The 144,179-nt window shown below is 42.2% G+C and overlaps 3 protein-coding genes and 1 long non-coding RNA gene across 13 annotated transcripts; 2 read left to right on the forward strand and 2 right to left on the reverse strand.

The window, feature by feature from the left end:
• The first annotated feature begins 14,724 nt into the window (after positions 1-14,724).
• Positions 14,725-71,121, forward strand: LOC112237191 (YLP motif-containing protein 1-like). The gene is made up of 23 exons (XM_042322002.1): positions 14,725-15,571; positions 18,812-19,039; positions 19,487-19,678; positions 20,178-20,378; positions 23,210-24,030; positions 24,324-25,129; positions 25,517-27,329; positions 31,747-31,891; positions 32,128-32,257; positions 32,986-33,087; positions 33,406-33,586; positions 34,201-34,382; positions 36,681-36,841; positions 37,576-37,638; positions 42,915-43,034; positions 44,015-44,191; positions 46,507-46,590; positions 46,805-46,888; positions 47,288-47,371; positions 65,514-65,565; positions 66,320-66,426; positions 66,901-67,091; positions 68,998-71,121. Exons 1-22 carry the CDS (start codon positions 14,981-14,983, stop codon positions 67,045-67,047), a joined length of 6,471 nt encoding a protein of 2,156 aa, XP_042177936.1. The 5' UTR covers positions 14,725-14,980; the 3' UTR covers positions 67,048-67,091; positions 68,998-71,121.
• LOC121846468 lies at positions 60,849-61,341 on the reverse strand. The gene is made up of 3 exons (XR_006083325.1): positions 61,284-61,341; positions 61,015-61,088; positions 60,849-60,875 (listed from the first exon to the last, which is right to left on the reverse strand). It is a non-coding gene; the product is annotated as an uncharacterized LOC121846468 (long non-coding RNA).
• A 19,101-nt stretch (positions 71,122-90,222) lies between the features above and the next one.
• Positions 90,223-93,260, reverse strand: LOC112237192 (prospero homeobox protein 1-like). The gene is made up of 3 exons (XM_024405801.2): positions 93,154-93,260; positions 92,781-92,839; positions 90,223-92,379 (listed from the first exon to the last, which is right to left on the reverse strand). The coding sequence occupies exon 3, from the start codon at positions 92,376-92,378 to the stop codon at positions 90,699-90,701; it is 1,680 nt and encodes a 559-aa protein (XP_024261569.1). The 5' UTR covers position 92,379; positions 92,781-92,839; positions 93,154-93,260; the 3' UTR covers positions 90,223-90,698.
• A 435-nt stretch (positions 93,261-93,695) lies between these two features.
• Positions 93,696-110,895, forward strand: LOC112237189 (dihydrolipoyllysine-residue succinyltransferase component of 2-oxoglutarate dehydrogenase complex, mitochondrial). Of its 10 annotated transcripts, none has more exons than XR_006083328.1 (16): positions 93,696-94,055; positions 98,647-98,680; positions 99,362-99,404; positions 99,866-99,930; positions 100,057-100,131; positions 100,244-100,299; positions 102,362-102,470; positions 104,671-104,766; positions 104,914-104,981; positions 105,182-105,279; positions 105,547-105,677; positions 106,081-106,154; positions 107,543-107,626; positions 109,473-109,640; positions 109,778-110,441; positions 110,609-110,895. XR_006083328.1 is itself a non-coding variant. In XM_042321393.1 (15 exons), exons 1-15 carry the CDS (start codon positions 93,993-93,995, stop codon positions 109,910-109,912), a joined length of 1,305 nt encoding a protein of 434 aa, XP_042177327.1. In that variant the 5' UTR covers positions 93,697-93,992; the 3' UTR covers positions 109,913-110,487. The 10 variants fall into 10 exon arrangements, 1 of the variants encoding a protein (XP_042177327.1); XR_006083326.1 differs by having other exon boundaries at positions 93,697-94,055; positions 104,665-104,766; XR_006083327.1 differs by having other exon boundaries at positions 93,697-94,055; positions 104,665-104,766; positions 109,778-110,347; positions 110,656-110,895.
• The last annotated feature ends 33,284 nt before the right edge of the window (positions 110,896-144,179 follow it).

A 144,179-nucleotide genomic window follows, 5' to 3' on the forward strand; every position in this document is an offset into this window, starting at 1 on the left:
AATAACGAAACTACACATGAATAAACTACAAAACAAGAAACATGAAAACACTAAACAGTCCTGTGTGGTACAAACACTGACACAGGAGACAACCACCCACAAAACCCAACACAAACCAGGCTACCTAAATATGGTTCCCAATCAGAGACAATGACTAACACCTGCCTCTGATTGAGAACCATATCAGGCCAAACACAGAAACAGACAAACCAGACACACAACATAGAATGTCCACCCAGCTCACGTCCTGACCAACACTAAAACAAAGAAAACACACAAGAACTATGGTCAGAACGTGACAACAACTCTCTGTCTCAACCAGTGCTTATTCCCCCATATCCTGAGCCCACTGCAGCACATACCTTATTAACACTATGTTAATGTGACGTTAATAGCTTGTACTTTCTCACTCCATTAAGTGTGGTGCTGCCTGCTATCTCTCCTAAGGTGCCATGCCAGATGGTTTATGTGCCCATATCCAGCACACACACACACACACACACACGCACGCACACAGCTGCTAATGGACCAAGACACTGGGGCTGTAAAATAGCGGCAGGCCACGCTCGACGACAAAATGCTCATCGTTGCTAATTGAAAAGTAATTGCGGAGGTACAGAGCACCTGTCACACCCCGTGAAAGGTAGTTGTCACTGAGACACAAGGACGACTTAGTTGGAGAGGTGCCATCGGCAAGTCTGTCATTGTTGTGTATGTAGAATGGAGGGAGATGCAGCCCGTGATGACAGAGCGGACAGTGTACATCCGTCCTCTGTGGCACAGATGCCGCCCGTGATGACAGAGCAGACAGTGTACATCCGTCCTGCGTAGATCCATAGTTGTTTAGTAATCTCCATTTCAGTGGAACAGACCACGTATAAAGTGTATTGCGGTCAGGTAATTGAACTGGGTTAGTGGTTCTCCTACAACGTCCCACGTGAAACCATTGACCTCTGGATGAAGCCGTTGGAGCATGTATGTTTTCTAGCCGTCGTCGGTGACGAATCGTCCGTCCCCATTGAGTACCCGCTCAACGCATTGGCAGCCATTGACAACACGTACGTACGAGGAAAAACCCAGATGGTCTGATGGGTAGAGCCTTGACTGGGGTCAAACGCAAAACAAGGGGAAACTGGCTGACTCAGGAACCTTCTATCGCATCCTGCCTGCCCCAGTCTATATACCCCCCAAAACAAAACATACACACACACACACCTCTACCACCGCCTTCACTTCTGTGGCCTGGTCCATGATCAATAAAAGAGTATGAAAAGGCAGGACTGTGTAAACAGATATGGAAGTTACTGTCATTCAGGGTCATTGATGCTCTCTGATTGGTGCGCTGGAATCGACTGATATCTCTAGACGGCTGACAATACAGGGGACAGGAGAGGTGTGTAGAAGGCAGATGGAACTGACAATACAGGGGACAGGAGAGGTGTGTAGAAGGTAGATGGAACTGACAATACAGGGGACAGGAGAGGTGTGTAGAAGGTAGATGGAACTGACAATACAGGGGACAGGAGAGGTGTGTAGAAGGTAGATGGAACTGACAATACAGGGGACAGGAGAGGTGTGTAGAAGGTAGATGGAACTGACAATACAGGGGACAGGAGAGGTGTGTAGAAGGCAGATGGAACTGACAATAAGGGGACAGGAGAGGTGTGTAGAAGGTAGATGGAACTGACAATACAGGGGACAGGTGTGTAGAAGGTAGATGGAACTGACAGGGGACAGGAGAGTTGTGTAGAAGGTAGATGGTGTACAGGGGACAAGGTGGTAGATAGATGGAACTGACAATACAGGGGACAGGAGAGTTGTGTAGAAGGTAGATGGAACTGACAATACAAGGGACAGGAGGTGTGTAGAAGGTAGATGGAACTTGACAATAGGTAGATGGGACAGGAGAGGTGTGTAGAAGGTAGATGGAACTGACAATACAGGGGACAGGAGAGGTGTGTAGAAGGTAGATGGAACTGACAATACAGGGGACAGGAGAGGTGTGTAGAAGGTAGATGGAACTGACAATACAGGGGACAGGAGAGGTGTGTAGAAGGTAGATGGGTCCAAGGATAAGCGTTGGACGAAATGTAGAACACTGTAGTAGGACATAGGAAAGGAAGCTGCCGAGTTAAATCTACACAGGACTGTCTGTAGGATAATCTACACTATAACCAATACAACAGGGTAATCTACACTATAACCAATACAACAGGGTAATCTACACTATAACCAATACAACATGACTCTCTGCAGGGTAATCTACACTATAACCAATACAACAGGGTAATCTACACTATAACCAATTCAACATGACTCTCTGCAGGGTAATCTACACTATAACCAATACAACAGGGTAATCTACACTATAACCAATTCAACATGACTCTCTGTAGGGTAATCTACACTATAACCAATACAACAGGATTGTCTGCAGGGTAATCTACACTATAACCAATACAACAGGATAATCTACACTAAAACCAATACAACAGGGTAATCTACACTAAAACCAATACAACATGCCTCTCTGTAGGGTAATCTACACTATAACCAATACAACAGGGTAATCTACAGGGTAATCTACACTATAACCAATACAACAGGGTAATCCACACTAAAACCAATACAACAGGGTAATCTGCAGGGTAATCTACACTAAAACCAATACAACAGGGTAATCTACAGGGTAATCTACACTATAACCAATACAACAGGGTAATCTACACTATAACCAATACAACAGGGTAATCTGCAGGGTAATCTACACTATAACCAATACAACAGGGTAATCTGCAGGGTAATCTACACTAAAACCAATACAACAGGACTCTCTGTAGGATAATCTACACTATAACCAATACAACAGGACTCTCTGCAGCAGTACGAACTACACTAAGACCCCTCTATGAAAAGGAAAGAGTGTCACGAACACAATGCTGTTGTCCACTTTGGTTATCTTAGACTTTTAGAGGTTAGATATTTAAATGGAGTTCTGGGGGATGGCTTGCTTTCCATGATCAATCTTGTTTTGGACGGGGGAGGAATTAATTACGAGTGAACAGCTTTTCATTGTGCAATTAACTAAGCCACACACACACACACACACACACACACACACACACACACACACACACACACACACACACATGGATAGCACGCACACACACGCACGCACGCACACACACACACATGGATAGACGGACACGCACACACACGCACGCACACACACACACACACACACACACACACACGCACGCACACACACACGCACACATGGATAGACGGACACGCACACAGATGCCTACTCACTCATCCAGTCTGGCAATGTTGTGTGGTGGGTTTTCTCACATATGGATGCCCATAATTTACCGAACAAGCTCTCAGCCACTGCAGAATTTTATGTTTTCTCACTTTTCTCACAGTCAACTTTCAAAGTTAACGGTTAAGGTGTTGGGTGGGGTTAAAACCAGGGGTTGGAACCGGTTCAGGGAACAGAACAGAAAACCAGAAAATAACATTTTTTTTGAGGAACAGAACCCGAACCGAAAACTAAAGTGATCTATTCTGTTCTGGAACAGAACTGTTATTTTTAAAGCATTGGAACTGGTTAGTAACGTTCCGGACATTTTTTTCTCTCCAAAAAACACAACAAAGCGCCTATACAAAGTCCTCCCTTTGTCACTCAGAAATGTATTTCAGTGTCTGCCTGCCAGCTGGAAATCTTTACCAGTGTGAAGCCTAGGTTAGTGTAGCCTACTGACTTTAAAAGCATAATTCAGTAATTAGGGAAAGAGATTTTTAATTAGAGAACAAAAAAAAATAACTTTTTCAATGCTACTCTAAGATACAATAGTTATCATTTTCACTTTGGATTTATTAAGTACAACAAGTTAAAACGTGTTTTTATTTCAATGCTGGTGCCTCTCTGCACACAAAAGCGAGGCATAATACAAAATAAATAGAAAAATCCACATAAAAATATAATATATATATATATATATATATATACTGTATGTATATATATTTTTAAAGCGAGGTCCATAAAGAAATGGTTTGTCGAGATCGGTGTGGAAGAATTTGACTGGTCTGCACAGAGCCCTGACCTCAACCCCATCAAACACCTTTGGGATGAATTGGAATGTTGACTGTGAGCCAGGACTAATCGCCCAACATCAGCGCCCGGCCTCACTAATGCTCTTGTGGCTGAATGGAAGAAAGTTCCCACAGCAATGTTCTAACTTCCCAGAAGAGTGGAGGCTGTTAATAGCAGCAAAGTGGGGACCGACTCCATATTAATGCCCATGTTTATTGGAATGAGATATTCAACGAGCAGGTGTCCACATACTTTTGGTAATCTAGTGTAGGTGGGTTACTAGTAGCTCCTGATCAACTTGTTGGAAACCAATGATATAAATATAGGGATTATTATTAAGGGATTATGAGAAACAAATTAGGTAAATATTTTAAAGGTGTAATATTTTAGCAAAAGGTCAGTTCTTTATAGTTTAAATGAAATGGAACAGAACACGGAGGATCACTTCCCCTTTAATTTGTAGTTTGTGTTGATTCATTCATTAATATTCCCCTCTCAAGGACTTTTGATAAATCTCCTCATTAATAAAAGCAGACATTTAATTAGCAACCAAATCTTGATTGGCAATGTCATCATAACAGTCTCTCTCTCTATCTCTCTCTCTCTCTCTCTCTCTCTCTTTCTCTCTCTCTCTCTCTCTCTCTCTCTCTTTCTCTCTCTCTCTCTCTCTCTCTCTCTCTCTTCTCTCTCTCTTTCTCTCTCTCTCTCAGTGGATAGGAGAGGGAAAATTAACTAATTTCATTAATCTCATTGTCATAGTTTCAAGCGGCCCCTAATAAGTACAAATTAATATGATTCATCAAATTGACGACATAAACTCATTCAATTACATGTTTTGAAAGGCGAGTGGGTGTCGTTGAGGTGATAGAGAGGGAACAAGGTACCATGTGGAGAGGAGAGAAGAGAGGAGAGGAGAGGAGAAGAGAGGTGTAGGACAGGACAACAGAGAAGCTATCCTACTAAATTAAACCAGAGTGTTCAGTCGTCATGGAGGGAAACAACACCCAGATGAAAATGAGTCACGCTGATGTATTGAGTTATACATTTTTCTTTCACGTCATTGTGCCCAATTCATAATAATATCTCTGAATTCTTTAATGCGTTGGAATTTTCCGTCAGCAGGGAAATGTTGTATCCATGGTAGAATGCTCTTGCGCTTCTTTTAGTGCCTCTATGGCTTTACTATAGTTGACCCATCTACAATGGTTATTTCTGTGTCTCTCTCTACGGTGTCCAGAGTTCAGATTTCCTCACTGACGGTTTTAATATATGCCGATTTGAACCATTTTCCAAAGTAGTGATACCCACTTCGCCGGAGAGTAGTTATGGCGCGGCAGGGTAGCGGCAGGGTAGCCTAGTGGTTAGAGCGTTGGACTAGTAACCGGAAGGTTGCAAATTCAAACCCCCGAGCTCACAAGGTACAAATCTGTCGTTCTGCCCCTGAACAGGCAGTTAAACCACTGTTCCTAGGCCGTCATTGAAAATAAGAATTTGTTCTTAACTGACTTGCCTAGTTAAATAAATAAAGGTAAAATAAATGTATAAAATAAAAATGGTATTTGTGCCTTTTAAATTGGCACCTGACACCTTTTATAAGAACCAATACCGAGGCGTCTGCCAATTTAACCGCTGGGGACTATGTGAGACCTAATGTCTTATACCAGTCTCACACTTCACACTGTTGGTGACGACACATATTTCCAAAATAAGGTCCATCGTCTGTCCATAATATAAATCTCTCGTCAATATACACACACTCAGGAAACGAAAACAAACAGTATGTGGTTAAAGAACGTCTTCCTTTCATATCATTTAAAAAGGGTAATTTCTTCTCCATCAAAATGTTTTTATTTTTTATTACTCTATGTAATTTTAAATGTTGTACCCACATTCCTACGCACATTTCAGTGTAGGGTTTAAATATATAGCTGGTTTCCCAATCATAACCAACTTTTTTTTACCAGTACAGTGACTAATTAATTTTCTTTTACAATGTTGTTTTTTTGTTTTTACCTCATGATTGTGCACTGGGATCACATGACATGTCACCGCTTCTCTGCTTCAACTGTCACGACTTCTGCCGAAGTCGTTGCCTCTCCTTGTTCGGGCGGTGCTCGGCGTTCGACGTCACCGGTCTTCTAGCCATCATTGATCCATTTTTCATTTTCCATTGGTTTTGTCTTGTCTTCCCACACACCTGTTTTCAATCCCATTCATTACCTGTTGTGTATTTAACCCTCTGTTTCCCCTCATGTCTTTGTCAGAGATTGTTTTTTGTCCATGTAGTGTTTTTGTTGTATAGGTGCGCGACGGGTCTTTGTACCCATATTTGTTTGTTCTTTTCCTGTTTAGTGTTATGGAGCTATGACATTATTAAAAGACTCCATTTTACACTCCGTTTGACTCTCCTGCGCCTGACTTCCCTGCCACCTATACACATTTGCCTGACAGAATCTCTGACCCATATATGAAGTCAGCAGGAGAGGACACTATGCTCATGGAGCTGGAGGAACGCGTTCAGGAACAAGCGAGGGAGCTTGACTGTATAAGCTCCGTCGTGGATCGCATTGTCCAGTATATGGATCGCTGGGAGAGACAGGGAGTTTCTCCATCGCCACCACCACCACAACCGGAATCTCCCTTGAACGTTTTTTCCTCTCCGGAACCGAAGATCCATTTATCCCTACCTACGGGATACAACGGAGATACTGCCGGCTGCCAGGGTTTCCTCCTTAAGCTGAACTTATATCTAGCCACGGCCTCCCCAGTACCATCTGACAGTGAGAAGAGTTACGCCCTCGTCTCATGCCTCACCGGGAAAGCCCTGGAATGGGCCAGCGCTGTGTGTAGAAGGGAGGATGTGGCGTTGGACCATTTTGAGGAGTTCACCCGCCAATTCCGGATAGTATTCGATCATCCACCTGAAGACAAAACCAATGGAAAATGAAAAATGGATCAATGATGGCTAGAAGACCGGTGACGTCGAACGCCGAGCACCGCCCGAACAAGGAGAGGCAACGACTTCGGCAGAAGTCGTGACATCAACAAAGAAACACAACCCCCTGTCTCCGACCAGGATACTTCTGCTTCAACAAAGAAACACAACCCCCTGATACTTCTGCTTCAACAAAGAAACACAACCCTCTGTCTCCGACCAGGATACTTCTGATACTTCTGCTTCAACAAAGACACATCCCCCTGATACTTCTGCTTCAACAAAGACACAATCCCCTGATACTTCTGCTTCAACAAAGACACAACCCCCTGCCTCCGACCAGGATACTTCTGCTTCAACAAAGAAACACAACCTTTTTTGTAGAAAAAAGTACAACATATTTAGTCTACGTGGCAGTTAAGCACGTGTGGAAACAGGAGCGGAACATAGTATGTAAAAGGCGATTGGTTTGTCTCTGGAGAAGAAGATAGCCCGAGGTTGATAGCACGAGGGCTCAACCATATAACTGTGTTTTGTCACAGTTCACACTACAATGTGCTCCTTCCTGCAAGTTTCCACACAGCTGACTTCCTGCAGATAATAAACTCACGGGATGTCTCACATACGGCGGTCGCACCTAAAGGGATTTTAGCTATACGCCCGGTCTTATGACTAAGTCACGCAAAGATGAGTTTGTTTTTGTTAGAAAAAACACTAGCATATAACAAGAGACTATTCTTTAAGCATTAAAACACAGGATAGCATGACTAATTATGTAATTTTCCACAACAGGGTATATTGATTGATCAGACCTGAAGAAAGAGCTCTGCTTTTGATCTTCTGTTCTGATAATGGATGTGAATAAAGCAGCATCGCTATAAGACTGAACATTTGATTATAAACAGAGTTCATATACAAACACACACACATATATATATATATATAGTAAATATCCAAATCAAATATAAAATTGTGCCTTCAGAATGTATTCAGACCCCTTGACTTTGTCCAAATTTTGTTATGAATAATAAAAATGATTCCTCAGCAATCTAACCACAATATCCCAAAATGACAAAGCGAAAACAGGTTTTTAGAAATGTTGGCAAATGAATTAATTATTAAAAAAAACAGAAATACCTTGCTTACATAAATATTCAGACCCTTTGCTATGAGACTCTAAATTTAGCTCAGGTGCATCCTGTTTCCATTGATCATCATACCCAAGAAGACTCGAGGCTGTAATCGCTGTCAAAGGTGCTTCAACAAATTACTGAGTAAAGGGTCTGAATACTTATGTTAATGTGATATTTCAGTTTTTTATTTTTAATAAATTAGCAAACATTCCTAAAAACCTGTGTTTGCTTTGTCATTATGGGGTATTGTGATGTCATTATGGGGTATTGTGACGTCATTATGGGGTATTGTGATGTCATTATGGGGTATTGTGATGTCATTATGTGGTATTGTATTGATGAGGGGGGAAACAATTTAATACATGTTAGAATAAGGCTGTAGCATAACAAAATGGTGAAAGGTCAAGGGGTCTGAATACTTTCCAAAGGCACTGTATACTAAATATTCGAATAAAATATCATAATAAATATTTATTAAATATCCTAATAAATATATAGTAAATATCCTAATAAATATATAGTAAATATCCTAATAAATATTTATTAAATATCCTAATAAATATATAGTAAATATCCTAATAAAATATGTACTAAATATTTGTATTAATACAGTTTTTGCTAAATATCCTAATAAATATATAGTAAATATCCTAATCAAATCAAATATAGCCCATAGCTGGGGAATACAATTAGCAGTCAGAGGACCAGGTGTAGTATTTAATAAGGACCGGATATAGTATTTAATAAGGACCAGGTATAGTATTTAATAAGGACCTGGTATAGTATTTAATAAGGACCGGGTATAGTATTTAATAAGGACCGGGTATAGTATTTAATAAGGACCAGGTGTCGTATTTAATAAGGACCAGGTGTCGTATTTAATAAGGACCAGGTATAGTATTTAATAAGGACCGGATATAGTATTTAATAAGGACCAGGTATAGTATTTCATAAGGACCAGGTATAGTATTTAATAAGGACCGGATATAGTATTTAATAAGGACCAGGTATAGTATTTAATAAGGACCAGGTCTAGTATTTAATAAGGACCGGATATAGTATTTAATAAGGCCCAGGTATAGTATTTAATAAGGCCCAGGTATAGTATTTAATAAGGACCAGGTATAGTATTTAATAAGGACCGGATATAGTATTTAATAAGGCCCAGGTATAGTATTTAAGAAGGACCAGGTTGACCTTAGTTCCTTAAAGTGCTTCTACCTCTTCAGAAAGAATCCCAAACCGAATCCGAAATGACAGTTCCCCACGAGCCCCATGTTGTAGATGTGTATTTTCTCTTCAACCAACCATGCAAAGAATCATCTGTCAATGTGTGTGTTTTCTTGTCACTGACATCGGGCCTCTATCTGTGTCTGTAGGCTTCCTAGTACATTTGGACAATTCATACCGGGCTGCTGAAAACAGGCACGGAAATGCTGACTCTGCTTTAAAGGTGATGTTCTCTATCAATCAGCTTCATTTTATCAAGATGGCATCCCGCCATTCAAACTAACACTTGATTGAGTAGCAGCACATATCTTTACAGCTGTGTTTTTACATGTTATATTAGGAATACCTTTCAGATGCGCTGTCTCCTAATTAGAGAAGTGACGGCAACCCAGAACAAATACTCTCTTATATGCCATACGATTAGTATATAGTGCACTACGATACAAAAAAAAAAAACAATACCTTATGGGTTCTGGTCAAAAGTAGTGCACTATGTAGGGAATAGGGTGCCATTTGGGATGCAGCTGGGGTTCGATTGGAGAAGAATAGAGGAGAGGAGAGGAGAGCTTGGGATGCTGCTGACAGTCGAGAGAGAGAAAGAGAGAGAGAGAGAGAGAGAGAGATAGAGTGCGAGAGAGAGAGAGAGAGAGAGAGAGAGAGAGGTGGGAGGCTTTCAAATGTCGCACCAATTAATCTATCCAGCCATCAACAATATTCTGGAAAACAAAGTCAGAGGCCAATCAATCGGCATCACTTTTCCCCTCGCAGGGTTATGGGAAAATTGATTTGTCAAACAAAGCAAAGCGTTTTGGAAGCAGCCAGCCAGCTAGTCATCCAGACAGCCAGGGAACAGACAGCCAAAGAGACAGACAGCTAGACAAGGAGTCAGCCAGGAAACATCCAGCCAGGGAACATCCAGCCAGGGAACATCCAGCCAGCCAGGGAACATCCAGCCAGCCAGGGAACATCCAGCCAGCCAGGGAACATCCAGCCAGCCAGGGATTTCACAGGGAAATTAATATCCAACGAGTCAGTGACAACTGTGTGGAGTTTGTGACAGCAACTATGACGTTATTACAGTATTATAGACACTATGACCTGAGATCTCCTATGGTCTTCAATGTAGAAGAACCCCTTAGAGTTTTATAGACACCATGACCTGGGATTTACTATGGTCTTCTATGTAGAAGAATCCCTTACAGTATTATAGACACTATGACCTGGGATCTACTATGGTCTTCTATGTAGAAGAATCCCTTACAGTATTATAGACACTATGACCTGGGATCTACTATGGTCTTCCAGAAGAACCCCTTACAGTATTATAGACACTATGACCTGGGATTTACTATGGTCTTCTATGTAGAAGAATCCCTTACAGTATTATAGACACTATGACCTGGGATTTACTATGGTCTTCTATGTAGAAGAATCCCTTACAGTATTATAGACACTATGACCTGGGATCTACTATGGTCTTCTATGTAGAAGAATCCTTTACAGTATTATAGACACTATGACCTGGGATCTACTATGGTCTTCCAGAAGAACCCCTTACAGTATTATAGACACTATGACCTGGGATTTACTATGGTCTTCTAGATTAACCCCTTACAGTATAGCTCGTGAGGGTCATAGAGCAAAACGTGTGCGTGTTTGTGAGTCTCAACTTTTCACAGATGTCTTTTAATAGTTTGTAGCTCAAAACATTCGGACACTACATATGTTTTTGGTTTAAAAAAAATACCTTCAGGATCCATCCCTTGTCTTCCAAACACAGCTCCAGCTCAGCTCTTGTTAATCACGCATGACTAATGATTAGTATGTTGGTTAGGATTAAAGGACTTTGTGGCTTTTAAGACTTTGTGGCTGTGCCAACTAGCGACCTCTCTGCAGAGCTGCCTCCGGAACAAGAATCATGACGAAAAAACGCTAACCTTCGTAATATCCTGTTCAATAATACGATACACTGGTAGACGTTTTGTTTTGAAGTGGCATCATGACCACAAAAATATCCTAATTTGTTCCGAAATAATAAAAGTGACAAAATATGTATAACCTAATTTGTACTAAAACGACTTGACCTTTCTTTCATATATTGAACAAATATAGTAGTACAGTATACTGCCACCCTACAGCCCACCAAAAGACACTGTACAAAGGCCTACTGTCCTGAGCAGTAAAGGCATATCCTGCTATTATAAACAGTGCTGAACTAAGATGCATCATGCTATTCTCTGGCCTCCTTACACTATTCCCTGGCCTCCCTATGCTATTCCCTGGTCTGCCTATGCTATTCCCTGGCCTCCCTATGCTATTCCCTGGCCTCCCTATGCTATTCCCTGGTCTGCCTATGCTATTCCCTGGTCTGCCTATGCAATTCCCTACACAGTGTATTGTTGTAATCTAAACAGAACAGTATCCAACCTGGTCTCAGGGAAATTCATATTATTCTGTACGTAAATCTGTGAACCTCCATTTACTATGACATGTTTCATTACATTAGGTTACGTTAGGTTAGCGGTCATACAATATCATGCGAATTAGAGGGTGTATAATATGTATTACCTGGTTGTACAAAATCATTTGAATTTCATGATGTAACTTACAAGTCTTGGAGGACGTATAGTATTGCAAGTTTTCATCTGAGACCAGGTTGCTTGGGGATAATTAACGTTGGTGGTTAGGGGAACTAACGGTGAATTTACGTAGCAGGTTAGGTGAATTTACGTAGCAGGTTAGGTGAATTTACGTAGCAAGTTAGGCGAATTTACGTAGCAGGTTAGGTGAATTTACGTAGCAAGTTAGGTAAATTTACGTAGCAGGTTAGGTGAATTTACGTAGCAGGTTAGGCGAATTTACGTAGCAGGTTAGGTGAATTTACGTAGCAGGTTAGGCGAATTTACGTAGCAGGTTAGGTGAATTTACTTAGCAGGTTAGGTGAATTTACGTAGCAGGTTAGGTGAATTTACGTAGCAGGTTAGGTGAATTTACGTAGCAGGTTATGTGAATTTACGTAGCAAGTTAGGTGAATTTACGTAGCAGGTTAGGTGAATTTACGTAGCAGGTTAGGTGAATTTACGTAGCAGGTTAGGTGAATTTACGTAGCAGGTTAGGTGAATTTACGTAGCAGGTTAGGCGAATTTACGTAGCAGGTTAGGTGAATTTACGTAGCAGGTTAGGCGAATTTACGTAGCAGGTTAGGTGAATTTACGTAGCAGGTTAGGTGAATTTACGTAGCAGGTTAGGTGAATATACGTAGCAGGTTAGGTGAATTTACGTAGCAGGTTAGGTGAATTTACGTAGCAGGTTAGGTGAATTTACGTAGCAGGTTAGGTGAATTGGGTTAAGTTCAGAACAAGGCTTAGCTAAAATGCTAAAGTTGTCCCTGACCTAACTCGAACACGCAACCTTTGTATTGCTAGACTATCGCGGATTACGTCCAACCATCCTCCCTACTTTATTTCTGTCTCAAGTAACTAGACCAGTAAGTATCCTACGTCTTGGAGGTGCTCCGAAATACATCAAGTATGTTTTGTACGGCTCTGAGTCCAGGCTGCTGTGTCACATTGTGCCAATCATGCTTTATAAAGGAGAGAGTGCAGAGCTCCTCTATAGGGACTCCTCCACCGTCCTCTCCCATCCCTTGATAATGTATCTGCATCTCTCCCTGACTTGTCCTTGCGTCGGGAAGGTCGTCCCGTCTAGAGAGTGGAAAGAGCTGCATCCCAAATATGACACTAGTCCTTCTATTGTGCATTGTCCCCCACAGGGTTGGTCAACAGTAGTGCACTATGTAGGGGAATTGTCCCCCACAGGGCTGGTCAACAGTAGTGCACTATGTAGGGGAATTGTCCCCCACAGGGCTGGTCAACAGTAGTGCACTATATAGGGGAATTGTCCCCCACAGGGCTGGTCAACAGTAGTGCACTATATAGGGGAATAGGGTGTCATTGGGGGGGGATCGTTGGATCCTGAATGGGCCATTTCTTCTCCAACACCCCTTTAATGTCATCACTAAAATACGAGGTCATTAGGAGATATTAAAACACTGCTGACAAACTCATTAAGGTGAGCGATTAAATGGGGCGGGGGTTGATTAATCCTCTTTAACGATTCTTTTTAAGTGGTTCTGCTTAGAATTAATACAGATTTACTGGTGGAGCTAATTCTAACTGAGGGCAAAACAGTAACACTGGGTGAAAGTCTGTGGCCGTGCCCTCCCCCGTCCTTCCCTCTCTCTCTGATGAACTTGAAAGGCTCAAGGGGAAAACCAAAAGGATTCCCAAACCGTCACAACGCTCCTATAATTTGTTCATGGTTCAGACTTTTGTGATGGTCATAACAAAATAGGCCTATTATAAAGAAATTCAGGCGTCATGCCCATTGGTGGCAAAGGGGCACATGCCCTCTCAGATTTGTCCTGTTAAATGTTTTGTTGTCGGTTCTCTGTAATACTAACAGCCATTTAGCAATTTTATGAAGTTAGTTTTACCCAGATTTTAGCAGAGATGCAGAGAAGCATATTTAGTTTCCTAAAAAAAACATTTTTTTTTTTAAACACAGACAGCTCAAGATGTATACTTAGATATATAAAAAAAGAAACATGTTATTTATTATTACTTTTAAAAAAAAGTAGAATTAGGCAAATAATTATGCAGGGAAAATAGGTTTCAGGTGTTTGAAAAAAATCGAAATTCTCCAATTTACGGTCAGGGGAGGGGGCATAGTTGTGCCTGTTGTCATAGATTGAGGACTCATCACGGATATGGATATTGCCAGAGGCTTTCCACCATTTTAAAGTAGTCAACTGGATGGGGATTCCTATGAGTTTGGCACAATCAGCCAATGAAGAAGAAGATAACTGAGGCTTTAAAATGAATATAGCCACAATGTCTTTTATTTATTTATGTTTTGCAAATGTTTCTTACTTTTTAACTCTGCATTGTTGGGAACGGGCTCGTAAGTAAGCATTTCAATGTGACAAATAGAATTGTATTTTATGCCGTCACAGACGCTATAACGGCACAGATACAAAGATGCCTATCTCTACCGCCTGTTGTTCACTGTTATCTGCCCTCTCATCTGCTAGAATGGTCCCATCTGATCTCGCCTTCCATCTTTGAGGACATATTGCCATTGTTAGTGCGGTCACTTGACTATCTTGTCAATTATAATAGACAATGGTTGGACTACTGAAATCTGGCTGTGGCGTATGAGGCTTGTAAATTTATAAAGAAATGTCACCCTCTTGTGGAATGGAAAAATAACCATTTGGGCGAACCGGAAATGATGTGTGTAACACTACATGCCAACCAATCAGCGTTTACGTTTCCCTCCACGACCAGATAGCTTTGTAGCTAAATGATGCGGAACCCGAAAACCCACACGAACAACGCATTTAATTTCATTTGTTAGTATTTATTGATACATCAAACGACATCAATAATCAACGTTTGTTTACGGATAACACGCGTGGTAACGTACCTCTATCGAGGATAAAGTAGCTTTAAATTGGTATTTTTAACTGCACCAGCTTTATGTGAGGACAAAGGCCTACTACACATTGCTCGCTGCTTCCAAAGCATGTATCCCTCTTGGGGTAGTAACTATGGTGGTGGTGGTGGTGGTGGTGGTGGTGGTGGCGGCCATCAACCACCTTCGCAGCAGCACTTCGGTGCGCCGAGGGGTCAGTCTCCTCAAGGCGAAGGCTTCGGGGGAGGATTCGGGGGCTATGGAGCTGCTACACCCGCAGCTGCACCCGGGTCAACGTTCAACAGCCTGCGGGAGCAGCATCTCCAGCAGATGCAGCAGCTACAACAGCTCCACCAAAAACAGCTCCAATCTGTGCTGCACCACGACAGGAACGTAGATGAAAACCCCTATGGCGGCAGCGGTGGTCCTACGGCCGAGTCGTGGCAAGGCAACTCGGGATATGGGTATGGTTCAACGGGGACCGGTGCCCCTTCCTCATACCAAGAGGAGTATCAGTCCATGCAAGGCCCTTCCCCTTATCAAGATGAGTATCAGTCCATGGAAACCGGGGCGCCAAGCCCACAACTTCAGCCACCGCAGCCCAAAGAGACCCAGCTTCCCCCATCAGAGGAGAACCCACCCCCATCAGAGGCGAACCCACAGGTACCCACTCAGAACAATGGTACACCAGCGACTAAAGAGGTAAACAAGAAAGAATCTTTGGCTCCAAAAGAGTCACATTTCCGAGATGGAAACACGACTCTCATTGAAGCCACGGAGTACTGCAGGCATTGTCAACAGAGAACAGGATCTCCATTATAATTTAATAGAAAAATGGCGATCTTCGTGATCGTTTTTTATTTATTTTATTTATTAAACGTGTATAATAATAATAATAATAATAATAACAATTTTCGAAGACAATCATGGTACCAATACTTGTTTCTAATACACGAGATGTATGTCCTTGAACCGATTATTGTAAAATTACACACAAAATAAGTTGTCAAATGTAGTTGCTAATGGCAACCTCCTATACCCTGGTCGGCCTTTAAACTGGGGATGTTATGTCTCCATTAGTGCTGAACAATTAACCAAAATATAGGTTATTTTTCGGTTTTAAAACAACTAATCGACCAAACTTCGATTACATTTTTTTTTAAATTCCGTTTTTATTTAGGGTTTTATCTGTGAGCTCAATAAGGATCCAGACTGAACTGTGCGACGTAGCAGGGAGTTGTAGTTTCCAACAAGACAATGTTTTACATATTTTAGTGTGTGAAACTTGCTAATTAACTACAATGACCATAATCCATTGCACATCTACTTTTCCTGTCCGTGTTTCTTTTATGCAGAGACAGGAATACGCGATCTTGAGGGGATACAGAAAGCAGCTGTTGCTTTAGCTGAATATACATGATCAGTGATTGATAGTTTGCATTCAGCAGTCATAAAAGTATCCCTTATTTAATTTGAAGAACTACTAAATAGTGATTTTTGTCAGACAGCAGCTCTATAGAGATGATGACTTGGAATGAAATAGTCATTCAAATGTAATATACACAACTAAATTATTTATAATTATTTATAATTTATTTAGTGTTGATTACTCTTAATGTTGATAATTTATTATAATAACGCTCCTTTTCCTTGATCTCCTTCTTGTTATTATTACTGTTATTATGATCATTATTATAATAATAAGTCATAGCCTACTAACGATAATGACAAGTAGAGCAGCCTTGTATAACCACCACTGAGCTGTAGGCCTCAGAACGCATCCTGTTTAATCTTAATACCACAACTGACTATAGTAATACTTATGTAGGCTACTGTATCAATCATTAATTTGTTCATGTCATCACACAGCATACGAGTCATTCATGATTTGAAATGCAATCGAGCATTTTAGTTTTAAAATAAAACAAAGCGAGCCTTGAATAATTAGCTTAAACAATAAATAAATTGTTCCTTTTTTTTTTTTTTTTTAGAAATTGCATTCACAAATGAATACGATTGTTCGTATTCTTTGCCGTAATTAAAGGCTTAACAAAACAAAAACGTTACAGCAGACTGGTACGCTTATAATTTATTTAGTGTTTACATTGTTCCGGTCAGAACAATTGTAGTGTAATCTATACCGCACCTGTTTGGCAGACAATAATATACACACCGCACTTGATCCATACCCTCTTTTTCTTGATCTCCAGTATTTTCCACAATTAGTCACAATCGAATATGCCTTGTCAGTATTTTTTTTACATGGCAGGAGAGTAACAATTCCAGACAGAATAACCTACCATTTTTTGGGGGGGGACTCCAAAAGTCCTCCAAAAGTCCTCTGATAATATTAGTCTTTTGTGAATCGAGATCCCTGTGGTTTTTTGAGAGAAATGTCTCAGTTTGACAGCTGTTGCTTGCAGTTTGCACAAGAAAACAATAACTGATTAGATAAATTGAACTAAGTGCTGTGCATAAATTATATATAAAAGGACTACAAGCAGCCTATCAACTTTCAGTGAATGTTTTTGTTCATATGTTTTGTGTGTATGAACGGAATATTACCAAAATGCATCAGTAAAAAAACCATTGAGCCTATTTAATGCAACTGTTGCTGTTAATAGATCGCAAAGCGGCAGCATTCAACTGACCTAAAGGTTTGGAAATGATACGATAGCTTTCTCATCCATAGGCTTAAAATGCATCTCAATTGCAATAGCTCTGTTTAGCTCACATCTGAAAGCTGGGGGACATTTGGGATGTACTGTGGATCGCTAAAATATCCTAAAATCCTGGCTTCTACACCTGCATTGCTTGCTGTTTGGGGTTTTAGGCTGGGTTTCTGTACAGCACTTTGAGATATCAGCTGATGTACAAAGGGCTATATAAATAAATTTGATTTGATTTAATGATTATGATCACACTTCCTCAATTCAAATAGGATAATAACAGTTGAACGAGGGTTTGGTATGGTTTAGAAACTTGGGAACCAAGCTGGAGTTATCAGTGTGGCCCCATCACCTAGACATGTTGAAATACTGTATCTTCACACCTAGAATTAAAAACCTGCAGGCTTCTGTCAAAACTGTCAACTTATTGAAAATAAAATAAGAATTACATGGGGGCAGTTTGGTGTTGGGGGGGGGGGACTAAAATCGTCTTCTGGAAAAACTGACATTCTGGAGCAATAATTACATCACCAACCTAGTAATACTAGTCCATTGTGAAAAGGTCTTTGGTCGCGTGCATGTGTCACTTAAAGAGGGCACGGCTTGAGGGAATAGGGAATATTTTTCCTAAAACAAACAGAAACAGAACTTTTCAGGCAGAAACGTCTGCAATTATGTTGCAGCTTCAGCAACACGGACAGCGAGATAAACACTGTTGATATTCTGTGGTGGTCGCTGCAGCCGGGAGGAGAGAGAGAGAGAGACAACTGGTTCTACTCACACAGTCACTCGCTGTCTTTAAATAATAATTATTATTATTATTTACACGGCGCAGATAGTCTGAGGCCGGCCGGCCACAATCCAATCAATTGCTGGTCGGACTCCCTCTAGTCATTTGTGTGTCTTAGTTATTTAATCAAACAGTTTGCCTAAAGCATCAGACGGGCTCAGTGGATATAGTTGATTTGATTAAAACTCACCGGATGTGTCTATAGATGGGGAAAAATACCCGTTATAACATTTTTTGACCAATCGATTGGTCGAAAGAACAGAAGGCTATTGGTCGACCAAGATTTTTGCTGTTGTCGGGGACAGCCCTAGGCCAATGATCATAGGAGTTGGCGGAACAGCATAACGTTTCTCACAGTGTTGTGATGAGATCTCGTCTACCTGCACAAGCTGTCATCACGTCTCAAGAGAAGCGCTGTGTCGCTAGAACACCATGCTAACCAGAATGTCTGATGTTGATATGATGCTTGTTGTTGTCATCCAGGAGCAGCAGCAGTATTGGTACAAGCAGCATCTCCAGAACTTGCAGAGGCTGAAAGCAGAGAAGGCCAAACAGGGCCAGGGTGATGGCCCAGCACCCCCACCTCCCAAACCCCAGCCCCACTCGGCGGCAGCCGCCCCTCCCCCTCCAGCGGAACCACCCAAGAACGCCCCTCCACCACCACCTCCAAAAGAGGAGCCCCCACCACCACCTCCACCTGATGACGCAAAGGTAAGGAGAAACTTGACTGTTTCACATGTCTGAGATAGACTGTGATTAGTATTGTAGGTGAGCATCTTGGTCTATCATAGACATAGCTACAATTTGCAGGATCTCATGAGAATGAGAAGTTTTCAAACATTCCTGTGCAATATCGTCCGAACATACTCCGATGATGTGCTGTAACAATTCAATGATATGCCAGGTATTCACGTATCGGTTTCCCAATGTCATTGGGGGGGGAAGACAACTAAATTAATATATTGGGTGAACTTTCACCTCTGTCCTTGAAGTGCAGTGTGGAGACAGAAAGATGTGACCTGATGAAGACGTGCCACTGTGGAAGATCTAAGAACGTAGCCAATAGGCTAACTCAAATGTTTGGTATTTAACAGTGTCTTTGAGATTCCTGCTGTAATAAAAAGGGCTATACAAATCTAGTATCCTCTCCTCCTGCAGCCTGCGCCCATGACCCAGGACCCAGTAGAGGTGGCCCGCCTGCAGCAGCTTCAGAGTGCAGCAGCCCAGTGGCAGCAGGCCCAGCAGCAGAGAGCAGGCTACCAGTACCAAGCCCTGATGCAGCACCATGCTCAGCTACAGACCATCCTCAACCAGTACCAGCAGTGTATCCAACAACCTGCACAGCTAGAGGTATCTCTATGACATTTGTTTTACGCCTTTCTTTTTTTGTTTTTGTTTTTGTTTTGTTTTATTTTTTTACTCACCGAAAATGTTCACGATTCAAGATTCTTCCCCTCCTTTTTAATTGTAATTAATTTTTTAATATATATATTTTTTTTTGAATATAGCTGAAGTTGTGATCAGTTCTGTGCTTATTTCAATCTGTTTCTTCATTATAGTAATGCATTACAGTAATGCACTTTATTTGCGCAGCATCTTGCATGGATAACATGCAGTTTTGCGTGATTGTAGAACATGTTATCCCTAGTATGTTCCTCACAACATGTGTGTTGTCTGTTTTCTGTCAGGGGTTATTTTTAATTTCCTTTCGAAAGATGGACAATTTAAATAAGCCGATTCTTCTGTTCTCTGAGATGTCCTCTTCTTTATATCAGGCCTATGCACAAGGCAAATTTCCACATTGTTTGGACAACAGTTTTTCTCAAACCCCCCTCCCCTCCCCGTGTAGACAATGTCTATGGCCATGCAGCTGAGTCACTATGAGACGCAGCAGAAGCAGTTTGGCCCGGTGTTTGAAGACTGGGGCCGCACCTTCAGCCAGTGGCAAGAGCAGTTCCAGTCCTACCCACATAAAGACCAGCTACAGAACTACGAGTTACAGTGGAAACAGTGGCAGGAACAGATGAACTCCACCGCAGCACACCTACAGGTACAGTACAACCAGACAAACTCCACCTCAGCACACCTACAGGTACAGTACAACCAGACAAACTCTACCTCAGCACACCTACAGGTACAGTACAACCAGACAAACTCCATCTCATCACACCTACAGGTACAGTACAACCAGACAAACTCCATCTCAGCACACCTACAGGTACAGTACAACCAGACAAACTCTACCTCAGCACACCTACAGGTACAGTACAACCAGACAAACTCTACCTCAGCACACCTACAGGTACAGTACAACCAGACAAACTCAGCACACCTACCTCAGCACACCTACAGGTACAGTACAACCAGACAAACTCTACCTCAGCACACCTACAGGTACAGTACAACCAGACAAACTCCACCTCAGCACACCTACAGGTACAGTACAACCAGACAAACTCCACCTCAGCACACCTACAGGTACAGTACAACCAGACAAACTCCACCTCAGCACACCTACAGGTACAGTACAACCAGACAAACTCCATCTCAGCACACCTACAGGTACAGTACAACCAGACAAACTCCATCTCAGCACACCTACAGGTACAGTACAACCAGACAAACTCCATCTCAGCACACCTACAGGTACAGTACAACCAGGTACAGCACACCTACAGGTACAGTACAACCAGACAAACTCCATCTCAGCACACCTACAGGTACAGTACAACCAGACAAACTCCATCTCAGCACACCTACAGGTACAGTACAACCAGACAAACTCCACCTCAGCACACCTACAGGTACAGTACAACCAGACAAACTCCACCTCAGCACATCTACAGGTACAGTACAACCAGACAAACTCCACCTCAGCACATCTACAGGTACAGTATAACCAGACAAACTCCATCTCAGCACACCTACAGGTACAGTACAACCAGACAAACTCCACCTCTGTACTGTGTGTGTACCTCCCCTTTGCTTCTATGGCCTTTTCAGTAGGATGTAATGCAACAGGATGTAGAATAGAACAGGGTTCCCCGACTTGTTCAGTAGGATGTAATGGAACAGGATGTAGAACAGGGTTCCCTGACTTGTTCAGTAGGATGTAATGGAACAGGATGTAGAGTAGAACAGGGTTCCCCGACTTGTTCAGTAGGATGTAATGGAACAGGATGTAGAGTAGAACAGGGTTCCCTGACTTGTTCAGTAGGATGTAATGGAACAGGATGTAGAACAGGGTTCCCTGACTTGTTCAGTAGGATGTAATGGAACAGGATGTAGAACAGGGTTCCCTGACTTGTTCAGTAGGATGTAATGGAACAGGATGTAGAGTAGAACAGGGTTCCCCGACTTGTTCAGTAGGATGTAATGGAACAGGATGTAGAACAGGGTTCCCTGACTTGTTCAGTAGGATGTAATGGAACAGGATGTAGAGTAGAACAGGGTTCCCCGACTTGTTCAGTAGGATGTAATGGAACAGGATGTAGAACAAGGTTCCCTGACTTGTGGGACAAATTTGGGCCGCAGGTGTTATTTTAATTTGGACAACCAATTTTTCTGAACCCCCCCCCAAAAAAAAAAAAAAAAAAAACTTAAATAATTTTTTGTTATTAATATATGTCTATTGATGGACATAAAATACCAACAAATCAGCTCCAATTGATTTAAATTGAGGAAATCTGCTCTGAAATATTACCTCACCTGAAAGACTATAATGTGATTGGATACAAATGTAAGCAAGGTTATTTTATTTTATTTTACCTTTATTTAACCAGGCAAGTCAGTTAAGAACACATTCTTATTTTCAATGACAGCCTAGGAATAGTGGGTTAACTGCCTGTTCAGGTGCAGAATGACGGCCTAGGAACAGTGGGTTAACTGCCTTGTTCAGGGGGCAGAACGACAGCCTAGGAACTGGGTTAACTGGTCTTGGAAAAGTGGGTTAACTGTCTTGTTCAGGGGGCAGAACGACAGCCTAGGAACAGTGGGTTAACTGTCTTGTTCAGGGGGCAGAACGACAGCCTAGGAACAGTGGGTTAACTGTCTTGTTCAGGGGGCAGAACGACAGCCTAGGAACAGTGGGTTAACTGGTCTAGGAACAGTGGGTTAACTGTCTTGTTCAGGGGCAGAACGACAGCCTAGGAACAGTGGGTTAACTGCCTGTTCAGGTGCAGAATGACAGCCTAGGAACAGTGGGTTAACTGCCTGTTCAGGGGGCAGAATGACAGCCTAGGAACAGTGGGTTAACTGCCTGTTCAGGGGCAGAATGACAGCCTAGGAACAGTGGGTTAACTGCCTGTTCAGGGGCAGAATGACAGCCTAGGAACAGTGGGTTAACTGGCCTGTTCAGGTGCAGAATGACAGCCTAGGAACAGTGGGTTAACTGCCTGTTCAGGGGGCAGAATGACAGCCTAGGAACAGTGGGTTAACTGGTCTAGGAACAGTGGGCTAACTGTCTTGTTCAGGGGGCAGAATGACAGCCTAGGAACAGTGGGTTAACTGGTCTAGGAACAGTGGGTTAACTGGTCTAGGAACAGTGGGTTAACTGGTGTAGGAACAGTGGGTTAACTGCCTGTTCAGGTGCAGAATGACAGCCTAGGAACAGTGGGTTAACTGTCTTGTTCAGGGGGCAGAATGACAGCCTAGGAACAGTGGGTTAACTGGTCTAGGAACAGTGGGCTAACTGTCTTGTTCAGGGGGCAGAATGACAGCCTAGGAACAGTGGGTTAACTGTCTTGTTCAGGGGCAGAATGACGGCCTATATATATATTTTTTTAAATGTGTTTGTATATATATATATTTAAAAAAATATGTATTTTATTTTATATATATATATTTTTTTTAAAGGGCTCCTTAAATGTGATTTGATTGCAGGAGAGGGTGACCACCCTGCGAGCCATGCAGCAGCAGTACGGAGGCGGTGGTGGGCAATACGGTGCTGACCAATACAGTAGTAGTGACCGGTATGGTACTGGAGGGTATGGGGACCAGTACAGCCAATATGGTCAGTACCCACACTCTGGACCGGACTCGCAGATTCAACAAGGCCCCATGGTGAGCCCGTCTATGCCGTCCCAGCCAGGTAGCCAGCCCTCGTCCACCTCTGGACCCATGTCCCAGGGCCCTCCACCAGGGCAGCACGGCCCCTCCAACGCCCAACGTGTGGGAACCTCCTCAGGAGAACCGCAGCACGGCCTCTCCAATGCCCAACGCGTGGGAACCCTCACAGGAGAACCGCAGCACGGCCTCTCCAATGCCCAACGTGTGGGAACCCTCACAGGAGAACCGCAGCACGGCCTCCAATGCCCAACGTGTGGGAACCCTCACAGGAGAACCGCAGCACGGCCTCTCCAATGCCCAACGTGTGGGAACCCCCACAGGAGAACCACACCACGGCCCTCCATGCCCCGTGGGAACCCACCAGGGTCCTCCACCAGGGCACCAGGGTCCTCCACCAGGGCACCAGGGTCCTCCACCAGGGCACCAGGGTCCTCCACCAGGGCACCAGGGTCCTCCACCAGGGCACCAGGGCCCTCCACCAGGGCACCAGGGCCCTCCACCAGGGCACCAGGGCCCTCCACCAGGGCACCAGGGCCCTCCACCAGGGCACCAGGGCCCTCCACCAGGGCACCAGGGCCCTCCACCCGGGCACCAGGGCCCTCAGTCAGAGCAGTACAACCTGTCTGGACCCCCTGGTAGAGGGGCAGGCCCAGGAGGGAGAGGGTTGGCCAGACCACCAGGTCCACAAGGAGGACAGCCTCCGTCCTACCAAGGCCCCAGAGGACCAAGGTAACTTGTGTATTCACGACATAATGTTTTTCAACCCCCCCCCCACCCTCTTTACCAGGTCTCCCTTTGGGAGGGATTTTGTTTGTACCCGAAAGTGACAACTTGGATTTAAAATAAAAAAAAACACAAGGTTAAATCAAACATTGCCATTTTTCATTTACAGGCTGTTCAAACATTCATGTGTTTTCTTTCCACCCAGGTTTGACGGTCCGAGAGGGAACGGCCCGCGGTTTGACCAGCAGCAGTCCGGTCAACAGCAGAGGTTCAACGCTCCACCGGGTCCCAGGTTCAACCAGCAGCACCCAAGGTTTGATCAGCTTGGCCCCAGAGGACCAGGGCCTCGGTTCGGACAGCAGGGACCCCACTTCGACCACCCCCCGAGACAGAGCCCCCCAGCCCGCTTTGAAAGGCCCCCTGGTCCCTCAGCACCTTATATAGGCCCACAGCCTAAACCAGACACGGGCAAAGACACCAAACTACCTCAGGGTAAGACTGAGATGCCAGCAGGCTCCAAGCCTCCTGGTATTAAACCTACTGGGCAAGCTAAACCAGTAGCAGTCAGTACAACTAAGCAAGGTGAATTGGCAGAACCAGGGGATATGTCAGAGGACATGTTGGAGTCCCTTGGGAGCTTCTTCGTCCAAAACGACCCCATCCCTCAGACAAAAGCAGAGGCTGATGCTGCTGCTGCTAGTAAGGACTCCAAAAAGGAAGAGGTGACCCCCCCTGCTGCTGCCGGTGCCAAGCACCCCCCTCCTGTAACCCCGGAAACCGCTTCCCCTGCCAAGAACGCTCTCAAACCAGGTGGACCGGCCGGGCCGTTGAAGACGAACGTCAGTAACAATAACGGGCCTCCGGGACCGCAGGGGCCTAAGTCTCACGGACCGGAGCCGCCGAAGACCGACACAATGACCAACCAACCCGCTGGTCTTCTGGGGCTCATGGGCCGTGGTAGAGGGGGACGTGGCCAGCCTCTAGGGCCTGTAAGAGGGGAGGAGGACGGAGGTAGAGGACGAGGGGAGGCGGACGGAGGGAGAGGACGAGGAGAGGCGGACGGAGGGATGAGGGGAGGGAGAGGACGAGGGGAGGTGGATGGAGGGATGAGGGGAGGGAGAGGACGAGGAGAGGCGGACGGAGGGATGAGGGGAGGGAGAGGACGAGGAGAGGCGGACGGAGGGATGAGGGGAGGGAGAGGACGAGGAGAGGCGGACGGAGGGATGAGGGGAGGGAGAGGACTAGGAGAGGCGGACGAAGGGATGAGGGGAGGGAGAGGACTAGGAGAGGCGGGCGGAGGGAGAGGACGAGGGGAGGCGGACGGAGGGATGAGGGGAGGGAGAGGACGAGGGGAGGTGGACGGAGGGATGAGGGGAGGGCGAGGGGAGGGGGACGGAGGGATGAGGGGAGGGCGAGGGGAGGCGGACGGCGGGATGAGGGGAGGGAGAGGGCGAGGGGAGGCGGACGGAAGGATGAGGGGAGGGAGAGGACGAGGGGAAGCGGACGGCGGGATGAGGGAAGGGAGAGGACGAGGGGAGGCAGGTGGAGGGATGCGAGGGCGAGGTGGTCTATGGGGACGTGGAGGGAAACAGTCGGGTATCCCAGACTTCAGTCCCAACACTATCGCTCTGGGAGGTGGGAGGACGGACGACGACATGGAGGGGGTTCCTTACGACTACAGACCTCCACATGAAGAGATGCGATCACAACATGGAGGACCAGAGGAGGACTGGCAGGACTGGCAGCAGGACCCTTCCCTGGAGAAACCTGAAGGTCCTCCTCTGCCTGAAGAGGAGATGTGGGTCCCTGAAGAGCACTACTACCCTCCAGAGGACTACTACGAAGACCCAGGGAGAGGAGGTCCCCCTATGGGGAGAGGAGAGCCTCTAGATGGGCACCACTGGGAGGAAGCAGATCCCCCACCTCCAGAGTACTGGGGAGAGGAAGGAGATCCCTACTGGATGGACCGGAGGCCCCCTCCTCATGGCATGAGAGGAGGCCTCCGAGCCCTGTTCCCCCCTGGGCGTGGTCGCCCCCCACGAGGCAGGCCCGGCTTCATGCACCAGGGTGGTCCCAGACGCCCCCTTCCTCCTCCACACGGAGCCATGGACCCCCATGAACCTCTCGGATCCCCCATGGGGCCTGACGATGACATGGACCCTCTGGGACCCCCGCTGCATCGGGACTACAACCCCAGAGGGCCCATACACCACGATATGATGGAGCGAGACATGAGGGGACGGCCTCCTCCACCTAGAGAGATGATGGACAGAGATCTGATGGGGCCTGGTGGTCATCCTCCATATCACGACATGGAGATGGACCCTGGCTGGCCCCCGGGCCCCGGACGACCCCCCCACCTCGGCCGGGACGGGCCGAGAGGTCCCCCTCCGCCTCCCCATGAGATGATGGAGCGGGGAGGGATGAGGAGGCGTCCGTTGGGACCTCGGGGCGCCCCAATGGGCCGGGGCGTGATGCGGCACCCACCTCGCTCACTCGAGGACTTGGAGGGGTACCCCCATGAGGGGTATGGGGAGGGGTTTGGTGGTCCCGGTGATGATGGGTATGGAAGAACGCTGCCGCCACGTGACTGGCCGGACCACCCCTCTCATGAGTACGACTGTGAGGAGGAGTATTATCCCCAGGAGCCTCCTCGTGTTGGGGTGTGGGACAGGGAGAGAGGAGGACCACTACCGGAGAGGGACTATTCTCCCTACCCTTCCCGTGGTCCTCCACCTCCCCCAGACCGTTTCAGAGATGACGAGTGGGCCGATGAGAGAGACCGAGACCGTCCTCCATACCCCTACGAGGGAGACAGAGAACGTCCTCCATACCCCTATGAGGGAGAAGAGCGTGGAAGAGGAGGAGAGCTTCGAAGTCGAGACTTCCCGGACGACCCTTCGTACAGGCACGATGAACGCTCCTACCCATCCCCTGCTGAATGGGAGAGACCCAGACCACCCCTTCCAGAGAGAAACTACCCCCCAGATTTTGAGGACCATAGGCCCCATTACGACGGGCGACCCGAGCCCTCTAGATCAGATCAAGGTATCCCTCCATCCACCCCTTCTCAGGCCCCTGCTCCTCCCAGTACTGGACCAGACAGTTCTCAGGAACCAGCTTCACAGGGAACTGGACCGGGCATACTGGCTCTGTCACAACGACAACATGAGATCATCCTGAAAGCTGCCCAGGAGCTGAAACTTATCAGGTAAATTATAGAGACTCACTGTTTTTTCCCCCTAAGATAGAAACTGTCTTTGGGTCTTTCCGTATACCTGTAATATGTATATTTACAGTACCAGTTAAAGGTTTGGACACACCGACTCATTCCAGGGTTTTTCTATGTTGTTACTATTTCCTACATTGGAGAATAATAGTGAAGACATCAAAACTATGAAAATTAGCCATATGGAATCATGTAGTAACCAAAAAATGTTAAACAAATCAAAATAGATTTTAGATTCTTCAAAGTAGCCACCATTTGCCTTGATGACAGCATGGCATTCTCTTGGCATTCTCTTGGCATTCTTTTGGCATTCTCATGGCATTCTCTCAACCAGCTTCAAATCAAATTGTATTTGTCACATGCGCCGAATACAACAGGTGAAATGCTTACTTTACAAGCCCTTAATGCAATTCCAGAAATGGAGTTAAGAAAATAATTACTAAATAAACTAAAGTAAGAAAAAAAAAAGTAACAAGAAAATTACATAACAATAACGAGGCTATATACATACTGAGTCAATTGACTGAGTAGCAGCAGTGTAAAAAAAGGGGGGGGGTGGGTAAATAGTCTGTGTGGCTATTTGATTAATTGTTCAGCAGTCTTGGAGGTAGACGCTGTTAAGGAACCTTTGGGTCCTAGACTTGGCGTTCTGGTACCGCGTGCCGTGCGGTAGCAGAGAGACTTGGAGGACTGGAGTCTTTGACGATTTTTAGGGCCTTCCTCTGACACCACCTATTATTTCGGTCCTGGAAGCTTGGCTCCAGTGATGTACTGGGCCGTACACACTACCCTGTGTAGCGCCTTACGGTCAAATGCCGAGCAGTTGCCATACCAGGCGGTGATGCAACTGGTCAGGATGCTCTTGATGGCGCTGCCAGGTCTCTGACCTCCTTCCTATCGGCTGTCTCATCATTCTCAGAGATCAGGCCTACCACTGTTGTCGTCCGCAAACTTAATAATGGTGTTGGAGTCGTGGGTGAACAAGGGAGTACAGGAGGGGACTAAGCACGCATCCCTGGGGGGCCCCGGTGTTGAGGATCAGTGTGGCAGATGTGTTGTTGCCTACTCTTACAACCTGGGGGTGGCCCGTCAGGAAGTTCAGGATCCAGCAGCAGAGGAAGGTGTTTAGTCTCAGGGTCCTTAGCTTAGTGATGAGCTTTGTGGGAAATGTGGTGTTGAACGCTGAGCTGTAGTCAATGAACAGTATTCTCACATAGGTGTTCCTTTTGTCCAGGTGGGAAAGGGCAGTGTGGTGTGCGATTGAGATTGTGTCATCTGTGGATTTGTTGTGGCAGTTTGAATTGGAGTGTGTCTAGTAGAGGTCGACCGATTATGATTTTTCAACGCCGATACCGATTATTGGAGGGCCAAAAAAACCCGATGCCGCTTAATCAGACATTTTTTATTTTTTTTAAACATCCTTTTTTACATTTGTAATAATGACAATTACAACAATACTGAATGAACACTTATTTTAACTTAATATAATACATCAATAAAATCAATTTAGCCTCAAATAAATAATGAAACATGTTCAATTTGGTTTAAATAATGCAAAAACAAAGTGTTGGAGAAGAAAGTAAAAGTGCAATATGTGCCATGTAAGAAAGCTAATGTTTAAGTTCCTTGCTCAGAACATGAGAACATATGAAAGCTGGTGGTTCCTTTTAACATGAGTCTTCAATATTCCCAGGTAAGACGTTTTAGGTTGAAGGAATTATAGGACTATTTCTCTCTATACCATTTGTATTTCATTAACCTTTGACTATTGGATGTTCTTAGTATTGCCAGTGTAACAGTATAGCTTCCGTCCCTCTCCTCACTCCTCCCTGGGCTCGAACCAGGAACACAAAGACAACAGCCACCCTCGCAGCAGCGTTACCCTTGCAGAGCAAGAGGAAAAACCACTCCAAGTCTCAGAGCGAGTGACGTTTGAAATGCTATTAGCGCACACCCCGCTAACTAGCTAGCCACAATCCGGAAACTATCTCGAAAACAAGACGTTTATTCTTTCAGTGAAATACGGAACCGTTCCGTATTTTATCTAACGGGTGGCATCCATAAGTCTAAATATTACTGTTCCATTGCACAACCTTCAATGTCATGTCATAATTATGTAAAATTCTGGCAAATTAGGTGGCCCAAACTGTTGCATATACACTGACTCTGCGTGCAATGAACGCAAGAGAAGTGACACAATTTCACCTGGTTAATATTGCCTGCTAACCTGTATTTCTTTTAGCTAAATATGCAGGTTTAAAAATATATACTTCTGTGTATTGATTTTAAGAAAGGCATTGATGTTTAGGGTTAGGTACACGTTGGAGCAACGATATGTTCTTAACTGACTTACCTAGTTAAATAAAGATTAAATAAAGGTGTAAAAAAAATATTTAAAAAATCGGCCAAATCGGTGTCCAAAAATACAGATTTCCGATTGTTATGAAAACTTGAAATCGGCCCTAATTAATCGTCCATTCCGATTAATCGGTCGACCCCTAGTGTCTAGGGTTTCCGGGAAGATATTGTGAGCCATGACCAGCCTTTCAAAGCACTTCATGGCTACCGACGTGAGGGGAGGTAATCATTTAGGCAGGTTACCTTCGCATTCTTTTGAAAATGTCAGTGAAGACACTTGATGGTTGGTCCACGCATGCTTTGAGTACACATCATGGTAATCTGTCTGTGAATGTTGACCTTTTTAAAGGTTTTGCTCACATCGTCTACGGAGAGCGTGATCACACAGTCGTCTGGAACAGCTGGTGCTCTCATGCATGCTTCAGTGTTGCTTGCCTCGAGGAGGAGGTGTAATGGTGTGGGGATACTTTGCTGGTGACTCTGTCTGTGATTTATGTAGAATACAAGGCACACTTAACCAGCATGGCTACCACAGAATTCTACAGCGATACGCCATCCCATCTGGTTTGTGCTTAGTGGGACTAGCATTTGTTTTTTCACAGGACAACGACCCAACAAACCTCTAGGCTGTGTAAGGGCTATATAACCAAGAAGGAGAGTGATGGAGTGCTGCATCAGATGACCTGGCCTTCACAATCACCTGACCTCAACCCAATTGAGATGTTTTGGGATGAGTTGGACTGCAGAGTGAAGAAAAAGCAGCCAACAGGTGCTCAACGTATGTTGGAACCCCTTCCAAGACTGTTGGAAAAGCATTCCTCATGAAGCTGGTTGAGAGAATACCAAGGGTGTGCAAAGCTGCCATCAAGGCAAAGTGTGGTTACAATGAAGAATCTCAAATATAAAATATATTTGGATTTGTTTAACACTTTTTTTGGGTTACTATATGATTCTACCATTAAAATTATAGACGGATCATTTCTTTGTCAGTGGGCAAACATACAAAATCAGCATGGGATCAAATACTTTTTTCCCTCACTGTATATACACACACACACACACACACATTTATTATTATTTTGGTTAAGAAAACAATTTTAAAATCCCTGGCCAAACCCTCCCCTAACCTGGTTGACGCTGGGCCTGTTGTGTGCGGCCCTATGGGACTCCCGATCACGGCCGTTTGTGATACAGCCTGTGATCAAACCCGGGTCTGTAGTGACTCTTCTAGCACTGCAATGCTATGACTTAGACCGCTGTGTCACTCGGGAGCAAAATATTGAGTTGAACCACCCCCTTTTGTCCTCAGAAACGCCTCAAATTCTTCGGGGCATGGACTCTACAAGGTGTCAAAAGCGTTCCACAGGAATGCTGGCCCATGTTGACTCCAATGCTTCCCACAGTTGTGTCAAGTTGGCTGGATGTTCTTTGGGTGGTGGACCATTCTTGATACACACGAGAAACTGTTGAGCATGAAAAACCCAGCAGCGTTGCAGTTCTTGACACAAACCGGTGCACCTGGCACCTACTACCAAACCCCGTTCAACGACACTTCAATATTTTGTCTTGCCCATTCACCCTCTGAATGGCACAAACACACAATCCATGTCTCAATTGTCTCAAGGCTTAAAAATCCTTCTTTAACCCGTCTCCTCCCCTTCATCTACACTGAGTGAAGTGGATTTAACAAGTGACATCAATAAGGGATCATATCTTTCACCTAGTCAGTTTATCCAGGTTTTCTTAATGTTTTGTGCACTCGGTGTGTGTGTGTGTGTATATATATATATATATTTTTTTTTATTTAAATTTTAAATATTTTTTATTCAGTAATGTTTTTCACAACTGTTTTTGTGAGAGACCTCTATACTTAGCCTGAGTACTAGTCTATTTGTGCTATAATTCCACTCCTTGTCATGCAATATTTGGCAAATGCGCAGAGTACAAGGTGTGGAATGTTAACACAAAATAGGTTATGGATTCTAGGCTACATGTATGCATATTAGCAAATGTATCACATGTAATTTCTAATACAATGTAGGTCTGTTTCTCTGGTACTGAACAGAGAAATGCAGGAGAATAAGACTGAGGGAGAGGCCCTACCCATCACGTCTGACCCCAAGACGGAGCTCCCTGCTGGGCTACTGGGGCTGGAGATCCCCCCTGAGGTCCGGAGTGCCCTCCAGGTAGGCTAAACTACAACTCATTGTGTCCCTATTCTCTGTATACTTCTTTTGACAAGGCTTCATAGTTGTATATTTGAGTAGTTATTATATTTTAAATGCTCACTGTTGCTAGTCACAGTCTAACAATATATTTGAAGAAGGCTACTTTAATTATTGGGGGGTGGGGCAGTTACAAAAGATAAATATTTACCCTTGTTGTTGTTTATCTGTTACTGCACTGTTTTGTCCTCTCCCAGGCAACCAATCTTATGTCCAGCTTGGCTCCTACTAAACTGACATGGGGAGACACCAAGCCTCCAGATACTGGTTACGTGTCCACGGCTCCTCCAGTCACCCCCAAGACTGTCGACTATGGACATGGACATGGTAAGGATAGAAATGAGGAGCAGGGTTTGGGGGGGGGGGGTTCATTTTCCATTTTGTAATTCCAGTCAATTCAGAAAGTGAACTAAATTCCAGTGACAATTTCAGATGTTCTTAATTTTAAAAGCAATGAAGAGAATTTGGAATTTCAGTGTACTTCCTGAATTGAATGGAATTTATATTTCTCTCTCTGTCTCTCTGTCTCTGTCTCTGTCTCTCTCTCTGTCTCTCTCTCTGTCTCTCTCTCTGTCTCTCTCTCTCTCTCTGTCTCTCTCTCTCTCTCTCTCTCTCTCTCTCTCTGTCTCTCTGTCTCTCTCTCTCTCTCTCTCTCTCTCTCTCTCTCTCTCTCTCTGTCTCTCTCTGTCTCTCTCTCTCTCTCTCTCTCTCTCTCTCTCTCTCTCTCTCTCTCTCTCTCTGTCTCTCTCTCTCTGTCTCTCTCTCTCTTTCTCTCTCTCTCTGTCTCTCTCTGTCTCTCTCTCTCTGTCTCTCTCTCTCTCTCTCTCTCTCTGTCTCTCTCTGTCTCTCTCTCTCTGTCTCTCTCTCTCTCTCTCTCTCTCTGTCTCTCTCTGTCTCTCTCTCTCTCTCTCTCTCTCTCTCTCTCTCTCTGTCTCTCTCTGTCTGTCTCTCTCTCTCTCTCTCTCTGTCTCTCTCTGTCTGTCTCTCTCTCTCTCTCTGTGTGTCTCTCTCTCTCTCTGTCTCTCTCTCTCTCTCTGTCTCTCTCTCTCTCTCAGACCTCGGTGCTGCCACGGTGGAGCGGATCTCTTACGGTGAAAGGATTGTGTTGAGACCCGATCCCTTACCTGACAGAGAGAGAGAGAGGAGCTATGAAAAAGGTGAGTTGATATTAATTCTTGGATGGTGATTGTTTTTTTTTTAAACATATTTTAGTTGAACACACTTGTCCGTCTGAATAAGGTCTGCTAGATCACTAAAAATAGAAATGTTATGCGTTACTATCAACAGTGGCTTAGGAAAAATATATGAACCCTCCTTATGTCAATCTGTGGATCAGTTGCTGAAGCTTGCAACGTCAAGGGTGCGATTCCCGCCTGGAAACGTATGCACATGGCGGTTTGGGATTTAAAAAAAAGGGGGTCTGCTAAATGGTAGATATTATTGTTGTTATACCGATATCCTCCTTTCCCTTATAGAACCCCTGGGCCCCCTGAGAGACCCCTACCACAGAGACCTGTACTACGACAGACGACCGGTGAGCCCCTACATGGAGCGCAGGGAGTACAGCAGGGAGAGGGAGATGTACAGAGAGAAAGCTCCCATGGACTTTGAAAGAGAACCATACGAGAGGGAGCGCTATCCGCCTCGAGATGACAGGTATACCCGGTTCTGTTTTAGGAGGGTTTGAGCTTAGAAATAGAACTAGATTGATCAATCAATCAAGTATTTTCATAAAGCCCGTTTTACCTCGGTATTATATCACAGTGTTACTGTGACTAGTCCAGCTGGTATTATATCACAGTGTTACTGTGACTAGTCCAGCTGGTATTATATCACACTGTGACTAGTCCAGCTGGTATTATATCACACTGTGACTAGTCCAGCTGGTATTATATCACAGTGTTACTGTGACTAGTCCAGCTGGTATTATATCACAGTGTTACTGTGACTAGTCCAGCTGGTATTATATCACAGTGTTACTGTGACTAGTCCAGCTGGTATTATATCACAGTGTGACTAGTCCAGCTGGTATTATATCACAGTGTTACTGTGACTAGTCCAGCTGGTATTATATCACACTGTGACTAGTCCAGCTGGTATTATATCACAGTGTGACTAGTCCAGCTGGTATTATATCACACTGTGTTACTATGACTAGTCCGGCTGGTTGCTGTAGCCTTGTGATTATTGCCTTCTCCAGGGCCCACTCTAAAACTCTTCATAAATGGGTATCCAGATGTGCAGTGTTCTGATCTTGTCTATCTGTCCAGACCACCCCCCGGCCATCCTCCACCTCGCCCGGGCTTCAGGGAGAGGGACATGAGGGAGGGCGGCCGGACCAGTAGAGATGGAGAGGAACCTTATGGAAGGCCTGGGGGTTACGACAGACCTCCGTACGAGCGTGGGCCTGAGCGTGGGCCTGAGCGCTTCGATCATGGTGCTTCACCATACGGTAAGTCGGTCTCGAACAGACAGGGTGCAATGCAAATGTCTCTGTATGTGAGTGGGACTGATTTGTACACAGAAAAAAAATTACACTGTCCAAAAGAGAAGTCTCTGAAGCTACCAGGCCTTCAGAAAGTATGCATACCCCTTGACTTATTCCACATTTTGTTGTTACAACCTGAATTCAAAATGTGTATAAAAAAAAATTTAACAGCTCCTACCCATCTACACACAATACTCCATAATGATCAAATGAAAACATGTTTTTAGAAAATGTTGCTAATTTATTGAAAATTTAAATATCTCATTTACTTAACTATTCACATCCCTGAGTCAATACTGTGTAGAAGCACATTTGGCAGCCATTACAGTTGAGTCTTTTATTGGGACGTCGCTAAGAGATTTCCACTCCTGGAATGTGGAACATTTTCCAATTTGTTATTTTCAAAATGATTCAAGCTCTGTCTAATTGGTTGTTGATCATTTCTAGACAACCGTTTTCAGGTCTTGCCATAGATGTACAAGTCAAAAATTGTAACTCGGCCACTCAGTGTAGATTGGGCCTTGTGTTTTAGGTTATTGTCCTGCTGAAAGGTGAATTCATTTCACAGTGTCTGGTGGATAGCAGACTGAACCAGGTTTTCCTCTAGGATTTTGCCTGTGCTTAGCTCCTGTCCATTTCTTTTTTTTTTTATCCTGAAAAACTCCTCAGTCCTAAACGATTACACGCATACCCATAACATAATGCAGCCGTCACTATGCTTGAAAATATCAAGTGTTAAAAAGTTGATTGCTTTGCCACATTTTTTTGCAGTTTTACTTTAGTGCCGTTTTGCAAACAGGATGCATGTTTTGGAATATTTGTATTCTGTACAGGCTTCCTTCTTTTCACTCTGTCATTTAGGATAGTATTTTATTTAGTAACTACAGTGTTGTTGATCCATCCTCAGTTTCCTCCTGTCGCAGCCATTAAACTCTGTAACTGTTTTAAAGTAGCCGTTTTGGGTCATGGTGAAATCCCTGAGCGGTTTCCTTCCTCACCGGCAACTGAATTAGGAAGGATGCCTGTATCTTTGTAGTGACTGGGTGTATTGATACACCATCCAAAGTATAATTAATATCTTCACCATGATCAAAGGGATATTCAATGTCTGCTTTTTTATTTTTACCCATCTACCAATAGGTGGCCTTCGCTAGGCATTGGAAAAAACTTCCCTGGTCTTTGTGATTGAATCTGTGTTTGAAATTCACTGCTCGACTGAGGGACCTTATAGATGTATGTGTATGTGTGGGGTACAGTTTTGGAAAACCTCCCTTATCTTTGAGGTTGAATGTGGGGAACATAGATGAGGTGGTCATTACAAAAGTCATGTCAAACACTTATTATTGCACATAGTACATGCAACTTATTATGCATATTATTAAGAAATGTATTTAATTTTATTTAGGCTTGCCATATGAATGGGGTTGAATACTTATTGACTCAGAAGAAATTTCAGCTTGTCATTTTTTAGTTTTTTTGTAAACAAAAGTGTGTAGTAGGCCAGTGACCAAACAATCTAAATTTAAACCATTTTAAAGGCTGTAACACAAAAAAATGTTGTATTCAAGGGAGTGTGAATACTTCTGAAGGCACTATAAACACAGAAAACAATCAAAATGGTATTTAAGGCATCTTCCGTTGTCTACGTCTTTTCATGCCACTTGGTTGTGAAGTAATGAAGAGAGTATTAGTATTGGTATATTAGTAATATTAGTATTAGTATATTAGTATTAGTATATTAGTCATATTAGTATTAGTCATATTAGTATATTAGGTATAGTAGTATTAGTATATTAGTAGTATTAGTATATTAGTAGTATTAGTATATTAGTAGTATTAGTGTATTAGTAGTATTAGTAATATTAGTGTATTAGTATATTAGTTATAGTAGTATTAGTATATTATTAGTATTAGTATATTAGTAGTATTAGTATAGTATTAGTATATTAGTAGTATTAGTAATATTAGTGTATTAGTATATTAGTTATAGTAGTATTAGTATATTATTAGTAGTATTAGTAGTATTAGTAATATTAGTAGTATTAGTAATATTAGTGTATTAGTATATTAGTAGTATTAGTAATATTAGTGTATTAGTATATTAGTAATATTTGTAGTATTAGTGTATTAGTAGTATTAGTAGTATTAGTAATATTAGTAATATTAGTAGTATTAGTAGTATTAGTAGTATTAGTAATATTAGTATTAGTAACAGTATTATCTGTTTCTTTTTTCTACTGGCTGTCCCGTCCTGTGGTCCAGGCGAACGGAGGAGTTACCCAGAAGAGAGAGGAGGCGGCCCCACGTCGTCCCACCCTCCTCCCCCACCGGCTGCTCCTCCTTCCAGGATCGAGAAGAAACCGGAGACCAAGAACGTGGAGGATCTTCTCAAACTACCAGGCCGAGACACTCGTCCAGAAAGGGTGCAAATAATGAGTCAATTTTCTTCTTCCCGATTGGCTGATCCCTCCTAATGACCCGGTTGGACATGACTCCCAACAGGTTCATCAGGAGGGTTCAGCCAGTGACGTTGGAAGTCCTCCCCAGTTGACTACATTAAAATGGTGGAAGCCCTCAATGGCGGTGTCCATGCTAATGTTGTTTTGGCCACTAAAGGCACCTGTCATTCTCTGTTTGAAACCCCCGCCCACCTTGCCGTGTAGCACCGCCCACCTTGCCATGTAGCACCGCCCACCTTGCCGTGTAGCACCGCCCACCTTGACGTGTAGCACCGCCCACCTTGCCGTATAGTGTGTCCCCTTACTTAATTCACCAACTTCCTTATTCAATTCAATACAACTTTATTTACACTTCATTCACTTATTTTCTCATTCAATTTAATACATCTTTTCAAGATTAATTTAGGATTAAGTGTCTTGCTTATGGCCACATCGACTGATTTTTCACCTTGTCAGCTCGGGGATTTGAACCCCCAAAAATGTTTTTGGTTACTAGCCCAATGCTCTTAACCGCTAGGCTACCTGTCCCTCTCAGGGACAAATAAGTAATGTGTTGCCAGGATAATAACATCCTCAACCCGTTAGGCCAATACAAGTACAACATGAGTACACACACATCACATATCCCCCAGTATATTCCCAGATAATTGTCTGCTGCATGAGTGAGTTCCATAACGTCTAAAATGGTGTTTTCTCAGATCGTCATCATAATGAGAGGCCTACCAGGAAGTGGTAAAAGTCATGTGGCCAAGCTGATACGGGTGAGTAGAACCTAAAGTTACCATCGTCTTGAGCTTTGTTTTGTCTGTTGTGGTAGTGTTGATTCATCTGGGATTAAATGGTATTTCCTGTCACGCGTTTCCTGTTGACCAGTAGCACAACTGGAAGAGTATTGCTCTAAATCAGTGGTTCCCAACCTTTTTTGGGGGTTGGTTCTGTACCCCTAAAACAGTTTGACCTGCCTGAAGTACCACCTCATGCGCGTGCGACCGGCGTGATTCCTAAATGATGTGTCGCCCATGTCATCGATCCTACGGCACACCGTTATTTGACCAACAGTCTTCAGTGCATCAGACTTATAAATCATAGGGTTGCCAGGACGAGCTAAAAAAGTTTGACCAATGAACACTCAAAACCTACCCATATAAGGCCTGAAAACTAGCCCAAGGTTGTTTTTTTTTCACAGTAAGAGACGAGTTTCCATATTTAGACAATAAACCCTTTTTTCATAAAGTTATAGAGCCAATTTTAAGAAGGAATATCATAGTAACTTGTAATGACGTTGGAAGATCTGGTTTTCCACCAAAATAGTAATTATTCAGAGCTATGACATGACTTAATAAAGGAATTTAAAATGTGGCAAGTGAAAAGATCATTCATCCTGATTAAACTCGCCAGATCATTTTACATCAATGGATGTCGATTTAAATCATTTTATTGCTATGATTAAGCAATAAGACACAACGGGGTATGGTACAGTGCCTTGCGAAAGTATTCGGCCCCCTTGAACTTTGCAACCTTTTGCCACATTTCAGGCTTCAAACATAAAGATATAAAACTGTATTTTTTTGTGAAGAATCAAAAACAAGTGGGACACAATCATGAAGTGGAATGACATTTATTGGATATTTCCAAAAATTTTAACAAATCAAAAACTGAAAAATTGGGCGTGCAAGATTATTCAGCCCCTTTACTTTCAGTGCAGCAAACTCTCTCCAGAAGTTCAGTGAGGATTACTTGCTTTTTATTACTGCATTGTCGGAACTAGAAGCACAAGCATTTCGCTACACTCGCATTAACATCTGCTAACCATGTGTATGTGACAAATAAAATTTGATTTGATTTGATTTGAGGATCTCTGAATGATCCAATGTTGACCTAAATGACAAATGATGATAAATACAATCCACCTGTGTGTAATCAAGTCTCCGTATAAATGCACCTGCACTGTGATAGTCTCAGAGGTCCGTTAAAAGCGCAGAGAGCATCATGAAGAACAAGGAACACACCAGGCAGGTCCGAGATACTGTTGTGAATAAGTTTAAAGCCGGATTTGGATACAAAAAGATTTCCCAAGCTTTAAACATCCCAAGGAGCACTGTGCAAGTGATAATATTGAAATGGAATGAGTATCAGACCACTGCAAATCTACCAAGACCTGGCCGTCCCTCTAAACTTTCAGCTCATACAAGGAGAAGACTGATCAGAGATGCAGCCAAGAGGCCCATGATCACTCTGGATGAACTGCAGAGATCTACAGCTGAGGTGGGAGACTCTGTCCATAGGACAACAATCAGTCGTATATTGCACAAATCTGGCCTTTATGGAAGAGTGGCAAGAAGAAAGCCATTTCTTAAAGATATCCATAAAAAGTGTTGTTTAAAGTTTGCCACAAGCCACCTGGGAGACACACCAAACATGTGGTGCTCTGGTCAGATGAAACCAAAATTGAACTTTTTGGCAACAATGCAAAACGTTATGTTTGGCGTAAAAGCAACACAGCTCATCACCCTGAACACAACATCCCCACTGTCAAACATGGTGGTGGCAGCATCATGGTTTGGGCCTGCTTTTCTTCAGCAGGGACAGGGAAGATGGTTAAAATTGATGGGAAGATGGATGGAGCCAAATACAGGACCATTCTGGAAGAAAACCTGATGGAGTCTGCAAAAGACCTGAGACTGGGACGGAGATTTGTCTTCCAACAAGACAATGATCCAAAACATAAAGCAAAATCTACAATGGAATGGTTCAAAAATAAACATATCCAGGTGTTAGAATGGCCAAGTCAAAGTCCAGACCTGAATCCAATCGAGAATCTGTGGAAAGAACTGAAAACTGCTGTTCACAAATGTTCTCCATCCAACCTCACTGAGCTCGAGCTGTTTTGCAAGGAGGAATGGGAAAAAATGTCAGTCTCTCGATGTGCAAAACTGATAGAGACATACCCCAAGCGACTTACAGCTGTAATCGCAGCAAAAGGTGGCGCTACAAAGTATTAACTTAAGGGGGCTGAATAATTTTGCACGCCCAATTTTTCAGTTTTTGATTTGTTAAAAAAGTTTGAAATATCCAATAAATGTCGTTCCACTTGATGATTGTGTCCCACTTGTTGTTGATTCTTCACAAAAAAATACAGTTTTATATCTTTATGTTTGAAGCCTGAAATGTGGCAAAAGGTCGCAAAGTTCAAGGGGGCCGAATACTTTCGCAAGGCACTGTATATGACCAATATACCACGGCTAAGGGCTGTTGACCATGACGCAACACGGAGTGCCTGGATACAGCTGTTAGCTGTGGTATATTGGTCATATACCACAAACCCCTGAGGTGCCTTATTGCTGTTATAAACTGGTTACCAACGTAATTAGAAAAGTAAACACATATATATCTTTTCTTTCATACCAGTGGTATATTGGTCTGATATACCACGGCTTTCAGCCAATCAGCATTTAGGGCTCGAACCAGGTTTATAATCGTAAATCCCGACAGGAAGAGTTTCAGTGATGAAAGTTGGACAGAGGATCTCAATCTCTGAGCAAGAAACACTTGGACGAGCTTAAACAATTTTCTAGCGATTGTGCCGTTACGATGTGCCAGATGTTAAGACTACAAACAATTATAAATTGCTTATTTGTGAGATTGACTTGTCATTTCAGACTAAAATCTGGATTTGTGATTGTAGTTCAACTTTGCCATGGTTTGCGTAGATAAAGGCAGGTAGCTGATTGGCCTACAGCTCATTTCATATAGTCTACAATAGCCTAGAAATATTGTAGGTAAGATGTGAACTAAATGATTTAGCAGTTTAGTTCAAATTAAATAAAAATGTTATTGGTAATGTGTTCCTAGCTCCAACAGTGCAGTAATATCTAACAATTCACAACAATAGTGTGCACAAATCTAAAGTAAAAGAATATAAATAAGAAATATAAATATTGGGACGAGCAATGTCAGAGTGGCATTGACTAGAATACAGTATATACATATGAGATGAGTAAAGCAGTATGTAAACATTATTAAAGTGACTAGTGTTCCATTATTAAAGTCTAACATGAAAAGCAAGGCAATTTTTGAGGTAAGAAGTGCTCGTTTCCCAATGGCCTGTTGGAATAGGCTACTCAGGATAGGGTCATCATTTCAATCGCTGAATTTCAATATTAATTAAAACCTGTTATGGCTGCGATCCCCGTACAGGGACCAACATCAGGGGAAATTTCAGAGTGACAACTAAAAATACAATTTCGTAACATTAAACATTCTTGAAATGCAAGTGTCTTACACCCTTCAAAAGATTAGAATCTTGGTAATCAAACTACGTTTTCCAATTTAAAATAGCTATTACAGAGAACAAATCCCATGCTTTTGTTTGAGAAGAGCAATCAACAACAGAAACATTTTCCGCCATGACAGTTTGCTAACCTCCCCTGTTACTGGTAATGGTAAGAGGCTGTTTTGATCGTGTGATATTTGACCATCTGTAACTTTCTCACTCATCATTATTTATATTCTATTCTTATTTACAATAAAAGTGACTCCCAAAATGACACACTACATTATTTAACATTTAATTTATATTGGGTACAAAATCATCTGAAACAACCAATCAACATTTAACTGTAAATGCATCCAACACGTTTGTTATAACACATTACGTGCTATGTATATGGGACCAAATACTACACTTTTTACTACTATACATATAAAAACGTATTTCGGAGTGTCAATAATTTTGACCCCTACCTTTTTTTGAGGAAAACAATTACTACTAGTTAAACAAAATGTATTTCTCTGAGCATTTGTATTCGTATAATATAATTTACCAAAAAATGTTTTTGAGCTCACTATTTGAATTATTTTATACAGTCACTATTACTACATTTTTTTGTCAAGGGTGTCAATAATTTCAGACGCCACTGTCCATAGCCTCGTTTGATTGTCCTTATCTCGCGAGCTTATGAGATCCTATCCTCGCAGCAGTCAGGATAACAAATACTAGCCCAATGTTTTTTTTTCTTCACAGTAAGAGACAAGTTTCCATATTTAGACAATAAACCCTTTTTCCATAAAGTTATAGAGCCAATTGTAAGAAGGAATATCATAGTAACTTGTAATGACGTTGGAAGAAAAATCTGGTTATCCGTCAAAATAGTAATTATTCAGAGCTATGCAATGACTTAATAAAGGAATTTAAAATGTGGCAAGTGAAAAGATCATTCATCCTGATTAAACTCGCCAGATCATTTTACATCAATGGATGTCGATTTAAATCATTTTATTGCTATGGTTAAGCAATAAGACACAACGGGGTATGGTATATGACCAATATACCACGGCTAAGGGCTGTTGACCATGACGCAACACTGAGTGCCTGGATAAGGCTGTTAGCTGTGGTATATTGACCATGACGCAACACTGAGTGCCTGGATAAGGCTGTTAGCTGTGGTATATTGACCATGACGCAACACTGAGTGCCTGGATAAGGCTGTTAGCTGTGGTATATTGACCATGACGCAACACTGAGTGCCTGGATAAGGCTGTTAGCTGTGGTATATTGACCATGACGCAACACTGAGTGCCTGGATAAGGCTGTTAGCTGTGGTATATTGACCATGACGCAACACTGAGTGCCTGGATACAGCTGTTAGCTGTGGTATATTGACCATGACGCAACACGGAGTGCCTGGATACAGCTCGTTTGATTGTCCTTATCTCGCGAGCTTACGAGATCCTCGCAGCAGTCAGGATAACAAATACCTGCCCTTCATTGTAAACAAACATTGATTTCAATTTCCACAAACCCACCGTAGTCATCTTCATCTTCTGCCCAAAACATGTCACTTCCTGAAACTTCTCTCACTGAAATACCTTGTCGTCGTTACTAGCTCATAGCAGCTTTATTGAAAAAAGTTTGACTTACTGTGATGTATGGTTGTCCCACCTAGCTAGCTTAAATTGAATGCACTAACTGTAAATCTCTCTGGATAAGAACATCTGCTAAATGACTAAAATGTTAAATGTTTTTGCGCGGGTTAAGGACAAGGAGGTGGAGTGTGGAGGGGCTCCACCCAGAGTGCTGGGGTTAGACGACTACTTCATGACGGAGGTGGAGAAGATGGAGAAGGACCAAGATACAGGGAAACGAGTCAAACTTAAGGTCTGTCCTTTCTGCTTTCCCTCTGACCTACTCACTTAATCCGTTCTGTTCCTATATGAAGACATTTTAATCCTCTCTGTTCCTATGTGGAGACATTTTAATCCTCTCTGTTCCTATGTGAAGACATTTTAATCCTCTCTGTTCCTGTGTGGAGACATTTTAATCCTCTGTTCCTATGTGAAGACATTTTAATCCTCTCTGTTCCTATGTGGAGACATTTTAATCCTCTCTGTTCCTATGTGAAGACATTTTAATCCTCTCTGTTCCTGTGTGGAGACATTTTAATCCTCTGTTCCTATGTGAAGACATTTTAATCCTCTCTGTTCCTATGTGGAGACATTTTAATCCTCTCTGTTCCTATGTGAAGACATTGTAATCCTCTCTGTTCCTATGTGAAGACATTGTAATCCTCTCTGTTCCTGTGTGGAGACATTTTAATCCTCTCTGAAGACATTTTAATCCCCTCTGTTCCTACTGTATGTTGAGTTCCTGTATCTCTTATAGAATGTTAGATGAAATGTATTGAAGAGTTCCTGCACCAAAAATATAAACCGTACCGTCACTCAAAATGAGTTCCGGCACCTATTTCAGTCCTAGCCAATCACTATAGAGCACCACTACTATCTAGTTTAGTCAGATACTATCGTTCTGTAGATAGATGACTGTAGGCCTAAAAGGCTACATTTACACAGGCAGCCTAATTCTGATATTTTTCCACTAATTGATCTTTTGACAATTCAGATCGTCTCTTTTCCCAATAATTGGGCTGACGATCAGATTTGGGCTGCCTGTGTAAATGCAGCCAAAGAAGGCCTAAAGACACCTACGCATGTATTACATAATGGCTCACTGAAGCTACATTTGCTCAATGTAGTTTACACAGGCTTTGCCAGGTGATTTTATTTATTTGTTATTTTTATGTAATTTTCCTTTATTTACATGTAATGTAATATCAATTCCTAACATTTTCCTTTTGTCAGTGTCTGGAATACGAGTACGAAGCGGAGATGGAAGACACGTACAGGAACAGCATGCTAAAAACATTCAGGAAGACCCTAGACGACGGCTTCTTCCCCTTCATCATCATCGACGCTATCAATGACAGGGTTAAATACTTTGATCAGTTCTGGAGTGCTGCCAAGACTAAAGGCTTCGAGGTGAGTTGACGTTTGTTTTCATATCTCGAAATATCAAAAGAGATGTAAACCTACCTACCAATTTGCAAACTAGCATACCGTTTAGAATACATGCCCAAGCCTCCTGAGTGGCACAGCGGTCTAAGGCATCGCAGTGCTGAGGCGCCACTATAGCCTCTGGTTCAGGAGACCAATGGGGCCGCGCACAATTGGGCCAACGTTATCCGGGAATAGGGGAGGGTTTGACCGGCCAGGATGTCCTTGTCTCATCGTGCTCTAGCGACTCCTTGTGGCGGGCCCGGGCGCCTGCAAGCTGACACTGGTCGTCAGTTGGACGGTGTTTCCTCCAACATTTTGGTGTGGCTGGCTTCCGGGGTTAAACGAGCAGAGTGTCAAGAAGCAGTGCGGTTTGGCGGGACACGTGGCTCTCGACTTTCGCCTCTCCCGAGTTCGTAGGGGAGTTTCAGCGGTGAGACAAGATCGTAACTACCAATTGGATATCACGAAATTGGGGAGAAAAAGGGGGGGATAAATAAATTCAAATCAAATGACTTCATTTTAAGTAGTGTCCTAGTGTTGATATTAGAACAGATATTGTATTTTCATGTCGACAATCTACACAAATACTCTTGTCAAAGTGACGAAAAATTCACATTTCTTTAAAGATTAATAGAAATTAAATTACTAAAATATAGTCGTTGCAAAGTTTTCAGCTCCTAAGTCTCTAAGAGGGTTTGCACACCTGGATTGTACAATATTTCTTTAAAATTCTTCAAGCTCTGTCAAGATGTTGGGGATCATGGCTAGGACAGCAATTTTCATGTCTTGCCATAGATTTTCAAGAAGATTTAAGTCAAAAACTGTAACTCGGTCACTCAGGAACATTCACTGTCTTGGTAAGAAACTCCCGTGTAGATTTGGTCTTGTGTTTTAAGTTATTGTCCTGCTGAAAGGTGAATTAGTCTCCCAGTGACTGGTGTAAAGCAGACTGAAGCAGGTTTTTCGTCTAGGATTTTGCCTGTGCTTAACTCCATCCTGTTTCTTTTTATCCTGAAAACCCTCCGTTTTTTCCGATGACAAGTATACCCACACCATGGTGCAGCCAACATCATGCTTGAAAATAAGGAGAAAATCAGTGATGTGTTGTTGGATTCGCCCCAAACTTAAGGCTTTGCATTTAGGCCTAAAAGTTTAGTTTTTTTGCAGTGTTACTTTAATGCCTTGTTGCAAACAGGATGCATGTTTTGGAATATTTTTTATTCTATATATTTGTGTTCTTTTCACTCTTGTCATTATTGTGGAGTCACTACAATGTTATTTATATCCATCAGTGTTTTACCAGCACAGCCATTGAACTCTGTCGCTGGTTTAAAATCACCAATGGCCTCATGGTGATGTTCCTGAGCAGTTTAATTCCTGTCCTGCAGCTCAGTTTCGATGTGTCTGGGTGGTTTAATATATAAGAATGATTAACTTGACCATGCTTAAAGATATATTCAATATCTAATTTGTCACCCTTCTACCAATCACTGCCCTTTTGAGGTTTGTGAAAAATCTTGCTGGTCTTTTTAGTTGCAGCTGTGCTTGATATTGAATACTTGACTGAGGGACCGTACAGATGTATGTATGGGGGACAGAGAAAGGGTTAGTCATTCACTACTAGACTGAGGGACCTTACAGATGTATGTACGGGGGACAGAGGAAGGATTAGTCATTCACTACTAGACTGAGGGACCTTACAGATGTATGTACGGGGGACAGAGGAAGGATTAGTCATTCACTACTAGACTGAGGGACCTTACAGATGTATGTACGAGGGACAGAGGAAGGGTTAGTCATTCACCACTAGACTGAGGGACCGTACAGATGTATGTACGAGGGACAGAGGAAGGGTTAGTCATTCACCACTAGACTGAGGACCGTACAGATGTTTTATGGGTGACAGAGGAAGGGTTAGTCATTCACTACTAGACTGAGGGACCTTACAGATGTATGTATGGGGGACAGAGGAAGGGTTAGTCATTCAAAAATCATGGCAACTCCTATTTTTTTGACACAGTGAGTCCATGTAACTCGTTAAGCCAAATTTGATTCCTGGACTAATTTAGGCTTGCGTAACCAAAGGGGCCAAATACTTAAGCAACAACTATTTTTAGTTTGTTTCGTTGTTGTTTTTTATTTTGTTTTCAAATTATTATTTTTTAAATAAATAAAATACAATTAAATCCATTTTAATCCCACTTTGTAACACAATAAAATGTGAAGAAATCCAAGGGGGTCTGAATACTTTTGCAAGGCACTGTACATTATAAATGTGTAAATGTTTGTTTTCTTAGGTGTACTTGGCTGAAATCTCGGCAGACTATCAGACATGCGCTAAAAGAAACGCCCACGGCCGGAAGATGAGGGATATTCAAAAGGTACTGGGCATTCTTGCGTCAACAAGCGCAGAGCTCTCATTACATTTTCAATGGCATCAGGTGTCCTATTTCTCAAGGTATTGATAATGACAGTGATAGACCATACATGTTGTGTCTATTCATTTATCTGTACTATGTATACTTTTATTCAGTGTATATAACAGGGACAGTCCATAAGTGTGTGTATATATTCATTTTTCGGTTGTCTATATAGATGTCCAGTAACTGGGAGTCGTCACCACGTCACATGATGCGGCTGGATGTCCGTTCCCTGCTTCAGGATGCTGCTATTGAGGAGGTATGTCGTACGGAATCATCCATTTTTATTTTATCAATAAGTCGGACTAATGGTTTTCTATTAATGGAGACCTGATGAAATACTGCTAGGTTCTGGGTTCCTGTTTTTAAGAGTGAACCCTAGTCCTCTCTATGGCAGAGGACCAGGGAACAAGGTGGTACTACCTGTCGGTGCTATCCTCCGTGATTTTAGATGCACTTTATCCTCTTGTGTGGCTGTAATTGTGTTCTAGAATTCTAGAAGTGTTCTAGAAGCCATTTTAGCAGATGCTCTTTATCCAAAGCGACTTAGTCGGTGCGTACGTACATTTTACCCTGGCGTTTACAAGCGCAGTAATCTACCAACTGAGCTACAGGAGGACCCACACCAAATTCAATAGGAAACATTTTGTATTTGAAGGTTGAGATGGAAGACTTCAATCCTGATGATGAGACGCTGAAGAAGCCCAAGAAGAATAAGGAGGAGGAGGAAGAAGACGTTAAGGTAGGACCCAGTCAGCATGCCCTTATAGGTGGTGTTCAATGTTCCTAAACATGCCCTTACAGCTAATCTCCTGTAGGTTTTCACATCTTATCAACCAGCTAATTATTGGAATCAGGTGTGCTAGATTAGGGTTGAAGTGAAAACCTACAGGATGTTAGTTCTCCAGGAACAGGGTTGGAGAGCCCTGGTGTAAACCTACAGGACAGTAGCTCTCCAGGAACAGGGTTGGAGAGCCCTGGTATAAACCTACAGGACAGTAGCTCTCCAGGAACCGGTTTGGAGAGGCCTGCACCAGAAGCCTGTTAGTCCATTTGATATGGTCACACTCCATGTCGTTGCAGTGAACAGACATGCTAGGTAGTTTGCAGGTACAGTGGACAGACATGCTAGGTAGATTGCAGATACAGTGGACAGACATGCTAGGTAGTTTGCAGGTACAGTGGACAGACATGCTAGGTAGTTTGCAGGTACAGTGGACAGACATGCTAGGTAGTTTGCAGGTACAGTGGACAGACATGCTAGGTAGTTTGCAGGTACAGTGGACAGACATGCTAGGTAGATTGCAGGTACAGTGGACAGACATGCTAGGTAGTTTGCAGGTACAGTGGACAGACATGCTAGGTAGTTTGCAGGTACAGTGGACAGACATGCTAGGTAGTTTGCAGGTACAGTGGACAGACATGCTAGGTAGTTTGCAGGTACAGTGGACAGACATGCTAGGTAGTTTGCAGGTACAGTGGACAGACATGCTAGGTAGATTGCAGGTACAGTGGACAGACATGCTAGGTAGATTGCAGGTACAGTGGACAGACATGCTAGGTAGTTTGCAGGTACAGTGGACAGACATGCTAGGTAGATTGCAGGTACAGTGAACAGACATGCTAGGTAGTTTGCAGGTACAGTGGACAGACATGCTAGGTAGTTTGCAGGTACAGTGGACAGACATGCTAGGTAGTTTGCAGGTACAGTGGACAGACATGCTAGGTAGATTGCAGGTACAGTGAACAGATATGCTAGGTAGATTGCAGGTACAGTGAACAGACATGCTAGGTAGTTTGCAGGTACAGTGACTGACTTGATGACTTAAGCCCTTGGCTCTTAATTAAAGACCATGTCTCTGGTTTATTTTTATTTTTGTTGGTCTTGTTTGGTCGATTTTTAGTACTCTTTGTGTCCTGAGATTAATAATTTATATATTTATATATATATATATTTTTTATCTCAAAACATGAATGATAACTTTTACAGAAACTTTTGCCAAGTCGGACATCCTATACAATAATACATCATGTAACCAGAGGAAGATCATGAGATTCGGAAACTAAAAGTTGAGAAAGCATTGTGGTCTAATGTTTAGTGCCCCTGACTGACCCCGTCACACACACACACACACACACATTTACCAGAGTCAGCATGGGTTTGAATCCGACCCATAACCCTTCTGACTCTGACCTTTCCTGTTGTTTCGTCACTGTCCCACCTGTTCAATAAAACCACAAATAACTAAAGGAGTGGGATTTTCCACCCATTTATAAAAAATATATATATATATTCAAAATAAATAGGTGAAACATTTCATGGTAACCTTTTGTCGAGGTAATGTGGATCTGAGGGTAATGGTTGTAATTGATTTGAAATATCCCTAGATATTTGTTGATTGTTAATCAAAACAAGCCTAAATTAGTTCTGGATTTCTTCTCTAATCAAACTCTTCTTTGAGTAAGACAATCTGTTTGATGCTATGTTGTTACAGTTCCTTACTAGATGGTAAGTATAAGCATAGCTTTTAGAATTAAGATTCAGAGATTTTCCATTCAGTTTTTGACACACAAAGTGTGATAATCTTGAAAGTCTGTGATTAACACATCCTCTATAATTTCTACATTTATTCTGGTGTAGTATATAGGAGACCCATGTAAAACTCAATTGTGGTGTTGTACATAGGAGACCCATGTAAAACTCTATTCTGGTGTAGTATATAGGAGACCCATGTAAAACTCTATTGTGGTGTAGTATATAGGAGACCCATGTAAAACTCTATTGTGGTGTAGTATATAGGAGACCCATGTAAAACTCTATTGTGGTGTTGTATATAGGAGACCCATGTAAAACTCTATTGTGGTGTAGTATATAGGAGACTCATGTAAAACTCTATTGTGGTGTAGTATATAGGAGACCCATGTAAAACTCTATTCTGGTGTAGTATATAGGAGACCCATGTAAAACTATATTGTGGTGTAGTATATAGGAGACTTATGTAAAACTCTATTGTGGTGTTGTATATAGGAGACCCATGTAAAACTCTATTGTGGTGTTGTAGGCCAAACTTTCAAATGGTAGGTAATCAAATTGAATGAAAAAGATGAGAAGCTCCTCCTGAAGCATATGAGAGGTTTCACACGAGTCTTTCATCAAACTTGTCTTCTTGAAAACGACTTGCCTACTAGCACTCTGCCAATTTTTGTTTTGTTTGTTTTTTTTAGACTGATATTCAGTATGGTTCAATTTGAAATGTGTGGCATCAATCAAAAACATTACACGTGACTTTGTTTTTTAGCAACATAATGGTCATTTTTAAAACTGGGTACATTTTTAAGATGGCATAGGCCTACTCTCAATTTAGGTGAATCCATATTCAATAGGAGTGTTTCATGCATTGAGTTGGTGAGCTTGATTTGGTCGATTCATATTAGCCTCTACTGATCAACAACATTTACGTAGAAGCATCACTCCAGCATGTCACATCTGTTTGTAAGGACATCATGTAAGTATTGCTGTTAGTTTGACAATATAAAATAACATCTATTCAATGCAAATTTGGTTGAACGTAACGCCATGATTTTGTGATCACGGGAAGCTTATGAAACTTGTCATATTTAGTAATTTTCCGTTATCTGGAAATATATATTTTTTTCAGCTGTCAAGACCCATCTCTTAATAACTCAGCTGCCAGGATGAAATTTGAAAACGACTCAATTGGCTAGTTCAGATGTCTGTCAAGGAAATTGGCGGATTGTAACTTGATCCTACTACTACAAGTGGTTAGAGGTGAGGCTGTAACTCTGCTCCCTTTCACAACTCCCTCCAGTATACCTTACTGCTGTTTACTGCTACAATGACAACTCAATGATAATGACATTTGCTACCAAGCCATAAATGTGCATAATATCTAACAAGGAGAGCGAGGGTGGGAAAAATATGAAACAACGATGCTCGTTCTGTCTGAAATGACTCAAATCTGTCCGTAGTTTGATAAGTGAGAATGCACACGCTGATCTACAATTTTCTTGGTCCATAAAACATACAGGAAGATTCTTAGGTAGCTAAACCTAATGACAACCTTTTTTTATTTTTTTATTTAGGCATTTTAAAACACTTTCTTTCCCTATTACAACAATCATCTAATCCGACTATCAACTGTCATATTTACGGATGCAATTGTGGCTGGTCAGATCAACCAGCAAATAGCTAAACCAGATGCTCATTGCCGAAGATGGTGCATGTTCAACATGATAACCAGCTAAAGTTAGCTAGCTACGTTGGCTATTAGCTTCTAGCTGATATCTTAGCACTGTTTTTTTTTTTATCTAGCCAGCTAGCTAGCATATTAGCTAATATAGTTAGCTAGCTAACACCACAGATGAAAGGGTTAGTTATCGTAATCTTTGCTAACAGGTCTCATAGCTATCTGCTTAGCTAGCTAGCCTGCTTATTGCATGCATGTCCGGGCACGTCGAAACAAGTCTTATTATTAGTGAATTAACTAAATTCATATTTGGTTCAGTTCAACCATTTCTCAATACTGCACCTTTCTGTTGGAGAATAAGATAGCTTGCTGCTTATTTTTCCAGCCAGACATTCCTCAGCAGTTTTGCTATGTAGAGCGACTATCTGCAAAGCCGATAGAGAACGGACGATTAATCTAGAAAAAGGACACTATCGTCCCGGACGATTTTATCATTCGTTCTCTAATTTCTGATGCAAATAACGGATATGACTTGATAATATGCACTTCCACCGCCCAGTTGATAACAATTTGTGAAGCTATTTTTATTTTTTACAAACAGCACCATGATGTTTTTCTCATGTATTTAGCAAATAAAGGAACAAAATGTTCCTCCTGAAACCCTTTTCAATCCAGCCCTACTCCTTATAACTGGTCTGATTACTCGGATTTAAATTTCCAGGTGTTTTAATTGAATCAACCCCTTCATCTCAACCTGCACCAGAATCACAGCTGAAACGCCCAAGGGGGAGGTCTTCCAAAACGATTTATTATTAAGATGATTCGTTAGATAGTCTATTTACAAAAAAAAATTTAACTAAACAATTGTTAATATTTTACTGTTCATAAAAGGAAATCAGTCAATTGAAATAAATTCAGTAAGCCCTAATCTATGGATTTTAAGTGACTGGGAAAACAGATATGCATCTGTTGGTCACTCATACAGTATCTATATATATAAAAAAAAAAGGTAGAGATGTGGATCAGAAAACCAGTCCGTGTCTGGTGTGATCACCATTTACCTCGTGCAGCGTGACACATCTCCTACACAAAGTTGATCAGGCTGTTGATTGTTACCTGTGTGTTGTCCCACTCCTCTTTTAATGGCCGTGCGAGTTGCTGGATATTGGCGAGAACTGAAACACGGTGGCATACACGTGGATCCAGAGCATCCCAAACATGCTCAATGAGTGACATGTCTGCTGAGTATGCAGGCCATGGAAGAACCGGGACGTTTCCAGGCATTCTGTACAGATCCTTGCGACATGGGGCCGCGAAGTGTCATGGACACGAGGAGATGGTGGTGGATGAATGGCACGACAATGAGCCTCACTTCTCCAGTGTGCCAGTGGCCATCGGAAGGTGAGCATTTTGCCCACTGAAGTCGGTTACGACGCTGAACTGCAGTCAGGTCAAGATCCTGGTGAGGACGACGAGCGCACACACATGAGCTTCCCTGATATGGTTTCTAACAGTTTGTGCAGAAATTATTTAGTTGTGCAAACCCACAGTTTAATCAGCTGTCCGGGTGGCTGGTCTCAGACCACCTTGCAGGTGAAGAAGCTGGATGTGGAGGTCCTTAGCTGGTGTGGTTACACGTGGTTTGGGGTTGTGAGGCCGGTTGGACGTACTGACAAATTCTCAAAAACGATGTTGAAGGCGGCTCATGGTAGAGAAATTAACATAAAGTTCTCTGGCAACAGCTCTGGTGGACATTCCTGCAGTCAGAATGCTAATTGCACACTCAGCCACGCTCCCGCAACTACACAGACATCTGTGGCATTGTTGTGTGATAAAACTGCACATTTTAGTGGCATTTTATTGTCCCCAGCCCAAGGTGCACCTGTGTAATGATTATGCTGTTTAATCAGCTTCTTGATATGCCACACCTGTCAGGTGGATGGATTATCTTGGCAAAGAAGACATGCTCACAAACAGGGATATAAACATGTGTGCACAAAATTTGAGAGAAATAAGCTTTTTGTACATATGGAACATTTCTGGGATATTTTATTTAAGCTCATGAAACATGAGACCAACACTTTACATGTTTCTATTTTTATTCAGTGTATTAGAAATTGTTACAGCTACAGTACACCAGGAAACAACTCTCACTCAGAAGTTGAATGGGATTGGACATTAGGAAATATCATTCTACAGGCTTTTGGGTCAATTCCATTTCAATTCCGAAAGTAAACCAAATTCCACATTTCCCTCATTGAAAAGCAATGAAGAGAATTGGAATTTCAGTATACTTTCTGAATTGAAATAGAATTTACCCCAAACCTGCTGGAAGTCACTCCTCCATTAGCTTTGTGTTGTTAGTGACAAGGTATCCTCATCCCTATTGATGCAGAATACAGACAGAGTGCAGTCTGGTGGATGAGGTTAGACGCAAGGGGATTGTCTGTCAGAGCGTATTTTCGGCATGCCGTGGTAATTTCGTCAGCACTATATCGGTAGGGGAAGTGACTGCCCTTACTGAAAAGCAGGCTTCTGGCAAACAGTTGTGTCAAACTCTTCACCAATTTGCTCATTTTTCCAATTCAAATTAGTTTTGTGGCAAACTGTTGCGGTAAAATTGCAACTTGTGTGAACTTCTGGGAAAACTTGTGACGAACATTCTACTGTTTGCAGCAAATTTGCTGCAAACTCAGTATGAATATGTAAGTGTTTTTTGTTTACTGTGTGTTATTAACAACATTGAAATGCATCTACAAAACCAAATCACACACAATTTTAAATGAATAAATGCTTCTCACAGAGAACTAAACATATTAAATGTGGTAAACATTCAATGTCGTAACAGACGGATATCATCAGTTGATGACGTTGCTAAGCTTCTTACTGAAACTTGGCATTCTCTATATTTTTTTCAGCAAGGAAACAATGTTTCTGCCTTGTATAAAATGCTATATAAACAAAACGATGGATTTAGGCCTACCAAATGTACCTTTTTTAAATATGTGGGGCCAACAGTTCCTAGAGTACAATATTTGTCTCTAGCCAAGCCTCAACACAATTGATTTCAACTACTTATGATATTCAATCTCAACTGGGGGATGTCATCATTAAGAGCCAGTTGTCTACTACTGTCGTTGTCTTTTCTTCCTGACTCAAGTTGTATATGGGTGGAAGTAAAGCAACATAAAATTGAGCTATGCCTAATATGGCAATTCATATAATATTTCCTAAATGAATTGTTAACTTACATTTCAAAGCCATGCATGTAAGAAGCCTTGACCCGGTGAACACACATTTCTCTGTCTTCAGTTTGATTGAAGGCCTCCATCTGTATTTTTCCCTTGTAACTGAAAGATAGGAGGAACATCACATGATGAAGATGAGCTAACTACTAGTTTAAAGCAATTAAATATTGAATTGTTTACAAAGAATGAAAGTATGGACTACATTTATGAGAATAGTACATGCATTTACTTACCTTATCAAGCTTGAAGACCATGCTTTTTTGAGTTATAAATGAGTATGATTGAGTGCATCCCGAACATCTTTCCAGGGTGTCGATGCATCCTTCTCCCAATACAGCCTCTTCCCACATTACGGGTAGGGAGAGGGTATCCGTCTGCAAAAGTGAAGTCTCGCTTTGATGTCAAGTCAGCTCATATTGTTGCTACCTTAGCTGTTGTGCTAGCTAACATGCTACTGCACAATGACACTAGCATATTGATTTTAAAAGACAGGAAACATATTCACCTAAAGTGTTTAGGCAAATCGTTAGCTAGGTAGCTTTCACATTATTTGTGAAAAAATATGATTGCTAAAGTTAGCTAGCTTAACGCTAGCCAATCGGTGGCGCTGACTGATTTGAGACTGGGATCAACAAAATGTTTCACTCTATCCTATAAAACATGACATTGCTAACCAAGCATCAATTAGCTAACATAATTTAAGTATATTAGGAAGTTTAATTAAGTTAGACACTCACTGGACAACTTTGGTAGGTAGCTAGCTAGCTAGATAGCTTGGTTTCCATTTCCCAATCCCCCTGATTGGTCATCAACGGTTACTGGTCTTGGAATTCATGTTCACCAGAAACGGCTTCCGGGACACTATTTGCCACTATTGGCAATATATATTGTTGCCACAGGTTTGCAACAGACTCCAGTACAATATTGAGCTTTTTTGGCTAGAAAACAACCTCTGGCAATAAATATTATTGTTGCCAGAAGTTTGCCACAATTTACCCAACTAGTGGCAAAAAAAAACTGTCTACATTTTGTGGCTCACCATGTAGTTTGCAGCACATTTGCCACAAAGTAGCTTTGTGTAAGTGATTTTGAATATCAAAATATTTGAAGCATATTTAAAGTAGTATTTATTAAGCCTTATCAGAGGCTAACATTTTGAGGATTTCAAAATGTAGCATATTAAAAAGTGTAAGAAGGCTTCACTTCAGTTTGCTACTTTTACTATTTATATTGATGTTGTACTTTCTGACTTGTTTAACTGGGCTGTAGCTGTGCTCTAGTAAAAGCTGTGCTATAATACTAGCTGTGCTATAGTACTAGCTGTGCTCTAGTGCTAGCTGTGCTCTAGTACTAGCTGTGCTCTAGTACTAGCTGTGCTCTAGTAATAGCTGTGCTATAATACTAGCTGTGCTCTAGTACTAGCTGTGCTCTAGTACTAGCTGTGCTATAATACTAGCTGTGCTATAATACTAGCTGTGCCCTAGTACTAGCTGTGCTCTAGTACTAGCTGTGCTATAATACTAGCTGTGCTCTAGTACTAGCTGTGCTCTAGTACTAGCTGTAATAAATGGGATTACGACAAAAAATCTTAGATAAATTGACTAAATTCATATTGTTTTTTTTTTATACATAGTTTTGGACCTAAACACAAAGTGTAAACGTTAGACTTATCACAATGTTAAGTTTTTATTGTTGGCTCTTGTCCTTTGAAACATACTGTAGTTAGAGCAAGTTTCTACGTACCCATTTTTAAGGAAATGGCTACATCCACTATAGCCATCTGTTATTAAGGAAATGGCTATATCCACTATAGGCATCTGTTATTAAGGAAATGGCTATATTCACTACAGGCATCTGTTATTAAGGAAATGACTATATCCACTACAGGCATCTGTTATTAAGGAAATGGCTATATCCACTACAGGCATCTGTTATTAAGGAAATGGCTATATCCACTACAGGCATCTGTTATTAAGGAAATGGCTATATCCACCTGTTATTAAGGAAATGGCTATATCTACTACAGGCATCTGTTATTAAGGAAATGGCTATATCCACTATAGGCATCTGTTATTAAGGAAATGGCTATATCTACTACAGGCATCTGTTATTAAGGAAATGGCTACATCCACCTGTTAAGGAAATGGCTATATTCACCTGTTATTAAGGAAATGGCTATATTCACTACAGGCATCTGTTATTAAGGAAATGGCTATATCCACTATAGGCATCTGTTATTAAGGAAATGGCTATATTCACTACAGGCATCTGTTATTAAGGAAATGGCTATATCCACTACAGGCATCTGTTATTAAGGAAATGGCTATATCCACTATAGGCATCTGTTATTAAGGAAATGGCTATATCCACTACAGGCATCTGTTATTAAGGAAATGGCTATATCCACTACAGGCATCTGTTATTAAGGAAATGGCTATATCCACTACAGGCATCTGTTATTAAGGAAATGGCTATATCCACTATAGGCATCTGTTATTAAGGAAATGGCTATATCCACTACAGGCATCTGTTATTAAGGAAATTGCTATATTCACTACAGGCACCTGTTATTAAGGAAATGGCTATATCCACTACAGGCATCTGTTATTAAGGAAATGGCTATATCCACTACAGGCATCTGTTATTAAGGAAATGACTATATCCACTACAGGCATCTGTTATTAAGGAAATGGCTATATTCACTACAGGCATCTGTTATTAAGGAAATGGCTATATTCACTACAGGCATCTGTTATTAAGGAAATGGCTATATCCACTACAGGCATCTGTTATTAAGGAAATGGCTATATCCACTACAGGCATCTGTTATTAAGGAAATGGCTATATCTACTACAGGCATCTGTTATTAAGGAAATGGCTATATTCATCTGTTATTAAGGAAATGGCTATATCCACCTGTTATTAAGGAAATGGCTATATCCACCTGTTATTAAGGAAATGGCTATATTCATCTGTTATTAAGGAAATGGCTATATTCACCTGTTATTAAGGAAATGGCTATATCCATCTGTTATTAAGGAAATGGCTATATTCACCTGTTATTAAGGAAATGGCTATATCCATCTGTTATTAAGGAAATGGCTATATCCACTATAGCCATCTGTTATTAAGGAAATGGCTATATTCACTACAGGCATCTGTTATTAAGGAAATGGCTATATTCACTACAGGCATCTGTTATTAAGGAAATGGCTATATTCACTACAGGCATCTGTTATTAAGGAAATGGCTATATTCACTACAGGAATCTGTTATTAAGGAAATGGCTATATTCACCACAGGCATCTGTTATTAAGGAAATGGCAATATTCACCTGTTATTAAGGAAATGGCTATATTCACTACAGGCATCTGTTATTAAGGAATTGGCTATATCCACTATAGGCATCTGTTATTAAGGAAATGGCTATATTCACCTGTTATTAAGGAAATGGCTATATCTACTACAGGCATCTGTTATTAAGGAAATGGCTATATTCACTACAGGCATCTGTTATTAAGGAAATGGCTATATCTACTACAGGCATCTGTTATTAAGGAAATGGCTATATTCACTACAGGCATCTGTTATTAAGGAAATGGCTATATTCACTACAGGCATCTGTTATTAAGGAAATGGCTATATCCACTATAGGCATCTGTTATTAAGGAAATGGCTATATCCACTACAGGCATCTGTTATTAAGGAAATGGCTATATTCACTACAGGCATCTGTTATTAAGGAAATGACTATATTCACTACAGGCATCTGTTATTAAGGAAATGGCTATATCCGCTATAGGCATCTGTTATTAAGGAAATGGCTATATCCACTATAGGCATCTGTTATTAAGGAAATGGCTATATCCACTACAGGCATCTGTTATTAAGGAAATGGCTATATCCACCTGTTATTAAGGAAATGGCTATATCTACTACAGGCATCTGTTATTAAGGAAATGGCTATATCCACTATAGGCATCTGTTATTAAGGAAATGGCTATATCCACTACAGGCATCTGTTATTAAGGAAATGGCTATATCCACTATAGGCATCTGTTATTAAGGAAATGGCTATATCCACTACAGGCATCTGTTATTAAGGAAATGGCTATATCCACTATAGGCATCTGTTATTAAGGAAATGGCTATATTCACTACAGGCATCTGTTATTAAGGAAATGGCTATATTCACTACAGGCATCTGTTATTAAGGAAATGGCTATATTCACTATAGGCATCTGTTATTAAGGAAATGGCTATATTCACTACAGGCATCTGTTATTAAGGAAATGGCTATATCCACTATAGGCATCTGTTATTAAGGAAATGGCTATATCCACCTGTTAAGGAAATGGCTATATTCACCTGTTATTATGGAAATGGCTATATCCACTACAGGCATCTGTTATTAAGGAAATGGCTATATTCACTACAGGCATCTGTTATTAAGGAAATGGCTACATCCATCAGGCACTGTTAAGGAAATGGCTATATCCACCTGTTATTAAGGAAATGGCTATATCTACTATAGGCATCTGTTATTAAGGAAATGGCTATATCCACCTGTTATTAAGGAAATGGCTATATTCACTATAGGCATCTGTTATTAAGGAAATGGCTATATTCACTACAGGCATCTGTTATTAAGGAAATGGCTATATTCACTATAGGCATCTGTTATTAAGGAAATGGCTATATTCACCTGTTATTAAGGAAATGGCTATATCCACTATAGGCATCTGTTATTAAGGAAATGGCTATATCTACTACAGGCATCTGTTATTAAGGAAATGGCTACATCCACCTGTTAAGGAAATGGCTATATTCACCTGTTATTAAGGAAATGGCTATATTCACTACAGGCATCTGTTATTAAGGAAATGGCTATATCCACTATAGGCATCTGTTATTAAGGAAATGGCTATATCCACTATAGGCATCTGTTATTAAGGAAATGACTATATTCACTACAGGCATCTGTTATTAAGGAAATGGCTATATCCGCTATAGGCATCTGTTATTAAGGAAATGACTATATTCACTACAGGCATCTGTTATTAAGGAAATGGCTATATCCTCTATAGGCATCTGTTATTAAGGAAATGGCTATATCTACTACAGGCATCTGTTATTAAGGAAATGACTATATTCACTACAGGCATCTGTTATTAAGGAAATGGCTATATCCACTACAGGCATCTGTTATTAAGGAAATGGCTATATCCACCTGTTATTAAGGAAATGGCTATATCTACTACAGGCCTCTGTTATTAAGGAAATGGCTATATTCACCTGTTATTAAGGAAATGGCTATATCCACTATAGGCATCTGTTATTAAGGAAATGGCTACATCCACCTGTTAAGGAAATGGCTATATTCACTACAGGCATCTGTTATTAAGGAATTGGCTATATCCACTATAGGCATCTGTTATTAAGGAAATGGCTATATTCACCTGTTATTAAGGAAATGGCTACATCTACTACATCCACCTGTTATTAAGGAAATGGCTACATCTACTACATCCACCTGTTATTAAGGAAATGGCTATATTCACTACAGGCATCTGTTATTAAGGAAATGGCTATATTCACTACAGGCATCTGTTATTAAGGAAATGGCTATATTCACTACAGGCATCTGTTATTAAGGAAATGGCTATATCCACCTGTTAAGGAAATGGCTATATTCATCTGTTATTAAGGAAATGGCTATATCCACCTGTTATTAAGGAAATGGCTATATCCACCTGTTATTAAGGAAATGGCTATATCCACTATAGGCATCTGTTATTAAGGAAATGGCTATATCCACTATAGGCATCTGTTATTAAGGAAATGGCTATATCCACCTGTTATTAAGGAAATGGCTACATCCACCTGTTAAGGAAATGGCTATATTCACCTGTTATTAAGGAAATGGCTATATCTACTACAGGCATCTGTTATTAAGGAAATGACTATATCCACCTGTTATTAAGGAAATGGCTATATTCACTACAGGCATCTGTTATTAAGGAAATGGCTATATTCTGTTATTAAGGAAATGGCTATATCTACTACAGGCATCTGTTATTAAGGAAATGGCTATATCCACCTGTTAAGGAAATGGCAATATTCACTACAGGCATCTGTTATTAAGGAAATGGCTATATCCACTACAGGCATCTGTTATTAAGGAAATGGCTATATCCACCTGTTATTAAGGAAATGGCTACATCTACTACATCCACCTGTTATTAAGGAAATGGCTATATCCACTACAGGCATCTGTTATTAAGGAAATGGCTACATCTACTACATCCACCTGTTATTAAGGAAATGGCTATATCCACTACAGGCATCTGTTATTAAGGAAATGGCTATATCCACTACAGGCATCTGTTATTAAGGAAATGGCTATATCCACTACAGGCATCTGTTATTAAGGAAATGGCTATATCTACTACAGGCATCTGTTATTAAGGAAATGGCTATATTCACCTGTTATTAAGGAAATGGCTATATCCACCTGTTATTAAGGAAATGGCTATATCCACCTGTTATTAAGGAAATGGCTATATTCATCTGTTATTAAGGAAATGGCTATATTCACCTGTTATTAAGGAAATGGCTATATCCATCTGTTATTAAGGAAATGGCTATATTCTGTTATTAAGGAAATGGCTATATCCATCTGTTATTAAGGAAATGGCTATATCCACTATAGCCATCTGTTATTAAGGAAATGGCTATATCCACTATAGCCATCTGTTATTAAGGAAATGGCTATATTCACTACAGGCATCTGTTATTAAGGAAATGGCTATATTCAATATAGGCATCTGTTATTAAGGAAATGGCTATATCTACTACAGGCATCTGTTATTAAGGAAATGGCTATATTCACTATAGGCATCTGTTATTAAGGAAATGGCTATATTCACCTGTTATTAAGGAAATGGCTATATTCACTATAGGCATCTGTTATTAAGGAAATGGCTATATCCACTATAGGCATCTGTTATTAAAGAAATGGTTATATTCACCTGTTATTAAGGAAATGGCTATATCCATCTGTTATTAAGGAAATGGCTATATTCACTATATTCATCTGTTATTAAGGAAATGGCTATATCTACTACAGGCATCTGTTATTAAGGAAATGGCTATATCCACTACAGGCATCTGTTATTAAGGAAATGGCTATATTCACCTGTTATTAAGGAAATGGCTATATTCACTACAGGCATCTGTTATTAAGGAAATGGCTATATCCACTATAGGCATCTGTTATTAAGGAAATGGCTATATTCACTACAGGCATCTGTTATTAAGGAAATGACTATATTCACTACAGGCATCTGTTATTAAGGAAATGACTATATTCACTACAGGCATCTGTTATTAAGGAAATGGCTATATCCACTATAGGCATCTGTTATTAAGGAAATGGCTATATCCACTATAGGCATCTGTTATTAAGGAAATGGCTATATCCACTACAGGCATCTGTTATTAAGGAAATGGCTATATCCACCTGTTATTAAGGAAATGGCTATATCTACTACAGGCATCTGTTATTAAGGAAATGGCTATATCTACTATAGGCATCTGTTATTAAGGAAATGGCTATATCCACTACAGGCATCTGTTATTAAGGAAATGGCTATATCCACTACAGGCATCTGTTATTAAGGAAATGGCTATATCCACTATAGGCATCTGTTATTAAGGAAATGGCTATATCCACCTGTTAAGGAAATGGCTATATTCACCTGTTATTAAGGAAATGGCTATATCCACTACAGGCATCTGTTATTAAGGAAATGGCTATATTCACTACAGGCATCTGTTATTAAGGAAATGGCTATATTCACTACAGGCATCTGTTATTAAGGAAATGGCTATATTCACTATAGGCATCTGTTATTAAGGAAATGGCTATATTCACTACAGGCATCTGTTATTAAGGAAATGGCTATATTCACTACAGGCATCTGTTATTAAGGAAATGGCTATATCCACCTGTTAAGGAAATGGCTATATCCACCTGTTATTAAGGAAATGGCTATATCTACTACAGGCATCTGTTATTAAGGAAATGGCTACATCCACCTGTTAAGGAAATGGCTATATTCACTACAGGCATCTGTTATTAAGGAAATGGCTATATCCACTATAGGCATCTGTTATTAAGGAAATGGCTATATCCGCTATAGGCATCTGTTATTAAGGAAATGACTATATTCACTACAGGCATCTGTTATTAAGGAAATGGCTATATCCACTATAGGCATCTGTTATTAAGGAAATGGCTATATCTACTACAGGCATCTGTTATTAAGGAAATGACTATATTCACTACAGGCATCTGTTATTAAGGAAATGGCTATATCCACTACAGGCATCTGTTATTAAGGAAATGGCTATATCCACCTGTTATTAAGGAAATGGCTATATCTACTACAGGCATCTGTTATTAAGGAAATGGCTACATCCACCTGTTAAGGAAATGGCTATATTCACTACAGGCATCTGTTATTAAGGAAATGGCTATATCCACTATAGGCATCTGTTATTAAGGAAATGGCTATATTCACCTGTTATTAAGGAAATGGCTACATCTACTATATTCACCTGTTATTAAGGAAATGGCTACATCTACTACATCCACCTGTTATTAAGGAAATGACTATATTCACTACAGGCATCTGTTATTAAGGAATTGGCTATATTCACTACAGGCATCTGTTATTAAGGAAATGGCTATATTCACTACAGGCATCTGTTATTAAGGAAATGGCTACATCCACCTGTTAAGGAAATGGCTATATTCATCTGTTATTAAGGAAATGGCTATATCACCTGTTATTAAGGAAATGGCTATATCCACCTGTTATTAAGGAAATGGCTATATCCACTATAGGCATCTGTTATTAAGGAAATGGCTATATCCACTATAGGCATCTGTTATTAAGGAAATGGCTATATCCACTATAGGCATCTGTTATTAAGGAAATGGCTATATTCACTACAGGCATCTGTTATTAAGGAAATGGCTATATTCACTACAGGCATCTGTTATTAAGGAAATGGCTACATCCACCTGTTAAGGAAATGGCTATATTCACCTGTTATTAAGGAAATGGCTATATCCACTACAGGCATCTGTTATTAAGGAAATGGCTATATTCACCTGTTATTAAGGAAATGGCTATATCCACTACAGGCATCTGTTATTAAGGAAATGGCTATATTCACCTGTTATTAAGGAAATGGCTATATCCACTATAGGCATCTGTTATTAAGGAAATGGCTATATTCACTACAGGCATCTGTTATTAAGGAAATGGCTATATTCACCTGTTATTAAGGAAATGGCTATATCCACTACAGGCATCTGTTATTAAGGAAATGGCTATATTCATCTGTTATTAAGGAAATGGCTATATCCACTATAGGCATCTGTTATTAAGGAAATGGCTATATTCACTACAGGCATCTGTTATTAAGGAAATGGCTATATTCACTACAGGCATCTGTTATTAAGGAAATGACTATATTCACTACAGGCATCTGTTATTAAGGAAATGGCTATATTCACTATAGGCATCTGTTATTAAGGAAATGGCTATATTCACTACAGGCATCTGTTATTAAGGAAATGGCTATATTCACTACAGGCATCTGTTATTAAGGAAATGGCTATATTCACCTGTTATTAAGGAAATGGCTATATTCACCTGTTATTAAGGAAATGGCTATATCCACTACAGGCATCTGTTATTAAGGAAATGGCTATATTCACTACAGGCATCTGTTATTAAGGAAATGGCTATATCCACTATAGGCATCTGTTATTAAGGAAATGGCTATATTCACTACAGGCATCTGTTATTAAGGAAATGGCTATATTCACTACAGGCATCTGTTATTAAGGAAATGGCTATATTCACTACAGGCATCTGTTATTAAGGAAATGGCTATATCCACTATAGGCATCTGTTATTAAGGAAATGGCTATATTCACTACAGGCATCTGTTATTAAGGAAATGGCTATATTCACTACAGGCATCTGTTATTAAGGAAATGGCTATATTCACTATAGGCATCTGTTATTAAGGAAATGGCTATATTCACTACAGGCATCTGTTATTAAGGAAATGGCTATATTCACTACAGGCATCTGTTATTAAGGAATTGGCTATATTCACTACAGGCATCTGTTATTAAGGAAATTGCTATATTCACTACAGGCATCTGTTATTAAGGAAATTGCTATATTCACTACAGGCATCTGTTATTAAGGAAATGGCTATATTCACTACAGGCATCTGTTATTAAGGAAATGGCTATATTCACTACAGGCATCTGTTATTAAGGAAATGGCTATATCCACTACAGGCATCTGTTATTAAGGAAATGACTATATTCACTACAGGCATCTGTTATTAAGGAAATGGCTATATCCACCTGTTATTAAGGAAATGGCTATCTGTTATTAAGGAAATGGCTATATCTACTACAGGCATCTGTTATTAAGGAAATGGCTATATTCACTACAGGCATCTGTTATTAAGGAAATGGCTATATTCACTACAGGCATCTGTTATTAAGGAAATGGCTATATCCACTACATCCATCTGTTATTAAGGAAATGGCTATATCTACTACAGGCATCTGTTATTAAGGAAATGGCTATATTCACTACAGGCATCTGTTATTAAGGAAATGGCTATATCCACGACAGGCATCTGTTATTAAGGAAATTGTTTTCTTTTCTAACAGGCGTTTAGAACTGAAGAGTTTAGTCAGAATTCACTTATTGCTTCATTTGTTTACAAAATACTTCATAATCAAAGACTGTTAAGGTCCAACTTGTGTATACCAGTGTTGTTAATCCCTAACTAGTAGACTAGCTAATATTTTTCTTTAGTTGGGCAACTAGGCAATATAATGAAATGAGTTGTTTCAACTTGGTGTCCTACCAAAGTGGAACTACGATGAACACAAAAAGGTGTCAATGAAAGTGTACTTGTTGCTCTTGCAGTAGGCTAGCTTGTGTATCAACTAGCTGGCTTCTGAAGCCATAACTTTCTCTGAATGCTTTGATCGTGGCTTTATACCGAAGGCACGTCCTCTCAACTGAGGTGTCATAATGACATCTGACATTGTTTGCATGCCAACATCTTTTTTTAAAGCTATTTCATGCCGTCTCATGTCGTGTCATTCTTGCGATTTTTTATTTATTTTTTTATTTATTTTTTTATATATTTTTTTGTGTGTCCGTGATTGTACTGGTATTGTTTGATTAACCTAACTATTTGAACGCCTTGTCTCCCGTCACCGAAACCCTTCCCCACACCCTCCCTCTCTCTCTCTCTCCTCCTGACCCCTAGCTCCGAGGCCTAACCGTTGCAGTCTCTTCTCTGTATAATTTAGGGTTACATTCCACAAAGCAAATGGGAGATGGACACTTCTGATGCGAAACTAGGTAGGTATTCTGTCTTACTAATGTACATGATGTTCACTAATAACTCTAGCTTCCAGAAAATGTTCCTGTTGCGCCACAGTGATATGCTCTTCAACTCCTTGATCTAAGCCATTGGTCTTCAAAACTCTCGTCGGGACCCCCCCCAGACGTTTCACAATTTTGTTGTAGCCCTAAACTAGCTCACCTGATTTTAAGTAGTTCATTGTCTTGATTACTAGTTGGCAAGTTGAATCAGGTGTGCTAGCTCTGGAATGGTTCAAATGAATGGTACGGCTGGGGATCCCCAAAGAGAGGTTTGACACTTGTTGCCTAAACAGTTTCCAGTCTCCTTTTAGCAGACATGCTGAATACACATGATCTGATCAAAACACACAGGTGTGATCAAAATAGGTCATTTCAAATTAGTAACTTCAACTCCTATTTACAATTACCATTTGCGCTTGCTTTAAACTGTGCACACAGTTTGAAGGGCAAAAAAAAATGTGCTCAATTCTCCTTGCGTCAATATCAAAATGAGAGGAGGCGACTCTTTGATTTGAGGGGATCCTTGGTAATAAAACCGGACAACATGTAACCTTTCTGAAAGAACATTCTAAATATTTATAGACAGAAAAAAAGAACATGGCAATAATACAGAATCTAAGGAAGGTCATCGTCGTCACGGTGACCTGCGATACCGGTGAAGTAGCGATAGTGTTTATTATTTTTTTTGCTGGGTCGTGAGGTGACGTGGCGAGCGCTCTTCTCCTTACAGACAAGCTGGACGGCCTGGTGATGGGGGGGAAGAGGAAGAGGGAGGGAGACGACTTTCAGCTAACGGACGACTACGCCACTCGCCACTCTGAGCCTGGCAAGAAGAGGGTAAAGTATTTTATATATTATGTTCTTGCCTTACCTGTTTCTCTTTAACAAACCAGGAAATATTTGATTGTTTAACATTTCCCAAAACATCTCCATCGTGTCGCGTTTTATTTATTATATTATATTGTTTTATATAACCTTTATTTATTTAGGCAACTCTTCTTATTTACAATGGCAGCCTGACTGACTATAGAGATATGTGATCGTTTGGCCAGTCACAACATCTCTATAATCCAAGGCGCCTGGAGAAATTCATCACAAAATCTGGATTATCTATTGGTGAAAAATGTTGGTTTTGATCGTGGTTTGGGTGTGCTCCTTAAATACTCTTTCACAAATTTTACTAGAATATTTAACTTGAAATGCAATGTCAGACCAGCTAGCTAGCATGAACATAGCATGCCTACACCTCGTCCAATCATGACCCATTTCCTGCTCGTGACCCCGTTGGATGTTTTCCTTCCTGTCGTCTAGGTTCGCTGGGCTGACCTCGAAGAGCAGAAGGATGCAGAGCGCAAGCGTGATATCGGCTTTGTGGTGGGTCAAACAGACTGGGAGAAAATCACCGACCAGAGCGGACAGATAGCTCAGAGAGCTCTCAATCGCACTAAGTATTTTTAGTAACAGAAGATCACTGCCCTCACCCCCTGCTTCCTGGTTTATAGGTATGTCCATTACATTCTATTCGTCATCTAATTTGATACAGTATTGTTGTGTTTTTTGGAGGGGCGTTGATGTAATGATGTGTCTTTGTTTATTACAGTTAGGAGAGAGGGGGATTAGTAGTTATTTTGACCCTAATTTGGGAGTTATGAAACATTTGTTCTATGTGAAAGCATCCAACAAAATGTGATTTGATATGAAGTAACTATTTTTGGAGAAAAGCAATGACTTAAATATTGACCAATGAGAATGCATCCTACACTGAACAAAAATATAAACGCAACCTGCAACAATTTCAAAGATTTGACTGAGTTAGTTCATATAAGGAACTCGAGTCAATTTAAATACATTCATTAGACCCTAATCTATGGATTTCACATGACTGGGAATACAGATATGTATCTGTTGGTCACGGATATCCAGTCAGTATCTGGTGTGACAACCATTTTCCTCATGCAGCGCGACACATCTCCTTCACATAGAGTTGATCAGGCTGTTGATTGTGTCCTGTGGAATGTGTACAGGTCATTGCAACATCGGGCTGTGTGTTGACATTGGGCTGTGTGTTGACATTTGGGCATTGGGTGTGTTGACATTGGGCTGTGTGTTGACATTGGGCTGTGTGGGTTGACATTGGGCTGTGACATTGGGCTTGACATTGGGCTGTGTGTTGACATTGGGCTGTGTGTTGACATCGGGCTGTGTGTTGACATTGGGCTGTGTGTTGACATTGGGCTGTGTGTTGACATCGGGCTGTGTGATGACATATGAGGCGATGGCAGCGGATGAATGGCACGACAATGGGCCTCAAGATGTCGACACGGTATCTCTCTGCTTTCAAATTGCAATCGATAAAATGCAACTGTGTTCATTGTCGGTAGCTTATGCCTGCCCATACCATAACCCCACCGCCACCATGTGGTAACGTTAACATAACGTTAACATCAGAAAACCGCTCGCCCACACAACTCCATGCACGCTGTCTGTCATCTGCCCGGTATAGTTGAAACCGGAATGCATCTGTGAAGAGCACTCTTCTCCAGCGTGCCAGAGGCCATCGAAGGTGAGCATTTGCCCACTGAAGTCAGTTACGACACCGATCAGGTCAAGACCCCGGTGAGGACGACGAGCACGCAGATGAGCTTCCCTGAGACGGTTCCTGACAGTTTTTGGAGAACTTCTTCGGTTGTGCAAACCCACAGTTTCATCAGCTGTTCGAGTTGCTGGTCTCAGACGATCCCGCAGGTGAAGAAGCTGGACGTACTGCCAAATTCTCTAAAACAACATTGGAGGCGGCTTATGGTAGAGAAATTAACTGGCAACAATTAAATCTCTGGCAACAGCTCTGGTGGACATTCCTGCAGTCAGCATGACAATTGCACGCTCCCTCAAAACTTGAGACATCTGTGGCATTGTGTTGTGACAAAACTGAACATTTTAGTGGCCATTAGTCCCCAGCACCTGTGTAATGATCATGCTGTTTAATCAGTTTCTTGATGTGCCACCCGATTCAGGTGGATATATTATCTTGGCAAAAGAGAGATGCTCGCTAACAGGGATGTAAACAAATTTGTGCATAAGATTTGAGAGGAATAAGCTTTTTTTGTGCAAATGGAACCTTTCTGGGATCTTTTTAATCACAGTGTTTACATGTTACGTTTTATTTTTGCTCAGTGTCGTTAAATTGTTACAATTTAATTACACGTAACAAAACAGTTTTTTTTTTTTCATCCGTTGTCTATATTATGTTTTCCTAATTTTGGAAGATGTATTGTTATTGTAAGATCATTAATTGAAAAGTCAATTTGGATGGATGTAGCAATTGCAGATTACCCTTTTTTTTATATATATATATATATGTGTTGCATATTTTTCAATCAGTTTTCTTCTCTTTTTTTTCTCCTCTAGGTCTGCAGACTGAATATCAGACACACTCTACAGGCCGGCGTTTAGGAAATCCGTAGCTGTTTATTCCATTCTTAGAATACAGGATATAGCTTTCTGTTGATGTTCATTTAGAATTATGTGTAGTTTTTATTTTCTTTCGTCCTATGCTTTTCGATTGGTAAGTTGTTTTTTGCACCAGTGTGCTTCTCATTTTATACTGTACAAGCTGTAACGTCTACGTGTATGTTAGCACTGTTGCTTATTTTAAGAAATAAACTCAAGAAAACAATAAAAGGTTTCACACACACAAAAACAAGCAGGAGAGTCTCGTGTGAGTGGTCATATGGGCTACGTCATGGAGAGTCTTCTGTGATGTCTGTTTTCATGTGGACCACATTCAGTAGAACCTCAAAGATACAAACCTAATTTTATGGTGATATATTTTTTTGTCTCTTCTTTTTTTTTTTTTCAAAGTTACGAACATTTCAGTATTTCAAAAACAACCTCCATTTCCCTCTGTGTTCGTATCTCTAAGGCCCTACTGTGTTACAGGAAGTAAGTAGCATAGGTTAGAGTGACGGAACAGGAACAGGAAGGTTCTTGGTTCAAGCCCCGAGCCTAGCGAGGAAGTGGAAACTGGACTGCTGGTGTCTGAGTCACTGGCTGCCATTGTGCCCATGAGCAAGGAACTCTCAAACTGCTACACGGAGGCTGCACTGTGTCTTACCCTTTGCGCCTCAGTGCATGTGTGTGTTGGGGGGGGGTGGGGGTTGGGTAATGCAAAATGAAATGAGTTTTCAGTACTCAATCAAACCACATAGTATCACTGTCTTTAATTTGATTTTAATTCAAAAATCTGTTACCTCATTTGCATTTCACATAATTTAATCTCCTAAACTTTAAGAAAGTTCACACTCATCGTTTCTTGCAACAAATAAAATACTGAATTGAAAGTCCAGTATATATTTTGTGCCGTTACATGATCTTACAAATAAATAAACAATCCATGACAGTCACGCAGAATCACCTTGCTTGTGAAACACAACCAAACGTCTAGAAGTTTCTGATAATGGGCAATTCTACACTATCAACTTGCTAACTGAGGCAAACGACGTGTTCCTGATAGGTATCGAGCCAAAAAGAAAACTAAACCATCAATGGTCACCTCTCTTTTTTTTTTTTTTTTTTTTTACAGTAGGCTCTCGTCAGCAATATCAAGCATTACCGGGCCCTAACTCCACTAAGGGGCTTTCTCCTTCTTCTGTATTCTCGTCACATGACTTTTATTCCTATTGCTAATTAGACTGAAATAAATTCTGACTACACAGATATAATCCAGACTGTCTTGTTTCTGACCTGTCAATCTGAGATTATCATGCAGTGGTTATATGATCCTGTTGAGTGAATATTGTCAATTATGACAATCTGAGAGGAATACACTGTATCCTGTAGTTGTGAATGGTTGTTGAATGGCATACTGTACCAAATGTTCTGTACTGTAGCTCAAAGACTGCATCCCAAATGACTCCCTATTCCCATTCATAGTGCACTACTTTTTGACCAGAGCCCATAGGAGCTGTCTCTGCACTGCCACCTGTTTCACTGTATAGAAGGACATACTTCTCTTTTTAAATTTAAACAACTGGTCTATACTCTTAGTGCCCCCAAAAAAAACTGTTTTAGCATGGGCAGCGTCCATTGAGGACTATCACCATTTTGAAGTAGTCAAATTGGGTGAGACCTTCCTATGGGTTAAGGAAGGATCACACAATTGTATTCTGGTTATCACGAGAGATCAGACAAATGAATATACTTGTGAGGAAATGTTCCATAACTCTAGATGGCGGTACGTCACCAACCTCGTCTCTATACCTGTACAAACAACGCACTCTAGATGGCGGTACGTCACCCACCTCGTCTCTATACCTGTACAAACACAGTCCAGGTGGCGGTACATCACCAACCTCGTCTCTATACCTGTACAAACAACACAGTCCAGGTGGCAGTACGTCACCAACCTCGTCTCTATACCTGTACAAACACAGTCCAGGTGGCGGTACGTCACCAACCTCGTCTCTATACCTGTACAAACAACACAGTCCAGGTGGCGGTACGTCACCAACCTCGTCTCTATACCTGTACAAACAACAGTCCAGGTGGCAGTACGTCACCAACCTCGTCTCTATACCTGTACAAACAACACAGTCCAGGTAGCGGTACATAACCCTTTCAGTTTGTTTACCTACTCAGAAGTTGTAGAAGATAAAAGGTACAACTTAATTTTTTTTAAATGGAGATGGCCTCAATGGTGTGCTGCCCGTGCGTTCACAGACGCCATAATGGGACAAATACAACGCTGCGATCTCTATACATCTCTTTGCCCCAGGGATAGCTATTGTCCTATTGCTGTGTGATGCGATTTTACTGAAGATACACAAGACCTAGATTACATGCCTCTGAAACATCTGCTTTGAGTGACAATCAACAGATGTTGCTGGCTATGAAGATATCACCTGAACACCTGTTGAAGACCTTGTTCAATTAGCTTAGACGTTTCCTGGGCAATGGCTGGAACTTTCAGCAGAGCGACGTCAAGGTGAGTAATATTGAATTAAAAATGTGGTTAGTTACAGAATGTTTCTAATACTAAAATACCTAACAAAGCACATTTCTACCAATCAATATGTAGTAGCTAATGGATATTTAGACTGAACAAAAATATAAATGCAACATGCAACAATTTCAAAGATTTTACTTAGATTATATAAGGAAATTAGTTCATTTAAATAAATTCATTTGGCTCTGATCTATGGATTTCACATGACTGGGAATACAGATATACATCTGTTGGTCACAGATACCTTTAAAAAATGGGCCTCACAACGGGCCTCACTATGGGCCTCAAGATGTCATCACGGTATCTCTGCATTCAAATTGCCAACAATTCAATTCAATTGTGTTCGTTGTCCGTAGCCTGCCATAACCTTCACCGCCACCATGGGGCACTCTGTCCACAACGTTGACATCAGCAAACCACACACGTTGTGGGGCCGGGTGGACGTACTGACAAATGATTTAAAACGATGTTGGAGGCGGCTTATGGTAGAGAAATGAACATTAAATTATCTGACAACAGCTCTGGTGGACATTCCTGCAGTCAGCATGCCAACTACACGCTCCCTCAAAACTTGAGACATCTGTGGCATTATGTTTTGGGACAAAACTGCACATTTTAGAGTGGCCTTTTATCCCCAGCACAAGGTGCTCCTGTGTAATGATCATGTTGGATTATCTTGGCAACAGAGAAATGCTCACTAACAGGGATGTAAACAAATGTGTGGACAACATTTTATAGAATATACGTTTTTTGTGTGTATGGAGCATTTCTGGGATCTTTTATTTCAGCTGAAACATGGGACCAACACTTCACATGTTGCTTTTTAATTTTCTTGTTCGGTGTCATTCAACCGTCTTTCATTTCAGCTGTATGAAGTGAAATGGGATTTTTCTACAGTGTTTTACAACTATATATTGTTACTCTACAGTCATGGCCAAAAGTTTTGCGAATAACACAAATATTAATTTCCACCAAGTTTGCTGCTTCGGTGTCTAGATATTTTTTGTCAGATGTTACTATGGAATACTGAAGTATAATTACAAGAATTTCATAAGTGTCAAATGCTTTTATTGACAATTACATGAAGTTGATGCAAAGAGTCAATATTTGCAGTGTTGACCCTTTTAAGACCTCTGCAATCTGCCCTGGCATGCTGTCAATTAACTTCTGGGCCACATCCTGACTAATGGCAGCTCATTCTTGCATAAGCAATGCTTTGAGTTTGTCAGAATGTGGGTTTTTGTTTGTCCACCCGCCTCTTGAGGATTGACCACAAGTTCTCAATGGGATTAAGGTCTGGGGAGTTTCCTGGCCACGGACCCAAAATATCAATGTTTTGTTCCCTGAGCCAGTTAGTTATCACTTTTGCCTTGTGGCAAGGTGCTCCATCATGCTGGAAAAGGCATTGTTCGTCACCAAACTGTTCCTGGATGGTTGGGAGAAGTTTCTCTCGGAGGATGTGTTGGTACCATTCTTTATTCATGGCTGTGTTCTTAGGCAAAATTGTGAATGAGCCCACTCCCTTGGCTGAGAAACAACCCCACACATGAATGGTCTCTGGATGCTTTACTGTTGGCATGACACAGGACTGATGGTAGCGGTCTTCTCCGGACAAGCTTTTTTACGGATGCCCCAAACAATCGGAAAGGGGATTCATCAGAGAAAAGGACTTTACCCCAGTCCTCAGCAGTCCAATACCTGTACCTTTTGCAGAATATCAGTCTGTCCCTGATGTTTTTCCAGGAGAGAAGTGGCTTCTTTTACTGCCCTTCTTGACACCAGGCCATCCTCCAAAAGTCTTCGCCTCGCTGTGCGTGCAGTTGCACTCACACCTGCCTGCTGCCAATTCCTGAGCAAGCTCTGTACTGGTGGTGCCCCGATCCCGCAGCTGAATCAAATTTAGGAGACGATCCTGGCGCTTGCTGGACTTTCTTGGGCGCCCTGAAGCCTTCTTCACAACAATTTAACCGCTCTCCTTGAAGTTCTTGATGATCCGATAAATGGTTGATTTAGGTGCAATCTTACTGGCAGCAATATCCTTGCCTGTGAAGCCATTTTTGTGCATAGCAATGATGATGGAACGTGTTTCCTTGCAGGTAACCATGGTTGACAGAGGAAGAACAATGATTCCCAGCACCACCCTCCTTTTGAAGCTTCCAGTCTGTTATTCAAACTCAACCAGCATGACAGAGTGATCTCCAGCCTTGTCCTCGTCAACACTCACACCTGTGTTAACGAGAGAATCACTGACATGATATCAGCTGGTCCCTTTGTTGCAGGGCTGAAATGCAGTGGAAATTTTGGGGGATTCAGTTCATTTGCATGGCAAAGAGGAACATTGCAATTAATTGTAATTTATCTGATCACTCTTCATAACATTCTGGAGTATATACAAATTGCCATCATACAAACTGAGGCAGCAGACTTTGAAAATGAATGTGTCATTCTCAAAACATTTGCCCACGACTGTATACATGTCACATCAATTGCAACAATTGTTTTTTTTTGTAAAAACCTAAATTGTCTTGAGTAGAAGAAAAAGAAAGCTCACTTGTGACATGCTTTAATATTAAAGAATATTGTTCTTGTGGCTTTTATTTTTGTCTCTGTTGTCTTTTTCCTTTGCCACAGTCTGACTTCTGTCCTCTTTAGAGTTGGGAAAACAGATATTTTGATTTATCTAATCAAATAATCCTAACATACTGCAGGTACTTATTAATATGCCTGCGAAATTCTTGTTTCAATTGATGTATGTATAAAAGAAAATGTGAACCAAGGCCTCTTGTATTATTGTTAATCGTGTTGATATAGCAAAAAAAAATACACATTGTACAATTCATTATGCCTGTTTTAAAATGATATACTGGTTGATAACGCTGCTCGACAGGCCAATTCCATTTTGATTCACATGTCTAACAGAAATGTAATTTGCCCAGAGATTCACACAACTACAGACCCTTGCACATGGCAGATCTTTCTGTTTGTGGCATGGTTAGTAGGCTGCTGAAGGCCAGACTGCAGTTAAAATGGTATTTTAGCTGTAGGTCTACTGCGGTTAATATGGTATTTTAGCTGTAGGTCTACTGTGGTTAATATGGTATTTTAGCTGTAGGTCTACTGTGGTTAATATGGTATTTTAGCTGTAGGTCTACTGCAGTTAATATGGTATTTTAGCTGTAGGTCTACTGCGGTTAATATGGTATTTTAGCTGTAGGTCTACTGCAGTTAATATGGTATTTTAGCTGTAGGTCTACTGCAGTTAATATGGTATTTTAGCTGTAGGTCTACTGCGGTTAATATGGTATTTTAGCTGTAGGTCTACTGCGGTTAATATGGTATTTTAGCTGTAGGTCTACTGCAGTTAATATGGTATTTTAGCTGTAGGTCTACTGCAGTTAATATGGTATTTTAGCTGTAGGTCTACTGCGGTTAATATGGTATTTTAGCTGTAGGTCTACTGCGGTTAATATGGTATTTTGCAGATGCTTTTATCCAGAACTGTCAACATTGATAGTGACACACATTCAGTAGAGGCCTCTGGCACTAAGAGAGAATATGTATACATAAAAGGATTAAACACACCTCTCTGACTATGAGTCTTTTCTTACCCGTGCATTTGTTTACAAGTTTCCTCATTTGTTTACAAGTTTCCTCTTCCCTAATTTGTTTTTGTTTTTTTAAAGGAGAGGAATCGTGGAAATCCAATTGCAAAAAAGGTCTATGTTGTGAGGTGAGCTTTTTGAAGGACATGCAGGGAAATATATATATTTTAATACAGCGCCAATCATCCTGGGTTAAACTCCTCTCTTGTCTGGCTCTTTCTACGTTGTGAAGGGGGCTTTGAATTCAGCCGGTACGTCACTGTCCAGTTTACAGATAACCTTATAGATGACTTTCTTCCAGGATGGGTCTGAGTCTCTGGCCAGAGAGATGGCAATGTAAAACTCCTGTAGTGTGATCTCAGCCACCTCAAGAAACCTGTCGGGGACCTGTGGATAAAAGGCACAATCAGTTCGATTTCAAAAGGGCAATCTGCAATTCAAACAAAGCCGCTACCATTTTGGATAAAAAAGATGATGGGTGCTCGAGAAATGTAACCACTTGCAAATGTATAGACAAGAGCTATAGATGCAATGACTGACCATCCCTGAGATCAACATTATAGCTCTAACCTATACAGACCAAGGACTGTATGATGACATCGGAGTAGGATATGGAACATTTTCTCATATACAATGTAATTCTGACACTTTTGTCAGATGTGTTGATGATAAGGAAGTCAGTCTCAGAAGGGGGACTTGAAGAGGGAGATGGTAAGTTATACATGCTTTTTATGCCAACATAAATGGGTATTTCTTCAGCAGGAAATGAATTCATTTTTTGTGGCTCTTTGGCACCCATCTGTTCTAAATGACTCGTGCTCAGTGGCCTGAGAGAGGAGATCACAATGCTTGGGTGAGTAAACAGGCTGGCAGGTGGCTTTTTTGAAGGGGGGGCAGAGCAGAATAAACATTTCAGTCTCTTGATGGACTAATGAAAACTTCTAGTCTCCAACCAGCTTTAGCAAGCAAGACATCTGACAGAATAAGCAACAACAACAAAAGTAATGAACTCTCCAACTCTACCCCTCTGAACGAACGTTGTTAATCAGGCCCAAAATTATTGGCACCTGAGATAAAGATTAGCAACAAAAACAAAATTCAAATACTGAGCGATTGTAAAATAAAAAAATTGGATCTTTTTTTATGCTAACATAAGAGCACAGAAAAAAGTTCACAACAAATGATCTAAAAGCTGGGGGGTGAATATTGGTACCCCTGTTTTCAATACCTGCCCTTGCGAGGATAATGGAACGGAGCCTTTTTCCTACTCTGTTTTATGAGATTCTAGAACACATTGGAAAGGATCTGAGATCATTCGTCCATACAGAATCTTTCCAGACCCTTGATGTTCTTTAGTCTGCTCTTGCGGACTGTCCTCTTTGAATCAAACAATCGGTTTTCAATGGGGTTCAAGTCCGGAGACTGAGATGGCCGTTGCAAAATTTAGATTTTTGTGGTCAATTAACCATTTCTTTCTGAATTTTGATGTGTTCTCTTGCTGGAAGATCCACTTGTGGCCAAGTTTCAGTCTTCTAGCAGAGGCAACCAAGTTTTGGGCTAAAATATCCTGGCAGTGAGTTAAGTCAATGATGCTGTTGACATAAACAAAGGCCCCAGGACCATTGGAAGCAAAATAGCCCCATAACTTCAAAGATCCACCGTGAAATTTTAGGTTATTTTCTGCATCATTCTAGTGTAATATCATCCAACAAGTGTAAAAAATACCTGAAGTTGGCTAAACGGCATTGGCCCTTGGATTGGAACCTGTGTTATTGTCAGATGACAATAGAGCTCTTTGGCCATGCACATCAGTGGTTGGTTGTGTTGTTGAAAAAATGATGTGTTTGAAGAAAATAACCCCATGCCTACTGTAAAATACCCATAGGGAAAAAGAACTACTGTTTTTGTTTGCACAAAAAAACACTAGTGTTTACTCTAGTGTTTTTGTTGATATGATTGTAGTATACGTAGTATTCACTGTAGTATTTTTGTGTAGTAATGCAGTACTGCAGTAGACTAGTATTTACTGTATTTTTTGCAAACATTACTGCAGTAGCCTGTAGTATTTACAATGGTATTTCTGTTTTATCTTACTTATCTACTTTTTATAAGGTTTTGTCCTTGAGGAAATCAACTGGACAAATATTAAAAGATCAAATTGTCCAAAACCTATAAGTTGGGCTGGGGTCTGAACAGCTCAGTTCATAGGGTCTAACCTTTTCTCTGACCTGTTGGGAACACAATATATAGACTATAATTGGCATGCAGGTTTCTCACTCATCGGTGGCACAAATTGGGATATGGGGGTGGGGAATGGGCAGGGCATATGCAAATTAATATTAGAATATCGATACAATTTGCCGTACAGCAATACTACCAAAAGCTATATAGTAAGCACTACATGATCGAGGTATACTATAGTGTGGAGTATAATATTTTACAGTATACTACACAATTATACAGTAAGCACTACATGATCAAGGGAAACTAGAGTAGTATAGTATACTACAGAATACAATATAATTCTATAGTAAGTACAAGAGTATTCTATAGTATTCTGCAGTATTTTTTTAAATGTGGGTATGGTGGTGGTCTTTGATGTTATGGGGCTACTTTGATTCGGGGACCCGTTTGTGGCTTCAAAACAAAACCTCCACAAAGCATCTTTATATATAAACATAAGTGTTTTTATTTTTTTTATTTGTATGTTCACCAACTCACCATACTGCATTGATCTTTGTAGATGTGTACAGGTATAACACTCAAACAAAAATCTGTGTTTAGACTTCCACTAAAATACAGTACACTACATCAAATCAAATTTTTATTTGTCACATACACATGGTTAGCAGATGTTAATGCGAGTGTAGCGAAATGCTTGTGCTTCTAGTTCCGACAGTGCAGTAATAACGAACAAGTAATCTAACTAACAATTCCAAAAAACTGTCTTATACACAGTGTAAGGGGATAAAGAATATGTACATAAGGATATATGAATGAGTGATGGTACAGAGCAGCATAGGCAAGATACAGTAGATGATATCGAGTACATGGCCAAAAGTATATGGAAGTATATGGACTCGTCAAACATATTCCGAGATCATTGGCATTAATATAGAGTTGGTCTCCCCTTTGCTGCGATAACAGCCTCCACTCTTCTGGGAAGGCTTTCCACTAGATGTTGGAAAATTGCTGCAGGGACTTGCTTCCATTCAGCCACAAGAGTATTGGTGAGGTTAGGGACTGTGGTTGGGTGACTAGGCCTGGCTCGCAGTCGGCGTTCCAATTCATCCCAAAGGTATTCGACGGGCTTGGAGGTCAGGGTTCTGTGCAGGCTAGTCAAGTTCTTCCACACCGATCTTGACAAACCATTTCTGTATGGACCTCGCTTTATACACGGGGGAATTGTCATGCTGAAACAGGAAATGTCCTTCCTCAAACTGTTTCCATAAAGTTGGAAACACAGAATCATCTAGAATGTCATTGTATGCTATTTTCATTCACTGGAACTAAGGGGCCCGAACCATGAAAAACAGCCCCAGACCATTATTCCTCCTCCACCAAACTTTACAGTTGCCACTATGCAGTCGGGCGGGTAACGTTCTCCTGGCATCCGTCATACCCAGATTCGTCTGTTGGACTGCCAGATGGTGAAGCGTGATTCATCACTCCAGAGAATGTATTTCCACTGTTCCAGAATCCACTGGCGGCGAACTTCACACCACTCCAGCCGACGCTTGGCATTGTCTATGGTGATCTTAGGCTTGTGTGCGGCTGCTCGGCCATGGAAATACATTTCATGAAGCTTAAGACGAACCGTTCTAGTGCTGACGTTGCTTTCAGAGGTAGTTTGGAACTTGGTAGTGAGGTATGCATAAAAAATAATCTGTCCTGGATTATTGCACTTCAGCACTTGGTTGTCCCTTTCTGTGAGCTTTGGTGGCCTACCACTTTGCGGCTGAGCCGTTGTTGCTCCTAGACATTTCAACTTCACAATAACAGCACTTACAGTTGACCGGGGCAGCTCTAGCAGGGCAGAAATTTGACAAACTGATTTGTTGGAAAGGTTGCATCCTATGACGGTGCCACATTTGAAAGTCACTGAGCTCTTCAGTAAGGCTATTCTGCTGCCAATGTTTGTCTATGGAGATTGCATGGCGGTGTGCTTGATTATATACACCTGTCAGCAACGGGTGTGGCTTAAATAGCCCGAATACACTAATTTGAAGGTGTGTTCACATAGTGCTGTGTATCAGTTGTACATGTAGACTTCCACTAGCACACCTGTTGTACATGTAGACTTCCACTAGCACACCTGTTGTACATGTAGACTTCCACTAACACACCTGTTGTACATGTAGACTAACACACCCGTTGTACATGTAGACTAACACACCCGTTGTACATGTAGACTAACATACCTGTTGTACATGTAGACTAACACACCTGTTGTACATGTAGACTAACACACCTGTTGTACATGTAGACTAATACACCTGTTGTACATGCCAACCACCCATAAACAATGTATTATGTATCCTATTTTATCCTTTGGCTGTCTGATCCACCTGATCAAACTTAAGATGTATTTATTGGTGAAGATATGCATTAGAAATACATTAGAGAGGTGAAGATGTGAGCAGCACAATGAATCCTAGCCTCTTACGACCATCCTGGTCTGACATTCTGTTCCTCTATACAGATATATATATATTTTTTTACAATTAAAAAAAATTCAGTGTAAATACACTTAGCAAAACAGAATGAAAACTCTAGATCAGGATGGTCATATGAGGCTAAATGACTACACGAGCGAGATTCTCTTTGAATACACAAACAAGATGTTTTAGCCTACCTGAAAGTCATTGGCCTTGTTGTAGTGCATGTTGAGGGCTCTGAAGAGCTCCGAGTCTCTGCTCACTGCTACGTCCCTCACACTGTTAACTCCCTCCACTCGGGCCTGGCGGGCAAACTTCTCCATCTGAATATAGTAGAACTCTCTGAAGTTACTGAACCATTTAATCAGCTGGGACGTGGTACACCGAGTGAGCTGTATGGGGATGCAAAGAAACAAACAGTAAGTACATTCTAAGTTATTCATGCTTTTTGTTATTTCATTTTGTAGCATTTTATTTAGTTTGTGTGTGTGTTTGTCATCCCACTGTTTTTGACTGTCTTTGTCAATAAATCATCTATGAACTATTTGAATAAAAGCAAATTGCCCACAGTTATGTGTTCAGTGATTGTTTTCAATTAAGGGATTTTAGCTCAACATTGGTTTGCCCATTCAGGCATTCACTCTACCAGTAGAACACACCATAGGATAGATCCTTCACTCTACCAGTGGAACACACCATAGGATAGGTCATTCACTCTACCAGTAGAACACACCATAGGATAGGTCCTTCACTCTACCAGTAGAACACGCCATAGGATAGATCCTTCACTCTACCAGTAGAACACACCATAGGATAGGTCCTTCACTCTACCAGTAGAACACGCCATAGGATAGGTCCTTCACTCTACCAGTAGAACACGCCATAGGATAGATCCTTCACTCTACCAGTAGAACACACCATAGGATAGGTCCTTCACTCTACCAGTAGAACACACCATAGGATAGGTCCTTCACTCTACCAGTAGAACACACCATAGGATAGGTCCTTCACTCTACCAGTAGAACACACCATAGGATAGGTCCTTCACTCTACCAGTAGAACACACCATAGGATAGGTCCTTCACCTACCAGTAGAACACACCATAGGATAGGTCCTTCACTCTACCAGTAGAACACCAGTAGAACACACCATAGGATAGGTCATTCACTCTACCAGTAGAACACACCATAGGATAGGTCCTTCACTCTACCAGTAGAACACCAGTAGAACACACCATAGGATAGGTCCTTCACTCTACCAGTAGAACACCAGTAGAACACACCATAGGATAGGTCCTTCACTCTACCAGTAGAACACCAGTAGAACACACCATAGGATAGGTCCTTCACTCTACCAGTAGAACACACCATAGGATAGGTCATTCACTCTACCAGTAGAACACACCATAGGATAGGTCCTTCACTCTACCAGTAGAACACACCATAGGATAGGTCCTTCACTCTACCAGTAGAACACACCATAGGATAGGTCCTTCACTCTACCAGTAGAACACACCATAGGATAGGTCCTTCACTCTACCAGTAGAACACACCATAGGATAGGTCCTTCACTCTACCAGTAGAACACACCATAGGATAGGTCCTTCACTCTACCAGTAGAACACACCATAGGATAGGTCCTTCACTCTACCAGTAGAACACACCATAGGATAGGTCCTTCACTCTACCAGTAGAACACACCATAGGATAGGTCCTTCACTCTACCAGTAGAACACACCATAGGATAGGTCCTTCACTCTACCAGTAGAACACACCATAGGATAGGTCCTTCACTCTACCAGTAGAACACACCATAGGATAGGTCCTTCACTCTACCAGTAGAACACCAGTAGAACACACCATAGGATAGGTCATTCACTCTACCAGTAGAACACACCATAGGATAGGTCCTTCACTCTACCAGTAGAACACACCATAGGATAGGTCCTTCACTCTACCTAGAACACCAGTAGAACACACCATAGGATAGGTCCTTCACTCTACCAGTAGAACACCAGTAGAACACACCATAGGATAGGTCCTTCACTCTACCAGTAGAACACACCATAGGATAGGTCCTTCACTCTACCAGTAGAACACACCATAGGATAGGTCCTTCACTCTACCAGTAGAACACACCATAGGATAGGTCCTTCACTCTACCAGTAGAACACACCATAGGATAGATCCTTCACTCTACCAGTAGAACACACCATAGGATAGGTCCTTCACTCTACCAATAGAACACGCCATAGGATAGGTCCTTCACTCTACCAGTAGAACACACCATAGGATAGGTCCTTCACTCTACCAATAGAACACGCCATAGGATAGGTCCTTCACTCTACCAGTAGAACACCAGTAGAACACACCATAGGATAGGTCCTTCACTCTACCAGTAGAACACACCATAGGATAGGTCCTTCACTCTACCAGTAGAACACACCATAGGATAGGTCATTCATTAACAAGATACTTTTTTAATACCTGGACATCGGAGAAAAAGGTTTTGAGTACGTTGGAACTCGGGTAGCGAGTGTAGAAGAACATCAACTTGGCTTTCTTCAGGTGCTGTGTGGTCAGACCCTCCTACATGGCAGGTTATGGAGTTAACACATTCAGGTGCTGTGTGGTCAGACCCTCCTACATGGCAGGTTATGGAGTTAACACATTCAGGTGCTGTGTGGTCAGACCCTCCTACATGTCAGGTTATGGAGTTAACACATTCAGGTGCTGTGTGGTCAGACCCTCCTACATGTCAGGTTATGGAGTTAACACATCCAGGTGCTGTGTGGTCAGACCCTCCTACATGGCAGGTTATGAATTTGGGGCTCCCGAGTTGCACAGTGGTCTAAGACACTGCATCTCAGTGTATCCCATGCGGATGTATGGATGTATCACATCCGGCCATGATTGGGAGTCCCATAGGACGGCGCACAATTGGCCTGGGGTAGGCCGTCATTGTAAATAAGAATTTGTTCTTAACTGGCTTGCCTAGTTAAACAAAGGATACATTTTAAAAATAGGGGTGGTGGGGGAAATGAAGCTAACACATTCAGGTACGGTGTGGTCAGACCATGTCAGGTTACGTAGCTAACACAATGAACTCGAACCATGCATACATCAGAAAATGGATGAAAATACATTGTATTCCTAGAGTGAATCATGTCCTGTACCCTTTGATTGTTTTCATCACAAAATAGGTTTTCACTATATTGCTACACTTCATTATAGCCTAAGCATAGACTTCCTTTGAAAACAAGCTTCGGTTCCGGAATCCTGACACATCTTAAGACAGATATTATTTTTTACATCAATGTTTTTCTCTGTTCTGCAATTATTAGACTACACTCAGATAGTAGAAGCAATTTCCTTAGGAGTAGAGATCACAAGATCAAAAGGGCAAATTCTCCTTGAAATGCATCCTACCACAGCTACTAATGCTCCCCCAAGCCTCATAGATATTGTTCTCCTGGAAAGACAGTAGAACATTGGATACTTGTTTATGGACTATCCTTGTGGGCAGAGGAAGGTTATTATTGTGAGACACTTAGCTAAACCTCAAAGACAGGCAGAAGCTTTCTTAGACACGGTATTATTGATACGAGTTGTACTACTTTATATCAGAAGCCAATTGCCTCACTAAAGAAAGCTTACCAAAGAATCTCTTGGTGGAAATGCCATGCATTTGAAAAACAAAGTTCAGGCTTGACCACAACATATAACACTCATTTTACTGACTAACTAATATTACTGACTATAACTAATATTACTGACTATAACTCAAACATTACTGATTAACTAATATTACTGAAGCACAGCAGCGAGCTGCCCAGTTACACGAGCCTAGACCAGACGAGCTAAATCACTTCTATGCTCGCTTTGAGGCAAGCAACACTGAGGCATGCATGAGAGCATCAGCTGTTCAGGATGACTGTGTGATCACACTCTCCGTAGCCAACGTGAGTAAGACCTTTAAACAGGTCAACATTCACAAGGCTGCGGGCCAGATGGATTACCAGGATGTGTGCTCTGGGCATGTATGTGCTGACCAACTGGCAGGTGTCTTCACTGACATTTTCAACATGTCCCTGATTTAGTCTGTAAAACCAACATGTTTCAAGCAGACCACCATAGTCCCTGTGTCCAAGAACACAAAGGCAACCTGCCTAAATGACTACCGACCCGTAGCACTCGTCTGTAGCCATGAAGTGCTTTGAAAGGTTGGTAATGGCTTACATCAACACCATTATCCCAGAAACCCTCCACTCCAATTTGCATTATCCCAAACAGATCCACAGATGATGCAATCTCTATATCACTCCACACTGCCCTTTCCCACCTGGATAAAAGGAACACTTATGTGAGAATGCTTTTCATTGACTACAGCTCAGGGTTCAACACCTTAGTACCCTCAAAGCTCATCACTAAGCTAAGGATCCTGGGACTAAACACCTCCCTCTGCAACCGGATCCTGGACTTCCGGACGGTAGCAACACATCTGCCACAACGTCATCGACGGGGCTGTAGTGGAGCAGGTTGAGAGCTTCAAGTTCCTTGGTGGCCACAACAACAACAAACTAGAATGGTCCAAACACACCAAGACAGTTGTGAAGAGGGCACAACAAAACATATTCCCCCTCAGGAAACTAAAAAGATTTGGCATGGGTCCTCAGATCCTCAAAAGGTTCTACAGCTGCAACATCCTGACTGGTTGGATCACTGCATGATACAGCAACTGCTCGGCCTCCGACTGCAAAGCACTACAGAGGGTAGTGCATACGGCCCAGTACATCACTGGGGCCAAGCTCCCTGCTATCCAGGACCTCTATACCAGGCGGTGTCAGAGGAAGGCCCAACAAATTGTCAAAGATCCCAGCCAACCCAGTCATAGACTGTTCTCTCTACTACCGCATGGCAAGTGGTACTGGAGTACAAGTCAAGGACAATAAGGCTTCTCAACAGTTTTTACCCCCAAGCCATAAGACTCCTGAACAGGTAATTACCTGGACTATTTGCATTGTGTTCCCCCCCAACCCCTCTTTTACACTGCTGCTACTCTCTGTTTATCATATATACATAGTCACTTTAACTATACATTCATGTACATACTACCTCAATTGGCCCGACCAACCAGTGCTCCCGCACATTGGCTAACCTGGGCTATCTGCATTGTGTCTCGCCACCCGCCAACCCCTCTTTTACGCTACTGCTACTCTCTGTTTATCATATATGCAGTCACTTTAACCATATCTACATGTACATACTACCTGAATCAGCCTGACTAACCGGTGTCTATGTAGCCTCTCTACTGTTATAGAGCCTCTCTACTGTTATAGAGCCTCTCTACTGTTATAGAGCCTCTCTACTGTTATAGAGCCTCTCTACTGTTATAGAGCCTCTCTACTGTTATAGAGCCTCTCTACTGTTATAGAGCCTCTCTACTGTTATAGAGCCTCTCTACTGTTATAGAGCCTCTCTACTGTTATAGAGCCTCTCTACTGTTATATAGCCTCACTACTGTTATATAGCCTCTCTACTGTATACAGCCTCTCTACTGTATACAGCCTCTCTACTGTATATAACCACTACTGTATATAGCCTCTACTGTATATAACCTCTCTACAGTATAGAGCCTCTAACTGTATATAGCATCTCTACTGTTTATAGCCTGTCTTTTTACTGTTGTTTTATTTCTTTACCTACCTATTGTTCACCTAATACCTTTTTTTGCACGGTTGGTTAGAGCCTGTAACTAAGCATTTCACTGTAAGGTCTACTACACCTGTTGTATTCAGCATTTCACTGTAAGGTCTACTACACCTGTTGTATTCAGCATTTCACTGTAAGGTCTACTACACCTGTTGTATTCAGCATTTCACTGTAAGGTCTACTACACCTGTTGTATTCAGCATTTCACTGTAAGGTCTACTACACCTGTTGTATTCAGCATTTCACTGTAAGGTCTACTACACCTGTTGTATTCAGCATTTCACTGTAAGGTCTACTACACCTGTTGTATTCAGCATTTCACTGTAAGGTCTACTACACCTGTTGTATTCAGCATTTCACTGTAAGGTCTACTACACCTGTTGTATTCAGCGCACGTGACAAATAAACTTTGATTTACATATTAGCAGAATCTTTTTAATACCACACAAATTACCAAAATGAAAGAATAGGCCTATGTTTTCATCATTTCATTTTGCTCCAATGTAAAATCAGTGTGTGTTGCTTGCAATGAAACTGTCCCTGTTTGCAAATAATTAAATCGGAGATGTCATTAGAAATCTGAGCAAGGTACTTTCACAAGTTAGACCTACCTTTCCACCCCAGACAGAGTAGACCTACCTTTCCACCCCAGACAGAGTAGACCTACCTTTCCACCCCAGACAGAGTAGACCTACCTTTCCACCCCAGACAGAGTAGACCTACCTTTCCACCCCAGACAGAGTAGACCTACATTTCCACCCCAGACAGAGTAGAACCTACCTTTCCACCCCAGACAGAGTAGACCTACCTTTCCACCCCAGACAGAGTAGACCTACATTTCCACCCCAGACAGAGTAGGACCTACCTTTCCACCCCAGACAGAGTAGGACCTACCTTTCCACCCCAGACAGAGTAGGACCTACCTTTCCACCCCAGACAGAGTAGGACCTACCTTTCCACCCCAGACAGAGTAGGACCTACCTTTCCACCCCAGACAGAGTAGGACCTACCTTTCCACCCCAGACAGAGTAGGACTACTGACACAGAAAAATGTCAGCTTTAACTGCTGGCTACTCTTCTTCTGTGGTTTAACCCAACGAGAGAAGGTCACAAGTGTTTCCCTTAAAGCGGTCTGAGTTTAAACATCTTCTATTGTACAGAAAGTGAATCGTTTAATCAGTTGGTAATGACAGAATTAGATTACTTCCCAAGGAAAGTCAATTTTTTGTCTTCTTGGCTACAGAAGGTTGTAGCTCAGCCTCTTATTTTATTTATTTCACCTTTATTTAACCAGGTAGGCAAGTTGAGAACAAGTTCTCATTTACAATTGCGACCTGGCCAAGATAAAGCAAAGCAGTTCGACACATACAGCGACACAGAGTTACACATGGAGTAAAACAAACATACAGTCAATGCCATGGTAAATACAATATAGCAAGTAAAACACTGGAATGGTAGATTTGCAGTGGAAGAATGTGCAAAGTAGAAATACAAATAATGGGGTGCAAAGGAGCGAATGTCTGAAAGTCAAAGAAATGAAACAATGATATCCCCATTTGAATCAGAGTCAAGACTTTCCCAGGTTTTTACAGCTTGTTTGTACCATAAAGCATCACGGAACAAAACACTGTTATATATTTTTATTTCTTTATTTTAATGTTATCTCTATTTAACTTGGCAAGTCAGTTAAGGACAAATTCTTATTTACAATGACAGCCTAGGAACAGTTGGTTTAACTGCCTTGTTCAGGGGCAGAACAACAGATTTCTACCTTGTCAGCTCCGGGATTCAATCTAGCACCCTTCCGGTTACTGGCCCAACACCCTAACCACTAGGCTACCTGCTGGTTACTGGCCCAACACCCTAACCACTAGGCTACCTGCTGGTTACTGGCCCAACACCCTAACCACTAGGCTACCTGCTGGTTACTAGGCCAACACTCTAACCACTAGGCTACCTGCTGGTTACTAGTCCAACACTCTAACCACTAGGCTACCTGCTGGTTACTGGCCCAACGCTCTAACCACTAGGCTACCTGCTGGTTACTGGCCCAACACCCTAACCACTAGGCTACCTGCTGGTTACTGGCCAAACACCCTAACCACTAGGCTACCTGCTGGTTACTGGCCCAACACCCTAACCACTAGGCTACCTGCTGGTTACTGGCCCAACACCCTAACCACTAGGCTACCTGCTGGTTACTAGGCCAACACTCTAACCACTAGGCTACCTGCTGGTTACTAGTCCAACACTCTAACCACTAGGCTACCTGCTGGTTACTGGCCCAACGCTCTAACCACTAGGCTACCTGCTGGTTACTAGTCCAACGCTCTAACCACTAAGCTACCTGCTGGTTACTGGCCCAACGCTCTAACCACTAGGCTACCTGCTGGTTACTGGCCCAACACTCTAACCACTAGGCTACCTGCTGGTTACTGGTCCAACACTCTAACCACTAGGCTACCTGCTGGTTACTAGTCCAACACTCTAACCACTAGGCTACCTGCTGGTTACTAGTCCAACACCCTAACCACTAGGCTACCTGTAGGTTACTAGTCCAACACCCTAACCACTAGGCTACCTGTAGGTTACTAGTCCAACACTCTAACCACTAGGCTACCTGCTGGTTACTGGCCCAACACTCTAACCACTAGGCTACCTGCTGGTTACTAGTCCAACACCCTAACCACTAGGCTACCAACACCCTAACCACTAGGCTACCTGCTGGTTACTGGTCCAACACCCTAACCACTAGGCTACCTGTAGGTTACTAGTCCAACACCCTAACCACTAGGCTACCTGTAGGTTACTAGTCCAACACCCTAACCACTAGGCTACCTGCTGGTTACTAGTCCAACACCCTAACCACTAGGCTACCTGCTGGTTACTAGTCCAACACCCTAACCACTAGGCTACCTGTAGGTTACTGGCCCAACACTAACCACTAAGCTACCCTGCTGGTTACTAGTCCAACACCCTAACCACTAGGCTACCTGTAGGTTACTAGTCCAACACTAACCACTAGGCTACCTGTAGGTTACTAGTCCAACACTAACCACTAGGCTACCTGTAGGTTACTAGTCCAACACCCTAACCACTAGGCTACCTGTAGGTTACTAGTCCAACACCCTAACCACTAGGCTACCTGTAGGTTACTAGTCCAACACACTAACCACTAGGCTACCTGCTGGTTACTGGCCCAACACTAACCACTAGGCTACCTGCCGTTCCCTGATATATCACTTAACTCTGACGAATACATCATGAGCAAGAAACATATTGTTGTTAATAAAATAGATTATAATAGTAGCAAGCTAATCAAAGTTAACCTCCGGTCCTCCTTTTCATCTTTGCACTCTCCTTCTCAAGCTGAACAGAACATAGGCTAGTCCACACGCATGTTTTTTTTGTAAATTTTTTAACTAGGACTAACCTTTATTTAACTAGGCAAGTCATCAAACATTATTTTCAGGCAGATGCCTTTCACTCTCCTCCTGAAGTGCCACCGTAGTCATACACAGCACAGCCACTGGTTAAGCTCCACTCTAACTAGCCTATAAACCCTCCTCTAGACTACATTAAAAGACTAAACCCTCCTCTAGACTACATTAAAAGACTAAACCCTCCTCTAGACTACATTAAAAGACTAAACCCTCCTCTAGACTACATTAAGACTAAACCCTCCTCTAGACTACATTAAAAGACTAAACCCTCCTCTAGACTACATTAAGACTAAACCCTCCTCTAGACTACATTAAAAGACTAAACCCTCCTCTAGACTACATTAAAAAATACTAAACCCTCCTCTAGACTACATGAAAAGACTAAACCCTCCTCTAGACTACATTTAAAAAATACTAAACCCTCCTCTAGACTACATGAAAAGACTAAACCCTCCTCTAGACTACATGAAAAGACTAAACCCTCCTCTAGACTACATGAAAATACTGAACCCTCCACTAGACTAAATTTAAAAAAAATACTAAACCCTCCCCTTGACTGAAATTGAAAAAAATACTAAACCCTCCTCTAGACTGAAATTGAAAAAATACTAAACCCTCCTCTAGACTGAAATTGAAAAAAATACTAAACCCTCCTCTAGACTGAAATTGAAAAAATACTAAACCCTCCCTCTAGACTGAAATTGAAAAAAATACTAAACCCTCCCCTAGACTGAAATTGAAAAAATACTAAACCCTCCTCTAGACTGAAATTGAAAAAAATACTAAACCCTCCTCTAGACTACATGAAAAGACTAAACCCTCCTCTAGACTACATTGAAAAAAATACTAAACCCTCCTCTAGACTACATGAAAAGACTAAACCCTCCTCTAGACTACATGAAAAGACTAAACCCTCCTCTAGACTACATGAAAATACTAAACCCTCCACTAGACTCAATTTAAAAAAAATACTAAACCCTCCACTGGGGCGGCAGGGTAGCCTAGTGGTTAGAGCGTTGACTAGTAACCGGAAGGTTGCAAGTTCAAAAGCTGACAAGGTAAATCTGTCGTTCTGCCCCTGAACAGGCAGTTAACCCACTGTTCCTAAATTGAAAATAAGAATTTGTTCTTAACTGACTTGCCTAGTTAAATAAAGGTAAAATAAAAAAAAAATAGACTACATTTAAAAAAAAAATACTAAACCCTCCCCTTGACTGAAATTGAAAAAAATACTAAACCCTCCTCTAGACTGAAATTGAAAAAGCATGACCCTCTCCATTTTCCTCCATGTAACCATTCTGTAAATGTTGATTCATCCCTTATCGTAAGAGTAGGGGTGTTAACCCCGGTGTCCTGGCTAAATACCCAATCTGGCCCTCATACCATCATGACCACCTAATCATCCCCAGCTTCCAATCGTCTCATTCATCCCCTCTTTTCCCCCTGTAACTCTTCCCCCAGGTTATTACTGTAAAAGAGGCCATATGTTTTCAGTCATCTGACCTGGTAAAATGATGGTTAATAAATGACTGACTTCACTGACTTAACTACAATATCACAGATTCACTGGCTTAACTATAATATCACAGATTCACTGACTTAACTATAATATCACAGATTCACTGGCTTCACTCAATGTAAAGTATATGGTAGTATTCTATAGTTAAACACTGTTTCTGCCACTTGCCTGTCAACCCCACCTCATTTCCTTTCTGTCTGAATAACACGTGGGGAAAACACTTTCAATAAAGAAGAAGAGACCGCTCTTGTAGAAGGATACATTCAGCACATACGAGGTCCTTTTCACCATACTCTGAAAGCTACCACAGTCCATCTTGATGTGAGGGAGACTGTCCAGAAGCACGTGATGCCCTGTGGTCAAGGGTTGGTTAACCTGAGGATTCCCGGGTGGCCTGGAGGTCACCCTGGACCTCACTATGACCGGATCCCATGGTAAGTCAACTATCTCTGGGGTAGGCAGACCCATGGTACTGGGTCTACACTGGAGCCCTCCGAAGGTATCGTGATGGGAGCTGTCGTGTTTCAGGTTGTCCAGTACTTGGTGGCTTTCCTGTACAGCAGTGGGGTGGTTGTATAGGAATGGAGGCTGGTGGAAATGGAGAGACCCTTTCACTGTTTGTTTTAGAGAACATGGGCGAGTCATTGAAGCAGGCTTTTGAACAACCAGAGATAGAGCCTCGGTTTGAATCTCTGGTAGTTGTTGGGCCATACCACTCTCGGAACATGAGGGGAGTCGTGACATGCTGTCTACATGGGTGGATGTTGACGCCGGCTCGCGAGAGCTGAGGAACACGGTCTCATCGTCTGTTTCCACCATTCCACCATCCTCGACGTGTAGCTGTGGTGACTTGACGAAAGCATGCGATATGTTTTTGAAAATTGAGTCAACGCTCGAGTTTACAGCTCTGGAGAGTTCATACTTGAGAATGTCTGCTAGGAGTTTGTCTTCGTTGTCTGGGTTCGAGTGAAGGTAGTCAGTTTGCTTGTTATTCATCCATCCCAGATGACCTTTATCTAAAGGTGTCTTATTGTTAAACTCACTGTAAGGGTCCAAGAACACCTCACCAGGAGATATCTTTGTCTCCACATATTCTTTGTTCCAAGTACTATGGTGGTCCTCCTCTTCAGACTCATTAGTCTGATTCTCGTAGATCTGGATGAACCTGGCCTGGAGTTGACCCAGGAGCCTCTGCATGGTCTGAAGCTGCTTCTTCAGGATATGGCCTTCGTCCGTACTCTTCCCGCTAACGCCCCCCGTCCCGGGGAGGTCCTGGTGCCGCGGCACCCTCTGTTTCCTCTTGTTTTCCAACATCTCACTCTGAAGGTGACTGGTTGGAGTGGTCTCCCCTTCACCAAACTCTTCACCTGTGAAATAAACACTGAGAGGAGAGCCTGCCATGCCTCTGATGATGTTCTCCACTCTGGCACGCTTGGCCCGGTGTCTGTCAACCAGCTCCAGCATCCAGTCCTGGGTCAACCCGGCCTCATTGGGTCTGAATCTAGTGGGACTGGCCCCGGTGGATGCCTGGCTGGCTGGAGACAGAGGTGCCATGGTGGTACTGCTGCTGTGGTGGTCCACCTGGTTAAGATTCGTCAAGGCAGAGCTGGACATGGGAGTGTCTGGGGGGTAATATGCAGTGGTGCTCTCCTGCAGGGTTCTTTTACTCTCTATGGTTGTTTGTAGGAGCGTAGAGATAAGGGATTCACCACTTGACTGAGAGGAGGACTGAGGGGAGGAGGAGTTGTATGTGTTGTTGTGCGGAAAGGAGGGAGGATTCTCTGTCCTGTCCTCTGGGTAGGTGCTGCTGGAGGAATGATGCATGTTGTGGTCCAAAAGGCTCGGCTCCATGCTTCATGCAAAATAAATGTACATAACCATAAACATAGTTTATAGGAAAAACAGGTCTTTAGAAAGCATTTAACATTGGCAACTGTTGTAATAAAATCTTTTAAAATAAAACAATATTGATGGAAAATCATCAATACTGCAAAATGTTATTTTCCCCAGAAAACTACATATAATTTTAACGACAAAACAAACCTATATTTAACAGATGAACTAAAATAGAGTATTTGTGATTAAAACTATAACATTTTGCCATTGGTAATAAATATGAAATACTGTATTTTACTGGCAGTTTGAAAGTTAGACGTTTTGTGAAGTCATCTACTAGACAACAATATCTGTATTGTGTGATAGTGTATTGTCATAGTGTGCAGCAATGATGCAGAAGCAAACAATATTACTCACATTTTACCTCAAAAGATTGTTAAGGTAATGTCAATGCTTGAATTATGCAAATATGCATCCTGTAGAAGCACAATTAAAATCAACATTTTTAAAGAAAACTGTTCACCGAAATGACTAACACTAGCCTTTTCTTTATATATAAATGCTCCATGTATCAAAGTAGCAGCAGACAAGTTAAATTAAGACCCAAACGAGAATATCTGTTATTAATTTGATCAAATCCAAAATCACACTATTTATTTTAATTAAAAAAACATGTTACTTTAAATGAGCATACTCTATGTTGAGAAGATTTTGTTGCAGCCTAGTGCCTACTTTTCACGTGTTTACTTCCAAAAACCCGACAACAACAAAAAAAAGGATGCCTGCCTACCAGTTGCTCTGAGTGAATGTTGGCGTCCAGTAGCTGTCCAGAGACGAGAGCTGAAATGATGCGTGTCACAGGGGAGAAGGAGTTATTATAAACTGGGTTACTGTATTTCATCCACAATCAATCCACACGAGGAGGGGGCGTGGCACCCTATAATTAAATCAACCGCATATAAATTAGCACGTACCATTACTGCCCCCCGTGGGAACTGGATGAAAGACAAAAGCATCCGACATTTCTTGGAAAATGTTTATTTTGGATGTCGAAAGTATGTAAGTGAGGTTCTTATTTTTGTTTCCCCACCCCACCATTTTACACACACGCATTTTATTTTCATAACATTGGTCACATAAAACCCCAAGACGATTGAATTAATAAGCCTCTAAAGCAATTAAAACCTTATTTAAAGTTGTGTTAAATATTTTAGCGAACAAAAGGAAGCCTAAACTTCTGGACTGCCTGTAGTTGTACATCATTTATTTGGTATGAGCTATCTCCCCTATCATAAAAACGAAATTGGTTTGTCCCTCGTTATTTCCTATCGGGGCAGTCGGCAGCAGTCATAGCTAGATGATATCCATCTCTTATCAAATGAACGTCAAAAATAGACAGTTTTATCTAACCCTAACCTAATGATCCTAAACTGCCACGTCAATTCTCTTAATAACACACTGCGTAAATGCTCCTTAATCTGCTGCTGCGAAAAGTAAAATCTGATGTTCATTTGACAAAAGGTGGATCCCTTCTAGTCGTGACCCCACGGTACCGCCCCTACTACCATCCCAGGTGTACTGAACTTCCGTACTGCTCCCTTTGGTCGTTTTGACACCTCTGTTGACGCTATGTTATCGCATTCCCGATGTCTTTGCAGGACACTTGGGCGCTCCCTGTCTGCGCTAAGTCAGGTAAGGAGAGAAGTACCAATTCAATTTCCACGTGTATCGAATGGTTGGGTTCGGCAAAAGCGTGTTTTAATTTATATCCAAGGCCATAACGTTAACTACCGGGGAATAGACCTTAGCCCAACCCAAGGACAGAATGCCACCAGTCCAGGGTCTAGCTAAACCGCTAAGGAAATGACTTGCGTTTCCCTCTTAACTATATTTATGACATATACATATTTGGATAGCTAGCTGTGCTCAGTTGGTAGGAATATCACTAGAATCATTCACTTAGCTTACTATTAAGTGATTAGGAGCGTATTTGCTAAATAATTAGCTAGCATTATGTTTTTTTTTTAATGTTTTAATTAATTAAGAAGCGTGAGTGTGACTTGTCAGGCATGTAACACGGGTCTAATGCCTTTTGGTCATTGGTTCCCAAGCCTTTTCGGGTGTTGTAACACCAACTGAATTGTGTGCTCTTCCCTGGGTACCCCTGAAGTAGCCTACCCCCTCATATGCATTTTACTCTAGTAAGCCTATGGTCTCATGAGTTTTCACCAGTACCCCCCTATGAGCCAAGTACCCATGGTTGGGAACCACTGCCTTAGGTATAGCAACGTTAGCTAGCTATACACATTCAGATCATTGTCAAGACACACTTGAGCCACAACTCTCATGCACAGACTGAAAGCGAGTTATTACCCAGCTAGCAGTACATTTGGACTTTCTCGTCCATTTTTACAGCTTGACCTCTGCTTGTAACCTATGCTAGAAATAGCCCGTGTTATGCATGAACTAACCTTGTGTGTAGTTCAGAGAGTCTTCGGTTGTCTCTGCAACCCCACTTTAGCCTACACCGACTTACACAACCTAACCTGTGCCTTGGCCAGTGTAAGCATAACTATAGCTAGCTACTCTTTGAATATTTCCCACTGACCCACTACCAGATAGCTGAGAGAAGAGTCAGATTTCTATGCCTATGACAAATCGTTTGCTACTTGATTGAGGTTTTTGTGTTAAACACTGTGCCACATACATTACTTTTCCAAAGAGGATTTATTCCAGCTCCCCTGTTTGAGTAAACACACATTGCCAAACTAGTTTGTTGTCAATGGCCTGATCAGAGCAAGGCCTAAGGCCAATACATAACATGCATTGCTCTGGTAAAGGCAATGGCCGTACTGGGGCGCTGTGCTGGATCAGATTGCATGCATTTCATCAAATTTTTTGTTTGAACAGCAACCAATTCAACTTGGGTAACTATCCACTTGTTTGGTGACTGCGTAGGTTATTCCTTTTTTGTCGAGAGGAAACATTATCCATTAATTGTATGAAGGTTTGTTGGTAGGTGGTGACAGATGAAAACCATAGGCTGAAAAAGAGAAAGACCATTTTTTTTAAAGATAAATGAAAGAGGGGGATGAAGTGTATCAAGGGAAAGAAAGGGGGATTTACATGTATCAAGAGGGGAAGGAAAGAGGGGGTAATGTGTATCCATGGGGAAGGAAAGGGGGTAACGTGTATCCATGGGGAAGGAAAGGGGGGTAACGTGTATCCATGGGGAAGGAAAGAGGGGGTAACGTGTATCCATGGGGGGAAGGAACGTGTATCCAGAGGGGGTAACGTGTATCCATGGGGAAGGAAAGAGGGGGTAACGTGTATCCCTGGGGAAGGAAAAGGGGGTAACGTGTATCCATGGGGAAGGAAAGAGGGGGTAACGTGTATCCCTGGGGAAGGAAAGAGGGGGTAACGTGTATCCCTGGGGAAGGAAAGAGGGGGTAACGTGTATCCCTGGGGAAGGAAAGAGGGGGTAACGTGTATCCCTGGGGAAGGAAAGTATCCAGGGGGTAACGTGTATCCCTGGGGAAGGTTTAAAATCCCTGGGGAAGGAAAGGGGGTAACGTGTGTCCCTGGGGGGAAGGAAAGAAGGGGGGTAATGTGTATCCCTGGGGAAGGAAAGAGGGGGTAAGGTGATTCCATGGGGAAGGAAAGAGGGGGTAACGTGTATCAATGGGGAAGGAAAGAGGGGGTAACGTGTATCAATGGGGAAGGAAAGAGGGGGGTAACGTGTATCAGTAGGGACTCACTGATCATCTGTCAGTTCTGTGGCATTGAACTCCTGCATGTTCCTATGGGTAGCATAAGAGTGAAGAGCGTTGGGCCAGTAACCAAAAGGTTGCTGGTTTGAATCCCTAAGCCAACTAGGTGAAACATCTATGTGTCCATGAGCAAGGCACTTAACCCTAATTGCTCCGGTAAGTCTCTCTGGATAAGAGCTTCTGCTAAGTGACTAACATGTAACTGTTATTCGAACATGTCTGGACTCCTTACTGAGATGCAGAGTGACCATGAACTATTTGCTTTGTGTGCCCACCCCCTCCACCAACCCCTCTTTTACACTGCTGCTACTCTCTGTTTATCATATATGCAGAGTTACTTTAACCATATCTACATGTACATACTACCTCAATCAGCCTGACTAACCGGTGCCTGTATAGAGCCTCTCTACTGTATATAGCCTCACTACTGTATATATCATCTCTACTGTATATAGCCTCACTACTGTATATAGCTTCTCTACTGTATATACCCTCTCTACTGTATATAGCCTCTACTGTATATAGCCTCTCTACTGTATATAGCCTCTCTACTGTATATAGCCTCTCTACTGTATATAGCCTTTCTACTGTATATAGCCTCTCTACTGTATATAGCCTCTCTACTGTATATAGCCTCTACTGTATATAGACTCTACTGTATATAGCCTCTACTGTATATAGCCTCTCTACTGTATATAGCCCCTCTACTGTATATAGCCTCTCTACTGTATATAGCCTCCCTACTGTATATAGCCTCTCCTGCATATAGCCTCTCTACTGTATATAGCCTCACTACTGTATATAGCCTCTCTACTGTATATAGCCTCTCTACTGTATATAGCCTGTCTTTTTACTGTCTACTGTTTTTATTTCTTTATATAGCCTAATACCTTTTTTCTATTTTTATATAGCCTCTACCTGTATATAGCCTCTCTACTGTATATAGCATTTCACTGTAAGGTCTACTACACTGTATATAGCATTTCACTGTAAGGTCTACTACACCTGTTGTACTGTATATAGCCTCTACACCTGTATATATTTCACTGTAAGGTCTACTACACTGTTATAGCCTGTCTTTCTACTGGTGTTTTTTATTTCACTTTACCTACCTATTGTTCACCTAATACCTGTTTTTTGCACTATTGGTTAGAGCCTGTTGTATTCAGTATTTCACTGTAAGGTCTACTACACCTGTTGTATTCAGTATTTCACTGTAAGGTCTACTACACCTGTTGTATTCAGTATTTCACTGTAAGGTCTACTACACCTGTTGTATTCAGCATTTCACTGTAAGGTCTACCTACACCTGTTGTATTCAGCATTTCACTGTAAGGTCTACTACACCTGTTGTATTCAGCATTTCACTGTAAGGTCTACTACACCTGTTGTATTCAGCATTTCACTGTAAGGTCTACTACACCTGTTGTATTCAGTATTTCACTGTAAGGTCTACTACACCTGTTGTATTCAGTATTTCACTGTAAGGTCTACCTACACCTGTTGATCGGTATTTCATAAGGTCTACTACACCTGGCATTTCACTGTAAGGTCTACTACACCTGTTGTATTCGGTATTTCACTGTAAGGTCTACTACACCTGTTGTATTCAGTATTTCACTGTGAGGTCTACTACACCTGTTGTATTCGGTATTTCACTGTAAGGTGAGGTGTACATTTCACACCTGTTGTATTCGGCATTTCACTGTGAGGTCTACTACACCTGTTGTATTCGGCATTTCACTGTGAGGTCTACTACACCTGTTGTATTCAGTATTTCACTAAGGTCTACTACAGGTATTTCTAGGTCTACACCTGTTGTATTCAGTATTTCACTGTAAGGTCTACTACACCTGTTGTATTCAGTATTTCACTGTAAGGTCTACTACACCTGTTGTATTCGGCATTTCACTGTAAGGTCTACAGTGTTGTACAACAGGTCTACCTGTTGTATTCAGGTCTGCTACACCTGTTGTATTCGGTATTTCACTGTAAGGTCTACTACACCTGTTGTATTCAGTATTTCACTGTAAGGTCTACTACACCTGTTGTATTCAGTATTTCACTGTAAGGTCTACTACACCTGTTGTATTCAGTATTTCACTGTGAGGTCTACCACACCTGTTGTATTCGGCATTTCACTGTAAGGTCTACAGTGTTGTACAACAGGTCTACCTGTTGTATTCAGGTCTGCTACACCTGTTGTATTCGGCGCATGTGACAAATAAACGTTGATTTGATTTGAAGGGTGCGTTCAGTATGACAGGACGGTTTTATTTGACTTCAACGGCACTGTACTGACCAGTTGAAATGCAGTGTGCTCATGGTGACCCAGACAGCTATTGTGTATGGGGTGCTGCACAAGTTTTGAGATTTCAAGTTGTCTCACCCATCCGGATCAGGCCACAGCCACAAAATGGGAGCAAACACACCTGAAATGCTGTTTGATAATGATGTGTAGTTTGCGCCGTTTTGTGGAAATTTATCTTTCTCCCTTGAACATTTATTTTCAGGGTAATAATGTGCTGGCTGGGAGGACCACTTCAGGTGAGTAGGCCTTTCTCTCTCCTTCTCTGCTCAGGTTGTTAGAGTTTACAATGACCTCTTTGTTAGTGCACACCGTAACAAAGCATTTCTCAACGAAAAACAAACTTTCCTCGTTAAGACAAGTCCAGGTAAGCCCCTCCTTGTTTTCAGTCCTTTGTTTTGTTCTGTTTTGTGCATGATTAACACGGCCCAACTTAGGACTAATGTTAGATGATGGGCCTTTATTCTGTTTTATAAATTCGGGGGGGGAAAAAACATACTCTGTTTGGATGATGACTGTTGATGTCGGTTAAGTATCAAAGATCACCGTAAGGCCTGTAAGTGGATAAATATCCCCATCATCAAGGAGCTGTTAATGTAGCTATACACCCCAGTGTTCTCCAGAATGCACTGACTCAACAGTGGTTATCACTGTGTTGGAAACACTAATAATAATAATATCCTCAGTCCCTCGCTCTCTGTCTTTCACTCTCTCTCCTCATGCCCTCTTTCTCGCTCTTCCTCACTCTTTTCTCTTCCGCTCTCTCTCCCACGCAATTTTTTCTCTCTCTCTCTCTCTCTCTCTCTCTCTCTCTCTCTCTCTCTCTCTCTCTCTCTCTCTGTCTCTCTCTGTCTCTCTCTGTCTCTCTCTGTCTCTCTCTGTCTCTCTCTGTCTCTCTCTCCCCTTTTATCTTCTTGAAGGCCTCTCCACTGGCAACAGGGTTGTCTACAGGAACACTCAGTTGTAAGTGTCTTCTCTTGGTCCTGAGTTTATCTCAGTATGTTTGGCCTTAGGCTGATGAACAAATCTGAAGGTTTCACATGTATTTTTGTTTGATACAGAAAATGTTTGTTTCATTAATTATGTTCGAGAGTCTTTTAATGAGCGTTGCGCTGGTTTTAAACCCCTTGTTTTTCAAGAGGCTACTTTACCCCGGGGTGGCCTGGTAGCCTAGTGGTTAGAGCACTGGGCTTAGTAACCGAAAGGTTGCAAGTTCAAGTCCCTGAGCTGACAAGGTACCAATCTGTCATTCTGCCCCTGAATAAGGCAGTTAATCCACTGTTCCTAGGCCGTCATTGAAAATAAGAATTTGTTCTTAACTGACTTGCATAGTTAAATAAAGGTAAAAAAAAATATATATAAAAAAAATAGGCTAGTTTATAGGCTGCTACATAATAAACATGTTTTCTTCCTCTGTGTTTTAGATGTGAGCCTCCGTCATCAATTGTTGTCTTCCACATCAGATACTTCAAGACATCTACAGCACATAGTATGTATTCATCTCTAGCCTTATCTATCTTATCTCTAGCCTGTATCTCTAGCCTTTCTCTGTGTATTAAACAAGTTACTGTTTTAAATCAAATCTGCCTGACATCTTTGTGTTTTTTTTAATCAGGGGAGGAAGTTGTCACTGTCAACACCCCTCCGTTCTCTGAGTCGATCACAGAAGGGGATGTCAGGTGGGAGAAAGGTAGTTTTTGGGGGGGGGGGGTCTCAGGAAAATCCACTCGGCTCATGTTTACTATCTTGTTGCCATCTAGGTTTTGTGCAGGACAGTAATACCTTCCTTTGGTCTTTTCCAGCTGTTGGAGATACAGTGAAAGAGGATGAGGTGGTGTGTGAGATCGAGACTGACAAGGTCCTGTAAACACTAAAGAAGTCACATTACACACTGCTCAAAAAAAGAAAGGGAACACTAAAATAACACATCCTAGATCTGAATGAATGAAATATTCTTATGAAATACTTTTTTCTTTACATAGTTGAATGTGCTGACAACAAAATCACACAAAAATTATCAATGGAAATCAAATTTATCAACCCCATGGAGGTCTGGATTTGGAGTCACACTCAAAATTAAAGTGGAAAACCACACTACAGGCTGATCCAACTTTGGTGGTTTGATGTAATGTTCTTAAAACAAGTCAAAATGAGTCTCAGTAGTGTGTGTGGCCTCCACGTGGCCTGTATGACCTCCCTACAACGCCTGGGCATGCTCCTGATGAGGTGGCGGATGGTCTCCTGAGGGATCTCCTCCCAGACCTGGACTAAAGCATCCGCCAACTCCTGGACAGTCTGTGGTGCAACGTGGCATTGGTGGATGGAGCGAGACATGATGTCCCAGATGTGCTCAATTGGATTCAGGTCTAGGGAACGGGCGGGCCAGTCCATAGCATCAATGCCTTCCTCTTGCAGGAACTGCTGACACACTCCAGCCACATTAGGAGGAACCCAGGGCCAACCGCACCAGCATATGGTCTCACAAAGGGTCTGAGGATCTCATCTCGGTACCTAATGGCAGTCAGGCTACCTCTGGCGAGCACATGGAGGTGCTGTGCGGCCCCCCCCAAAGAAATGCCACCCCACACCATGACTGACCCACCGCCAAACTGGTCATGCTGGAGGATGTTGCAGGCAGCAGAACGTTCTCCACAGCGTCTCCAGACTCTGTCACATGTGCTCAGTGTGAACCTGCTTTCATCTGTGAAGAGCACAGGGCGCCAGTGGCGAATTTGCTAATCTTGGTGTTCTCTGGCAAATGCCAAACGTCCTGCACGGTGTTAGGCTGTAAGCACAACCCCCACCTGTGCACGTCGGGCCCTCATACCACCCTCATGGAGTCTGTTTCTGACCGTTTGAGCAGACACATGCACATTTGTGGCCTGCTGGAGGTCATTTTGCAGGGCTCTGGCAGTGCTCCTCCTTGCACAAAGGCGGAGGTAGAGGTCCTGCTGCTGGGTTTTTGCCCTCCTACGGCCTCCTCCACGTCTCCTGATGTACTGGCCTGTCTCCTGGTAGCGCCTCCATGTTCTGGACAATACGCTGACAGACACAGCAAACCTTCTTGCCACAGCTCGCATTGATGTGCCATCCTGGATGAGCTGCACTACCTGAGCCACTTGTGTGTGTTGTAGACTCCGTCTCATGCTACCACTAGAGTGAAAGCACCGCCAGCATTCAAAAGTGACCAAAACATCAGCCAGGAAGCATAGGAACTGAGAAAGTGGTCTATGGTCACCACCTGCAGAACCACTCCTTTATTGGGGGGTGTCTTGCTAATTGCCTATAATTTCCACCTGTTGTCTATTCCATTTGCACAACAGCATGTGAAATGTATTGTCAATCAGTGTTGCTTCCTAAGTGGACAGTTTGATTTCACAGAAGTGTGATTGACTTGGAGTTACATTGTGTTGTTTAAGTGTTCCCTTTTATTTTTTTGAGCAGTGTATATAGGAATACACAATATAGCCTTAACTGTTTAAAACATTTCCTGTTTGGTTTTTCTTTGGATTTTCTCCTACCATATCTATTGTGTTTTATTCTCCTACATTATTTTAACATTTCTACACACTTCAAGGTGTTTTCTATCCAATGGTACCATTTATATACATATCCTGGCTTCTGGGCCTGAGTAACAGGCAGTTTACTTTGGGCACGTCATTCAGGCAGGAAGTGGAGAAAAAAGGGTCCTCACTATTGTGTTATATTATCCTACATACTACATCCTGGCATCGAGGTCTAAGTAACAGGCAGTTTACTTTGGGCACGTCATTCAGACAGGAAGTGGAGAAAAAACCTTATGACGTCATTGATGATCAGATATTTATAAAAGTCAAAGCTATCAAATACTGGAATGTAGTATGTTTGTAATTTGACTAACTGTGTGTACGGTTTGATAACAAGAATGCGTTTTGTCTCAGACCTCGTTGCAGGTGCCATCTCCGGCGGCCGGTGTGATCACGGAGCTCCTGGTGCCAGATGGAGGGAGGGTAGAGGCCGGGAATCCCCTCTTCAAACTCAAAAAAGGAGGTACACTCTCTCCCCATCTCCATCTTTCTCTCTCATCAAGTGTTCCAATGATTTCAAGTCTGTATGTAGGCAGCAGCCGCTCTGTGCTAGTGATGGCTGTTTAACAGTCTGATGGTCTTGTAGAATCAAAAAAGGAGCTATACTAATTCTACTGCTGCATCAGTTACCTGATGTGGAATAGAGTTCCATGTAGTTATGGCTCTATGTAGTACTGTGCGCCTCCCATAGTCTGTTCTGGACTTTGTTGACCGTGAAGAGACCACTGGTGGCATGTCTTGTGGGGTATGCATGGGTGTCTGAGCTGTGTGCCAGTAGTTTAAACAGACACCTTGGTGCATTCAACATGTCAACACTTCTTATATAAACAAGTAGTGAAGAAGTCAATCTGTCCTCCACTTTCAGCCAGGAGAGATTGACATGCATATCATTAATGTTAGTTCTTCCTGTATATTTATATTTATATATTATTCATGCATATTATTGTTATCTCTCCGTGTGCATCTAAGGGCCAGCCGTACTGCTCTGTTCTGAGACAATTGCACTTTTCCTAAGTCCGTCTTTGTGGCACCTGACCACATGACTGAACAGTAGTCCAGGTGCGACAAAACTAGGGCCTGTAGGACCTGCCTTGTTGATAGTGTTGTTAAGAAGGTAGAAACTAGGGCCTGTAGGACCTGCCTTGTTGATAGTGCTGTTAAGAAGGTAGAAACTAGGGCCTGTAGGACCTGCCTTGTTGATAGTGTTGCTAAGAAGGTAGAAACTAGGGCCTGTAGGACCTGCCTTGTTGATAGTGCTGTTAAGAAGGTAGAAACTAGGGCCTGTAGGACCTGCCTTGTTGATAGTGCTGTTAAGAAGGTAGAAACTAGGGCCTGTAGGACCTGCCTTGTTGATAGTGTTGTTAAGAAGGTAGAAACTAGGGCCTGTAGGACCTGCCTTGTTGATAGTGTTGTTAAGAAGGTAGAAACTAGGGCCTGTAGGACCTGCCCTGTTGATAGTGTTGTTAAGGTAGAAACTAGGGCCTGTAGGACCTGCCCTGTTGATAGTGTTGTTAAGGTAGAAACTAGGGCCTGTAGGATCTGCCCTGTTGATAGTGTTGTTAAGGTAGAAACTAGGGCCTGTAGGACCTGCCTTGTTGATAGTGCTGTTAAGAAGGTAGAAACTAGGGCCTGTAGGATCTGCCATGTTGATAGTGTTGTTAAGAAGGTAGAAACTAGGGCCTGTAGGACCTGCCTTGTTGATAGTGTTGTTAAGAAGGTAGAAACTAGGGCCTGTAGGATCTGCCTTGTTGATAGTGTTGTTAAGAAGGTAGAAACTAGGGCCTGTAGGACCTGCCTTGTTGATAGTGTTGTTAAGAAGGTAGAAACTAGGGCCTGTAGGACCTGCCTTGTTGATAGTGTTGTTAAGAAGGTAGAAACTAGGGCCTGTAGGACCTGCCCTGTTGATAGTGTTGTTAAGGTAGAAACTAGGGCCTGTAGGATCTGCCCTGTTGATAGTGTTGTTAAGGTAGAAACTAGGGCCTGTAGGATCTGCCCTGTTGATAGTGTTGTTAAGGTAGAAACTAGGGCCTGTAGGACCTGCCCTGTTGATAGTGCTGTTAAGAAGGCAGAGCAGCACTTTATTATGGACAGACTTCTCCCCATCTTAGCTACTGTTGTATCAACATGTTTAAACCAGAGTTACTCCAAGCAGTTCAGTCACCTCAACTGGCTCAATTTCCACATGATTTATTATAAGATTAAGTTGAGATTTAGGGTTTAGTGAATGTTTTGTTCCAAATACTGTGCTTTTAGTTTTAGAAGTATTTATTTAGGACTAACTTATTCCTTGCCATCCATTCTGAAACTAACTGCAGCTCTTTAAGTGATGCAGTCATTTCAACCACTGTGGTAGCTGACGTGTTGAGTCATTGAGACAAGTGGATCCATCCCCCTCCCACTCCACTGCCTCGATCAATGAGGGAAGATTTAAACCAGACTAAAATGGCAAAACATGTATTTATTTTAATTAATTCAAACGCACCACCTGCAAATGGACACTGAGATTTTAGTAGATGCATGTTTGGTCAGAATCGAGAACAAAGATGTGCAAACCTGGAATGGCCAGTAATAATGGATACCAACAATCTCTGGTTCTGTCACATTATCTGGTGTAGCAATCTGTAGCTAGATCTGAATGTCTCTTCTTCTCTGGTCAGCCGCAGCAGCCAACGCCACCCCAGCAGCAGATGTCCCTGCAGCAGCAGCCCCTCCCCCAACAATGGTCGCCTTACCCCCCGTGGCAGCACAAGTCAAACCTTGTACGTCATCAGCTGCTGTTTATAAACAAACATTTCATTCATGTTGACTTTAGTAGAATTATTACAACATTTAAGTGGTGATGGGGACTCACTTAAACTGATATTTGTTTTGTGTAATAAAGTCTTGTTTTTTTTCTCTCTCTCTAGTTTCTGCGGTCAAGCCCACTGCACCAGCACCACCAGCAGCAGCCCATGGGGCCAGGACAGAGAGCAGGGTACGACCTCTCTACACCAGGCCAGGTTCAGGCCAACACTCCCCGTACTGACACAACGAGATGAAATAGCAGGGATAAAGCCTTAGGCTGGTTTCAAATCAAGAGAAGTGTCTCACTCTCGTTTATTGAAAAGAAAAAAGAAAAAAAACTACAGATGCATCCAATTAACAACCAACCGATTTGTCTCGTTATTCGTCCAGGTAAAGATGAATCGTATGAGGCTGAGGATCGCCCAGCGACTGAAGGAGGCTCAGCAGACTTGTGCCATGCTCACCACCTTCAACGAGATAGACATGAGGTGAGACGATGCAACACAATGCTGCTGTTGATGTCCAATGCAATATCACTTTATTTTTCCCAGAAGGCCCGGTGGTTTCACGGATGCACATGCCACCCTACAGATACATTGACATACAGAATCTTCAAAATGGCAGGTTTTCCAAAAAACGACCCAGTCCTCTAACAGTCATTCCTCCCGCAGCAACATCCAGAAGATGGGGAAAACCCCATAAAGATGCTTCCTACAGACACAGCCTGCTTTAACAGTTCTTCTCTCCCTCTGTAGCAACATCCAGGAGATGAGGAAGCTCCATAAAGATGCTTTCTTGAAGAGACATAACATCAAGCTTGGCTTCACGTCGGCCTTCGTTAAGGCTTCAGCCCACGCTCTCATGGACCAGCCTTCTGTCAACGGAGGTTAAGACTATCTCTCTGTCTTTCTCCCAACTAAGGTTTTCCAGAAATCCTAGTTAGAAAATTCCCGGAATAAGCAGGAAATCTGGAATCCTCGAACCAGGATTTATTGAAAACGATGGAATTTATAACAACAACAACAACAAATTCCCCCAATTGTTAACTCTGCTTCCAACACCACAGACACTTATTTCAGCGGTTACATTTTAAAAGTAAACTGGCTTTGATGAAGGGATGGTCTTCTGTTTATAGGAGGAAGCTTATACACATCAACTCATAATAGCTTTTGACACTTCTAACTCAAATGTCTTTGCTTGAGAGCCCAGAATGCATTGGATTGAAACGGTATTGAAGTTTTAAAAAAATACAAAAAAGTGAATGATATTTCTTCTCTTGCTCTTCCCAGTGATTGACGATACAACCAAAGAGATTGTTTACAGGGATTATGTTGACATCAGTGTGGCTGTGGCCACTCCAAAGGTAAGGCACACAGAGGACCTGTGGACCTAAACATTCTGCCTATTGAACCTATGAACCTATTTTTTTGGTTGTTGTAATTTGTCACGTCTGGGTCTTGGGCTGTTGGTGGGAGGCGTGACCTAATCTATACATTCAATCGTTTTATTTCTGAAGGGCTGGAGCTCCTTGTATCAGTGTGTGGTGTCGACTGGGTTGGTTGGTTGTGGTTGGTTCGGTTGGTTGGTTGGTTGTGTTTGGTTCGGTTGGTTGGTTGTGTTTGGTTGTGTTTGGTTCGGTTGGTTGGTTGTGGTTGGTTGTGTTTGGTTGGTTGGTTGGTTGTGTTTGGTTGTTTGTTTGGTTGGTTGTGTTTGGTTGTGTTTGGTTCGGTTGGTTGGTTGTGTTTGGTTGTGTTTGGTTCGGTTGGTTGGTTGTGTTTGGTTGTGTTTGGTTCGGTTGGTTGGTTGTGTTTGGTTGTGTTTGGTTCGGTTGGTTGGTTGTGTTTGGTTGTGTTTGGTTCGGTTGGTTGGTTGTTTGTTTGGTTGTGTTTGGTTCGGTTGGTTGGTTGGTTGTGTTTGGTTGTGTTTGGTTGGTTTGGTTGTGTTTGGTTCGGTTGGTTGGTTGGTTGGTTGTGTTTGGTTCGGTTGGTTGGTTGTGTTTGGTTCGGTTGGTTGGTTGGTTGTGTTTGGTTGGTTGGTTGGTTGGTTGGTTGTGTTTGGTTGTGTTTGGTTCGGTTGGTTGGTTGTGTTTGGTTGTGTTTGGTTCGGTTGGTTGGTTGTGTTTGGTTCGGTTGGTTGGTTGGTTGTGTTTGGTTCGGTTGGTTGGTTGGTTGTGTTGGTTCGGTTGGTTGGTTGGTTGTGTTTGGTTCGGTTGGTTGGTTGGTTGTGTTTGGTTCGGTTGGTTGGTTGGTTGGTTGTGTTTGGTTCGGTTGGTTGGTTGGTTGGTTGTGTTTGGTTCGGTTGGTTGGTTGGTTGTGTTTGGTTCGGTTGGTTGGTTGGTTGTGTGTGTTTGGTTTGGTTCGGTTGTGTTTGGTTGTGTTTGGTTGTGTTTGGTTCTGTTGGTTGGTTGGTTGTGTTTGGTTGTGTTTGGTTCAGGGTTGGTTGGTTGTGTTTGGTTGTGTTGGTTGGTTAGTTGTGTTTGGTTCGGTTGGTTGGTTGGTTGGTTGTGTTTGGTTGTTGGTTGGTTGGTTGGTTGTGTTTGGTTCGGTTGGTTGGTTGGTTGTGTTTGGTTCTGTTGGTTGGTTGGTTGTGTTTGGTTCTGTTGGTTGTGTTTGGTTCTGTTGGTTGTGTTTGGTTCTGTTGGTTGGTTGGCTGTGTTTGGTTCGGTTGGTTGGTTGGTTGTGTTTGGTTCTGTTGGTGTTTTGACCAGAAAGATCTGCGTCATTTCCTTGTATATGTGCTCCTCTTCACCAGGGACTGGTTGTACCGGTTATTCGCAACGTAGAGACCATGAACTTTGCTGACATTGAGAAAAGCATCAACGGTCTGGGAGAGAAGGTAACAAAGCTTTGTCTGAATGGGATGAAAGAGTCTATAGTACATATGATACATCAGCTCATGAGGTTGTGCTTTACTTTTGGTCAATGATAATTATAAAAAATAATAGCATACGCCATTTAGCAGACGCTTTTATGCAACATGACTTAGTCATGCGTACATACATTTTACGTACCGGTGGTTCCTGGGAATTGAACCCACAACCCTGGTGTTTACAAAGCACCATGCTTTACCAACTGAGGCACAGAGGATGATTGCGTCACCTTGTGATAAACGGCACCGTAAAACACCCTGTATATAGCCTCCACATTGACTCTGTACTGTAATACCCTGTATACAGCCTCCACATTGACTCTGTACCGGTACCCCCTGTATATAGCCTCCACATTGACTCTGTACCGTAATACCCTGTATATAGCCTCCACATTGACTCTGTACTGTAATACCCTGTATATAGCCTCCACATTGACTCTGTACCGTAACCCCTGTATATAGCCTCCACATTGACTCTCTGTACCCGTATAGCCTCCACATTGACCTGTAACACCCTGTATATAGCCTCCTCCACATTGACTCTGTACCGGTACCCCCTGTATATAGCCTCCACACTGACTCTGTACCGTAACACCCTGTATATAGCCTCCACATTGACTCTGTACCGTAATACCCTGTATATAGCCTCCACATTGACTCCGTAACCCCCTGTATATAGCCTACACCCTGACTCTGTACCGTAATACCCTGTATATAGCCTCCACACTGACTCTGTACCGTAATACCCTGTATATAGCCTCCACATTGACTCCGTAACCCCCTGTATATAGCTTCCACATTGACTCTGTACCGTAACACCCTGTATATAGCCTCCACATTGACTCTGTACTGTAATACCCTGTATATAGCCTCCACATTGACTCTGTACCGTAACACCCTGTATATAGCCTCCACATTGACTCTGTACACCCGTAATACCCTGTATATAGCCTCCACATTGACTCTGTACCGTAACACCCTGTATATAGCCTCCACATTGACTCTGTACTGTAATACCCTTATATAGCCTCCACATTGACTCTGTACCGTAATACCCTGTGTATAGCCTCCACATTGACTCTGTACCGTAACACCCTGTATATAGCCTCCACATTGACTCTGTACCGTAATACCCTGTATATAGCCTCCACATTGACTCTGTACCGTAACACCCTGTATATAGCCTCCACATTGACTCTGTACCGTAACACCCTGTATATAGCCTCCACATTGACTCTGTACCGTAATACCCTGTATATAGCCTCCACATTGACTCTGTACCGTAACACCCTGTATAACCTCCACATTGACCCTGTACCGTAACACCCTGTATAACCTCCACATTGACTCTGTACCGTAACACCCTGTATATAGCCTCCACATTGACTCTGTACCGTAACACCCTGTATATAGCCTCCACATTGACTCTGTACCGGTACCCCCTGTATATAGCCTCCACATTGACTCTGTACCATAATACCCTGTATATAGCCTCCACATTGATTCTGTACCGTAATACCCTGTATATAACCTCCACATTGATTCTGTACCGTAATACCCTGTATATAACCTCCACATTGACTCTATACCGTAATACCCTGTATATAGCCTCCATATTTGTTGTATTCGGCGCATGTGACTACTAAAGTTTGATTTGATTAGTTTTATCACGACGTCAATATGATAACATCACCTTTATGATCAAAGCTGCCAAGAAGCTCTTCAAGGAAAAAAATAAATAAAAAATCAATGAAACGAATGGCATTGAATAAGGACCCAAACTCGACTGCTTTGTGTGTGTGTTTTTGTCCAGGCTCGTAATAATGTGCTGGCTGTGGAGGACATGGACGGAGGAACCTTCACCATTAGTAACGGAGGAGTGTTTGGTTCCATGTTCGGCACGCCCATCATCAACCCACCCCAGTCTGCCATCTTGGGCATGCACGGTATCTTCGACAGGCCTGTAGCCATCGGCGGCAAGGTGGGTCTCACCCACAGTGCATTCCCGTCTGTATGCCAACAAGTTAAATTCGACATTATTTTATACATTTTTAATCAACATTTTGTTTCTACTGTCTGCTGTATAGTTATTTCTCTCTCTCTCTCTCTCTCCATCAGGTGGAGATCCGACCCATGATGTACGTGGCTCTGACCTACGACCATCGGCTGGTCGACGGCAGAGAGGCCGTCACCTTCCTGCGTAAGATCAAGTCTGTGGTGGAGGATCCCCGCGTTCTACTGCTCGACATGTGACTCCAGCCTTACATCACAGCAACAGGGCCACGTTCAGTAGGCACTAACGTTGTTGAGCGTTACAAAGAGCAGTGGTGTGACTCTCTTTAACAAACCCCGGAGAGGTATGTGGTTGTATATAATGCTCCACAAACGTTGTGGCCTGCTGAACACACCCGCAGCGATTTAAACATCTGTATAAAACCAACCCGTCCCAAAAACAAGCCACAGCCAAATCCACTGTTGTTTATTTTTGGTTGAAGAAAGAGATCTGTTTGTGTGACAAAGACATTATAGTTGGCTGAAAGGCACAAACAGAAATGGGGCTAAGAGAGAATTTAATGTTGAGATTATTCACTTATTATTAGTTGGTTTCATTCAGCAGTTTTTGCTCAGATTGAAATGTCAGATTGATTCAACATCATACAATGTATCACTGACTGATGAACCGACCAGGTCTGTTCTGTCTCAATATTATACTGGCTCTCTGATGAACTTACCAGGTCTGATCGGTCTCAATATTATACTGGCTCTCTGATGAACTTACCAGGTCTGTTCTGTCTCAATATTATACTGGCTCTCTGATGAACTGACCAGGCTCTCTGATGACTGGCTCTCTGATGAACTTACCAGGTCTGATCGGTCTCAATATTATACTGGTCTGATGAACTTCAGGTCTGTCTCAATATTATACTGGCTCTCTGATGAACTTACCAGGTCTGTTCTGTCTCAATATTATACTGGCTCTCTGATGAACTGACCAGGTCTGTTCTGTCTCAATATTATACTGGCTCTCTGATGAACTTACCAGGTCTGATCGGTCTCAATATTATACTGGCTCTCTGATGAACCGACCAGGTCTGATCGGTCTCAATATTCAACTTTTCCATTCAAAGCACTTACATCAAGAAAAGGTCACATGCCAAAAAAGCATCAAGATTTTACGGTGTTCCTCTTAGCACCAGAGGGCTTTTCAATAAGCTGTAAATGGTCTATCCATGCTACCAATTTTTAAAGCCAAATACGTGTTTTTATAATTCTAGTCTAAAGAATTGCTCAGTCAGACAAGATGAAGTCCATTCTAGATCGCCTGTTCTGTATGACTGTCCCATGTCGTGGTTCTGTATGGCTGTCCCATGTCGTGGTTCTGTTCTGTATGACTGTCCCATGTTCTGTGGTTCTGTTCTGTATGACTGTCCCATGTCGTGGTTCTGTATGGCTGTCCCATGTCGTGGTTCTGTTCTGTATGACTGTCCCATGTCGTGGTTCTGTATGGCTGTCCCATGTCGTGGTTCTGTTCTGTATGACTGTCCCATGTCGTGGTTCTGTATGGCTGTCCCATGTTCTGTGGGTTCTGTTCTGTATGACTGTCCCATGTCGTGGTTCTGTTCTGTATGACTGTCCCATGTCGTGGTTCTGTTCTGTATGACTGTCCCATGTCGTGGTTCTGTAGGGCTGTCCCATGTCGTGTTCTGTTCTGTATGGCTGTCCCATGTCGTGGTTCTGTATGGCTGTCCCATGTCGTGGTTCTGTATGGCTGTCCCATGTCGTGGTTCTGTTCTGTATGGCTGTCCCATGTCGTGGTTCTGTAGGACTGTCCCATGTCGGGGTTCGGTTCTGTAGGACTGTCACATGTCGTGGTTCTGTGTTTTGACAGTGCTGTTCCTGGGGTTGGTTAAAGGGTCACCTCTTCATGTCTAGTCTCTTGGTTTCCCCCGGTGCAGGAACTTTTCCTGCTTCTTTGGGATGACTGTCCACTGAGTGGGCATCGCTCCTCTCATCGAAACCACCGGCAAACATCGTTTGCATACTAAATGTCATCCGATTCACTCTATTAGGGCCCCGATACAGGGGGAGAAGGGTGCCATTTCATACGCAGACACTTCCACATTGTAGTGAAGCTTCTTTTTTTTTTTGGTAGAGAAGAGAAACCACTTCCTTTCCTTCGCCCTGTGGAGATAGTTCTGTCAGTCCATGGCAAGGCAACATGCAGTGTAACACCCGGGCCACAGTGTTTGGGTACAGTCTTCAAGTCACACAATTGTATTTCACAATGAACTCTTCTTCGTTGAAACCCAGGAAGCAGATTCTCTATGTGCCCGTATACAATACTTGGGAAACCCCATTTAAAAACATCCCAGAGTATTATGTACAGATTCTCATCTTGGGTTTTTCTTCTCCTCTCTGATCTTATCTAATGTGTTTTATAGCTTTTCCTTCGTGGATCAGAGAACCCCCCCCCTCCCCTCCCCAGGTAGAGCAAGCAGAAGCACAAAGGCAGATTGGTTTCAAACGCACACGACACATCCAATAACATGCAGGTGCTAGGTACAAACAAACAAACAAAATAACCATGAAATAAAGGACCGATGCATCATGGGTCAGAAACGTTGCGCAATAAAAGTGTGTGAATTTTTATCAGTGTTCTGGTGTCGACTCTTTTTTTATTTTCCTAAGGAAAAGGAATAAACCTTGTGAGGAACCAGTCAACCAGACCACGTGACCACCTTCTTCTTAGTGGACTGGTAACGGGGTGTAATTTTAAAAGGGGTTCATCTGCAGTTCAAATCATAACGAAGGAGATCCCCAGATTTCAGTAAACAACTGAGAGAAGGCTGGAGAAATGCAACCCCACTCAAATACATAGACAGAGTTATGGACGCAAGGACTGACCATCCATGATATTCAAATGTTTTCAAAGGAGCAGAGCAATAAAAAAAATATATATATTTACCTGTTTTTATTTTTATATTTCCACACTATGAGGTTGAAATTACACTCTCAAATTTTGAAAATGATGATCATGCCCTTTTTGTCTTAAGAGTTGGCTAGAAAAACAGTTCCTGGGTTTTCAGCCTGTTCAGGTGGGATGGAACCTTTGGCCCACAATCATGACTTCACAATGTGATCTGATTATAATAGACCAATGACTGTTCAGGGGTGGGCTCTAGACTGTCCTATCAGCCAATTAGGGATGTGTATGGAAATATCTTCCAATCAGACTGAGCATTTCCTGGGTCAAAGGAGGCTCAGGGAAATGTTCCTGAAATAAACACACACAGTGATTCATTAGACATACAGCGATGAATAAGTAATAATATTTTGTAGGCTATAGTTGTTTTTATGCCGTTACTTGTTTTATTTCTACAAACAAGAGTGTAGTTTGGGTTCTGTTGGGGTACGACAGTTGAACTATGCTTTACAAGGCATTTATACGTTGTATTCTTCAAGAATCAATTGGTGCACACAGAAACGTTACCAAACGTTACCAAACGTTAAGAACACATTTTGTCGCCTGAACAGACTCAATTCGTCAGGTCAAGGACGCTAAATGCTGGTCCATGTTGACTCTACTAGGTGTTGAAAGCGTTCCACAGGGATGCTGGTCCATGTTGACTCTACAAGGTGTTGAAAGCGTTCCACAGGGATGCTGGCCCACGTTGACTCTACTAGGTGTTGAAAGCGTTCCACAGGGATGCTGGCCCACGTTGACTCTACAAGCGTTCCACAGTGATGCTGGCCCATGTTGACTCTACTAGGTGTTGAAAGCGTTCCACAGGGATGCTGGCCCATGTTGACTCTACAAGGTGTTGAAAGCGTTCCACAGGGATGCTGGACTCTACTAGGTGTTGAAAGCGTTCCACAGTGATGCTGGCCCATGTTGACTCTACAAGGTGTTGAAAGCGTTCCACAGTGATGCTGGCCCATGTTGACTCTACAAGGTGTTGAAAGCGTTCCACAGTGATGCTGGCCCATGTTGACTCTACAAGGTGTTGAAAGCGTTCCACAGTGATGCTGGCCCATGTTGACTCTACTAGGTGTTGAAAGCGTTCCACAGTGATGCTGGCCCCATGTTGACTCTACTAGGTGTTGAAAGCGTTCCACAGTGATGCTGGCCCATGTTGACTCTACTAGGTGTTGAAAGCGTTCCACAGGGATGCTGGTCCATGTTGACTCTACTAGGTGTTGAAAGCGTTCCACAGGGATGCTGGTCCATGTTGACTCTACTAGGTGTTGAAAGCGTTCCACAGTGATGCTGGCCCATGTTGACTCTACAAGGTGTTGAAAGCATTCCACAGGGATGCTGGCCCACGTTGACTCTACTAGGTGTTGAAAGCGTTCCACAGGGATGCTGGCCCACGTTGACTCTACTAGGTGTTGAAAGCGTTCCACAGGGATGCTGGCCCATGTTGACTCCAATGCTTCCCACAGTTGTGTCAAGTTGGCTGGATGTCCTTTGGGTGGTGGACCATTCTTGATACACACAGGAAACTGTTGAGCGTTGAAAAACCCGGCAGCGTTGCAGTTCTTGACACAAACCGGTGCACCTGGCACCTACTACCATACCCTGTTCAAAGGCCCTTAAATCTATTGTCTTATCCATTCACTGTCTGAATGGCACACACACACAATCCATGTCTCAAGGCTTAAAAATCCTTCTTTAACCCACGTCTCCTCCCCTTCATCTACACTGATTGAAGTGAATTTAATAAGTGACATCAATAAGGGATCATATCGTTCATCTGGATTCACCTGGTCACAGGATGTCATGGAAAGAGCAGGTGTTCTTAATGTTTTGTACACTCAGTGTATATAATTCATTTAAAAGTCTAGAAATGAATGTAGCAATGACAGATTGGCCCCAGGAACAGAATGTTTTGCTCCTAGCCGTGTCTGTCATTACACTGCTGTTACGACACCCAGATGAGTCCTAACCCAGAGGTAGATCTGGGGCCCTATTCATTAAGGCACACCGTATCGAAACATTTTCAACAGAAAGGGAAAACGAGCAGTTCTTATTGAGTCCTGATAGTCCCTCACTGTTTTATTTTATTTTTCTTCAGTTTGGTGTGTAATGACAACCACCCTGATCTTCTAAGCTAATTATCGTAGCGCTCTGCTGTTCTCTAGAAGCCTCAGAATAATGGGCTCACCTCTCTAACAGAGAGTCTTGTGGGTTGCTTGGCCCGGGCCCTTCCTCCCCTCTCTTCCTCCCCTCTCTTCCTCCGCTCTCTTCCTCCCCTCTCTTCCTCCCCTCTTCACGGACGCTCCCCTCAAGTGACTGCAGCTGCCTCCACTCTACACTCTCTGTTTACTTTAATAATCATTGAGGACAATGGCTACTAATGGTTGCGTCTTTGTTTCTGTGCCAGCACCTACAGTCCACAAAGGTCTGAACAACGCCATTTGGAAGGAGAAAAAAACCAAAACACAAGTTTCGTTCATTCGAAATTTCAATTAAATAAAAAAACAGGTTGATAATGTTTGATTAGCATGATAATACAGGAGGCCTTAATTAATGGTTGATGAATACAGGGATCAATAACACCATCAATGGGGTAACTTTAACGATGTACCTTTTATCGAGATTGCTTTTTAATGTGTTGCATGTGCTCCGTTAGACCAAGCCTACACTGCAAGGTGCATAGATATTCATTCGGTTGTGATGGAGGTTTTTTTTTTTTTTTTTTTGGTTGGTTGTTGTTGTTGTATTTGTCTTGAAAATTTGGACCCAACATATGAATATCCAATGAAGCTTGTCCAATAAGGCCTCCAAGGGCTTTGTGTTGATTCAGATGACAGATGGACCATTAGGAACAGCAGAAATAACTATTGGTTTTCATTAAGCCAACATCAGAGAGGTAATTTACCTAAATTATTCGGGTCATTTTTTTTCTTCCATTTTTTTTTTTCTCCTAACAGGCCTGTCGGACTAGTCTTGTTATTCTCTGTTGACTAGTCTTGTTATTCTCTGTTGAAGTAGTCTTCAAATCAAATTTTATTTGTCACATACACATGGTTAGCAGATGTTAATGTGAGTGTAGCGAAATGCTTGTGCTTCTAGTTCCGACAATGCAGTAATAACCAACAAGTCATCTAACAATTTCACAACAACTACCTTATACACAGACGTGTAAAGGAATGAATAAGAATATGTACACATAAATATATGGATGAGCAATGGCCGAACGGCATAGGCAAGATGCAGTAGATGGTATAGAGTACAGTATATATATATGCGATGAGTAATGTAGGGTATGTAAACATTATATGAAGTGGCATTGTTTAAAGTGACTAGTGATACATTTATTACATCCAATTTTAATTATTAAAAGAGATTTGAGTCAATATGTTGGCAGCAGCCACTCAATGTTAGTGATGGCTGTTTAACAGTCTGATGTCCTTGAGATAGAAGCTGTTTTTCAGTCTCTCGGTCCCTGCTTTGATGCACCTGTACTGACCTTGCCTTCTGGATAATAGCGGGGTGAACAGGCAGTGGCTCAGGCACCGTTACTCACCAAACCACAGGCACCGTTACTCACCAAACCACAGGCACCGTTACTCACCAAACCACAGGTATGATTACTCACCAAACCACAGGCATGGTTACTCACCAAACCACAGGCACCGTTACTCACCAAACCACAGGTATGATTACTCACCAAACCACAGGCATGGTTACTCACCAAACCACAGGCACCGTTACTCACCAAACCACAGGTATGATTACTCACAAACCACAGGCACCGTTACTCACCAAACCACAGGCACCGTTACTCACCAAACCACAGGCACCGTTACTCACCAAACCACAGGCACCGTTACTCACCAAACCACAGGCACTGTTACTCACCAAACCACAGGCACCGTTACTCACCAAACCACAGGCATGGTTACTCACCAAACCACAGGCATGGTAACTCACCAAACCACAGGCATGGTTACTCCCCAAACCACAGGCACCGTTACTCCCCAAACCACAGGCATGATTACTCACCAAACCACAGGCATGATTACTCACCAAACCACAGGCATCGTTACTCACCAAACCACTGGCACCGTTACTCCCCAAACCACAGGTATGATTACTCACCAAACCACAGGCACCGTTACTCACCAAACCACAGGTATGATTACTCACCAAACCACAGGCATCGTTACTCACCAAACCACAGGCACCGTTACTCACCAAACCACAGGCACTGTTACTCACCAAACCACTGGCACCGTTACTCCCCAAACCACTGGCACCGTTACTCACCAAAACACAGGTATGATTACTCTCCAGATGCTGTTGTACCGAAGCCTTTTCAGCTACCGAAAGTCTCTCCATAAAGAAACACACCTTGAGACACAATCAGCCTTATTTCCACCCAACGCTGTGCCTGCATAAGTAATGACCTGCGTGCATATTCATCAGGAGTTTCTGTCCATTTCCTTTACAGGCCGTTCGTACATTCACAAAGCAGACACACGCCTGGCTGCATCTGGCCCTATTCTTCTTGCCTCCCTCTGGCTGCCTTTGATACGGGCCTGGACCAAGGTCTTCTATTCTTCCTCCTCCTGCCTCTCAGTCTGTGTATCTCTCTCTGGGTGTATTGTTGTCGTAGCAGAAGATTAATGCTGGCTGTAGAACGGTCCGGAGGCGATGAGGAGAGACCGGAAGAGAGACCAGGCTCTGGAACACCTGGCTGAACTGACGTGCCCTCCCTGCATCGCAGCTGGCTGGGGGTGTTAAAGGTCAAACATATTCACCAATCACCACGAAGGGATTGAGTGGGGAAGACGAGTGTAGATCCCTACAATACCACCTTGAATATTCAGTTTTGTTTTGTTTGTTCGTTGGTTCACAGCCTGATGTTTATTGATGTCGTCCTCCATCTTGTTCACTTTACACCAGTGGTCACTGTCTGTTCTGCTTCTCTCACTACCGATGTTTGCCTATTACTGCTCAGCAAACTGACTGTGGGATGAATCGAGCAATGACAAAGACAGTAGATTATATAGTGCCACGGACAAAACACATTTGACAAACTATGACTTTCTAATCTCCTTAAAGGGGCAATCTGCAGTTGAAACAATAAGTATATTAGCTTGCTGCAATACACAAACACAACGCTTATCTTAACCACTAAATTCAAAATAATCTTGATTGATTGATTCATTGGTTGTTATTTGGTTGATTGATTTATCGGTTGCAGTTTGGTTTATTGATTTATCGGTTGTTTGGCTGATTGATTGATCTAGTCATGTCCATGGTTCCTGAACTCCTAGTTATCCACAGACATGGTTCCGGAACTCCTTGTTATCCACAGACATAGTTCCGGAACTCCTTGTTAACCACAGACATGGTTCCGGAACTCCTTGTTATCCACAGACATGGTTCCGGAACTCCTTGTTATCCACAGACATGGTTCCGGAACTCCTTGTTATCCACAGACATGGTTCCGGGAACTCCTTGTTATCCGCAGACATGGTTCCGGAACTCCTTGTTAGCCACAGACATGGTTCCCTCTTCATCTAATCTCTGGAACTTCTCTACCAGGCCCTCTTTTTGCTCCGCAAGGAAGTCCTACAAGAGAAATACATTGAAGCTCACAATCAGTTAGGGATCAACCGATTGATGCTTGTGTCGACTGGCCACGCTCCTATCAAGCTTTGCCGTTGTCAATGGGAAAAGATAACTGTCAATTGATTGATGCTTGTGTCGATACATTGCACTCAATGGGAAAAGATGAGCTATGTCAATATATTCAATGGACTGCAATGTATTGACATACAGTTGAAGTCGGAGGTTTACATACACTTAGGTTGAAGTCATTAAAACTCGTTTTTTAAACCACTCCACATTTCTTGTTAACAAACTATAGTTTTGGCAAGTCGGTTAGGACATCTACTTTGTGCATGACACAAGTCATTTTTCCAGCAATTGTTTACAGACAGATTATTTCACTTATAATTCACTGTATCACAATTCCAGTGGGTCAGAAGTTTATATGCATTAAACTTCTGACCCACTGGGAATGTGATGAAATAAATAAAAGCTCAAGTCAATTATTCTCTCTGCTATTATTCTGACATTTCACATTCTTAAAATAAAGTGGTGATCCTAACTGACCTAAAACAGGGAATTTTTACTGGGATTTAATGTCAGGAATTGTGAAAAACTGAGTTTATATGTATTTGGCTAAGGTGTATGTAAACTTCCGACTTTAACTGTACATATTACCTTAATTACCTCGACTAACCTGTACCCCCTCACATTGACTCTGTACCGTAATACCCTGTATATAGCCTCCACATTGACTCTGTACCGTAATACCCTGTATATAGCCTCCACATTGACTCTGTACCGGTACCCCCTGTATATAGCCTCCACATTGATTCTGTACCGTAACACCATGTATATATTCTCCACGTTGACTCTGTACCGTAATACCCTGTATATAGCCTCCACATTGATTCTGTACCGTAACACCATGTATATAGCCTCCACGTTGACTCTGTACCGTAATACCCTGTATATAGCCTCCACATTGATTCTGTACCGTAACACCATGTATATAGCCTCCACATTGACTCTGTACCGGTACCCCCTGTATATAGCCTCCACATTGATTCTGTACCGTAACACCATGTATATATTCTCCACGTTGACTCTGTACCGTAATACCCTGTATATAGCCTCCACATTGATTCTGTACCGTAACACCATGTATATAGCCTCCACGTTGACTCTGTACCGTAATACCCTGTATATAGCCTCCACATTGATTCTGTACCGTAACACCATGTATATAGCCTCCACATTGACTCTGTACCGTAACACCATGTATATAGCCTCCACATTGACTCTGTACCGGTACCCCCTGTATATAGCCTCCACATTGACTCTGTACCGGTACCCCCTGTATATAGCCTCCACATTGACTCTGTACTGGTACCCCCTGTATATAGCCTCCACATTGACTCTGTATCAGTACCACCTGTATATAGTCTCCACATTGACTCTGTACCGGTACCCCCTGTATATAACCTCCACATTGACTCTGTACCGGTACACCCTGTATATAGCCTCCATATTGACTCTGTACCGGTACCCCCTGTATATAGCCTCCACATTGACTCTGTACCGGTACCCCCTGTATATAACCTCCACATTGACTCTGTACCGTAACACCCTGTATATAGCCTCCACATTGACTCTGTACCGGTACCCCCTGTATATAGCCTCCACATTGACTAGACATCTACCACCCCACTACCACGACCATATTAGAGCCATAAGGGAGCCTAGATGTCTTCCACCACGCTACTATCAGATTAGAGCCATAAGGGAGACTAGACATCTACCACCCCATTACCACTATCATATTAGAGCCATAAGGGCGCCTAGACATCTTTCACCCCACTACCACTTTCAGATTAGAGCCATAAAGGAGACAAGCCATCTACCACCCCACTATCAGATTATAGCCATAAGGGAGACTAGACATCTACCACCCCACTACCACTATCAGATTAGAGCCATAAGGGAGCCTAGACATCTACCACCCCACTTCCACTATCACATTAGAGCCATAAGGGAGACTAGACATCTACCACCCCACTACCACTATCAGATTAGAGCCATAAGGAGACTAGACATCTACCACCCAATTACCACTATCATATTAGAGCCATAAGGGCGCCTAGACATTTTTCACCCCTCTACCACTATCAGATTAGAGCCACAAAGTAGACTAGACATCTACCACCCCACTACCACTATCCTTTCAGATCCATAAGGGAGACTAGACATCTACCACCACACTACCCCTACCAGATTAGAGTCATAAGGGAGACTAGACATCTACCACCCCACTATCAGATTAGAGCCATAAGGGAGACTAGACATCTACCACCCAACTTACACTATCACATTAGAGCCATAAGGGACACTAGACTTCTACCACCCCTCTACCACTATCAGATTAGAGCGATAAGGGAGACTAGACATCAACCACCCAATTACCACTATCATATTAGAGCCATAAGGGAGCCTAGACATCTACCACCCATTTACCACTATCATATTAGAGCCATAAGGGAGACTAGACATCTACCACCCCACTACCACTATCAGATTAGATCCATAAGGGAGACTAGACATCTACCACCCAATTACCACTGTCATATTAGAGCCATAAGGGAGACTAGACATCTATCACCCCACTATCAGATTAGAGCCATAAGGGACACTAGACATCTATCACCCCAATACCACTATCCTTTCAGATCCATAAGGGAGACTAGACATCTACCACCACACTACCCCTACCAGATTAGAGTCATAAGGGAGACTAGAAATCTACCACACTACTATTAGATTAGAGCCATAAGGGAGACTAGACATCTACCACCCCACTACCACTATCAGATTAGAGCCATAAGGGAGACTAGACATCTACCACCCCATTACCACTATCATATTAGAGCCATAAGGGAGCCTAGACATCTACCACCCAATTACCACTATCATATTAGAGCCATAAGGGAGACTAGACATCTATCACCCCTCTACCACTTTCAGATTAGAGCCATAAAGGAGACAAGCCATCTACCACACCACTATGAGATTATAGCCATAAGGGAGACTAGACATCTATCACCCCCTACCAGATTAGAGCCATAAGGGACACTAGAAATCTACCACACTACTATTAGATTAGAGCCATAAGGGAGACTAGACATCTACCACCCCACTTCCACTATCACATTAGAGCCATAAGGGTGGCTAGACTTCTACCAACCCTCTACCACTATCAGATTAGAGCCATAAGGGAGACTAGACATCTACCACCACACTATCACATTAGAGCCATAAGGGAGCCTAGACATCTACCACACCACTATCAGATTAGAGCCACAAAGTAGACTAGACATCGACCACCCCACTACCACTATTCTTTCAGATCCATAAGGGATACTAGACATCTACCACCACACTACCCCTACCAGATTAGAGTCATAAGGGAGACATCTATCACCCCACTACCACTATCAGATTAGAGCCATAAGGGAGACTAGACTTCTACAACCCCTCTACCACTATCAGATTAGAGCCATAAGGGACACTAGACTTCTACCACCCCTCTACCACTATCAGATTACAGGCATAAGGGAGACAAGACATCTACCACCCCACTCTCAGATTAGAGCCATAAGGGACAATAGACTTCTATCACCCCTCTACCACTATCACATTAGAGCCATAAGGGTGCCTAGACATGTTTCACCCCTCTACCACTATCGGATTAGAGCCATAAGGGAGACTAGACAGCTACCACCCCTCTACCATTATCAGATTAGAGCCATAAGGGAGACTAGACATCTACCACCCCACTTCCACTATCATATTAGAGCCATAAGGGACCCTAGACTTCTACCACCCCTCTATCACTATCAGATTAGAGCCATAAGGGAGACTAGACATCTACCACACTACTATTAGATTAGAGCCATAAGGGAGCCTAGACATCTACCACCCCACTATCCCATTAGAGCCATAAGGGAGACTAGACTTCTACAACCCCTCTACCACTATCAGATTAGAGCCATAAAGGAGACTAGACATCTACCACCCAATTACCACTATCATATTAGAGCCATAAGGGCGCCTAGACATCTTTCACCCCTCTACCACTATCAGATTAGAGCCACAAAGTAGACTAGACATCTACCACCCCACTACCACTATCACATTAGAGCCATAAGGGCAACTAGACATCTACCACCCCACTTCCACTATCACATTAGAGCCATAAGGGCAACTAGACATCTACCACCCCACTTCCACTATCACATTAGAGCCATAAGGGCAACTAGACATCTACCACCCCACTTCCACAATCACATTAGAGCCATAAGGGCAACTAGACATCAACCAGCCCTCTACCACTATCAGATTAGAGCCATAAGGGAGACTAGACATCTACCACCCCACTATCAGATAAGAGCCATAAGGGAGCCTAGACATTTTCCACCACGCTACTACTATCAGATTAGAGCCATAAGGGCAACTAGACATCTACCACCCCACTTCCACTATCACATTAGAGCCATAAGGGCAACTAGACATCTACCATCCCACTACCACTATCAGATTAGAGCTATAAGTGTACCTTACAGTGAAATGCTGAATACAACAGCTGTAGGTAGACCTTACATTGAATGTGGAATACAACAGGTGTAGTAGACCTTACAGTGAAATGCTGAATACAACAGGTGTAGTAGACCTTACAGTGAAATGCTGAATACAACAGGTGTAGTAGACCTTACAGTGAAATGCTGAATACAACAAGTAGACACAGTGAAATGCTGAATACAACAGGTGTAGTAGACCTTACAGTGAAATGCTGAATACAACAGGTGTAGTAGACCTTACAGTGAAATGCTGAATACAACAGGTGTAGTAGACCTTACAGTGAAATGCTGAATACAACAGGTGTAGTAGACCTTACAGTGAAATGCTGAATACAACAGGTGTAGTAGACCTCACAGTGAAATGCCGAATACAACAGGTGTAGTAGACCTTACAGTGAAATGCTGAATACAACAGGTGTAGTAGACCTCACAGTGAAATGCTGAATACAACAGGTGTAGTGGACCTTACAGTGAAATGCTTACTTACAGGCTCTAACCAATAGTGCAAAAAAAGGTATTAGGTGAACAATAGGTAGGTAAAGAAATAAAAACACCAGTAGAAAGACAGGCTATATACAGTAGAGAGGCTATATACAGTAGAGAGGCTATATACAGTAGAGAGGCTATATACAGTAGCGAGGCTATATACAGTAGCAAGGCTATATACAGTAGAGGCTATATACAGTAGAGAGGCTATATACAGTAGAGAGTTTATATACGGTAGCGAGGCTACATACGGTAGAGAGGCTACATACGGTAGAGAGGCTATATACAGTAGCGAGGCTATATACAGTAGCGAGGCTATATACAGTAGCGAGGCTATATACAGTAGCGAGGCTATATACAGTAGAGAGGCTATATACAGTAGAGAGGCTATATACAGTAGCGAGGCTACATACAGACACCGGTTTGTCAGGCTGATTGAGGTAGTATGTACATACTAGATACTGTTAAAGTGACTTTGCATATATGATGATCATGTGTTCAGCAGTCTGATGACTTGTAGACAGAAACTGTCTCTGGGCCTGTTGGTATCATGTGTTCAGCAGCCGGATGGCTTGTACAGTAGATAGAAACTGTCTCTGAGCCTGTTGGCATCAAGTGTTCAGCAGTCTGATGGCTTGTAGATACAAAGAAGCCTGATGGTCAGAGACTGGCATAATGTGTGGAATGGAGTGAATGGAATGGTATCACCATGGAAACGATGTGGTCGATGTATTCGATGCCATTCCGTTTATTCCGTTCCAGCCATTACTGTCAGCCCGTCTTCTAATTTGAAGTGCCACCAGCCACCACTGATATTCCCCCATTTTCTAACGGGACCAACAGGCCCAAGTCCTGCTCCCTCTGTGATGCCAAATCACACTTCTCCAGGTGCACTTGGTAACATGTTATTTAGTCTGAACAACCAAAATGTGTTCATGTATGGACAACTAGAAATGATCATGCTCAAAGGGGAAGTTTTTCTCAGCTCAGGAACATTATACAGGGATAAAAGACTGTTGGTCTTCAGTGCCCTCTAGTGGCTGCTTTGTGTTACAAACCTTGTTTTAGTTCGACTGCTTTGTGTTACAAACCTTGTTTTATATAGACTGCTTTGTGTTACAAACCTTGTTTTATATAGACTGCTTTGTGTTACAAACCTTGTTTTATATAGACTGCTTTGTGTTACAAACCTTGTTTTATATAGACTGCTTTGCGTTACAAACCTTGTTTTATATAGACTGCTTTGTGTTACAAACCTTGTTTTAGACTGCTTTGTGTTACAAACCTTGTTTTAGTTCGACTGCTTTGTGTTACAAACCTTGTTTTATATAGACTGCTTTGTGTTACAAACCTTGTTTTATATAGACTGCTTTGTGTTACAAACCTTGTTTTATATAGACTGCTTTGTGTTACAAACCTTGTTTTATATAGACTGCTTTGCGTTACAAACCTTGTTTTATATAGACTGCTTTGTGTTACAAACCTTGTTTTATATAGACTGCTTTGCGTTACAAACCTTGTTTTATATAGACGTTGATTTCTTGTTCGGTCATCAGACCTGCCTAGAGAGGAACCAGGCTATGAGGGGTGGCAAGTCCTCTTCTGGCTGTGCCGAGTGGAGATTATAACAGAACATGGCCAAGATGTTCAAATGTTCATAAATGACCAGCATGGTCAAATAATAATAATCACAGTAGTTGTCGAGGGTGCAACAGGTCAGCACCTCAGGAGTAAATGTCAGTTGGCTTTTCATATCCAATCATTAAGAGTATCTCTACCGCTCCTACTGTCTCTAGAGAGTTGAAAACAGCAGGTCTGGGACAGGTAGCACGTCTGGTCAGGTCAGGGTTCCATAGACGCAGGCAGAACAGTTGAAACTGGAGCAGCAGCACAGCCAGGTGGACTGGGGACAGCAAGGAGTCATCATGCCAGGTAGTCCTGAGGCATGGTCCTAGGGATCAGGTCCTCCGAGAGAGAAAGAAAGAGAGAAAGAGAAAATTAGAGAGCGCATACTTAAATTCACACAGGACACCGGATAGGACAGGAGAAGTACTCCAGATATAACAAACTGACCCTAGCCCCCCGACACACAAACTACTGCAGCATAAATACTGGAGGCTGAGACAAGAGGGGTCAGGAGACACTGTGGCCCCATCCGAGGACACCCCCGGACAGGGCCAAACAGGCAGGATATAACCCCACCCACTTTGCCAAAGCACAGCCCCCACACCACTAGAGGGATATCTTCAACCACCAACTTACCATCCTGAGACAAGGCCGAGTATAGCACACAAAGATCTCCGCCACGGCACAACCTAAGGGGGGACGCCAACCCAAATCAGGTCATAAATAGACCTTTGACATAATCATCTTGTCCATATAAACCTCTTTCAACAATTTAATCTTTAAGGTTTTCTATAGAATTAATGAATGGTCTGTTATGTTGTCTGATGTGTGTTTAGTTGTTTGGTTCTCTGTATAGAACAAATTAACCTTTTACTGCAGTGGGCTAGATCAGGGTCACACAGATTGATTCTTGGTCTGAAACAAATCTACATTGAAACAAAAGTAAACACCTCACACACATGGTTATGGGCTTAACAAAAGAAGACGCCTGTACCATGTCAGATATATAGAGTTGAAATGTATTACATTTTGAGTTTGCATCCCAATATTACACTTCATATACATCACAGAAGACTGAAATATATCAAAACAATTTAACATAGAAAAAACGGATTTTCAGAGTTTAAAAAAAAGTTGATTAATTATGAAATAATTAAGAATATTTATAACGTTCCAACGATGAGGCCACTAGAGGGCGCTCTGGTCATTTGACTGTAGGGAAGGGCTACAGAAGCCTCTGGTGTTGACCTTCAGGTCCTGAAGAAATGACCCCTTGTTTCCCGCTCTTCTCCCAGTGCTGGACGAAGAATCTCAAACTGTCTGTAGGTTTATTGATTGTCTGAAATAGAAAATAAATGTTTTTACAATTGATGTTTATCTACGATAGTACATAGTGTTTTTTAAGATGTATTTATCCTAGCAATTTCATTTTTTTTATTAGCTTGTCTTAATATTAGCTTATCTCAGATGCAGTATAGATGAAGATATTTATTAATACATTTTTGGTTGATGTCAAAGTTTAGATATGTTTCTTTTGTTATATTGAATCTTTTTATTTTTATTTGTACATATATATATATATATATATATAGAGAGAGAGAGAGAGAGAGCTTTTTTTCTGTAACTGTTACTAACGTTAACAAAAATCACAAAATAATAACGTACTGTATGTCAAATCTGGACTATTTTCAGATGTAACAGACTGTAATGTTCCACAACTTCCACTAGATGGGGCTGTTAGCTAAAATAGCTTCTGATCTCCAACCAACCTCAAGGTATGAAGGTCTCTACTGTAATTAACAGGGTGAAAATCTCTAACGTTGTTATTAACATGGTGAAGGTCTCTACTGTGGTTATTAACAGGGTGAAAGTCTCTACTGTGGTTATTAACATGGTGTAGGTCTCTACTGTGGTTATTAACAGGTTGAAGGTCTCTACTATTGTTATTAACAGGGTGAAAATCTCTACTGTTGTAATTAACAGGGTGAAGGTCTCTAATGTTGTAAGGATCCCCATTAGTTCCTGTCAAGGCAGCAGCTACTCTTCCTGGGGTTTATTATGGATCCCCATTAGTTCCTGCCAAGGCAGCAGCTACTCTTCCTGGGGTTTATTATGGATCACCATTAGTTCCTGCCAAGACAGCAGCTACTCTTCCTGGGGTTTATTATGGATCCCCATTAGTTCCTGCCAAGGCAGCAGCTACTCTTCCTGGGGTTTATTAAGGATTCCCATTAGTTCCTGTCAAGGCAGCAGCTACTCTTCCTGGGGTTTATTAAGGATTCCCATTAGTTCCTGTCAAGGCAGCAGCTACTCTTCCTGGGGTTTATTAAGGATTCCCATTAGTTCCTGTCAAGGCAGCAGCTACTCTTCCTGGGGTTTATTAAGGATTCCCATTAGTTCCTGCCAAGGCAGCAGCTACTCTTCCTGGGGTTTATTATGGATTCCCATTAGTTCCTGCCAAGGCAGCAGCTACTCTTCCTGGGGTTTATTATGGATCCCCATTAGTTCCTGTCAAGGCAGCAGCTACTGTTCCTGGGGTTTATTGTGGATCCCCATTAGTTCCTGCCAAGGCTGCAGCTACTCTTCCTGGGGTTTATTATGGATCCCCATTAGTTCATGCCAAGGCAGCAGCTACTCTTCCTGGGGTTTATTATGGATCCCCATTAGTTCCTGCCAAGGCAGCAGCTACTCTTCCTGGGGTTTATTATGGATCCCCATTAGTTCCTGTCAAGGCAGCAGCTACTGTTCCTGGGGTTTATTATGGATCCCCATTAGTTCCTGTCAAGGCAGCAGCTACTCTTCCTGGGGTTTATTAAGGATTCCCATTAGTTCCTGTCAAGGCAGCAGCTACTCTTCCTCTGGTCCAGCAACATTATGGCAGTTATATATCATATTTTTTTTCACGACATTACATTTCATAACCCTTTTCACAACACATTAAGTGTGTTCCCTCAGGCCACTACTCTACTACCACATATCTACAATACAAAATCCATGTGTACGTGTGTCTCTGCCTGTGTTTGTGTCACTGCACAGTCCACGTTTCTCCATTTAAATCTGATTCTACTGCTGCATCAGTTACTTGATGTGGAATAGAGTTCCATGTAGTCATGGCTCTATGTAGTACTGTGGAATAGAGTTCCGTGTAGTCATGGCTCTATGTGGTACTGTGGAATAGAGTTCCGTGTAGTCATGGCTCTATGTGGTACTGTGGAATAGAGTTCCGTGTAGTCATGGCTCTATGCGGTACTGTGGAATAGAGTTCCGTGTAGTCATGGCTCTATGCAGTACTGTGGAATAGAGTTCCATGTAGTCATGGCTCTATGCGGTACTGTGGAATAGAGTTCCGTGTGGTCATGTCTCTATGCAGTACTGTGGAATAGAGTTCCATGTAGTCATGGCTCTATGTAGTACTGTGGAATAGAGTTCCATGTAGTCATGGCTCTATGTAGTACTGTGGAATAGAGTTCCATGTAGTCATGGCTCTATGTAGTACTGTGGAATAGAGTTCCATGTAGTCATGGCTCTATGTAGTACTGTGGAATAGAGTTCCATGTAGTCATGGCTCTATGTAGTACTGTGGAATAGAGTTCCATGTAGTCATGGCTCTATGTAGTACTGTGGAATAGAGTTCCATGTAGTCATGGCTCTATGTAGTACTGTGGAATAGAGTTCCATGTAGTCATGGCTCTATGTAGTACTGTGGAATAGAGTTCCATGTAGTCATGGCTCTGTGTAGTACTGTGGAATAGAGTTCCATGTAGTCATGGCTCTGTGTAGTACTGTGGAATAGAGTTCCATGTAGTCATGGCTCTGTGTAGTACTGTGGAATAGAGTTCCATGTAGTCATGGCTCTGTGTAGTACTGTGGAATAGAGTTCCATGTAGTCATGGTTCTATGTAGTACTGTGTACCTCCCATAGTCTGTTCTGGACTTGGGGACTGTGAAGAGACCTCTGGTGACATGTCTTGTGGGGTATGCATGGGTGTCTGAGCTGTGTGCCAGTAGTTTAGACAGACAGCTCGGTGCATTCAACATGTCAACACTTCTTACAAACACAAGTAGTGAAGAAGTCAATCTGTCCTCCACTTTCAGCCAGGAGAGATTGACATGCATATCATTAATGTTAGTTCTTCCTGTATATTTATATTGGACAGACTTCTCCCCATCTTAGCTACTGTTGTATCAATATGTTTTGACCATGACAGTTTACAATCCAGAGTTACCGCAAGCAGTTTAGTCACCTCAACTTGCTCAATTTCCACATTATTTACTACAAGTTTTAGTTAAGGTTTAGGGTTTAGTGAGTGTTTTGTTCCAAATACAATGCTTTTAGTTTTAGAAATATTTAGGACTAACTTATTCCTTGCCACCCATTCTGAAACTAACTGCAGCTCTTTGTTAAGTGTTTTAGTCATTTCAGTCTGTAGTAGCTGATGTGTACAGTGTTGAGTCATCCACATTATAGCAGTGTGTCAAGTAACTATTATTCCATATTATAGCAGGGTGTATAAAGTCATGACACATACGTGTTTCCATCAGCTGACTGTGATTGATAATGTCAAAAGCCGCATTGAAGTTTAACAAAACTTCTCCCGTAATCTTTTTTTATCATCAATTTCTCTCAGCCATTCATTTGTTTTAGTTCTGTGCTTGTTGAATGTCCTTCCCTAGCAGCGTGCTGATATCGTCCGCTATTGTCCTCAGTAATTTTCCATCCAACTTGTCAGTCCCCGGGGGCTCATTTAAGGCGCTCCAAAGCATTTTATTATCAGTCTTTATATAGTTTATCCTCATTTTCATAGTAAAGTTTCTTCTTTTTTAAATTCAGTTTATTATTATTTCTCAATTTGCAATATGTTACATTATTTCTCTATTTGCAATATGTTTGCCATTCGGTTGTGCGGCCAGACTTATTTGCCATTCATTTAGCCTCATCCCTCTCAACCATACAATCAATCCATGGGGATTTACATTTTTTACAGTCATTTACTTGATGGGTTCATGCTTATTAATAACTGGAATAAGCAATTTCATAAATGTGTAAATTGCAACATCTGGTTGCTCCTCATTACACACCACAGGCCAACAAATATTCTTTACATCATCAACATTGGAATCGCTACAAAACTTATTTTAACTCTTATACACTATACTCGGCCCAGCCTTTGGAACTTTGGTTTTCCTAGATATGGTTACTATATTATGATCACTACATCCTATGGATTTGGATACTGTAAAGCAATTTTTTTCAGCATTAGTAAAGATGTGATCAATACATGTTGATGATTTCATTCCTGTACTGTTTGTAACAGCCCTGGTAGGTTGACTGATAACATGAACCAAGCTGAAGGCACTGGTAACATCTTGAAGCTATTTTCTTGAGTGGGGAGCTTGATGAAAGCCAGTCAATATATTTAAATCACCCAGAAAATATCAACCTCTCTGTTGATATCACATACGTTATCAAGCATTTCACACAAGTTATCCAGATACTGACTGTTAGCACTTGGTCTATAGCAGCTTCCCACCAGAATGGGCTTTAGTTGAGGCAGATGAACCTGTAGCCATATTACTTCAGCAATATTTAACATGAAATCCTCTCTAAGCTTTACAGGAATGTGGTTCTGAATATAAAGGGTCAACACCTCCACCGTTGGCATTTCTGTCTTTTCTGTAGATGTTATAACCTTGTACTGCTACCACTGTATCATCAAAGGTATTATCTAAGTGAGTTTCAGAGATAGTCAGAATATTAATGTCATCTGTTACTAGCAAATTATTGATTTCAAGAACCGTGTTTTTTAAGCTACATATGTTAACGTGGGCTATTTTGAGCACATTTGTTCCGGGATGCTTGATCGTTTTCATTACTTTACTGGGAAGCTAAGCAGAAGTAGACATGCCCATATTATTTATGTTGGTGCAGGGTGAGCTGCACACATTGGATATACTGCTAGTGCACACCGCCTCAGTGCTAATAGTATAACTCTGGTTTATAGGCACATGATTACTGTATACAATAGCTGTAGGATCAGCAGAGGCATTCGGGGCAGTTGTAGGGACATAATTAGGTTACTTACCTTGTGTCTACCAACACCCCTGGTATAATGTAGAATGTGCTGAAGCATTATGCCAACTCAGCGACACAATGGTAGGTATTAACTTAGCTGGGCTTGGGTCATTGATAAGTCATTGTCTCAACGCAGCCTTATAACGCTGTGAAAGGATCCAGGAACCCAAATGATTTGGGTGGATCACTTCCTCCTTATAAAACAAGCTTTGTTTCCAGAAGGTATCAACATTGTCAGTTAATGTTTCACCCACGGAGCTGTAATAGTCTGGTAGCCAGTTATGGAGGGTTAAACGTCTGTTGAACTGTTCAATGCCACGTTTAGTGAGGGCAGAGGGACAGATATTATGGGGTGTTTGTTGGTGTCAAGCAGAGACCCAATCAGTTGTTTAAAATCCACCTTCAGGCGTTCTGAGCTGCCCTTCATAATGTCATTGAATCCCACATGAACTACAATATACTTAATTTCCTGATGGAGGTGTATAATGTTTGGTAGCAGATTATTGATGTCCTGATGCGGGTTTATAATGTTTGGGAGCAGATTATTGATGTCCTGATGCAGGTTTATAATGTTTGGGAGCAGATTATTGATGTCCTGATGCAGGTTTATAATGTTTGGTAGCAGATTATTGATGTCCTGATGCGGGTTTATAATGTTTGGGAGCAGATTATTGATGTCCTGATGCAGGTTTATAATGTTTGGGAGCAGATTATTGATGTCCTGATGCGGGTTTATAATGTTTGGGAGCAGATTATTGATGTCCTGATGCAGGTTTATAATGTTTGGTAGCAGATTATTGATGTCCTGATGCAGATTTATAATGTTAGGTAGCAATTTATTGATGTCCTGATGCAGATTTATAATGTTAGGTAGCAATTTATTGATGTCCTGATGCAGATTTATAATGTTAGGTAGCAGATTATTGATGTCCTGATGCAGATTTATAATGTTAGGTAGCAGATTATTGATGTCCTGATGCAGATTTATAATGTTAGGTAGCAGATTATTGATGTCCTGATGCAGATTTATAATGTTAGGTAGCAGATTATTGATGTCCTGATGCAGATTTATAATGTTAGGTAGCAATTTATTGATGTCCTGATGCAGGTTTAAAATGTTTGGGAGCAGATTATTGATGTCCTGATGCAGGTTTATAATGTTTGGTAGCAATTTATTGATGTCCTGATGCAGATTTATAATGTTTGGTAGCAGATTATTGATGTCCTGATGCAGATTTATAATGTTAGGTAGCAATTTATTGATGTCCTGATGCAGATTTATAATGTTAGGTAGCAATTTATTGATGTCCTGATGCAGATTTATAATGTTAGGTAGCAGATTATTGATGTCCTGATGCAGATTTATAATGTTAGGTAGCAGATTATTGATGTCCTGATGCAGATTTATAATGTTAGGTAGCAGATTATTGATGTCCTGATGCAGATTTATAATGTTAGGTAGCAGATTATTGATGTCCTGATGCAGATTTATAATGTTAGGTAGCAGATTATTGATGTCCTGATGCAGATTTATAATGTTAGGTAGCAATTTATTGATGTCTTGTACTCGTGCTCCTGGATAGCACACGTTTGTGCTCCAGGGACTGAGACATTTCTCACCATTCAACTGTCTAATACAGCAGCCGGAGAAGGGAACAGAGAAATCCGCCCATTCCTACCACTCACACAATTAATGGAACCTGTCACAGGCCCACGAGAAGCAGGAGAGTGTACGCCCGCAGCTCCCGGCAATAGGTCCAGACCTCCCACAGCAGGCAGAGACCCATCAGATTCAGAGAGAGGGAAAGGAGGCAAACTTGATGATGAAGCTCCTGTTCGAGTCAGCACAGCTGGAGTCAGCACAGCTGGAGTCAGCGCAGCCATCGCAGACACAGGCAGTCCCGGCGATGAAGACGCAGGTAGATCAGGCACAAGGCCTGCGAAGCTATTCTTCATGTCAATCTGCTCCGGAACTCTCGCAGACTGCGGTTTCCACGACTTATGACATGGGACCATGATTGGACCAATCCTCTTGTTGTTCTCCATCTACTTCACTACAAGATGGAAGAGAAGAAGTAGATGGAGACGACTTCCTTGGCAGGCTAGTTCCAGGTAGTACAGACCCTTCAGATAAGGACAGATGATGAGGTGGGGAAACATCCATCCGCCCCTTGTGGCGTCCAGCCATAGGAGCTGAGAACCAGAAAGTTCCAATTAGCGTTTTCCCTATAAATTCGCACAGAATTGAAATTTGCTTGCTGACGATAGCCACCTCATTCATGTAATCCTCCGCAAGGAAACAATTGCAACTTTGGAAGCGGACTATATTACAACTTAGACCTTCGCAGGTTAGAGGTAGCAAACACAAACACATAGGACTAGCTAGCATCCAGTCCAAAACAGCAGGATTTGACACAAACTTAGAATTAGACCCACCTGTTACAGTCACAACAGTCCGAATAGAAGGACATTAGACACTGAGCACCGTCATCAGTGTGTGCTGCTGAACACTGTATGCTGGAAACACTCGGTTTTTTATTTTTTTACACATTTTCTTTAAATATAAAACACAGAACTTGTTTTTTGCGTGGATTCCCGAGACTCAGTTAGCTTTTAACAGCATCCCGCTAAAACGACAGGTTGAAGTCTGCTTCAATGGTAAGAAATGTGACTCTTCCTGGTGCAAAAACAATGTCCTATCCCAAAGCTTGAGTAAATAACATTACTAAGCTGCTGCCGAATGTACTTTGTCCGGACATGGAAATCGATTCCATCGTAGTCTATGTGGGTTTTAATGAAATTATGAAAAGCAGCTCTGAACAGTTGAAACTGGATTTTAAAGAGCTGAATGACTCTGTGCTAGACGCGAATAAAATAACCATCATATCTGGTCCTGTGCCCTCTCTGAATCGTGGCATTGAACACTTTAGCAAGATTCTTTCTCTTCACAACTGGCTACGTGATTATTGCAGTTCAATGGGTGTAACTTTCATTGACGATTTTGATACCTCTTGGAAACAAAACACTTTTAATAAGGAGGATGGAATCCACCCAAATCATTTGGGTTCCCGGATCCTTTCACAGCACTATAAGGCTGCATTGAGACAATGATTTATCAATGACCCCAGCTCAGTTAATCTCTACCATTGTGTCTCTGAGTTGGCATAATGCTTCAGCAAATGTACATTATCCCAGGGGTGTTGGAAGACACAATGTAAGTAACCTAATTTATGCCCCTCTAACTGCCCTGAATGCCTCTGCTGATCCTACAGCTATTGAATGCAGAAATCATGTGCCTGTTGACCAAATTAATGCTGTTAGCACCGAGGCGGTGTGCCCTAGTAGGAAGTCCAATGTGTGCAGATCACCCTGCACTAACCTAAATAACATGAGAATATCTACTTCTGCTAATCTTCCCAGTAAAGCAATGAAAACAAGCAAGCATCCCAGAAAAGTGTTCAAAAATGCCCACACTAACATATGTAGTTTAAGAAACAAGGTTCATGTTATGAATAACTTGCTAGTAACAGATGACATTCATATCTCTGAAACTCACTTAGATTATACCTTTGATGATACAGTGGTAGCAATACATGGATATAACATTTACAGAAAAGACAGAAATACCAAAGGTGGAGGTGCTGCTGTTTATATTCAGAACCACATTCCTGTAGAGATTAGAGAGGATCTCATGTTAAATACTGTTGAAGTAATATGGCTACAGGTTCATCTGCCTCAACTAAAGCCCATTCTGGTGGTGACAGGATCTCATGTTAAATACTACTGAAGTAATATGGCTACAGGTTCATCTACCTTACCTAAAGCCCATTCTGGTGGGAAGCTGCTACAGACCAAGTGCTAACAGTCAGTACCTGGATAATGTTAAATACTACTGAAGTAATATGGCTACAGGTTCATCTGCCTCACCTAAAGCCCATTCTGGTGGGAAGCTGCTATAGACCACCAAGTGTTAACAGTCAGTATCTGGATAATGTTAAATACTACTGAAGTAATATGGCTACAGGTTCATCTGCCTCACCTAAAGCCCATTCTGGTGGGAAGCTGCTATATACCACCAAGTGCTAACAGTCAGTATCTGGATAACATGTGTGAAATGACTGATCATGTATGTGATATCAACAGAGAGGTTGACATTTTCTGAGTGATTTAAATATATTGACTGGCTTTCGTCGAGCTGCTCACTCAAGAAAAAGCTTCAAACTGTCACCAGTGCCTTCAGCTTGGTTCATGTTATCAGTCAACCTACCAGGATAGTTACAAACCGTACAGTAATGAAATCATCAACACATATTGATCACATCTTTACTAATGCTGCAGAAATGTGCTTGAAAGCAGAATACAGATCCATCGAATATTGTGATCACAATATAGTAACCATATCAAAGTTCCAAAGGCTGGTCTACTGCATAAGAGGTCATACAATATGTTTTGTAGTGATTCCTATGTTGTTGATGTAAAGAATATTTGTTGGTCCGTGGTGTGTAACGAGGAGCAACCAGATGCTGCACTTTATCCATTAATGAAATTGAATATTCCAGATACTAATAAGCACGAACCCTTTAGGAAAATGACTGTAAAAACTGATTGATGACGTATTTAAAAATGTTATGGTTGAGAGGGATGAGGCAAAATGAATGGCAAATAAGTCTGGCTGCACAACCGATTGGCAAACATACTGCAAATAGAGAAATGATGTGACTGAACTGAATAAAAAGACACTCTGCACTATGAAGCAAAGATAAATTACATAAAGATTCATTCAAAAATAGTAAAAAGCTTTGGGGCACCTTAAATTACATTTTGGGAAAAAAGGCTCAAACTCAGCTCCATCATTCATTGAATCAGATGGCTCATTCATCAAAAAACACACTGATATTGCCAACTACTTTCATGATTTTTCATTGGTAAGAATAGTAGAATAGCAGATTTAGGTAGTGCATGTCAGCAACAGAAGCTGACACTACAAATCCAAGTATATCTGACCAAATTATGAAAGACAAGAATTGTCATTTTGAATTCTGTTAAGTGAGTGTGGAAGATTATTGTTGTCTATCAACAATGACAAGCTTGGATGGAAAATTACTGAGGATAATACAGTGGACGATGATGCCACTCCTATTTGCCACATCTTCAGTTTAAGCCTACTAGAGTGTGTGTCCTCAGGCCTGGAGGGAAGCTTGAGTCATTTAGCTTCCTAAGAATAGTAAAGCCCCCTTTACTGGCTCAAATAGCCGACCAATCAACCTGTTACCAACCCTTAGTAAAGTTTTGGAACCAATGGTGTTTGACCAGATACAATGCTGTTTTAAACAAATTGACCTTAGACTTTCAGTACGCTGATAGGGAAGGACATTCAACAAGCACAGCACTTACACAAATGACTGAAGATTGGCTGAGAGAAATTGAGGATAAAAAGATTTTGGGGGCTGTTTTGTTAGACTTCAGTGCAGCTTTTGACAATATTGATCTGCTGCTAGAAAAAAACGTATGTGTTACGGCTTTACATCCATTTACCATTGACTAACTTTGAGTAACTATACATTAACACTATCAACACTATACACATCAGCTACTACAGCAACTGAAATGACTAAAACACTTAACAAAGAGCTGCAGTTAGTTTCAGAATGGGTGGCAAGGAATAAGTTAGTCCTAAATATTTCAAAAACTAAAATCATTGTATTTGGGACAAATCATTCACTAAACCCTAAACCTCAACTATTTCTTGTAATAAATAATGTGGAAATTGAGCAAGTTGAGGTGACTAAACTGCTTGGAGTAACTCTGGATTGTAAAACTGTCATGGTCAAAACATGTTGATACAACAGTAGCTAAGATGGGGAGAAGTCTGTCCATAATAAAGCTCTGCTCTGCCTTCTTAACAGCACTATCAACATGGCAGGTCCTACAGGCCCTAGTTTCTACCTTCTTAACAACACTATCAACAAGGCAGGTCCTACAGGCCCTAGTTTCTACTTTCTTAACAACACTATCAACAAGGCAGGTCCTACAGGCCCTAGTTTCTACCTTAACAACACTATCAACAAGGCAGGTCCTACAGGTCCTAGTTTCTACCTTCTTAACAACACTATCAACAAGGCAGTTCCTACAGGTCCTAGTTTCTACCTTCTTAACAACACTATCAACAAGGCAGATCCTACAGGCCCTAGTTTCTACCTTCTTAACAACACTATCAACAAGGCAGGTCCTACAGGCTCTAGTTTCTACCTTCTTAACAACACTATCAACAAGGGAGGTCCTACAGGCCATAGTTTATACCTTCTTAACAACACTATCAACAAGGCAGGGTAACAACCTCAACAAGGCAGGGCAGGTCCTAGTTTCTACCTTCTTAACAACACTATCAACAAGGCAGTTCCTACAGGCCTAGTTTCTACCTTCTTAACAACACTATCAACAAGGGAGGTCCTACAGGCCATAGTTTATACCTTCTTAACAACACTATCAACAAGGCAGGTCCTACAGGCCCTAGTTTCTACCTTCTTAACAACACTATCAACAAGGCAGGTCCTAGTTTCTACCTTCTTAACAACACTATCAACAAGGCAGGTCCTACAGGCCCTAGTTTCTACCTTCTTAACAACACTATCAACAAGGCAGGTCCTAGTTTCTACCTTCTTAACAACACTATCAACAAGGCAGGTCCTACAGGCCCTAGTTTCTACCCTTCTTCAACAAAGGTCCAACACTATAACAACACTACAAGGCAGGTCCTACAGGCCCTAGTTTCTACCTTCTTAACAACACTATCAACAAGGCAGGTCCTACAGGCCCTAGTTTCTACCTTCTTAACAACACTATCAACAAGGCAGGTCCTAGTAACAACACTATCAACAAGGCAGGTCCTAGTTTCTACCTTTTAACAACACTATCAACAAGGCAGGTCCCTTCTTAACAACACTATCAACAAGGCAGGTCCTACAGGCCCTAGTTTCTACCTTCTTAACAACACTATCAACAAGGCAGGTCCTACAGGCCCTAGTTTTGTCGGATCTGGACTACTTTTCAGTATTGTGGTCAGGTGCCACAAAGAGGGAACTTAGAAAAATTGCAATTGGCTCAGAACAGGGCAGCACGGCTGGCCCTTTGATGTACACATGTAGACAACATTAGTAATATGCATGTCAATCTCTCCTGGCTCAAAGTGGAGGAGAGATTTGACTTTATTTGTGAGAGGTATTGACATGTTGAAAGAACCGTGCGTCTGTTTAAACGACTAGGCTCACAGCTCAGACACCCATGCATACCTCAAAAGACATGTCACCGGAGGTCTCTTCACAGTCCCCAAGACAAGAACAGACTATGGGAGGCGCACAGTACTACATAGAACCATGACTACATGGAACTCTATTCCACAGTACTACATATAACCATGACTACATGGAACTCTATTCCACAGTACTACATAGAACCATGACTACATGGAACTCTATTCCACAGTACTACACAGAGCCATGACTACATGGAACTCTATTCCACAGTACTACACAGAGCCATGACTACATGGAACTCTATTCCACAGTACTACATAGAACCATGACTACATGGAACTCTATTCCACAGTACTACATAGAGCCATGACTACATGGAACTCTATTCCACAGTACTACATAGAGCCATGACTACATGGAACTCTATTCCACAGTACTACATAGAGCCATGACTACATGGAACTCTATTCCACAGTACTACATAGAGCCATGACTACATGGAACTCTATTCCACAGTACTACATAGAACCATGACTACATGGAACTCTATTCCACAGTACTACATAGAGCCATGACTACATGGAACTCTATTCCACAGTACTACATAGAACCATGACTACATGGAACTCTATTCCACAGTACTACATAGAGCCATGACTACATGGAACTCTATTCCACAGTACTACATAGAGCCATGACTACATGGAACTCTATTCCACAGTACTACATAGAGACATGACTACATGGAACTCTATTCCACAGTACTACATAGAGCCATGACTACATGGAACTCTATTCCATAGTACTACATAGAGCCATGACTACATGGAACTCTATTCCACAGTACTACATAGAGCCATGACTACATGGAACTCTATTCCACAGTACTACATAGAGCCATGACTACATGGAACTCTATTCCACAGTACTACATAGAACCATGACTACATGGAACTCTATTCCACAGTACTACATAGAGCCATGACTACATGGAACTCTATTCCACAGTACTACATAGAGACATGACTACATGGAACTCTATTCCACATCAGATAACTGATGCAGCAGTAGAATCATTTTTTTTAAAAACAGATTAAAAAACACTTTATGGAACAGCAGAGACAGTGAAGTAACACAAACATAGGCACAGACACATGCAAACACACACACACATGATAACATACACAGTATACACACACATGATAACATACGCAGTATACACACACATGATAACATACGCAGTATACACACACATGGATTTTGTGTTGTAGATACAGTTGAAGTTGGAAGTTTACATACACCTTAGCCAAATACATTTAAACTTTGTTTTTCACAATTCCTGACATTTAATCGTAGTAAAAATTCCCTGTCTTAGGTCAGTTAGGATCACCAATTTATTTTAAAGAATGTGAAATGTCAGAAAAATAGTAGAGAATTATTTATTTCAGCTTTAATTTATTTCATCACATTCCCAGTAGGTCGAAAGTTTACATACACTCAATTAGTATTTGGTAGCATTACCTTTAAATTGTTCAAATTGGGGTCAAACGTTTTGGGTAGCCTTCCACAAGCTTCCCACAATAAGTTGGGTGAATTTTGGCCCGTTCCTCCTGACAGAGCTGGTGTAACTGAGTCAGGTTTGTAGGCCTCCTTGCTCACACACGCTTTTTCAGTTCTTCCCACAAATGTTCAATAGGATTGAGGTCAGGGCTTTGTGAGGGCCACTCCAATACCTTGACTTTGTTGTCCTTAAGTCATTTTGCCACAACCTTGGAAGTATGCTTGGGGTCATTGTCCATTTGGAAGACCCATTTGTGACCAAGATTAAACCTGATGTCTTGAGATGTTACTTCAATATATCCACATAATTGTCCCTCATCATGATGTCATCTATTTTGTGAAGTGCACCAGTCCCTCCTGCAGCAAAGCACCCCCACAACATGATGCTGCCACCCCCGTGCTTCACGGTTGGGATGGTGTTCTTCGGCTTGCAAGCCTCCCCCTTTTTCCTCCAAACATAACGATGGTCATTATGACCAAACAGTTAAATTTTGTTTCATCAGACCTGAGGACATTTCTCCAAAAAGTATAATCTTTGTCCCCATGTGCAGTTGCAAACCACAGTCTGGCTTTTTTATGGCTGTTTTGGAGCAGTGGCTTCTTCCTTGCTGAGCGGCCTTTCAGGTTATATGGATCTGCCTTTGTTCTGGGATTGATTTTCACTTTTCACACCAAAGTACGTTAATCTCTAATAGACAGAACGCATCTCCTTCCTGGGCGGTATGACGGCTGTGTGGTCCCATGGTGTTTATACTTGCGTACTATTGTTTGTACAGACAAACGTGGTACCTTCAGGAGTTTGGAAATTGCTCCCAAGGATGAACCAGACTTGTAGAGGTCTACAAGGGTCTTGGCTGATTTCCTTTGATTTTCCCATGATGTCAAGCAAAGAGGCGCTGAGTTTGAAAGTAGGCCTTGAAATACATCCACAGGTACACCTCCAATTGACTCTAATTATGTCCATTAGCCTATCAGAAGCTTCTAAAGCCATGACATCATTTTCCAAGCTGTTTAAAGGCACTTAGTGTATGTAAACTTCTGACCCACTGGAATTGTGATACAGTGAATTATAAGTGAAATAATCTGTCTGTAAACAATTGTTGGAACATTTTCTTGTGTCATGCACAAAGTAGGTGTCCTAACCGACTTACCAAAGCTATAGTTTGTCAACAAGAAATTAGTAGAGTGGTTGAAAAATGAGTTTTCATGACTCTCAGCCTAAGTGTATGTAAACTTCTGACTTCAGCTGTATATGGTAATGGAGCCTGAGGACACTTAGTGTGAAATCTGTTTTGAATGTATTGTATTTAGGGCTGTCAAATGATAAAAAATAATTAATCGTGATTAATCGCTACTTTTTTATTTGCTCAAAGTTGGTGATAAACAATGTTTTCATTTTAGTTATAAAGCATGTAGGGCCTGAAAAACAAAACAATATTCTGTTTCAGAACGTTTTAAATGCCATAAACAAGTTAAGCAATACAAAAGTCCTGTAACTTACCAATTAATTATCTCTCTTTCTTTTCTCAATTCAGGCAATACAAACACACACACACACACACACACACACACACACACACACACACACACACACACACACACACACACACACACACACACACACACACACACACACACACACACACACACTTAAATCTTCAGCCATTCCAAATTATTGTTCTAATTGTTCCAATTAGTGATTGGAGTGTTGGCTATAAGAAGAAAAAAAATACTCCTGACTCTATGGATACAAAGAGCAAAAACGTGTCCAACAATGTAATCCTGTGACACTGCAGTCGTTCTCCTGTTTATTTCCACCGAGCCAGTTGCTGTAAAGACAAACAGACTTGTTGACATTTTCAGATGATAAAGCTGGTACTGAAAATACAAGGTACTGATGTGACAGGCGTTGCCAGGTTCCTTTCGTGCCAAGGCAGGCCAGCCTGGTGTGTGCCCCTGCATGCTGTGACCACCACTGTAGTAGACAGTCTTCCATGTTGATGCTGGGTTCTGCTTTGTAATGCTGGCCTCTGCTTTGTAACGCTGGCCTCTGCTTTGTAACGCTGGCCTCTGCTTTGTAACGCTGGCCTCTGCTTTGTAACGCTGGCCTCTGCTTTGTAACGCTGGCCTCTGCTTTGTAACGCTGGCCTCTGCTTTGTAACGCTGGCCTCTGCTTTGTAACGCTGGCCTCTGCTTTGTAACGCTGGCCTCTGCTTTGTAACGCTGGCCTCTGCTTTGTAACGCTGGCCTCTGCTTTGTAACGCTGGCCTCTGGCCTCTGCTTTGTAACGCTGGCCTCTGCTTTGTAACGCTGGCCTCTGCTTTAACGCTGGCCTCTGTAACGCTGGCCTCTGCTTTGTAACGCTGGCCTCTGCTTTGTAACGCTGGCCTCTGCTTTGTAACGCTGGCCTCTGCTTTGTAACGCTGGCCTCTGCTTTGTAACGCTGGCCTCTGCTTTGTAACGCTGGCCTCTGCTAACGCTGGCCTCTGCTTTGTAACGCTGGCCTCTGCTTTGTAACGCTAACGCTGGCCTCTGCTTTGTAACGCTGGCCTCTGCTTTGTAACGCTGGCCTCTGCTTTGTAACGCTGGCCTCTGCTTTGTAACGCTGGCCTCTGCTTTGTAACGCTGGCCTCTGCTTTGTAACGCTGGCCTCTGCTTTGTAACGCTGGCCTCTGCTTTGTAACGCTGGCCTCTGCTTTGTAACGCTGGCCTCTGCTAACGCTGGCCTCTGCTTTGTAACGCTGGCCTCTGCTTTGTAACGCTGGCCTCTGCTTTGTAACGCTGGCCTCTGCTTTGTAACGCTGGCCTCTGCTTTGTAACGCTGGCCTCTGCTTTGTAACGCTGGCCTCTGCTTTGTAACGCTGGCCTCTGCTTTGTAACGCTGGCCTCTGCTTTGTAACGCTGGCCTCTGCTTTGTAACGCTGGCCTCTGCTTTGTAACGCTGGCCTCTGCTTTGTAACGCTGGCCTCTGCTTTGTAACGCTGGCCTCTGCTTTGTAACGCTGGCCTCTGCTTTGTAACGCTGGCCTCTGCTTTGTAACGCTGGCCTCTGCTTTGTAACGCTGGCCTCTGCTTTGTAACGCTGGCCTCTGCTTTGTAACGCTGGCCTCTGCTTTGTAACGCTGGCCTCTGCTTTGTAACGCTGGCCTCTGCTTTGTAACGCTGGCCTCTGCTTTGTAACGCTGGCCTCTGCTTTGTAACGCTGGCCTCTGCTTTGTAACGCTGGCCTCTGCTTTGTAACGCTGGCCTCTGCTTTGTAACGCTGGCCTCTGCTTTGTAACGCTGGCCTCTGCTTTGTAACGCTGGCCTCTGCTTTTAACGCTGGCCTCTGCTTTGTAACGCTGGCCTCTGCTTTGTAACGCTGGCCTCTGCTTTGTAACGCTGGCCTCTGCTTTGTAACGCTGGCCTCTGCTTTGTAACGCTGGCCTCTGCTTTTTGGCCTCTGCTTTGTAACGCTGGCCTCTGCTTTGTAACGCTGGCCTCTGCTTTGTAACGCTGGCCTCTGCTTTGTAACGCTGGCCTCTGCTTTGTAACGCTGGCCTCTGCTTTGTAACGCTGGCCTCTGCTTTGTAACGCTGGCCTCTGCTTTGTAACGCTGGCCTCTGCTTTGTAACGCTGGCCTCTGCTTTGTAACGCTGGCCTCTGCTTTGTAACGCTGGCCTCTGCTTTGTAACGCTGGCCTCTGCTTTGTAACGCTGGCCTCTGCTTTGTAACGCTGGCCTCTGCTTTGTAACGCTGGCCTCTGCTTTGTAACGCTGGCCTCTGCTTTGTAACGCTGGCCTCTGCTTTGTAACGCTGGCCTCTGCTTTGTAACGCTGGCCTCTGCTTTGTAACGCTGGCCTCTGCTTTGTAACGCTGGCCTCGCTGCTGGCCTCTCTGTAACGCTGGCCTCTGCTTTGTAACGCTGGCCTCTTCTGCCTCTGCTTTGTAACGCTGGCCTCTTCTGGCCTCTGCTTTGTAACGCTGGCCTCTGCTTTGTCTGGCCTCTGCTTTGTAACGCTGGCCTCTGCTTTGTAACGCTGGCCTCTGCTTTGTAACGCTGGCCTCTGCTTTGTAACGCTGGCCTCTGCTTTGTAACGCTGGGTTCTCTGTAACGCTGGGTTCTGCTTTGTAACGCTGGGTTCTGCTTTGTAACGCTGGGTTCTGCTTTGTAACCCTGGGTTCTGCTTTGTAACCCTGGGTTCTGCTTTGTAACCCTGGGTTCTGCTTTGTAACCCTGGGTTCTGCTTTGTAACCCTGGGTTCTGCTTTGTAACGCTGGGCTCTGCTTTGTAACGCTGGGCTCTGCTTTGTAACGCTGGGCTCTGCTTTGTAACGCTGGCCTCT

This window comes from Oncorhynchus tshawytscha, linkage group LG05 (genome assembly GCF_018296145.1).
Source record: "Oncorhynchus tshawytscha isolate Ot180627B linkage group LG05, Otsh_v2.0, whole genome shotgun sequence".
NCBI classification, from domain to species: Eukaryota; Metazoa; Chordata; class Actinopteri; order Salmoniformes; family Salmonidae; genus Oncorhynchus; species Oncorhynchus tshawytscha.

Bases quoted from the DNA above. Each gene is read 5' to 3' on its own strand.
- LOC112237191 (XM_042322002.1), top strand. From the start codon at position 14,981: ATGTATCCCTCTTGGGGTAGTAACTATGGTGGTGGTGGTGGTGGTGGT. The intron at 24,031-24,323 runs GTAGAGGGGCAG...CTTTCCACCCAG, and splicing joins CAACCTGTCTGGACCCCCTG to GTTTGACGGTCCGAGAGGGA. The intron at 66,427-66,900 runs GTAAAGTATTTT...CCTGTCGTCTAG, and splicing joins CTGAGCCTGGCAAGAAGAGG to GTTCGCTGGGCTGACCTCGA.
- LOC112237189 (XM_042321393.1), top strand. From the start codon at position 93,993: ATGTTATCGCATTCCCGATGTCTTTGCAGGACACTTGGGCGCTCCCTG. The intron at 102,471-104,664 runs GTACACTCTCTC...TTCTCTGGTCAG, and splicing joins CTTCAAACTCAAAAAAGGAG to CCGCAGCAGCCAACGCCACC. The intron at 104,982-105,181 runs GTACGACCTCTC...TTATTCGTCCAG, and splicing joins GGGCCAGGACAGAGAGCAGG to GTAAAGATGAATCGTATGAG.
- LOC112237192 (XM_024405801.2), bottom strand. From the start codon at position 92,378: ATGGAGCCGAGCCTTTTGGACCACAACATGCATCATTCCTCCAGCAGC.